The sequence below is a fragment of the Xenopus laevis genome, chromosome 1L, assembly GCF_017654675.1.
Source record: "Xenopus laevis strain J_2021 chromosome 1L, Xenopus_laevis_v10.1, whole genome shotgun sequence".
Lineage (NCBI taxonomy): Eukaryota > Metazoa > Chordata > Amphibia > Anura > Pipidae > Xenopus > Xenopus laevis.
In genome coordinates this window covers 7,085,988-7,229,061 of record NC_054371.1, presented here as the reverse complement: position 1 = coordinate 7,229,061, position 143,074 = coordinate 7,085,988, and the positions used below count along the sequence as shown (strand labels likewise).

Here is a 143,074-nt window from a genome sequence, read left to right as displayed (position 1 = left end):
ATCTACTTGATACTGCTCTGTATTGGAGGGACAGAAGTCTGCAGGGATTTGAGGGACATTTTAGGTTAGGTAGCTTTGCTGGCTAGTAATCTACCTTCTACTGCAGTGCTCTGTATGTAGCTGCCTGCTGTGGGCACTGATCTCTTCTGATCTCATCTGCTGACTGCTGTAATAACCCAATAGTCCTTGTAAGGACTGCTTTTATTTTCTTTTTTGTTTTTTTACTTTGCTAGTTGCTACTATAAGAGCCCAGTGCTATTAGTCTAGCAGTGTTGGGGAGTGGGACTGGTGTGCTACTGTGCTGCTCCTAGTAGTTCAGCAGCACCAACCCGAGAATTTTTTTTTTTTTTTTAATATACATATAATTTTTTTTTATTTTACTTATCTTACTGTTCTTTAACGTGTACAGTGCTGTTTGCTGTTCTTCATAGTAGTGCACCAATAGTAGAGCACTTGCAGGCATTATTTGCCCAGTGTGTTCTTCAAACAACTGCCATCTAGCTGTGTGAGCTTGTTCACATTCTGTCTAAATATCAATAATAATACCGTCTCCAGAACCACCACCTGAGTGACGTTTTTCAAGCAGCAATAATATATTCCGTATCCACTGCTGTAGTAGTGTATACGTTGACCTTGTAGGCATTGTTTGCCCAGTGTGTTCTTCATTTTCAAACAACGGCCATCTAGCTGTGTGAGCTTTTTCACATTCTGTCTAAATATCAATAATAATACCGTCTCCAGAACCACCACCTGAGTGACGTTTTTCAAGCAGCAATAATATATTCCGTATCCACTGCTGTAGTATTGTATACGTTGACCTTGCAGGCATTGTTTCAATTTGTTTGCCCAATGTGTTCTTCATTTTCAAACAACGGCCATCTAGCTGTGTGAGCTTTTTCACATTCTGTCTAAATATCAATAATAATACCGTCTCCAGAAACACCACCCGAGTGACGTTTTTCAAGCAGCAATAATATATTCCGTATCCACTGCTGTAGTAGTGTATACGTTGACCTTGTAGGCATTGTTTGCCCAGTGTGTTCTTCATTTTCAAACAACGGTCATCTAGCTGTGTGAGCTTTTTCACATTCTGTCTAAATATCAATAATAATACCGTCTCCAGAAACACCACCTGAGTGACGTTTTTCAAGCAGCAATAATATATTCCGTATCCACTGCTGTAGTAGTGTATACGTTGACCTTGCAGGCATTGTTTCAATTTGTTTGCCCAGTGTGTTCTTCATTTTCAAACAACGGCCATCTAGCTGTGTGAGCTTTTTCACATTCTGTCTAAATATCAATAATAATACCGTCTCCAGAAACACCACCTGAGTGACGTTTTTCAAGCAGCAATAATATATTCCGTATCCACTGCTGTAGTAGTGTATACGTTGACCTTGTAGGCATTGTTTGCCCAGTGTGTTCTTCATTTTCAAACAATGGCCATCTAGCTGTGTGAGCTTTTTCACATTCTGTCTAAATATCAATAATAATACCATCTCCAGAAACACCACCTGAGTGACGTTTTTCAAGCAGCAATAATATATTCCGTATCCACTGCTGTAGTAGTGTATACGTTGACCTTGCAGGCATTGTTTCAATTTGTTTGCCCAGTGTGTTCTTCATTTTCAAACAACGGCCATCTAGCTGTGTGAGCTTTTTCACATTCTGTCTAAATATCAATAATAATACCGTCTCCAGAAACACCACCCGAGTGACGTTTTTCAAGCAGCAATAATATATTCCGTATCCACTGCTGTAGTAGTGTATACGTTGACCTTGTAGGCATTGTTTGCCCAGTGTGTTCTTCATTTTCAAACAATGGCCATCTAGCTGTGTGAGCTTTTTCACATTCTGTCTAAATATCAATAATAATACCGTCTCCAGAAACACCACCTGAGTGACGTTTTTCAAGCAGCAATAATATATTCCGTATCCACTGCTGTAGTAGTGTATACGTTGACCTTGCAGGCATTGTTTCAATTTGTTTGCCCAGTGTGTTCTTCATTTTCAAACAACGGCCATCTAGCTGTGTGAGCTTTTTCACATTCTGTCTAAATATCAATAATAATACCGTCTCCAGAAACACCACCTGAGTGACGTTTTTCAAGCAGCAATAATATATTCCATATCCACTGCTGTAGTAGTGTATACGTTGACCTTGTAGGCATTGTTTGCACAGTGTGTTCTTCATTTTCAAACAACGGCCATCTAGCTGTGTGAGCTTTTTCACATTCTGTCTAAATATCAATAATAATACCGTCTCCAGAAACACCACCTGAGTGACGTTTTTCAAGCAGCAATAATATATTCCGTATCCACTGCTGTAGTAGTGTATACGTTGACCTTGCAGGCATTGTTTCAATTTGTTTGCCCAGTGTGTTCTTCATTTTCAAACAACGGCCATCTAGCTGTGTGAGCTTTTTCACATTCTGTCTAAATATCAATAATAATACCGTCTCCAGAAACACCACCTGAGTGACGTTTTTCAAGCAGCAATAATATATTCCGTATCCACTGCTGTAGTAGTGTATACGTTGACCTTGTAGGCATTGTTTGCCCAGTGTGTTCTTCATTTTCAAACAACGGCCATCTAGCTGTGTGAGCTTTTTCACATTCTGTCTAAATATCAAAAATAATACCATCTCCAGAAACACCACCTGAGTGACGTTTTTCAAGCAGCAATAATATATTCCGTATCCACTGCTGTAGTAGTGTATACGTTGACCTTGCAGGCATTGTTTCAATTTGTTTGCCCAGTGTGTTCTTCATTTTCAAACAACGGCCATCTAGCTGTGTGAGCTTTTTCACATTCTGTCTAAATATCAATAATAATACCGTCTCCAGAAACACCACCCAAGTGACGTTTTTCAAGCAGCAATAATATATTCCGTATCCACTGCTGTAGTAGTGTATACGTTGACCTTGTAGGCATTGTTTGCCCAGTGTGTTCTTCATTTTCAAACAACGGCCATCTAGCTGTGTGAGCTTTTTCACATTCTGTCTAAATATCAATAATAATACCGTCTCCAGAAACACCACCCGAGTGACGTTTTTCAAGCAGCAATAATATATTCCGTATCCACTGCTGTAGTAGTGTATACGTTGACCTTGTAGGCATTGTTTGCCCAGTGTGTTCTTCAAACAACTGCCATCTAGCTTTGTGAGCTTGTTCACATTCTGTCTAAATATCAATAATAATACCGTCTCCAGAACCACCACCCGAGTGATGTTTTTCAAGCAGCAATAATATATTCCGTATCCACTGCTGTAGTAGTGTATACGTTGACCTTGTAGGCATTGTTTGCCCAGTGTGTTCTTCATTTTCAAACAACTGCCACCTAGCTGTGTGAGCTTGTTCACATACTGTCTAAATATCAATACTAATACCGTCTCCAGAAACACCACCTGAGTTGTTGTTGTTGTTTTAAAAATAATGCCAGGCAAAGGCAGGTCGCCACGCAGAGGCACTAGGGGCCGTGCTGCTATGCTATCCTGTGGCCCTAGGAAATTGCCCAGTTTTAAAAAGGCAATGACCCTGAACTCCCAAAATGCTGAAGAGGTAGTTGACTGGCTTACACAGCACACCCCATCCTCGACCGTTTCTAACTTTACCACAACATCCTCATCCTCCACTGCTATGGCCACCCCACGTAACACTTCCTCCACCACCGGCGCCCCTTCTTCACTGGAGTCAGAGGAGTTATTTTCACATGAGTTTCTTGAACTGAGTGATGCGCAACCATTATTGGCAGAAGAAGATGAAGGAGATGAGGACGTTACACCAGATTTAATTCTGGCAGAGAACACAACAGAGATGGACATAATGAGTGATGAGGAGGTCCCCGCTGCTGCTTCCTTCTGTGAGCTGTCAGAAGAAATTGATGCATCTGAGGAGAATGATGATGAGGAGATTGATGTTTTGTGGGTGCCCAGTAGAAGAGAGCAAGAGGAGGATAGTTCAGATGGAGAGACAGAGAGTCAGAGAGGCAGGAGGAGAATAAGACTTAGAAGAAGCAGGGAGGACAGCTCGCAGGGAACAGTAGGGCAACAACATGTATCGCCAACTGTGGTCAGCCGGCCAACGCACCCGCCATTGCCGCCAACTTCTACTGTTACCGCCAGATTGCCAGCTTCAAATAGGTCAGCAGTGTGGGATTTTTTTAATGTGTGTGCCTCTGACAAAAGTGTTGTAATTTGCAATGAGTGCAGTCAGAAACTGAGTCTTGGGAAGCCCAACAGCCACATAGGTACAACTTCTATGCGAAGGCACATGAACGGCAAGCACAAAGCACTTTGGGAGCAACACCTCAAAGGCAACAGGCAAACTAAAAGCCACCCTCCTTCTGGTCCAGCATCTTACTGCTCTACCTCTGCTGTCCTTGACCCGTCTGAACCACCCTCCACTCCGCCTTCCACCTTGACCACCACCAGTTCCCATTCCCAGTCATCTGCCCCAGCCAAGTTTCTGTGAGGGCCATGTTTGAGCGTAAGAAGCCAATGTCTGCGAGTCACCCCCTTGCCCGGCGTCTGACAGCTGGCTTGTCTGCACTCTTAGCCCGCCAGCTTTTACCATACCAGCTGGTGGACTCTGAGGCCTTCCGCAAATTTGTAGCAATTGGGACACCGCAGTGGAAGGTACCCAGCCGCAATTTTTTTTCAAAAAAGGGAATACCACACCTGTACCACCATGTGCAGAGCCAAGTCACCGCATCTCTGTCACTTAGTGTTGGGCCAAAGGTCCATATGACTACTGACGCATGGTCCTCCAAGCATGGTCAGGGCAGGTATGTCACCTACACTGCCCACTGGGTGAACTTGGTAATGCCTGGGAAGCAGGGAATGTGTGGCTCAACAACGACAGTGGAGTTGGTGTCACCGCCACGGATTGCACGCGGTTCTGCCACCACCTCTACTCCTCCTTCGCTCTCTACCTCGTCTTCTTCCTCTTCTTCCTCCTCTGCTGCTGGGTCCTCCTCCTCCACACCTGTGCACCCCCAGCTCCCCCTAGGCTATTCGACGTGCCAGGTACGCCGTTGTCATGCTGTCTTGGGGATGACGTGCCTGGAAAGCAGAAACCATACCGGATCTGTACTCCTGTCATCTCTGCAGTCACAGGCCGATCGGTGGCTGACCCCACACCAACTGAAGATCGGAAAAGTGGTGTGTGACAATGGAAGCAATCTGTTGGCAGCACTGAGACTGGGCAATTTACCACATGTGCCCTGCATGGCACATGTTCTGAATTTAATAGTCCAACGTTTTGTCTCGAAGTACCCAGGATTCCAGGACGTTCTCAGGCAGTCCAGGAAGGTGTCGGCCCATTTCAGACGTTCCTACACAGCCATGGCACGCCTTGCTGACATTCAGCAGCGGTACAACATGCCAGTCAGGCGTTTGATTTGCGACAGCCAGACTCGCTGGAATTCAACGCTGCTCATGTTGGAACGTCTGCTGCAACAACAAAGAGCCGTCAACGAATACCTGTTTGAACTGGGTGGTAGGACTGGATTTGCAGAGCTGGGGATTTTTTTTCCCCGTTACTGGGTGCTTATGCGCGATGCCTGCAGGCTCATGCGCCCTTTTGAAGAGGTTACAAATATGGTCAGTCGCACCGAAGGCACCATCAGCGACCTAATACCCTTTGCTTTCTTCCTGGAGCGTGCCGTGCGACGAGTGACAGATGAGGCTGTAGACCAGCGTGACGAGGAGCAGGAAGCGCACGATTTCTGGTCGGAATCACCAGAACGAACCCAGGCACCTGCTGCAACGCAGGGAGAGGTGTCAGAAGTGGAGTCAGAGGAGGAAGGTGGCTTTGTGGAGGAGGAGGACCAACAGGAGCAGGCTTCCCAGGGGGCTGGTGGTGACCTTTTGGGGACCCCTGGTCTTGTACATGGCTGGGGGGAGGAGACCGTGGATGATGCAGTCCTTGATAACGAGGAAGCGGAGATGGATACCTCTGCATCCAACCTTGTGAGAATGGGGTCTTTCATGCTGTCATGCCTGTTGAAGGACCCCCGTATCAAGAGGCTTAAGGAGAAGGACCTGTACTGGGTCGCAACGCTACTAGACCCTCGGTACAAGCATAAAGTGGCAGAAATGTTACCAACGTACCACAAGTCCGAAAGGATGCTGCATTTACAAACCAGCTTGCAAAACATGTTGTACAATGCTTTTCAGGGTGATGTCACTTCAGGAACTCATCAACATTCCAGGGGCAGAGGTGCCAGTAATCCTGCCACGAGCGCACCTGCAAGGACAAAGCAATTTGGCCACTCTGTAACGTCAGACATGCAAATGTTTTTCAGTCCAAGGCAGCGGCAGAACCCTTCTGGATCCACCCTCAAAGAACGTCTCGACCGGCAGGTAGCGGACTACCTGGCATTAACTGCAGATATCGACACTCTGAGGAGCGATGAACCCCTGGACTACTGGGTGCGCAGGCTTGATCTGTGGCCAGAGCTGTCACAATTTGCCATGAACCTCTTGTCTTGCCCCGCCTCAAGTGTCCTCTCAGAAAGAACCTTCAGTGCAGCAGGAGGGATTGTAACTGAGAAGAGAACTCGCCTAGGTCACAAAAGTGTGGATTACCTGACCTTTATTAAAATGAACGAGGCGTGGATCTCGGAGGGTTACTGCACGCCGGAAGACTTGTTCTGACTCCCCATGCAGCTGTCCTTCTCTGCACGCCGCATGACTCCACACACAGCTGTCCTTTAGCATCCTCCTCCCTCCGCCACCGTTACAAACTAGGGTGCAAACCCTACTGGTTTCATTTGAATCCAGGTAAATCCTGAGTTTTTCTGGCCTCTGTGCTTCAGTGGCTGTGACAAAAAAAAAATTTATATTTTCAGCATTTATATGGCATATTTTTTCTGGCCTCTGTGCTGCAGTGGCTGCGACAAAAAAAAATGAACATTTTCAGCATTTAGATGGCATATTTTTTCTGGCCTCTGTGCTTCAGTGGCTGCGACAAAATTTCTTTATATTTTCAGCATTTATATGGCATATTTTTTCTGGCCTCTGTGCTGCAGTGGCTGCGACAAAAAAAAAAGAATATTTTCAGCATTTATATGGCATATTTTTTCTGGCCTCTGTGCTTCAGTGGCTGCGACAAAATTTCTTTATATTTTCAGCATTTATATGGCATATTTTTTCTGGCCTCTGTGCTTCAGTGGCTGCGACAAAAAAAATTATATTGTTAGCATTTATATGGCATATTTTTTCTGGCCTCTGTGCTTCAGTGGCTGCGACAAAAAAAATATATATTGTTAGCATTTATATGGCATATTTTTTCTGGCCTCTGTGCTTCAGTGGCTGCGACAAAAAAAACATAATTTTTCAGGAAAGTACACATGCCTAATTTTTCAGGGTTCTGCAACAGTGGCAAAATCGCATCTTTTATGGTCACTGCAGGTGATCAATAAAGTAGACCAAAACTGGGCCCACACTGCAGAATCAGTGTTTTTTGGTTCACTTCCCTGTACATTGAATTACCTCTGCCTGACCGTGCACATGCGCACAAGCACGGTGACTGCTAAACACACCACTACAGAAATATTGGCACCAACAGGACGAACATCCTGAAGGTGACAAGCAACTAGTAATTAACAACTATTATTTGCTCACTTGATTCATTAAAGCTCTTTGCGTTTTTTTGCGTTGCAGTAAGCGCCGCGTTTCGTCTTTGCGTGTGAACAGGCTGTAACCTTTACACGACTTGATTGGCATGTAGACGCCGGACATTTTAAAGCATTTTATTACACAGGTTTAGAAATGTAGTGTGATTTCTGCCCTTTACAGCACAAAACGCAGCGCTGTGTCAACAATGGATTTTTCAGATACATTTTTGCCCTTGATCCACCTCTGGCATGGCACTGTCCAGGTCGTTGCACCCTTTAAACAACTTTAAAATCATTTTTCTGGCCAGAAATGTCTTTTTTAGATTTTAAAATTCGCCTTCCCATTGAAGTCTATGGGGTTCGCGACGTTCGCGAACCGTTCGCATTTTTGACGCAAGTTCACGAATATGTTCGCGAACTTTTTTTCCGACGTTCGCTACATCCCTAATTGTGATTCGATGTCTGTAACTTTATTACCCTCAAGGGTTTAAATGCCGGGGAATTCCCTAACATTTCATTTAACTTAACAAAGCCACTTGAATGAGGGGTAAAATGTTTTCAAAGAAAAAAAACTCTAAATGTAAAGTTGCCTTTGACTTAATTCTATTAGACTCATTATTATTTGTTATTACCAGATCCAAAGAAGAGTCATTACAAGTAGGTTTTACATATTTACAAACCTGCTAGGTTTTTCTGACTTGGCAGCCCCAATACCCAGTCAATGTCTGAATAATTGAAGTCACCCATAGTAATAACTTGGTCTAGCTGTGAAGCTGCTTCTATTTGTAAGAGTAGCTGGGCTTCATGCTCGTCACTTATACAAGGTGGTTTATAACTTACACCAATGATCATTTTCTTTCTAACCTTTTGCCCAGTCAAGGTTAGTTAAATTCACAGTCCAGTCATGTTTCATCCCACCAGGTCTCAGTGATACCAATTATATCATACTATTTAGAACATGGAATTAATTTTTTTTTAATTTGACAGTAGGTCTTTACAGCTGACGTGAGGTCACCCATTCTGATTAGAAGAAAGGAGGTTCCGCCTAAATAGTCAGAAGGGGTTTTTTTTACAGTGAGAGCTTTGAAGATGTGGAATTCTCTCCCTGAATAAGTGGTATAGGCTGATACTTTAGATAGATAGATAGATAGATAGATAGATAGATAGATAGATAGATAGATAGATAGATAGATAAGAAGGGGTTGGATTACTTTATTGCAAGTGAGGGAATATAGGGTTATGGGAGATAGCTCACAGTACAAGTTGATCCAGGGACTAATCCAATTGGCATTTTGAAGTCAGGAAGGAAATGTTTCCTCTTTGAGGCAAATTGGAGAGGCTTCCTTGGATCAACTGGCAGTTAGATAGGTTTAAATAGAGTTACTAGGTTGAACTTGATAGATATGTGTCTTTTTTACCCTAACTTACTATGTAATACTATGTAATACTCCAGCTAACCCATTTTGCATTTACCTTTTACGGTGTTCATTTGCCAGCATACAGCGGAGATTACTATTTTTCCCTCTGATATTTACAATATTTAATGGAATAGTAGATCTAAAGTTACTATTCTCATATTCATTATCCAGTAAACGGTATAGTTACATAGTTACATAGTTAGATCATGTTGAAAAAAAGACCAAAGTCAATCCTTCAACCCCTCAAAATGAAACCCAACATCCATACCCCTTACTAATCCCACTGCCCATTCTACTCAAGTTTTCCATAATTATCAAGCTCACCTACCATACCTTGCATAGTTTAAACACTCCTCGAACCCCTTAGCCATTCTTTCCCCTGGCACAGATAAAAAAAACAGGAAAGAAAAAATTTGAATCATATATAAAAAACGTTTTACCTTGTTTGAACCGCCTTTTGTTTTAAACTCCTATAATTGTAAATTCACTTACAGCCACTTACACCACTACTACTCCCATGCATGGCATGTACTGCCTAAATAACTAATGTCCATCCAAGTGATGCTCACTACCTCACTAGGTGTGTTGTTGACAGTCCTTAGGCCAAACACTGACACCTGCTAGTTCAGGTCCTGGAAACCTGCTAGCCCTCTTCCATCTTGTTTGAATTACCCCCTACCCAGCATGTATCAACTTGGGTTTAGCCTCTGGAGACTATCTCCTCTTTTATAGCAGCCAGGGATTCCCTGCATTTACATCTCCCTCTGGGCTTCACTCAATTGCCTCTCTCAGGATGACACAGAACAATATACTATTGTAAACCTTGTATCTTAATAAAATAAAAACCTTTCAAGCACCATCCCTTTCCTCCACGCCATTTGCTTAGTTTGTAGGAGAGTCCTGGGGTGCCACCAGCTCAATGAGTTTAGAGTCAAGTTGGAACAACCAACAGATGAAGAAGCCAATAGAAGCATTTTATGTGTATATTTTTGTCTTGAGATTACATTCTGGCATGACTCTGCTCACCTATTTCCTCTCATTTATTTAAGTTTTTTTTCCTGACATGTGACTCTCACATGAAGCTGGGAGCACTATGACATTTATTTTAAATGGAATTCCAGCAGTGTTATATTGCAGTAGCATGTATAGGGCAGAGTGTAGATTTCTTCTATGAGACAAATAAACAGTGCAAAAATGAGAGGGATGTAGGGCAGGAGTTGGACACTGTTCATTTGTAATAAAAGGTGACATTACATGGGGAAATGCCAGCACATACTTTAGCTCAGTTCAGCTGGAAAAAGAATAGATCACTGTAAAAGGGAAAATTGTTTCATACTTACCGTGATTTTCCTTTCATGGACAACTCCATGTCATACTTACTGGGATAGCCCCAGCCCTAGTTCTCCCATCAGAAAACCCAACCCCATTTGGTGTCTTGTAAAAAGCTTCTAGAAACTACCAAAAAAAAGGGATGTGAACTATGACATGGAGTTGTCCATGAAAGGAAAATCAATGTAAGTTTGATACAATATTCTCTTTTCACTGGACAACTCCAGCAAGCTAATATTCCCAATGGGAGGGTCATTGTTCCACATAAAGAAACCTGACTGAGTTTAATCTATTCCAGATAAAACTCAAAAGAATGAAACCTCCACGGGTGAACAGGGAAATACCTTGTAGAAAACCTGTGAACTCTATTTCTTCAGAGGAAATGGACTGCCAGAGAAAGAAAAAGAAATAGGACTCTTTAGAGGCAGAAGCCACACCAAAGTAATGTGTGAAACCAGCATGACACTTCCACCTGAAAGGAGAGAACTTATTCCACTGAAAGAGAAGAGGGTAGTAAGCCAGAGTAACACTTCTCCAGAGTCTTTCTCCCACCACTTAACTTTTAATCACTTGAGAAAGGGCTTGCGGCCCGAAACGTAGTGGCCGCAAGCCACTAGTTTCGTGGTATATAGCATCAAATGCCCTTGTGGCTTATTGTATGTGGGACAAACCTCACGCCCCATTCGAGAGAGAATTAGGGAACACAAATCGGCAATTAGAACAAAAAAAAAATAACAAGCAGTGGCTGCCCATTTTTCAGAGGCTGGGCATGGGGTACACCAATTGAAATTTCAAATATTGGATCATATACCTACACCCAGACGGGGTGGGGATTAGGGATGTAGCGAACTGCCGTTTTGGTGTTCGCGAACGCCGGCAAAAAATGCGAACGGTTCTCGAACAGTTCGCGAACTTCGAACACCCGCTAAATCGTTCGATTCGAACGTTCGAAGGATTTTTCGTTCGATTCGAACGTTTGAAGGATTTTCATCGTTCGATCGAAGGATTTTCATTCGAATCGAACAGTCGAGGGATTTTAATCGTTCGAACGAATGGAAATCGGTCGAACGAATGGAAATCGTTCGATTTTAGCGGTCGAATGGTCGCGAACTCAAATTGCGAACGTTCCCAAACGTTCGCGAACATTAGGCGGACGCGAACGGTCGAAGTTCGCTACATCCCTAGTGGGGATCACATAAAATTTCTTTTGAGAAAAGAGGCACAATGGATTAGGAGACTTGGGACACTTTCCCCGCATGGACTGAACAAGGAATACGATCTACAAGCTATTTTTCGCTGAGATTGTTTTTATTCAGATTTTATTTGTTTTTTTAAAATATTTTGTTTTGCAGATAACATACATTAATGATTGATCTGTGACCTACAAAGAGTTAACCATGAAACTAATTGATTTGAACTGCTTAGTAAAAGTATGTATGCATGTAACAAGTAACAGTATGACTATAAAGATTTTCATTCATCCAGGTCATGGTATATCTAGTATAGGTCAATCTAAAAACAACTGGACTTGCTGAGTAATCAATGATCATTGATTAATCAGCAAGTCCAGTTGTTTTTAGATTGACCTATACTAGATAAGTAACAGTATGTATACTTGGTTTTTCAATGTGAAATGTGACCAGTAGATGGTGCTTAATAGCTAATTTTAGTTACATTTGTAACAATATGTATGTGACCTGTTGCTATTACTAATATGTAACCAGTAGGTGGCGAAAATTTCCCCTATATAAGGGGGTATTTCAAAATGGTGATTATAGAGCTTGATAAAAGGCGTAGACGGGCTGAAACGTCGCAGACCAGGTTGTTTGCCATGTGAATTTCCAATAAAGGGATTTTATATTACTGGTGCTGTACAAACAAACTTTTTTCTACCCATTCAGAGCAAACCGTTACACATTTTTAAAACTTAAACAGAGGATATGATGTGAGGACAAACCTCACTCAAGATAATTTTAACACTATGGGTGCTGATCAGCATATAAAATATATATCTATGTACAGTAACACATAAATTGGATTTACAAATTAACCATCAATATTGAATTATAAACGTAACTGTTGTTCAAACGAAAAATTATATCCAGAAAGAGGACTTGTGTATATATAGCTGCGAAAATCGATGCCATATGAAATTAAAAAATATTTATAAAAATATACAAATTCATAAACTGTCAGGTTTTTTTAACAAGCAACTAAATTATTGGATTTATATTCAGAACACTATACAAAAAATTTATCTAATTTGGAAATTGGCATAAAATTCATCAAACTTAAAAAGGACAATCAGCCCAAGCTTGTACTTAATTTAGTTACATTTAATTTATAATTAGATAATTAATGCAGGAGATATAGTGTGAGTTCCTTCTTTTTTTTGAAAAAAAAGCAACGAATTCATTAGCTACTGGTGTTATATCAAAATTTCATTTCAGTTTACTTTTTATCTAATCCCTTCATTGGGTTAAAGAATGCATAGATTGGTGTATATGTATACATTTGTAGGGGACTGGTAGATAAGTTCCCCCGTATTATTTAGCAGGCAGTACCCTAGTGATATGGACACCTAACTGGGTCCTAAAATACAATTAGGAGGGTAAACTTTTTCCTGTTCTTGCTTTAAGCGTTGCCCCTTGTTGTTTCTCACAGTGACCAGTAGATGGCACAGTGCTAAAGTATACAATCCTCTGAAGCCATGCTTTCAGGGTCCATTTTGTATTAGTCCTGGTCTGAGCAGGCAGACAAGACCCCTGTGGAACCTAAACCTGAATAGGGTTTAGTCAGTATATGTTATCTCCTTAATGGGTCACTCTAAGAGTGACAGATTGTTAGTTCATTTAGTTGAGCAGCTGAGGCTCCTCCGAGGATTGTTAGTGGGATTAAGATCCCAGGTACTAATTGCCCAGAGTAGGGACTAAGTGTACAGACCTAGGGTAGAGTTGCCTCTCAGGTTCCACTTAGGGGAAAGGCTGAAAGCTGGATGTACCTCCTCAAAGCTGCATACATATGTCTCCTATCTCTGAGGGGATTAGGAGCAGGACCTACTTATATGGACGGCTGTGTCGAAGTACAATTGCATATTCTGGGTGTCTTCCACCCAGAGGGAGAGAGACTACTCCGGTTATTGTGGGCTCTAACGTGAAAGCCATAGAGGAGGCCTTTCTGAAGTTTCTCTAAACCCATGTAGGAACTCTGCTCACTACATTGCCTGTAGCCCCACCACTGCAGAAAATCTGTCAGACTTTTGCTCCTGAGCTACCTGGGGGTTGTGTTGGAAAGCCTTGAGCTTCCACCAGGGGGAGTCCACAGTCTCTATATGTGGAGATAGTACCCGCTATCCATGGTAGTTTCTTCTTGCTGGAAACCAATCCTGATGAAGCAGCTCTCAATGGATGGTAAATAGTTCCTGAAAGAAAGGACTATCATTTTAAGTGTCCCTGAACTGATGTGGTAACTGTCAAGAATATTACTTCCCACCCAGTGGTGATACCCACCTGGCGTACGGTAGCTCATTGCTATCCGGTGGAGTGTATAGACTCTTGTTCTGTTGGTCTGGGATCCTCCGCAACTAAATTATCATCAAGAGTTGGGGAAGCATCTAGCTTTGTACAGTGATGTGTTCTCAGTGGACAATATGGATGTGGGTTGTGCTAGGCACACAGAACATCGAATAAGGTTGAGTGATGATACTCCATTTCGAGAAAGGTCTTGGTGAATACCCCCCAGGGATTTGGAGGATGTTCAAGATAAGCTGCAAGATCAAAAGATAATTGTGGAATCTCGTAGCCCTTATGCCTCACCTATTGTCATAGTGCGGAAGAAAAATGGTAGTGTCTGTCTGTGTGTGGACTATCGAACCCTTAAGCGACGGACCATCCCTGATCAGTATACACTGCCTCGTATTGATGAGGCGCTCAATGCTCTGCACAGTAGTGCTTGGTTCTCTGTGATGGATGGAATTCCTATGAATGCTGAGGATCAATAAAAGACAGCTTTTATTTGCCCCTTGGGGTTTTATCAATTCACCCGCATGCCTCAGGGCATAAGTGGGGCTCCTGCCATGTTTCAGCGCCTCATGGAGAAGGTACTGGGAGACCTGACCCCCAGACATTGCATAGTGTATTTAGATGACATCATAGTCTTCGGGTCTATGCTGGAGGAACATGATATCAGATTGTTTAATGTGCTGGAGTGCCTTCGACAGGAAGGTTTAAAACTCTCCCTTGATAAGTGTAAGTTCGCCCGGCAGTCTGTGCGCTTTGTAGGACACATTGTGTCCACGGATGGAATTGCCACTGAGAAAGTAGCAGCTGTGCTAAATTGGCCTCGACCCACCAATCTGATGGAACTGAGGTTGTTTCTAGGATTTTGTGGCTATTATCGGCGATTTGTGGAGGGGTACTCTAAAATTGCTTATCCTTTGGATGGGTTGTTACAAGGCAGTGATATCAAGGAATGGTCTCTTGCTCCAATTTTGTTCAAAGATAAGTGGTCTTCGGCTTGTGAGGAGGCTTTTCAGACTCTGAAAAAGAGACTTACAGAAGCTCCCGTACTTGCATATGCTGACCCCCAGAAGCCCTATGTCCTGCATGTAGATGCCATTTATGAGGGTCTAGGAGGTATTCTTCACCAGGAATATCTGGAGGGTTTGAAGCCAGTAGCATATGTCAGCCAGAGTATCAGCCCCGCTGAAAGGAATTACCCCATTCATAAATTGGAATTTTTGACTCTGAAGTGGGCTGTAACTGAGAAGTTGCATGATTATCTCTATGGAGCCATATTCGAGCTAAGAACTGATAACAATCCATTAACATACAATCTAAACACTGCAAAATTGGATGCTGTGGGGCATCGATGACTGGTGGCTCTGACCAATTATCAATTCTCATTAAAATACAAGTCAGGGCCTAAGAATGTGGGTGCAGATGCCCTTTCCCATCATCCTGGGCTACCCCTACAACCAGAAGAGGATGACTGGGAAAAAATCCCCAGTTTGGCCGTAGCCACTCACTGTGCCACAGCTCCTGTGCAGGGACAACACATAGCTTTCTCTCAGTTACGAGTGGTGGATTCTCTTGGAGGAGAAGAAGATTGTGTTCCTGCTATGTATACCTACCCTACTGCCTTAGGGGTGCATTATTCTCTTCGACTGGGGAGGAAAGATTTGATTCAGCTACAAAAGAGAGACCCTGTGATTCGGCATGTGAGAGAATCTGTCATTAGGAAAGACCCTGAGTATATGAGGAGAGAGATACCAAAACGAGAGTAGTTCCTTCCTGAGTGAATGGGATAAGCTGAGAGTTATTGATGGTCTCCTCTATAGTGTGCAGTTATATCATGATCACCCCAGTAGGAGACAACTGGTGCTTCCTCAAAGTTATAGAAGGATTGCATTGAGAAGTTTACATGATCAGCATGGGCACCTAGGCATTGCAAAAATGTATGGCTTAGTGCAAGACCGTTTTTTTTTTGGCCTAAAATGAGGGATGCTGTTACAGAGTATTGTCAGAGATGTGTTCCCTGTTTGCAGAGAAAAATGTTGCCTACTCGGGCTGCACCTATGGAGCATTTAAAGAGTACTGGTCCCTTGGATTTGGTCTGCATGGACTTTTTGTGTATCGATAATGATACCAGTGGGACAGGTAATGTACGCTTATCCTACCAAAGACCAAAAAGCTGTTTTGTGGGACTTTGTGGGAGAAATTCTTTATTCATTATGATCTGCCCAATCGGCTTCACTCTGACCAAGGGCGAGATTTTGAAATCTGGAGCTGTTGGGAATGTTGAGCATAGAGAAGAGTCGTACTACACCTTACCATCCTGAGGGAGATGCTTTACCTGAACGGTTCAATAGAACTTTGTTGGACATGTTGGGAACACTGCTTGCCACTGATAAATCCTCCTGGAGTTGTCATGTGAGTGCACTGGTTCACGCATATAATTGCACTCGGCATGAGTCTACGGGGTTTTCTCTTTATTTCTTAATGTTTGGAAGAGAAGCTCGACTTCCTATTGATGTGCAAGCAGGGATATCAACTGACGGAGTGGGATGCAAAGAGCATTTTCAATATGTGGCTCGTCTTCGAGCTAGCTTACAGGAGGCCTATTTTTTGGCTGAGGAAAGTGCTGCTAAAGTAAATGCTGAAAATAAAAGACCTTTTGATGTCAAGGTACGATACCGTGAATTGGTACTGGATGATAAAGTTCTGCTGCGGAATTTGGGGCCTAGTGCTAAACATAAATTGGCCAACAGAAGTAATTGTTTAAGGTGAAAAGCAAATTGCCAGGATTTCCTGTCTATTAAATTTGTGGCTCTGAGGGGAGGATTAAGATATGGCATCAAAATCATTTACTTCCAATACCACAGGTTTCCCCTGTGGGTGAAGAGATGGATCCTGTGTGTGACACCAATGATGTTCTCAATGGTAATGAATTGTAAGAGGGTGTGAACAATGACTGGTTTCTACCTTCCAATGATCCTGTGGTTCCTAGTGAGTCAGTTGAGGACAGTGTTGCTTTACCTCAAAGAGGTGGTTTCAATGCTCAGGCCCCCCCCCATTTTATTCAGGAGAGGATAATGGACATTCTCCTGACACTGGTTTATTGGTAAGTATGGGACCTGCACCTGCCATGATGGTTCCTGAGGAAGTAAGGAGAGGGGATCGAATTAGGAGGCCTCCCCCATATTTCACTTATAAAACTCTGGGGAGACCCTGTTATGCGGTGCCTTGTCACCCTGATCCACCCTTCCCTGTGATGAATCTAATTGGTGCTCATACTGGACTCGTTGATATGATGTCTGTGTATTATTGACCAAATTTGTCTAGTATGATGTGCTTTACCTGTTTTGCTTTGCAGGTTAAACATTGTTCCCTGGTAGGCCTATGAAGAGGCTACTGATTAGGATGTTAACCATACAGTAAATGCAATACCAGTGTTAATGTTGCAATGCATTTTTTTTGTGCTTGTTATTTGAATATATTCCTTGCCAGGATGTAATTATTTTACCAGGGATAGAATGTAGGGGACTGGTAGATTAGTTCCCCCATATTATTTAGCAGGCAGTCCCCTAGTGTTATGGAATAGGGGAACTATTCTACTACTCTTAAATTATGAGGGTAGACTGTCAAGGTTGGGGTTGTTTTCTCTGGAAAAAAGGCGCTTGCAAGGGGACATGATTACACTTTACAAGTACATTAGAGGACATTATAGACAAATGGCAGGGGACCTTTTTACCCATAAAGTGGATCACCGTACCAGAGGCCACCCCTTTAGACTAGAAGAAAAGAACTTTCATTTGAAGCAACGTAGAGGGTTCTTCACAGTCAGGACAGTGAGGTTGTGGAATGCACTGCCGGGTGATGTTGTGATGGCTGATTCAGTTAATTCCTTTAAGAATGGCTTCGATGATTTTTTGGACAGACATAATATCAAAGGCTATTGTGATACTAAACTCTATAGTTAGTATAGGTATGGGTATATAGAATTTTAATTAAAAGTAGGGAGGGGTGTGTGTATGGATGCTGGGTTTTCATTTGGAGGGGTTGAACTTGATGGACTTTGTCTTTTTTCAACCCAATTTAACTATATAACTATGTAACTATGTAACTGTTTCCTGTTCCTGCTTTAAGCTTTGCCCCTTGTTGGTTCACACAGTGATCAGTAGATGGCACAGTGCTAAAGTATAAAACCCTCTAAAGCCATTCTTTTAGGGTCCATTTTGTATTAGTCCTGGTCTGAGCAGGCAGACAGGACCCCTGTGGAAGCCAAACCTGGTCCCCTGTCATATCAGTAATCTATGCAGTTGCATGTATTTACAAAGACAGGGGTTTTTTAGTTACAAAATTATGATCATAAGATTAATAAGCCACCATACCACGTCAAGGTAAAACCCATATGGCGGTCCCTAACTATTTACCTTTGGTCATAACTTCAAATGCTAAAGCCTCCCGGCATAAGAGCATTACCTGAAATAAAAGGTCTCCTGACCTGGGAATTGGATTTCATCATAGGGCTTAGTCCTCCCCTGCCATTAGCATTCAAAGGGGAGAGATAACCTAGACCCCTAGACAGGATTTATCTCATGGAACCAATGTTGGAGTCTAGGTTATCTAGGTTTAGGTTTTGTCCTACCTGGTGTGTCACAGGACTGCATGCTCATTCAACATTTCCTTGCATCTCACCCCAAGATACGAGTTCGGGCACTGCACCTGGGCCACCTTTCTTCATTGGTGAGTGCAAACAACACTTATATTGCTTGTATTAATCTGCCAAAATGCTGAATCCTTAAGAGACGAACCTGGGGCCATGCACCCAGGTCAAGTTCAATGCCGGGTGAGCTTCGGTCTTTTATTAGAAATTTGGAGTATTTACCTTTTTTGGATAGAGCTTCATTTTTTCTTGTCTGCATAACACATTCACCCTATCAATGAAAGGTCCATAGAGTAACTCAAGGAGATGGACTGACATTACTGCAGGCATACCTTACCTGCCCTGTGAGGCACTAAAGAAATAACCATAGCTGGCACAGTTGAGGGTGTAAAATCACTCTGGGTAGAGATTTTGACTGGACAAAAGGTTACAAAGAAAATTATCATTGGTGTATGTTATAAACCCCCTCGTATACGTGACTAGTATGAAGCCCAGCTACTCTTAAAATAGAAGCTGCTTCATAACTAGGTCAAGTTATTACTATGGGTGACTTCAATTATCCAGACATTGACTGGGGTAATGGGGTTGCTAAGACAGAAAAAGCTAGTAGGTTTGTAAATATGCTGAATGACAACTTTTTATTCCAACTCGTTCAAGAACCTATTAGGAATAACTCTCTTTTGGACCTTGTAATAACTAATAATACTGAACTCATCTCTAACATTTGTGTGGGTGAGGGGCATTTAGGGAATAGTGATCATAACATGGTCTCCTTTGAGATTCTATTGCAGAAGCAATTCTATAAGGGAGTAACTAAATCACAACATTTCAGATGTGCAAACTTTAACAGTATAAGGGCATCTCTGCAACATATTAAGTGGGAAATGTGATGCAAAGCAAAACCTTTTTGGTTAAATAGAAGTGTTGGTGTTAAGGGGGGGTAAGAAAAGATGTTCAAGTTAGCTGGGACAGCCAGATCATTTATAAGGTGTAAGAAGGCCAATAAATCAGGCAAGCTAAAATCGATATTGGAAAGGATATTAAAGAAAGCAGTAAAAATAATCCAAAATTATTTCTATGAAGCAGGAAGGAGTGGGACCCTTAATATCAGAGTGGGGTCAGCTGGTTGATGAGAACAAAAAAAAGTGAGATTCTGAACTCATATTTTTCATCTGTCTACACAAATGAGGAACCAGTTAATTAAGGTTTACTTCTTAATAGTCCCAATTCTAGTAATACAACTAATGATGCATGGTTCATACATGAGGAAATTCAAAAGAGACTAGAACATGTTAAGATAAACAAAGGTCCAGGGCCAGATGGTATTCATCCCAGGGAATTTAGCGAGCTTAGCTCTGTGATTGCCAAACCTCTTTACTTAATTTTTCAGGTTTCATCGAGGTCTGGCATAGTGCCAAGAGCCTGGCGAATTGCTAATGTGGTGCCTCTATTCAAAAAAGGATCCCGTTCTCAGCCTCAAAACTATAGGCCAGTTAGTCTGACCAGTGGTAGGAAAGCTTTTTGAAGGGTTAATAAAGGATAGGATACTGGACTTCATAGCAAATAACAAAACTATGAGTTTGTGCCAGCATGGTTTTATGTGTAATAGATCTTGCCAGACTAACTTAATTTCTTTTTATGAGAAAGTGAGCAGGGACCTTGATTCTGGGATGGCAGTGAATGTAATTTACTTAGACTTTGCTAAAGCATTTGATACAGTGCCACACAGAAGGTTACTGGTTAAATTAAGGAATATTGGCCTGGAACATAATACTTGTACCTATTTTGTTGAGTAATGTGGCACGTCAAATTTTTTTCTTGTTGCACAGCAAATTTTTTTATCCATTGGAGTCTATGGGCTTCATTTTTGTGGCAAAACTTAGCAAAAATGTTGCTCATCACTAGGTAAGCACTGTCTTGGATGGCAGTGGATGTGATCTACTTGAACTTTGTTAAAAAATTTGATTCAGTGCCACACAGAAGGTTACTGGTTAAATTAAGGAATGTTGGCCTGGAACATAGTATTTGTACCTGGATAGAGAACTGGCTAAAAGATAGACTACAAAGAGTGGTGGTAAATGGAACATTTTCTAATTGGACCAGTGTTGTTAGTGGAGTACCGCAGGGCTCTGTACTAGGTCCTTCGCTTTTCAACTTGTTTATTAATGACCTGGAGGTGGCCATTGAAAGTACTGTTTCTATTTTTGCAGATGATACTAAATTGTGCAGAACTATAGGTTCCATGCCTGATGCTGACACTTTGCACAGTGATTTGTCTAAATTGGAAAACTGGGCAGCAAACTGGAAAATGAGGTTCAATGTTGATAAATGCAGGTTATGCACTTTGGCAAAAATAATATAAATGCAAGTTATACACTAAATGGCAGTGTGTAGGGAGTTTCCTTAAATGAGAAGGATCTAGGGGTCTTTGTAGATAACACGTTGTCTAATTCTGGGCAGTGTCCTTCTGTGACTACTAAAGTAAATAAAGTTCTGTCTTGTATAAAAAAGGGCATTAACTCAAGGGAAGAAACATAATTATGTCTCTTTATAGGTCCCTGGTGAGGCCTCATTTGGAGTATGGGGGCAGTTTTGGACTCCAGTCCTTAAGAGGGATATAAATGAGCTGGAGAGAGTGCAGAGACTAAGTGCAACTAAACTGGTTAGAGGGAGGGAAGAGTTAAATTATGAGGGGAGACTGACAAGGTTGGGGTTGTTTTCTCTGGAAAAAAGGCGCTTGCGAGGGGACATGATTAGACTTTACAAGTACATTAGAGGACATTATAGACAAATAACAGGAGACCCTTTTATACTGCAACAGAGCCCCCCCCTTCAGACTAGAGGAAAAAAACTTATAGTTAGTATAGTTATTTAGGTATAGGTATATATAATTTATGTGAAGGTATGGAGGGGATCCTGATAAATATCATACCAGTTATGTGAAAAGACCTTTGTTTATCATCAGAACATACAGAACCTTTACCGCAACCAAGGAGTAATGTTACCTCCTATCAGAGGCTCAGGCTGTGGCAATATTAGAATCCTTGCTGAATCCAATATATATATATATATATATATATATATATATATATATATATATATATATATATATATATATATATATATATATATATATATATATATATATATATATATATATATATATATATATATATATATATATATTCAGCCCCAGACCTACCCTATCGCAAAAGGCAGCATACAATATATAACTTATTTTCAAAATAAGCAGGTATAAAGTCCAGGCATAGAACCCTTATTCTAGTGACTTCCTGATGGCTGATTACTACCCCTCAACCAGCCTATAGTTATGAATGTAAGAAATATGGACCACTTGTACCCCAATGGTTAAGAGACTCCAGCATCAGGATGGCATTCCCAGCTAAGCCTAGTTCTTAACTGCCAGCAGATCAAAGGTCCAAGGGATTTTTTTTTGTAAATTATCTCAACCTTGGGAAAGACTTGTGAGGGAGGCAGCTGGCTCTGAAACCTAAATTCCTCCAGAAAAATAATACCCCAGTATAGGGGAAAAGGAGAAGGAGGCCATAAGGCTCAGTCAACTAACTAAACATTCTTCACCACAGATATCTGCTACCCCCACTCTGCCACCTCTCTCTCCCATCCATAAAAATCACAAGGGATGTAGGGGTCATACACCTCAATGCCACTGGACATGCCTAGGTAGGCACACAGCTGGGGGGACATAGCACTTGCCACTGGGCAGGTTATAATCAGGCCTGGAGGGTACATGGATCAAGGACAAACCAGTACCTACCTGATACAGATGATGAAACACTGTAGACTCCATGCATTATTATTGTTTCTTTACTTCATTATTTTATTTACTATGTTAATTATTTTCCTTTGGAATGTGTGCTATTGAGTATATATTTATAGATATCTGTTTGTATCTTTGGCATGTTATGCAGCATTTCTTTTGTTATCTTGACATACTCAAACTGCGTAATATATTCTATTGTGTTTATGGAAAACTCAATAAAATTATTGGAAAAAAAAAAAAGACTCCATACATGAGATAATGTGCTTGGGGGAAAAAGATCACAAGGACCAAAACCCCCAGTCCCTAGGACTCTTTCCAGCAAGTCCTAATGGTTCCCCAAGGCTAAAAAGAAAACTGCTTTTAACAGGAGCAAAAATAAACTGAAGCAGAAGGAAAAAAGACACCGGATTGGGGAGTGGGAATTGGGCTTTTAAAGCTTTGGGGAGGGTCCTTCTGATGGGAGCACTGGGGCAGGGCTATCCCAGTAAGTATGACATGTTGTTGTCAAGTGAAAATAAGTTGTAGACATTTTGAGCCATATTAAATTCAGTGAGAAAAAGTTACATCATGGTTCATCATATGAAAACTCATTGCGAGATTCAATTCAAGGAGAAAAAAAATTCTCCAAATTCAGTTCCAGATTTTTTTATTAGACCAGTAGAGTTTTTTCAGGATAAACAGTGAGTTGTTCTTCTGAGTTGATTTAAATCTCTCAAATTAAATCTCGTCCATGAGTTTTAAGAGGTGATAAACCTTTTTCTCACAGAAGACAACTTTGCCACTCTATTTAAACTATGGAAAGATTTTTTTTTTTTTTGAACGGAAGTTAATTTAGTTGGAAGAAATGGTTTGACTGTATATCCCATTTAATTCCACTTCCAGTATTCTGCTGTTTAATTGGAGCAGGTGTATCTCATAGACCTATTAATATTAATGGAACATGAAGTATCCAACGTATTTTGCTTCCATATAGAATGCAAAGAATTTCAGAATTTCTATGTACCTGCTGCAAAATGTTTCTCTGTAACACAATGAGGGAAATACAAGACTGTACCTGCTCTAGATAAAACCAATGTGACACTGTGTTTCTTTGTTATTTCTTCTTGTTTCATAAAGTTTGTATGAAATGACACTTACTTATTACACTTCACTACTGTTGGGTCAATATATTCACCTCTGACACCAACAGTCAACACTCCTCCAATCATGATGTCTCCTTCCTTTATATATTCATATTGCTCATCTGCTCTAATCATCATCTTCAGATGACAGGCCGGATTGTTGGGGTGATCCACAGATGTGCAAGATGCCATAGGAAGGACTATTAGATAGATCAGCACTTTCTGAAATTTAGATGCATCTCTGTCTCCCAACATTGCACCCACATACAGCAAATTATATCAAAGAGACAGAGGGTCAGAGCATTTCCCAGCAGCAGTCAGTATCACAGAGAGACACAGGGGATCCAGGATTGGGCTGCATGTGTAGAACAGAGTAAGGGGACTGGCTCATCCAACCCTCATTTTATAGAGAACAGAGAGAGAAGTTACACAGTATAATGAATATAGACACAGGCACCTGGGGGATCTTTGGTCAGTTCAGAAAAAGTTACAGTTATTTTCTCTGCTCTGGAGATACAGAACCATCAAAATAATTCAGTTCTCTGTACAATTCATGTCCCTCAGGCAACTCTATAACTCTTTGTGCATTTTATAACTTCATAAATTAAATCTAAATGTCAGTAAGTTTTTACCAATAAAACATTTTTTTAAATATATTAACCAGTGAGTACATGGATTATTAAAATATTCAGAATGGTTATGTGGAAACCTTGGCCTTTTGGCTGCATCACAACAAACAATGGAAACAAAAGCAATTGGTTTGCTGCACCCTTTTACAATGACACACTGATCTACACAACATTGCTCCCCTCTCCACACACACAGCCATGTTGTGCTAACAGGCAACCTAGGCACTAATCACACAAAGCAACTCCAAATGCAGAGCCCTGGAAAAAACAACTTGAAAACAAATGCTTCTACACACTAATATCCAGTCTCACAATCCCAAACAACTTTTCAACACTTTCAACTCTCTGTTACATCACTTGATGCCTCCTCTATAACTTCTGAGGACTTTGCTAGTCATTTCTTAGAATAAAAGTAAAAAAAATCTGCAAAGAAATGGAAATGAAGCTGAGCCAAGGGGCAGTACACCAGCATTAGTGCCAATCAAAATTTTTTGCCAGGTTTAGCCACAAAATAAAAGTCCATAGACTCCAAGTGAAAAAAAAATGTTGCACGTCAAAAAACATTTGTCGCCCATTGAAACGAGTCAAATTCGCCCATGTCTACTTACATCCTTTTCTCACTGACAGAGGAGACTTTCTCTCTACTCCTGTCTAAATCTCATCTCATTCCTTCTCATCTCATTTCTCCTCTTTTGCCTATATTCACTCCGATTCTCACTTCTCTCTTTATTCACTCTCTCTTTCTACTGGCACATTCATACACTCATTCAAACACAGATTCATTAAACCTCAAATTCATTAGTATTTATATGTGTTACTGGTATGTCACTGCACTCCAGCAGTTTGTACAGTAATTTATAATACAGCAATGATTGACTAATTAAGGTACATTGAATAAGCTTCTTTAAACAGGCGGGTCTTTAAGGAATGTTTGAAAGTTTGGAAAGAAGGAGAAAGTCTGACAGCTGGAGGCAGAGAGTTCCAGAGAAAAGCAGAAGGCGAGAGAAGTCTTGTAGACGAGAATGAGCTGAAGTGATGGGATGTGAGGCAAAGGTCAAAAGCAGACTGAAGGTTGCATGAAGGGTATTTGGAGATCAGACATGAAATATAGGGAGGGGATTCATTATTAAGGGTCTTGAATGTGAGTGTAAGTAATTTGAATTTGATTCTAGAAGAGATTGGGAGCCAGTGAAGGGACATACATATGGGAGCAGCTGATGTTGAGCGGTGAGATAGATGAATGAGTCTAGCGGCCGCATTTAGATCAGATTGGAGTTGTGAAAGGTGACTTGTTGGAATACCTGTGAGGAGTAGGTTGCAGTAGTCAAGACGGGAGATGATAAGAGACTGAATAAGTGTTTTGATTGAGTTGGAACTGAGATATGGTCATATTTGGGCAATGTTAAGCAAGTGACTACAACAAAAATTTTCAAGTGTTTGGATGTGTGGTGAAAAAGACAGATGCGAGTCTAGGATTACTCCTAGGCAGCCTGTGTGGTGAAATGAACAGTGGTGTTGGGGAAGATCTTGGAGGAAATATAATGACTTCTGCTTTTGAAAGGATGATTAATGGACTAATCCAACTGAGACATTGGACAAGCTGTAAATGATGTTACATACGGTGATAGACTAGATCTGGACTGCCCAATTAGAGGCCTGTGGCCTGGATGTGGCTTTATAAATTATTTTTATAGCCTCGAACCTGCACAAAGACTCCATGGACTTTACTGTATGATATCATTTTAATATACTCTAACCCTTAACATTCTAGGGCTTTATTACTTTCCCTGGGAATGCAAGTGCAGATTAAAAATCCAGCAATGGATAGCTACATTCCTCCCCCCTTAAAGGGGCGGTTCACCTTTAAGTTAACTTTTATTATGTTATAGAATGGCTAATTCTAAGCATCTTTTGAATTGGCCTCCATTTATTCTTTTTAATAGTTTTTGAATTATTTTCCTTCTTCTTCTGACCATTTCCAGCTTTGAAACGAGGGTCACTGACCCCATCTAAATACAAAATATTTGTAACGCTACAAATGTATTGCTATTGCTACTTTTTATTACTTATCTTTCCAATGTCGTCCTTTTCCTATTTGTATCCCAGTCTCTTATTCAAATCAATGCATGGTTGCTAGGGTAATTAGGACCCTAGCAACTACTTGGCTGACATTAAAAACTGGAGGGCTACTGAATAAACAGCTAAATAAATCAAATACCATAAATAATAAAAAATGAAAACCAACTGCAAATTGTCTCAGAAAATCCCTCTCTACATCCTACTTAAAGTTAACTCAAAAGGGCTCAAACAATCCCTTTAAGCCCTGTAATGCCTGATGCAAAGATGTGTCGATATTTGCACAGTACACCATGCATTATGTGAAGTGCAAAAAAAATGGCTATTTACAGATTTTTTGCACTTCACACACTTTTTGGTGCATTGTAAATGAGCCCTACTATGTGCAAAATAATCATCCCATGTAAAACGTTGTTCAGATAAAGGTACAATGAATATTGGAATTTACTCAAATAGCTTTTAAATGTCCATTACATGGGACAAGTCCAACTGGGGAATGCAGTAGATGCACTGTTCTGCATTCAAAGAGAACCACACAGAGGAACAGGCAATATTACCCACCTCAACCATAGTACTAGTTAAAAAGGCACCAGAGGATGAAGATGATATATGTGATTGTGCAAATCACAGCATTCTACAGTACACAGCTAAAAACACAGCAAGGGGAGGACATCTAAGACGGTGCCACATCTTCTTCATCCAGTGCCTCCTCTCCAGACTGAAATGATGATGAAGAACAAAGAAATTCAAGGACTTCTGGTTTGACTCCCAAAAGGATAGAGGTGCGGAGTTAGAGCACCTGCTGGAGCTTAAACCTACCTCGCTCTGGAGGTTAGTGGTGAGTCAGAGAAGATCCAGTGCAGGCTGTTGGGCAGATTCACAGATGCTATTTATCATCTGCTGTTTGCGGTGGTGGAGACCTGAGTGGCCTTTGAAGTGAAGCAGCGTCACTGATAGACCACATATTTCTGTTTGATAATCACTTGTTGACTGTAAAGTTCTTCTCGGTGATGATGCGGATTACACTTATTACTCTGTGTGTTCCTGACACATGAGGTGAGGTTTTGATGTGAGCAGGCATCACAAAATGGCAGATCCTAACAGAGCTTAGTGACAGGACTTTTCAGCAAGCAGTTATCTTTATATCACCAAATCTTTTTGCCTGATGTAATAATACTCTGGTCAGTGATGTTCACAGTGAGTCTCCTGTAATACAGCTTTACTTGGAATATTATTTGCTAGATCTCTTCTACTGTACCTTCTCACAGAAAAACAAATTATTTTCAAGTATACAATAAATTTAAATTATTAGATTTAGAAGGGCTGAAGATCCTCTTTTTCCAGGACTACTCATTAGTTCTTTCACAAAAACACAAGGAAGTTTCCAAACCTGTCAGGCTCTAGTTAACCTGCATATTAACTTATTTCTACTGTACAACTGCTAGACTCAAAATCTTCTTGCCTCTTCTGAAGCTGCTACAGAATACAAAGGCAATGTACAGTCTAAAGAACAAAGATTTCGAAAATACAAAAAGCCTCATCAATCCAAGATTTCTAAAGACTTAAAATCACCACAATCTCACATTAAGGGGTCATTTATGAAAGGTTGAGTTGTCTTTTACCCAAAAAGGTTTTTGAGGGTATTTTTCAGTTAAAATACAAATTTTTGGGTTAAAATTCTAATTTTCAGGTTCATGAAAACAGTCCCTTGAACCATTTGAATATTTTTTCAGCTTTCTTAATGTTTGAGTTTTTTCGGTGCGTTTCATTCAAAAACTTGATTAATTGAAGCAATTCCAGTTTTCAGGTTGTTCACCCCAAATTCCCTGATCTGATTTTGTTCCATTCAAGTATTTTCTTAAATTGGAAACATTTGAGTTGTGGGTTCATTCGAGGTATAAAAAAACCTCTAAAACTAGACCTTTAATAAATAACCCCCTAAGTCTAGATGAAAGTCTAGATCACCACACCCTCCATGGGTGATTAACCATCCACACTCCAGAGAGGATGATATGATACTGTAGTTGCAATTTAAACTGTCATTTTTATTTAAAAGACCCCCTTCCCTCTTCTATGCGGGTGTTGTGTACTCAGAATAAATTGTTTAGTTCAAAAATATGTTGTTTTCACAGTTTACTGTTTTATAACTTTTTTTTAATTATTATATTTTTATTACTTTTGCTTAATTAATTCTAACCCAGTGGGTGTTTTTCTTTTTATCATACCTTGTGAAAGTATGTCTCTGGTGACATCCCAATGTAGTACATGTCCATTAACATTGTTTCCTGGAATGTCAATAAATGAAATCATTACTTAAAAAAGCTTAAAATGTCATGGCAGACATCCTGAAAGGACTGTGCAGCTGCAAAAAAACACCACCTATGCCTTCTTACAGAGAAATGTTTTTGAAAAAAATGATTGATTGTTCTTATTATTCCCTTCTAAAATTATACCAACTAAAAATATGGCAAATGCCTCAAATGCAACCAAGAAGGATCAGATATGTTTCACACCCTCTGGAATTGCCCATTCATCAAGAAATTCTGGAGGGGGTAAGAGATTTTTTTAATGCAAACCTCCTAAATTATACTCCAATATCTCCAAAATGGGCCACTCTAGGTCTTACAATATGCCTCCCATCTTAATTAACTAAAGGTAGTTAAAGGCTTTTAACCATCATATCAGCGGTATAAAAAAAAATATCCTCCAGGACTGGATCAAAGCACAACTCCCATTTATTTCTCTCTTTCAGTCAAAACTAAGGGTTAAAAAACTCTTTGAAACATGGGAGAGCTACATAATCATGAAAACAACACGCATTGGTGAAGTGCTTCTAAGGAACTTCATGATATACGCAGAGAATAATTCTTCAGGATCCCCCAATAGTATTATAATAGTTCATACCAAGTATTGTTAGGGAAGGAGGGAGAAGGTTCTAGACATATATAAAGCATATTGTATGAAACAGAAACTGCTCCATAGTAGATATGTACTACCTCCTCCTTACTTGGGTTTGAAACTCTTGTAGTAATAAAAATGTACATGAATAATACATGTATGCAATTTTAAAACAGTATAGAGAGGTTAATCAAACTGAACTGTAAAAATACTGCACTTTTAACTTCATGCTTATGATTAAGGGCACTTCTGTCTGAAACGCGTCAAGCAGCGTGCACAACATGTCTTCATTTTAAAAATATGGATGAACACTACATGGTCCCCCTCGCCCTCTGACCAGAAGCAGCACTGCTGAAAATGATCCTCTACACAGGTCTGCATTTGTGGAGAGGCCACTAAGGCCTGGGCCTATGGAGGCAGGATTTTAGAGGGCAGCATTCTGCCCAACCACACCCACATTGGTTCAGAAACACTGGGGATTCGCAGAAGTTGAAACCATTTTTTAAATTTCCAGTGCTCCAATCCCCATTGCTCCAGTCGCGATGAAAATTTAGCGTGAATAAAAGGGAGGGGACAGGGGGTGACAAACATCAGCAGGCCTAGGGGTGCCTCCTGTGTAAATCTGGCCCTGCCTCTACAATCAGTTTGAAAAGTTATTTTCTGTGTCAACGAAACCAGAGGCACAAATGCAGCTCTTCGGTAATGCTTCACTGTCTGCAAACAGAGAAGTGTTGTGCACAGATATGATGTAACTAGAGGATGAGGAGCAATATGACTCAGGGAACATGGGTGGGCCTAAGCGAATGTTGCTGCATTAGAATGGACACTCAAAGGTCAAGATGAATTTTCGAATGAAAAAAAAATTCGAATTTCAAGCTATTTTTTTGTGTACTTTGACGAGGGAATAGTCCAAATTCAATTTGAATTTAATAAAAAATTTGAATATTGAAATTTATGTACTGTCTCTTTAAAAATTTGACTCTGACCATTTGCCATCTAAAACCTGCCAACCTGCCCCCTATGGGGGACCTCCTATAACCTATTTGAGGTCCTATTGGATTGAAAAAGGACCTATTCGACCAAACAAAAACCTTCGACTTAATTTCAATTGGTCTTTATGAATTCAAATTTCGAAGTTTTTTCAATTCGAAATTCGACCCTTGATAAATATGCCCCTAAGTGTGTTTATAACACAATTTTGATTCAGTTGGGTATAGATTTTATTGTACTAATTAATGTTATATAACTGTAACAAAAATGATATGGTTTATAGTTTATTACAGTTTTCCTTTAATGAGTCTGATAACATCTGGTTAAAAAAAGATTGGATTGGAGACATGTCTTTTTCTCCAGCCATAAATAAGAAATGTGGAGTAGCTGTTTTATTCAATAATAAACTAAATGTAGCAATACTTAATTATTTTAAAGATGAAGAGGACAGATATATTTACACTGAAGTACATATTATTATTGTTATTATTATTATTATATTACCTGTCATTTTTGTTTAGCGTATGCCCCAAATAATTCAAGAAATTACTATTTTACCGTTTTAAGCAACAGGTTTCTTTGCTTAACTTTATAAATGTAATACTTGCTGGTGACCTAAACAAATCTTACATCTGGTCCCTAAATAGATTAAACTGGAAACTGAATGATCACTTTAAGATCACAGGCCTTAATGATGTGTGGAGAATTTTCCATGTGGCTGAGAAATATTTTGACTTTTTCTCTTCTCCCAATAATAGAGGAACCCAAATTGACTATATTTTTAACTTTCAATAAACTTCTAAATAAAACAATTCATGCTCACATAGGTAATATTGATTTCATTTCAGACCATGCTCCAGTTTTTATCCACATTTCAAACTCAGCAGCTCCTAAACGTTTTGTTTCTTGGTCCTTTCCAAATTCTTTGACAGACAATCCTAAATTTGTCAAGTTGTTACATTATAGGTGGAACTTATTCTTAAATTAGAACAAAGTTCATAATAATAATCTATCTTTGACATGGGAAAATTGGAAGACAGTGGTAAGAGGAGAGAGCTGATGTCCATCAAGTGCAACCCCTCCAAATGAAACCCAGCATCTACACATACATACACTGACCCCTTCATACACTCACATAAACTATATATACTCATATACTAATTATAGATTTTAGTATCACAATAGCCTTGGATATTATGTTTGTCCAAGAAATCAATCAAGTTCTTTTAAAGGCATTAACAGAATCAGCCATAACAACATCATCCGGCAGTGCATTCCCCAACCTCACTGCCCTCACTTTGAAGAACCACCTACACTGCTTCGAATGAAATTTCTTTTCCTCTAGTCTGAAGGGGAGGCCTCTGGTGCGGTGATCCTTTTTTTGGGTAAAAAGGTCCCCTGCTATTTGTCTATAATGTCCTCTAATGTACTTGTAAAGTCTAATCATGTCCCCTCTCAAGCGCCTTTTTTCCAGAGAAAACATCCCTAACCTTTACAATCTGCCCTTATTATAAGTCTTCCATCCCTCTAACCAGTTTAGTTGCATGACTCTGCACTTGCTCCAGCTCATTTATATCCCTCTTAAGGACTAGAGTCCAAAACTGCATACTCCAGGTGAGGCCTTACCATTGACCCATAAAGGGGCAAAATTATATTTTTATCCCTTGAGTTTATGCCCTTTCTATAGTACAATACAGTACTTGCTTTAGTGGCTACAGAATGACAATGCCCAGAATTAGACAAATTGTTATCCACGAAAAACACTAGATTTTTCTCAGTTAAGGAAACTCCCAACAAACCACCATTTAGTATAATCATTTTAAATCCAATTTCTTTTGTAAGGTACATAGAGATTTTATTGACATAAACAAAAGACAAAGAAGTCTTTATCTTTGTTTTAAATTACAAAATACAAAAGGGTCACTGATGATTTCAAAGCTTGGAACACTATTAGAAAAAACACTCTTTCTTCTTATATGCATGCTAAATTTAGCAACCTTTACATCATCAAAGGTGTTTGATTATATTATTTGGGGACATGTCTTTACTTGTTTGGAAAAATTTGGTTTCAGTGGTCTGTTCTATCAATACATACAATATCTATACTCTAATCCCAAAATGTAAATTATTTTAGGGGGTCCTAATCTCTACCCATTGGTATTAAAGGTAAAGACAGGGATGACCCTTATCACCTCTTATATTAAATATTGCCCTAGAACCACTAATTCATGTTCTTGAATCTTTAACATTTTCCAGTGAGTTAAGATTAATAAGAAACAGTTACTAGTACTAGCATATGCTGATGATTTACTGATAATAATTAGAAATTCTGATTTTACACTTCAGGCTGTTTTTCCTCTTCCCAAAGATTTTTAGTCATTCTCTGGATATAAGGTTAATATGGCTTAAATCAAGATAATGAATGTATATTGATCTACTGTATATCCAACTCCATTTTGAAGAAATTACAATTTAATAATCCGAAGTCTCCCGAGGTGAAAGGCGGCTGTTAAAGGCAGAAGCAAGAGCCGAGAACAGGGATTGATTTGTCATCCTCTACTGCATATCACCCTCATCCAATGGTCAAACTGAAAGGGTTAATCAGTCCCCTGAACAATTCTTAAGGTGTTATGTGTCTGACAACCAATCCTCGTGGGCTGAACTATTACCCTGGGCAAAATTTGCTTACAATAATGCAACTCATGCTTCTACTGGTCAATCTCCATTTTTTATTGTTAACGGGTTAAATCCCAAAGCATTTTCTTTTTCTGGTTCATTATCCTCTGTCTGTTCCATCTGTTAATTCTTCAGTCAAACAATTTGCCAAGATCTGGTCTGGGGTACACAATTCCCTTTCTTTAGCTACGGCCGCTCAAAAAAGGGCAGCTGATAGGTCTCGTAGGGAAGCACCTAAATATCAGGTAGGAGACCCAGTATGGTTATCCACAAAAAACATCAAACTTAAGGTTCCTTCACTCAAGTTGGGACCCAGGTTTATTGGTCCATATCCCATTACTGAAATAATCAATCCTTCATCTGTTCATCTCAAATTGCCTGATAATTTTAAAATATCTAATTCTTTTCATGTGTCTCTTTTGAAACCAGTTTCACAGGTCCGGCCACAATCTTTTCCTCCCCCAGTGTTGGTAGAGGGCCAGGCCAAATTTGTAATCCAAGAACTCCTTGACTCTCGCCTTGTGCGGGGTAAATTATAGTATCTAGTGCAATGGAAGGGTTACGGCCCTGAGGAGAATTCTTGGGTTCCTGTTGTGATGTTAGGACTGATTGTCTCAGGAAACAATTCCACCTTAAATTTCATGAGAAACCTGGGGGTCCGGGGGATAATGTAACGACTTACCACCCTGGTGATCTAGCAGTGCGGCGGGGATGACCGCCGCGCCATCTGCGGGAATGCCCGCCACGCTGCTCCTCTTCTGTGCACTGGTAACTAGGGCCGTCATTGGCATCAATGGCGCAAAATTCAAATGTATTTAAAGGCACATTTGGTATTTTTTCACTGCCTGTTATAGGTTTCTTCCTTGTGAATTCTTGGTGCCTCTGTGCTGTTTAAGCTTCTGATATCTGATACCTGTTGTGAACCCTGCCTGTTTTGACCATTCTGATCTCTGAAATCCTGACCCTGCCAGGTAACCGACTCTTCTATATCCGTATCCCTCCTGATTGATCTCCTGGTTTGACCCTTGCCTGCCTCTACTCTGCTTGTATCTGCCTGCCCCGACCCGACCTGATTTGACTACGCTTTCTGTCTATGCCTTGTACTGTGACCTTCTGCCCAAAAGACTTTTGCTTTACCTTTGTGCCCCTTTTCTCGTTCAGAACCCTTCACTTGGCACCTCACTTAATAAGACCTGGTGGCATCCGATTAGCCGAGGGCTCCTCCCGAGGTGAAAGGCGGCTGTTAAAGGCAGAATCAAGAGCCGAAAACAGGGGGCTTAGCATTGGTTCTGGATTTAGGGTGCCGACCGTGACAGATGTGAAGTTTTTTAATTTCAAGATAAAAACAAGTGTCAGGCTATCTCCAAGTTTTTCTTTATTGCATATTAATAATGGTCATTATTTTCTAGCAAAAAACAAATGAACAAATTGTTGTTTTATTCATGACTGCCTCTAAAAAAGCTTTATTTTACAACTGGTTAAAAAAATTGTCCCTTGGTAACTGATATCATTTCATCCCTTAATTATTTGAACTGGCAGGAAGCTATTAAAGCAAAAACAAGCAAAACTGTTGTTTAAAAAGACAGTCACTTTATTTTGATTTTATTGACTCCACAAATAAAGATCAGGTTTTTAAAATGTTTTACATTTAAACAGATATGTTTGAATTTTTCTTATCTAATCGAACCAAGATAGTGTCATTCAGGAAGCAATAGTTCATTTTCTTTTCATCCACTTGTTTTAAATCTGTTTATTTGTTAATTTGAAAAACGTGTAACTTTGCATGTTTATTGTAAAACTTCAATAAAATGTTAGAAACAACAAAAAAATTCAGATAAATGTGTTGATTATCCTGCTATAAATTATGAACACAAATTAAAGCAGATGCTGGCACAGTTAAGGGCTAAACTACAATTAGGTTGCCACATGAATCATGAATCATCCTGCCAACCAGGTGTGACCCTCCATTGAAGCCTGGCTGCTGTGACTGGTTATCTTTGTGTAAGCTTTAAAGGGATCCTGTCATCGGATAATCAGTTAATAGTGCTACTCCAGCAGAATTCTGCACTGAAATCCATTTCTCAAAAGAGCAAACAGATTTTTTTTATATTCAATTTTGAAATCTGACATGGGGCTAGACATTTTGTCAATTTCCCAGCTGCCCCTGGTCATGTGACTTGTGCCTGCACTTTAGGAGAGAAATGCTTTCTGGCAGGCTGCTGTTTTCCCTTCTCAATGTAACTGAATGTGTCTCAGTGGGACATGGGTTTTTACTATTGAGTGTTGTTCTTAGATCTACCAGGCAGCTGTTATCTTGTGTTAGGGAGCTGTTATCTGGTTACCTTCCCATTGTTCTGTTGTTTGGCTGCTGGGGGGAAAGGGATGGATGATATCACTCCAACTTGCAGTACAGCAGTAAAGAGTGATTGAAGTTTATCAGAGCACAAGTCACATGGGAAATTTACAATATGTCTAGCCCCATGTCAGATTTCAAAATTGAATATAAAAAAATCTGTTTGTTTTTTTGAGAAATGGATTTCAGTGCAGAATTCTGCTGGAGCAGCACTATTAACTGATTCATTTTGGAAAAAAAATGTTTTTCCCATGACAGTATCCCTTTAAAATGTATCAGAGCTAACACTAACATTAACTGACCCCTGCATTGTTCACTCCTCAGATTGTGGCCCTACATTGTTCATATCTGTAGCAATTAGTCAAATCACCTAGACTTGCTGTATTTATTCTCTTGAAGACGTTTCGCTAGTCATCCAAAAAAGGAATTGTATGTGGCAGACAATAGATGTCACTCACTCACGCAACTTGGTTTATTCATTTATATATATATATATATATATATATATATATATATATATATATACTGTCTGTGATAAACGACCGCACTCTGAAGACCGGACTTAGTTCTCTCTTGGTGGGTGCAGGGTCCAAAAAAGGATTCATATAACGATTTGTAAGTGAGGATCCGCACACCATAGTTTTCATTTAACCAAAGTGTTTTATTTCGTACATAGCTCCGACGTTTCGGCCCACATTAGGGCCTTTCTCAAGGATCAGCATTTTCTTGCACAAAAACCAGGGGTTTACAAATGCAGTGGCTGTGTCATGTGTAGCAGTTTAATACTAGGAAGTGAATTTCATCATCCACAAACAGGCAAAAGATACACAATAAAACACAGGATGACATGCACCACCACTATGGTAATATACATCATTAAATGCCCCTGTGGGTTGGTATATTGTGGAAAGACTATTAGGCAACTTAAAGAGCGAATTGGGATGCATAGATCCAGTATTAGAGCGGCGCTAGATCCAAGTGCCAATGAGATAGGCAAAAAGGAAAGGAAACAGGACATATCCCAACAGCCAGTCGCAAAACATTGGGCAGAAGCTAGGCATAGCCCGTCTGCCTTTAGATGTATGCCAATAGACCACATACCCATGAGACCAAGGGGTGGTGATTACAACAAGGCCCTGCTGAAAAGGGAGGCCTCTTGGATATTCGAATTGGATTGTGTGGCTCCACGGGGGCTAAATGGACAATTGATGCTTAACTGTTTTCTATGATAACAACTTGCTTCAGTTTGAATGGACCATTGGACAAGATTTGATAAAAAACGACATGAGACAAGATGTAGTTTCAAGGCTGATTTATTGCAACATTGTTTTTTAAATAGAGCCACATTGTTCATTTTAAAATGTCGTTCAACAGATACTATGTATATAATTTCTATACACTTTTTGCAGATAACAGCACAGCCTGATACACTATGGAATAACTACACAGAGCACTGATTCCACCTAGTGGTGAAAAATTATACACATGGAACACAGAGACTTTGGGTGTTGAAAAAGTTTTTTTGGGGTTAATGACGTCATTTTGGGCGCCAAATTCAAATGGGGGAGTGGTATAAATTCACTATTTTGTTGTACATGCATTATCCTTGAGAAAGGCCCTAATGTTGGCCGAAACGTCGGAGCTATGTACGAAATAAAACACTTTGGTTAAATGAAAACTATGGTGTGCGGATCCTCACTTACAAATCATTATATATATATATATATATATATATATATATATATATCCACTCACAAATGCTGACGCACACCAGGATTTTTCTTCAAGTGGTTAATTTTATTTCATCGACGTTTCGATCCCCAGGGGGATCTTTATCAAGATAACAATACACACAAATGTGAGAGGTTATAAAGACTCACCATTAGTGACCCAACACCAAAGCACCACCCACACATTCAATTAAGCAGGTTAACCCTTCGTGTATCTTGTGAGGTAAACCCTTCATGGGCCTTATGAGGTGAATGGTCAGTTGTATAGAACAATCTGGAAAAGAAAGTGCATAGTGCCATAAATACATGTTATTTGATCCCTAAAACAGTATAAAAAGGTATATTAAAAAGTGTTACAAAAATCTATTTTTTAAGAAGAGACATAGTATCCAATCACCATTTAAAAACATAGTATCAAAACACCATTTAAAAACACTATATTGACAGAATTTCTGTTTGCAAATGATTGTCTTACAGTACTTTGTTTCAATTTTCAGATTCAAGTGACAATAAACCCATTTCAATCTATGTATAGAGAAAGCACATTATAGAAAAAGGTTATATGAACAATATTCGTTTAAACCGTTGGGAGCGACTGTATTTAGTGTCTTAATCCAATAAATCTCTCTCTGTGACAACAGGCGGTTCCAGTTACCTCCCCTATTGGGTTCAGGGACCATATCTATGCCCATGAATCTAAGTGTGGGTAATCTATGTCCCATTTTTATGTAATGTTGTGGTAAGGGTAAATCTGATTCGCCAGTCTCAAACGCCCGCTTTATTGAGGACCTATGGTTCCCCATACGTTCACGAAGCGTGTTCTGTGTTTTTCCCACATATGATAACCCACAGGGACATGTTATCATATAGATAACGTGTGTTGTGGTACACGAGATGCGGTGCTTAATCTGTATTTCTTTTCCCGTATGTGGATGCCTGAAGACCATACCTGTTGTCATGGATCTGCAGGTAGTACACCCTGCACATTTGTAGCAACCTTTTTTCAATTTGCTAATAGTATTGTCACCACTTGAATAGCATCTAATGGGGTCAGATTGCATCAAAAGGTCCCTTAAGTTTTTTCCCCTTTTGTAGCCCCATAGGGGTTTCTTTGTTACACTTTGGGCTAATTTTTTATCACTTTGTAAAATCGGCCAGCTATTTTCCACAATGGATCTAATGACATTAGAGCCCGAGGTGTAATTGCTAGTTATGATAAACCGATCTTGCCTCTTAGGTGCCTCATCTTGTTGTGGTGTCTGTTTTTGTGTTAGATGTTCACGAGCCTTATCGAGGGACACGGTTAGCATGTTCTGACTATATCCCCTCTGTTTAAAGCGATGGAAGGTGTCCAATACCTGTTCCTCCCCTATATTACAATCTGAATTGTTTCTCATAGTTCTTAAGAACTGTGAAAATGGAACCGCTTTTTTAGAACTAGGGGGATGGTAACTTGTTGCATATAACAGTGTATTTCGGTCGGTAGGCTTACGATATAGCTTGTATCCCAGGCCATTCTTATGCCTAAATAATTCGATATCCAAAAATTGGATACACTGTGTGTTGTATGTAACAGTAAATTTCACAGGTGTATTCAGTGCATTAACCGTCTCCACCATCTTAAGTAGTTCGCATTCCTGTCCTCGCCAGATTATGAGGATATCATCTATATAGCGTAAGTATATTAGTAGCGAGTCCCCAAATTTGGGTATGATGTTACGTTGTTCAAAGGCTGCCATATAGCAATTGGCATATGCAGGAGCCATTGCAGCACCCATCGACGTTCCCTCCTTCTGTAGATAATAGTTTTTTTCAAAAAATATATATATATATATATATATATATATACACACACACACATACATGTCTATATGTATTTTGCGGTCACAGCCTCATTGCACCCCCTGCCTAATGGTTTTAAAAATTAGTGGTGAGCACAACTTTCCCTTGTTTTATATATCTATATACTGTATATATATATATGGCTTCTTTGACCCCCTCTTTTGAACCAGTCCTCCTCCCTGTCCACAAATGTATGGCACAGCACAGAAGAGCCAGGTTCTCTATTCAGGAACGTCTAAAGAAAAAAGGACAGATGTTTGAAGACTGTCAAGTTCACATTATGTACAGGGTCCTTATTCCCATCACCCAATGTACTGTAGGTCTATTGTCAGACAGTTTCTGGGTGTGCTTATTGTCCGGTTATCCTGTTCTTGACTCATGCCTATCCCTGATCTTTGCTGATTCGCTGCCTGACCTGACATTGCCTATTTTCTGACTATTCCTCCAGATCCTGATTCTGTGCTGCGCTGATGGACAGGTTATTGACCCCAGCCTGTTTCTTCAACTATGCTTTGTTCTAACCCAATTCCTCCTGTCACATGTTACAATTCCCTTGCCTGCCCAGAACGTCCCTCTTGGTCCTCTAACTTTAAGACCTTACAACATGTGGATGGCTCCTCTAGAACCAAACAGTGGCTGCTATAGGTAGAAGTGTGAGCCTTGACCAGAACCTTGGTGCCTGTTCTGGGTTTTTATACATGACAATACATTGGGCCTACATGGACACAAAAGGATCAGCTGCTTCTCCTGCTACCACAAAAGCAATACTGGCAAGTCTCCTCCAGCATATTGGGGAACAAGAGGCTATGCAGTAGCAGCACAACTGATCTCTCATATTAACAGCAACAAATGTAGCAGTGGGAGCACTTACCGGAACACAGCCAGGCTTCTGAGTGCTGCACGTCAAACCGCTATCCCAAACGGTAATCCAAGATGAAGTTTGTGTAGAAAAACTGAGCACCGTAGAGCCAGGATATCAAGTTAAAATGTCATCCATTAAAAATCACAGCAGCATATCTCCCATAGGGGCTGCCCACTTAACGCATTTCGTAGCTCTCTGACAATATATAATTAGGATTTTTTAACTTGATATCCTGGCTCTACAGTGCTCTGTTTTTCTACACAAACTTTTTCTCTCATGTTAACAATCTTTCCTGTCCAAATATGGCAGATTCTCTCTATAACGATGCTCTCAGCCCCCTTGCTCTTGTACTACCTGTGACAGTTAGGTACGAGCAAAATTTTTTTGCCGAGTTTTGCTGCAGAAATTATGCCCATAGACTTCAATGGGAGAATGTGAGTCAAAAAAAAAATTAGCTGCACGTCAAAAAAAAAATTTTGCCATAGACTTTAATGTATTTCGGCTAATTTCCAACAATGGTGAATTTTTGGCAAAGTGAAAGGGTCAAATTTGCCCACCCTACTCACAGTGAACCAGTAGTGATGAGCGAATTTGTCGAAAAATTTGCGAAATGCATTGAAATCAACGGGCGTCAAAAAATTTTATGCGCAACAATTTTTCTTTCTCCAATTGCAGTTAATGAGAGTTTTTTCTTGTGCCAACTTTTTTTGTATGTGCATCTTTTTTTTGTCAGAATGCATTAATATAACCAATATATTTAAACTTCATGGGGCTCCATTAAACTTTGTCTCTAATAGGGGATTCAGTTTGTTTCACTTATGTTTCACAAAAATATACATTGACTGTCCCAAAACCATATTGTCATGTCTCCAGCATATGCCTGTACCTTGTTTTTGGATTTCCTTATTCCTTTGCTGTGGGCTCCCTCCTATGGACACTTTCTGTAAGTGCACAAGGTCACTTATTCTTCACCCATAGTGCTTTCGGTAGTATTCTGAACTAATTAGGCTACCGTACTGCCACCATGTGACCTAATGCAATGCCTTGTGGGAGCCAGGACTCCATTTTACACCATCCATGCTGCTGAAAAGACACAGTTCTGCATCTCCCTTATGATAGAATCGCTGGTAAGGAAATAGTTGCACCAAAACACCTCCACAACTGCCAGCACCCCCCAGAGACATTGCTACATAGACATTTCATGCCAGCTAGCATTTGATGTTGCATGTATATGCATATATGTTCGTTTGCATGTTCATTGCAAACTTACTTATGAGACTTTCTGTTATTGTATTACAGTTTCACCTATTATTCCACTTGCCTATCCAGTAAAATCTACAGACTCCAAGCTTAGTCTCTTCATTGGATTGTGGGAAGGTTTAGCTGCATGTCAAACTACACACTGCCCCAGGGTAATACGTAGTGAGGACAGAACACATATTTTTTGAAAGTATACATTAAGCCGAATCCAAAATGAGTAACCATGCCTTTCTACTCCAAGCTACTGAGTTGCAATGCTTTCCCAAAATTATTGGTTTTGATGAAATAGCTTCCAATTTCTAGCATCTTTTCTCCCATATAGCATTAGGTACTAAGAAAAAAACATCCTATATATGAATGTCAGGGGTCCAGTGAACATTTTGATGTCCGTTGTACATAGGATTACCAAAGTATCCGGTGTTTAGAGACCCCAAAATTAAGTTAGCTCATACAAATTGTCCTGAAGATCACTTGAAAAATCAGCAAATGTGCTGCATTTTTTGCAGGGTAAAAATAAAAAAGATACAATGACCCCCCCAAAACCAAATATTTTTTGAAAGTACAAATTTAGGCAAATCCAGAATGGTTAACCATGTCTTTCTACTCCAAACTACTAAGTTGCAATGCTTATCCAAAATTGTTGGTTATGATAAAATACCTGAAAATTGCCTCAAAGCTTTACATTTCTAGCATTTTATCTGCCACATAGCATCAGGTATATCCTAAACATAAATGCAAGAGGCCTACTGAACACTGTGATGCCTAATATACATATATTTGCCAAATTATGTGGTATAAAGAGACCCCCAAATGAAAATAGTGCATATGAATTTTCACATCGGACACTCTGGCTGCTGCGACATAAGCACCCGGTATCTGCTACAAGGCCACTTCACAGTATGGAGACTCTAGAAATAATACAATTTCTCCAAAAATCCAAAGCCCTCCTGCCTATACCAATCTCTCAGCCACATATTAATCTTCCTAAGCTCCCGCTGTCACCTTAACATTGTTTATGGCACAGGTAATATCTTGGAAGTCCTCAACTACACCGAGATTTTAAAAAATCATACTTGAGGACTTCCCCCTCTCCTCTAACTTTGTCGTTGGTACCTATGTAGGGATGGGCAATTTTGACCCGTTTTGTTTGACCAAAAATTCACAGCCGGCGAAATGACGCCAAAAAAAATGAATTTTTTTTTGATGCGCGTCTTTTTTTTGTCGCACAATGCCATACAAGTCTATGGGCATCAATTCCGCAGAGAAACAAGGCGAAAAAATTCGCCCATCCCTATACCTATGTATTTATTTTCATGCAGTCTTCTCTTTATGCTAAACTTGGATATGGATACTCTACCTCCTGAATAGGGTTACTCACTTGTTTGACTGTTGTGAAGGGGTTTCTCTTCACCATGGAAATGATTCTGTGATCATCCACCACTGTTGTCTTCTGTGGATGTCCAGGTATTTTTGCGTTGCTGAGTTCACCAATGTTTTCTTTCTTTCTCAGGATGTACCAAACTGTAGGTTTTCCCACTCCTAATATTGTAGCAATTTCTCAGATGTTTGTTTCTGTTTTTGCATCTTAAAGATGGCTTGTTTCACCTGCATGGAGAGCTCCTTTGTCCTCATGTTGTCTGTTCCACATACAAGCACCCCCCTCAAATCAACTCCAGGGCTTTTATCTGTTTCATTAATAATGACATAACGAAGGAAATGCCCACACCAGTAGGGATGCACCGAATCCAGGATTCGGTTTGGGATTCTGGCTTTTTCAGCAAGATTCAAATTCAGCCAAATCCTCCTGTCCGGCTGAAATTAATCTGAATCCTAATTTGAATATGTTAATTAGGGATGGGGAGGGAAATCACATGAATTTTTGTCACAAAACGAGGAAGTAAAAAATGTTTTCCCCTTACCACCCCTAATTTGCATATGCAGATTTGGATTTGGTTCGGTATTCGGCTGAATCCACAAAAGTGGATTAAGGGCATCCCTACTTTTGAGCCCTTGAAATAAAGTGATTGTGTTAAAAAAAGGCTTTAGTTCCTCACATTTTTATGTAATCTTTTTGATCAACCCACTTAATTAAAACTGATCAGTTCAACTGCATCTGAGTTGTTTTGAAATTCATTCATTGGTTTGAAAACATTTCACTCTGCTCCCTTGTTGAAGAAATTTGCAAGCTTTACATTTATGGCAGCAAAAGGTTACCCCAAATATTCACACTCGTCGCCCCTTCCTCTCCTTCCCTATCAATGGGTGCTAACCAATTCTTTTATGGCCTTGCCTGGGAGAAAACAATTTAAGGGAGAGAAGGGCATTCCTGAGCCAAAAAGCGGTCTGCTAAAAGGTTCCTTCAACACAGTTCTGATATCTGTCCAACAGATGTACTTGAGGCGCTTCAACGAGTAACAAGCGGTACCGGTCCACTGTCGACCCGTCTACTCTTATTGCTGGACGCTACTTCCAGCGGTCGGCTTGTGTTCTTGGCGTTCCTAACACAACTCATCATACCGCTGTATGATTGCTAATCAGGGAACGGGTTTTCTTCCGGACCTGCTGACACAACATCCAGCTAATTGAAAGGCTTTCTTGCCAAATTCTCCTGCATGGACCCGAGAGCCAGCAGAGTTACTGGTCCTAGCTGCGTCAAAGTCTCTTTCAAGAAAGTCACACCGCGAGCACCCCAGATGGGACTTGAACCCACAATCCCTGGCTTAGGAGGCCAGTGCCTTATCCATTAGGCCACTGGGGCACAGGATGGTCCGTTGGCAAAGTTTCTTTTAGTGCTGTTTGCATTCATAGCAAATCAGTTGCATGGGTTTTGGTGGGCAAAGTTGCACCCTCTTTATTTAACCGAATGCAGACTGGCAACCCTTGAAATGCACAGATATTATTATGGTTTTATAGCCAAAAAGTCATCATGCATTCATACATCCTACATGATGACCGATGAAGCCAAGGACATTTTTGCCCCGGCGTGGCTTTGTTTTCTTGCAAAGGCTTCACCAACGTAAACCTGCAAAAAAACAAAAAAGAAAAGAAGAGAAAGGCAAAAACCGATAGGCATGAGCGACGGGGACGTTTCTTGCATGCCGGCAGAAGGCAGCAGGACGCATCCATCAGTTTCACGTGGTGCTGGTGCACTGAAATTCGATGATCAATTATAAATGGAAATCAAATTTCAACGTCCCTTTTAAAGTCGATTGAAAATTAATTTAAAGGCATGTCGAGCCAGGCAGGAGTCGAACCTACAATCTTCTGATCCGTAGTCAGACGCGTTATCCATTGCGCCACTGGCCCCCCGTCAATCAGCAGCTGGAAAACAGATCTCTCGGAAGTTCCTGTGAATCCCAGAGACTCTGCGTACTGCCCGCCATATGGTAAGGAGAGAGACTTCATGTCCCCGAATTCATCCCTGGAACAAATGAAGGGAGGAGTTGCATTCTGCTCTCAACCTAAGGGATCTTGGGAAATAGCTTGTTGGACTCGTCCTGGGTTCCTTCGATTTGTACGGTGACGTGTTTTAAATGCCTTCCTAAGACTTGAAGGGCTTTTACAAGTCAGACATCCTTGTTTATAGCTCTGGACCGGTATTACACAGAGCATTAAAAACAATTTCAGAAAATAAACCCGATCGGCAACATCTGTGGAAAATGTTGCGCAAAAAGTACACAACGTCTTGCGTGCGGGGACAGCATGGGGGTTTCTGTAGTGTAGCGGTTATCACGTTCGCCTCACACGCGAAAGGTCCCCGGTTCGAAACCGGGCAGAAACAAAGCTCCGTTTATACCGCGAGCTGCTTGTTTATCATTCATCAACCCAAAGCGGAAATGGGAGAGACGCGGCACACTTTCCTTTAGAATTGACATTTTGTACGGATATTTGACTATGGAAAGCCCAATGTTTGGGAGTAAGTGCAAAACATTCACGCATCCCAAGAAAACGAATGGCATCCAGGCAAACAAAAAACATTAACCACGCCAAAAGTGGAGAAAGCTCGGCGAAGGCCTCAGCTGCCATATGCAAAAGGGGGCACGTGCACAACGGAGAAGAAGCGCTTTAGAAGAGGAGGGTTACAAAATAGTTACATAGTTAAATCGGGTTGAAAAGAGACAAAGTCAATCAATCAAGTTCGACCCGTCCAAATGAAAACCCCCGCATCCATCCATCCACACACACCCCTCCCTGCTCTCACATCAATTATATTTCCCCATATCTATACTAACTATAGAATTTAGTATCACAATAGCCTTTGATATGACGTCTAGAAAAGAAATGTCTTTGCGTCGTAAACAATTCTGCGTTGGAGTTGATTGCCGTCAGTTGCATCGAGGAAGCTCGCCGTCGGCCTCCCTGGTGGTCTAGTGGCTAGGATTCGGCGCTCTCACCGCCGCGGCCCGGGTTCGATTCCCGGTCAGGGAAAATGCACTTTTCTGACTGGTGGCTTTAACGCTGGGGCTTGAGAAGGTCTTTCCCAAACTACGGGTGGTGCAAGGTCTCAAGTGCTGTACGGAAGAAGGCGCTTGTATTCGTATGGTAAACGTGTCATGACTCGAGAGAAACTGAAGAAACTGTCTGATCTAAAGCCATGTCATGCCTTTAACCTTTCCAAGAACAATACAAGACTACCATTGTTCACATGGGATGCTGTGAGACAATTTTCTGTGTGAAATGGGATATACAGTATGATTCGAGTGAGTTCAGCTATTCTGTGTTAAAGGCACAAACCAAAGTGGCTTCATTTGTATATCTCGCCGCAAAGAAACCAAAATCAGCAAAGGAGCTTAGGTAACACCATTTAAATAGGACATTGCGCTGCAAAGCCCTTCCCTTTAGCTCAAAACCACTTGAGCGCTTAGCTGAAGCCAAAAACCACTTCTCGCTACTTACACTTCTAGACCTCTCAGCTCTTTTGACTCGGTGGACCAGCCTCTCCTCCTCCAGTCCCTCTGTTCTCTTGGCCTTTGTGACACCGCCCTTTCCTGCTTTTCCATGACCCTTTTCGGTGTCTCCTAGTGTTCATTAGTGCGGGCCGCTGCTTGGCGGCCTCAGAGCGGTCACCGGCCGGACGGCTTTCCCGGCGACTCAGATCGGAGGCCCCTAGACGAGCCCCGCAGGTGGTTTCTGTAGTGTAGTGGTTATCACGTTCGCCTAACACGCGAAAGGTCCCCGGTTCGAAACCGGGCAGAAACACTGGCCATTTGCCCCCTTTTTATTTCTTCGTTTCCCATAGTGCTCTCTCTCGCAGGAATGTATTTACAAATAAAAAGCATTCTAAGCCAGTTGAACGATTGGAAAAAAACAAAAACCCAGGCAAATGAAGTGAGTGTGTGGGTTATCATGAATTTTAACTGTGGATCGGGAGGTTTTAGGTTCGCCTCCTTACGATTAAACTGCATTTTGAAAAGAAGAAATTGTAAATGGGAAAGCCAAAGGCATTATGGGAGTCAGTGTTCTTTCTTTGCAAAGAAAGTCGGACAAGGGCCAAAGGTTTTTCAAGAGAGGCTTGCCGTGGGTCATCTGGAATGCTGAGTCGGTAAAATGGGTCGAAAGGGAAAATGAATGCCAACTACAATTGTGCTGAGGAAATCAACACAAGCAACGTGGACAGAGCAGCCGCCACTCCCAAAGCAGGCCAACGCAGTCCTGGCCCGCAGCATGCCGTGATCGTATAGTGGTTAGTACTCTGCGTTGTGGCCGCAGCAACCCCGGTTCGAATCCGGGTCACGGCAACTTTTTACCCTTGTTTAAACTTGACCCTTTTCTAGCACTCAAACGGAAATTTGAAAACGACTCTTCTTCCTCACTTTGAAATGGCGCGCCCTTGCAAAATGAATAGGTAGCCGTAGCTTCCTGTCGGCCATCTCCTCTTTAGCTGGCTTTACGCATTACACTTGAATTGTATGACACAAATTCATTTGGAATCTCCATCTGATCAAGGATTTTGGTATGAAAACCACATGGCTTTGAAAACATTTCACTCTGCTCCCTTGTTGAAGAAATTTGCAAGCTTTACATTTATGGCAGCAAAAGGTTACCCCAAATATTCACACTCGTCGCCCCTTCCTCTCCTTCCCTATCAATGGGTGCTAACCAATTCTTTTATGGCCTTGCCTGGGAGAAAACAATTTAAGGGAGAGAAGGGCATTCCTGAGCCAAAAAGCGGTCTGCTAAAAGGTTCCTCCAACGCAGTTCTGATATCTGTCCAACAGATGTACTTGAGGCGCTTCAACGAGTAACAAGCGGTACCGGTCCACTGTCATTGCTGGACGCTACTTCCAGCAGTCGGCTTGTGTTCTTGGCGTTCCTAACACAACTCATCGTACCGCTGTATGATTGCTAATCAGGGAACGGGTTTTCTTCCGGACCTGCTGACACAACATCCAGCTAATTGAAAGGCTTTCTTGCCAAATTCTCCTGCATGGACCCGAGAGCCAGCAGAGTTACTGGTCCTAGCTGCGTCAAAGTCTCTTTCAAGAAAGTCACACCGCGAGCACCCCAGATGGGACTTGAACCCACAATCCCTGGCTTAGGAGGCCAGTGCCTTATCCATTAGGCCACTGGGGCACAGGTTGAACCCTTGGCAAAGTTTCTTTTAGTGCTGTTTGCATTCATAGCAAATCAGTTGCATGGGTTTTGGTGGGCAAAGTTGCACCCTTTTTATTTAACCGAATGCAGACTGGCAACCCTTGAAACGCACAGATATTATTATGGTTTTATAGCCAAAAAGTCATCATGCATTCATACATCCTACATGATGACCGATGAAGCCAAGGACATTTTTGCCCCGGCGTGGCTTTGTTTTCTTGCAAAGGCTTCACCAACGTAAACCTGCAAAAAAACAAAAAAGAAAAGAAGAGAAAGGCAAAAACCGATAGGCATGAGCGACGGGGACGTTTCTTGCATGCCGGCAGAAGGCAGCAGGACGCATCCATCAGTTTCACGTGGTGCTGGTGCACTGAAATTCGATGATCAATTATAAATGGAAATCAAATTTCAACGTCCCTTTTAAAGTCGATTGAAAATTAATTTAAAGGCATGTCGAGCCAGGCAGGAGTCGAACCTACAATCTTCTGATCCGTAGTCAGACGCGTTATCCATTGCGCCACTGGCCCCCCGTCAATCAGCGGCTGGAAAACAGATCTCTCGGAAGTTCCTGTGAATCCCAGAGACTCTGCGTACCGCCCGCCAATATGGTAAGGAGAGAGACTTCACGTCCCCGAATTCATCCCTGGAACAAATGAAGGGAGGAGTTGCATTCTGCTCTCAACCTAAGGGATCTTGGGAAATAGCTTGTTGGACTCGTCCTGGGTTCCTTCGATTTGTACGGTGAGGTGTTTTAAATGCCTTCCTAAGACTTGAAGGGCTTTTACAAGTCAGACATCCTTGTTTATAGCTCTGGACCGGTATTACACAGAGCATTAAAAACAATTTCAGAAAATAAACCCGATCATAATCGGCAACATCTGTGGAAAATGTTGCGCAAAAAGTACACAACGTCTTGCGTGCGGGGACAGCATGGGGGTTTCTGTAGTGTAGCGGTTATCACGTTCGCCTCACACGCGAAAGGTCCCCGGTTCGAAACCGGGCAGAAACAAAGCTCCGTTTATACCGCGAGCTGCTTGTTTATCATTCATCAACCCAAAGCGGAAATGGGAGAGACGCGGCACACTTTCCTTTAGAATTGACATTTTGTACGGATATTTGACTATGGAAAGCCCAATGTTTGGGAGTAAGTGCAAAACATTCACGCATCCCAAGAAAACGAATGGCATCCAGGCAAACAAAAAACATTAACCACGCCAAAAGTGGAGAAAGCTCGGCGAAGGCCTCAGCTGCCATATGCAAAAGGGGGCACGTGCACAACGGAGAAGAAGCGCTTTAGAAGAGGAGGGTTACAAAATAGTTACATAGTTAAATCGGGTTGAAAAGAGACAAAGTCAATCAATCAAGTTCAACCCGTCCAAATGAAAACCCCCGCATCCATCCATCCACACACACCCCTCCCTGCTCTCACATCAATTATATTTCCCCATATCTATACTAACTATAGAATTTAGTATCACAATAGCCTTTGATATGACGTCTAGAAAAGAAATGTCTTTGCGTCGTCGTAAACAATTCTGCGTTGGAGTTGATTGCCGTCAGTTGCATCGAGGAAGCTCGCCGTCGGCCTCCCTGGTGGTCTAGTGGCTAGGATTCGGCGCTCTCACCGCCGCGGCCCGGGTTCGATTCCCGGTCAGGGAAAATGCACTTTTCTGACTGGTGGCTTTAACGCTGGGGCTTGAGAAGGTCTTTCCCAAACTACGGGTGGTGCAAGGTCTCAAGTGCTGTACGGAAGAAGGCGCTTGTATTCGTATGGTAAACGTGTCATGACTCGAGAGAAACTGAAGAAACTGTCTGATCTAAAGCCATGTCATGCCTTTAACCTTTCCAAGAACAATACAAGACTACCATTGTTCACATGGGATGCTGTGAGACAATTTTCTGTGTGAAATGGGATATACAGTATGATTCGAGTGAGTTCAGCTATTCTGTGTTAAAGGCACAAACCAAAGTGGCTTCATTTGTATATCTCGCCGCAAAGAAACCAAAATCAGCAAAGGAGCTTAGGTAACACCATTTAAATAGGACATTGCGCTGCAAAGCCCTTCCCTTTAGCTCAAAACCACTTGAGCGCTTAGCTGAAGCCAAAAACCACTTCTCGCTACTTACACTTCTAGACCTCTCAGCTCTTTTGACTCGGTGGACCAGCCTCTCCTCCTCCAGTCCCTCTGTTCTCTTGGCCTTTGTGACACCGCCCTTTCCTGCTTTTCCATGACCCTTTTCGGTGTCTCCTAGTGTTCATTAGTGCGGGCCGCTGCTTGGCGGCCTCAGAGCGGTCACCGGCCGGACGGCTTTCCCGGCGACTCAGATCGGAGGCCCCTAGACGAGCCCCGCAGGTGGTTTCTGTAGTGTAGTGGTTATCACGTTCGCCTAACACGCGAAAGGTCCCCGGTTCGAAACCGGGCAGAAACACTGGCCATTTGCCCCCTTTTTATTTCTTCGTTTCCCATAGTGCTCTCTCTCGCAGGAATGTATTTACAAATAAAAAGCATTCTAAGCCAGTTGAACGATTGGAAAAAAACAAAAACCCAGGCAAATGAAGTGAGTGTGTGGGTTATCATGAATTTTAACTGTGGATCGGGAGGTTTTAGGTTCGCCTCCTTACGATTAAACTGCATTTTGAAAAGAAGAAATTGTAAATGGGAAAGCCAAAGGCATTATGGGAGTCAGTGTTCTTTCTTTGCAAAGAAAGTCGGACAAGGGCCAAAGGTTTTTCAAGAGAGGCTTGCCGTGGGTCATCTGGAATGCTGAGTCGGTAAAATGGGTCGAAAGGGAAAATGAATGCCAACTACAATTGTGCTGAGGAAATCAACACAAGCAACGTGGACAGAGCAGCCGCCACTCCCAAAGCAGGCCAACGCAGTCCTGGCCCGCAGCATGCCGTGATCGTATAGTGGTTAGTACTCTGCGTTGTGGCCGCAGCAACCCCGGTTCGAATCCGGGTCACGGCAACTTTTTACCCTTGTTTAAACTTGACCCTTTTCTAGCACTCAAACGGAAATTTGAAAACGACTCTTCTTCCTCACTTTGAAATGGCGCGCCCTTGCAAAATGAATAGGTAGCCGTAGCTTCCTGTCGGCCATCTCCTCTTTAGCTGGCTTTACGCATTACACTTGAATTGTATGACACAAATTCATTTGGAATCTCCATCTGATCAAGGATTTTGGTATGAAAACCACATGGCTTTGAAAACATTTCACTCTGCTCCCTTGTTGAAGAAATTTGCAAGCTTTACATTTATGGCAGCAAAAGGTTACCCCAAATATTCACACTCGTCGCCCCTTCCTCTCCTTCCCTATCAATGGGTGCTAACCAATTCTTTTATGGCCTTGCCTGGGAGAAAACAATTTAAGGGAGAGAAGGGCATTCCTGAGCCAAAAAGCGGTCTGCTAAAAGGTTCCTCCAACGCAGTTCTGATATCTGTCCAACAGATGTACTTGAGGCGCTTCAACGAGTAACAAGCGGTACCAGTCCACTGTCATTGCTGGACGCTACTTCCAGCAGTCGGCTTGTGTTCTTGGCGTTCCTAACACAACTCATCGTACCGCTGTATGATTGCTAATCAGGGAACGGGTTTTCTTCCGGACCTGCTGACACAACATCCAGCTAATTGAAAGGCTTTCTTGCCAAATTCTCCTGCATGGACCCGAGAGCCAGCAGAGTTACTGGTCCTAGCTGCGTCAAAGTCTCTTTCAAGAAAGTCACACCGCGAGCACCCCAGATGGGACTTGAACCCACAATCCCTGGCTTAGGAGGCCAGTGCCTTATCCATTAGGCCACTGGGGCACAGGTTGAACCCTTGGCAAAGTTTCTTTTAGTGCTGTTTGCATTCATAGCAAATCAGTTGCATGGGTTTTGGTGGGCAAAGTTGCACCCTTTTTATTTAACCGAATGCAGACTGGCAACCCTTGAAACGCACAGATATTATTATGGTTTTATAGCCAAAAAGTCATCATGCATTCATACATCCTACATGATGACCGATGAAGCCAAGGACATTTTTGCCCCGGCGTGGCTTTGTTTTCTTGCAAAGGCTTCACCAACGTAAACCTGCAAAAAAACAAAAAAGAAAAGAAGAGAAAGGCAAAAACCGATAGGCATGAGCGACGGGGACGTTTCTTGCATGCCGGCAGAAGGCAGCAGGACGCATCCATCAGTTTCACGTGGTGCTGGTGCACTGAAATTCGATGATCAATTATAAATGGAAATCAAATTTCAACGTCCCTTTTAAAGTCGATTGAAAATTAATTTAAAGGCATGTCGAGCCAGGCAGGAGTCGAACCTACAATCTTCTGATCCGTAGTCAGACGCGTTATCCATTGCGCCACTGGCCCCCCGTCAATCAGCGGCTGGAAAACAGATCTCTCGGAAGTTCCTGTGAATCCCAGAGACTCTGCGTACCGCCCGCCAATATGGTAAGGAGAGAGACTTCACGTCCCCGAATTCATCCCTGGAACAAATGAAGGGAGGAGTTGCATTCTGCTCTCAACCTAAGGGATCTTGGGAAATAGCTTGTTGGACTCGTCCTGGGTTCCTTCGATTTGTACGGTGAGGTGTTTTAAATGCCTTCCTAAGACTTGAAGGGCTTTTACAAGTCAGACATCCTTGTTTATAGCTCTGGACCGGTATTACACAGAGCATTAAAAACAATTTCAGAAAATAAACCCGATCATAATCGGCAACATCTGTGGAAAATGTTGCGCAAAAAGTACACAACGTCTTGCGTGCGGGGACAGCATGGGGGTTTCTGTAGTGTAGCGGTTATCACGTTCGCCTCACACGCGAAAGGTCCCCGGTTCGAAACCGGGCAGAAACAAAGCTCCGTTTATACCGCGAGCTGCTTGTTTATCATTCATCAACCCAAAGCGGAAATGGGAGAGACGCGGCACACTTTCCTTTAGAATTGACATTTTGTACGGATATTTGACTATGGAAAGCCCAATGTTTGGGAGTAAGTGCAAAACATTCACGCATCCCAAGAAAACGAATGGCATCCAGGCAAACAAAAAACATTAACCACGCCAAAAGTGGAGAAAGCTCGGCGAAGGCCTCAGCTGCCATATGCAAAAGGGGGCACGTGCACAACGGAGAAGAAGCGCTTTAGAAGAGGAGGGTTACAAAATAGTTACATAGTTAAATCGGGTTGAAAAGAGACAAAGTCAATCAATCAAGTTCAACCCGTCCAAATGAAAACCCCCGCATCCATCCATCCACACACACCCCTCCCTGCTCTCACATCAATTATATTTCCCCATATCTATACTAACTATAGAATTTAGTATCACAATAGCCTTTGATATGACGTCTAGAAAAGAAATGTCTTTGCGTCGTCGTAAACAATTCTGCGTTGGAGTTGATTGCCGTCAGTTGCATCGAGGAAGCTCGCCGTCGGCCTCCCTGGTGGTCTAGTGGCTAGGATTCGGCGCTCTCACCGCCGCGGCCCGGGTTCGATTCCCGGTCAGGGAAAATGCACTTTTCTGACTGGTGGCTTTAACGCTGGGGCTTGAGAAGGTCTTTCCCAAACTACGGGTGGTGCAAGGTCTCAAGTGCTGTACGGAAGAAGGCGCTTGTATTCGTATGGTAAACGTGTCATGACTCGAGAGAAACTGAAGAAACTGTCTGATCTAAAGCCATGTCATGCCTTTAACCTTTCCAAGAACAATACAAGACTACCATTGTTCACATGGGATGCTGTGAGACAATTTTCTGTGTGAAATGGGATATACAGTATGATTCGAGTGAGTTCAGCTATTCTGTGTTAAAGGCACAAACCAAAGTGGCTTCATTTGTATATCTCGCCGCAAAGAAACCAAAATCAGCAAAGGAGCTTAGGTAACACCATTTAAATAGGACATTGCGCTGCAAAGCCCTTCCCTTTAGCTCAAAACCACTTGAGCGCTTAGCTGAAGCCAAAAACCACTTCTCGCTACTTACACTTCTAGACCTCTCAGCTCTTTTGACTCGGTGGACCAGCCTCTCCTCCTCCAGTCCCTCTGTTCTCTTGGCCTTTGTGACACCGCCCTTTCCTGCTTTTCCATGACCCTTTTCGGTGTCTCCTAGTGTTCATTAGTGCGGGCCGCTGCTTGGCGGCCTCAGAGCGGTCACCGGCCGGACGGCTTTCCCGGCGACTCAGATCGGAGGCCCCTAGACGAGCCCCGCAGGTGGTTTCTGTAGTGTAGTGGTTATCACGTTCGCCTAACACGCGAAAGGTCCCCGGTTCGAAACCGGGCAGAAACACTGGCCATTTGCCCCCTTTTTATTTCTTCGTTTCCCATAGTGCTCTCTCTCGCAGGAATGTATTTACAAATAAAAAGCATTCTAAGCCAGTTGAACGATTGGAAAAAAACAAAAACCCAGGCAAATGAAGTGAGTGTGTGGGTTATCATGAATTTTAACTGTGGATCGGGAGGTTTTAGGTTCGCCTCCTTACGATTAAACTGCATTTTGAAAAGAAGAAATTGTAAATGGGAAAGCCAAAGGCATTATGGGAGTCAGTGTTCTTTCTTTGCAAAGAAAGTCGGACAAGGGCCAAAGGTTTTTCAAGAGAGGCTTGCCGTGGGTCATCTGGAATGCTGAGTCGGTAAAATGGGTCGAAAGGGAAAATGAATGCCAACTACAATTGTGCTGAGGAAATCAACACAAGCAACGTGGACAGAGCAGCCGCCACTCCCAAAGCAGGCCAACGCAGTCCTGGCCCGCAGCATGCCGTGATCGTATAGTGGTTAGTACTCTGCGTTGTGGCCGCAGCAACCCCGGTTCGAATCCGGGTCACGGCAACTTTTTACCCTTGTTTAAACTTGACCCTTTTCTAGCACTCAAACGGAAATTTGAAAACGACTCTTCTTCCTCACTTTGAAATGGCGCGCCCTTGCAAAATGAATAGGTAGCCGTAGCTTCCTGTCGGCCATCTCCTCTTTAGCTGGCTTTACGCATTACACTTGAATTGTATGACACAAATTCATTTGGAATCTCCATCTGATCAAGGATTTTGGTATGAAAACCACATGGCTTTGAAAACATTTCACTCTGCTCCCTTGTTGAAGAAATTTGCAAGCTTTACATTTATGGCAGCAAAAGGTTACCCCAAATATTCACACTCGTCGCCCCTTCCTCTCCTTCCCTATCAATGGGTGCTAACCAATTCTTTTATGGCCTTGCCTGGGAGAAAACAATTTAAGGGAGAGAAGGGGCATTCCTGAGCCAAAAAGCGGTCTGCTAAAAGGTTCCTCCAACGCAGTTCTGATATCTGTCCAACAGATGTACTTGAGGCGCTTCAACGAGTAAACAAGCGGTACCAGTCCACTGTCATTGCTGGACGCTACTTCCAGCAGTCGGCTTGTGTTCTTGGCGTTCCTAACACAAACTCATCGTACCGCTGTATGATTGCTAATCAGGGAACGGGTTTTCTTCCGGACCTGCTGACACAACATCCAGCTAATTGAAAGGCTTTCTTGCCAAATTCTCCTGCATGGACCCGAGAGCCAGCAGAGTTACTGGTCCTAGCTGCGTCAAAGTCTCTTTCAAGAAAGTCACACCGCGAGCACCCCAGATGGGACTTGAACCCACAATCCCTGGCTTAGGAGCCAGTGCCTTATCCATTAGGCCACTGGGGCACAGGTTGAACCCTTGGCAAAGTTTCTTTTAGTGCTGTTTGCATTCATAGCAAATCAGTTTGCATGGGTTTTGCGTGGCAAAGTTGTCACCCCTATTTTAACCGAATGCAGGACTGGCAAAACCCTTAAAACGGCACAGATTATTATTATGGTTTTATAGCCAAAAAAAGTCATCATGCATTCATACATCCTTACATGATGACCGATGAAAGCCAGGACAATTTTTGCCCCGGCGTGGCTTTGTTTTCACTGCAAAGGCTTCACCAACGTAAACCTGCAAAAAAACAAAAAGCGAAAAAAAGAGAAAGGCCAAAAAACCGATAGGCATGAGCGACATCTGGGGACGGTTTCTTGGCATGCCGGCAGTAAGGCAAGCAGACGCATCCAATCAGTTCACGTTGGTTGCTTGTGCGCTGGAAATCCGATGATCAATTATAAATGAAATACAAATTTCAACGTCCCTTTTAACGAAGTCGCATTGAAAATTATTTAAAGGCATGTGAGCCAGGCAGGAGTCGAACCTACATCTTCTGATCCGTAGTCAGACGCGTTATCCATTGCGCCACTGGCCCCCCGTCAATCAAGCGGCTGGAAAACAGATCTCTCGGAAGTTCCTGTGAATCCCAGAGACTCTGCGTACCGCCCGCCAATATGGTAAGGAGAGAGACTTCACGTCCCCGAATTCATCCCTGGAACAAATGAAGGGAGGAGTTGCATTCTGCTCTCAACCTAAGGGATCTTGGGGAAATAGCTTGTTGGACTCGTCCTGGGTTCCTTCGATTTGTACGGTGAAGGTGTTTTAAATGCCTTCCTAAGACTTGAAGGGCTTTTACAAGTCAGACATCCTTGTTTATAGCTCTGGACCGGTATTACACAGAGCATTAAAAACAATTTCAGAAAATAAACCCGATCATAATCGGCAACATCTGTGGAAAATGTTGCGCAAAAGTACACAACGTCTTGCGTGCGGGGACAGCATGGGGGTTTCTGTAGTGTAGCGGTTATCACGTTCGCCTCACACGCGAAAGGTCCCCGGTTCGAAACCGGGCAGAAACAAAGCTCCGTTTATACCCGCGAGCTGCTTGTTTATCATTCATCAACCCAAAGCGGAAATGGGAGAGACGCGGCACACTTTCCTTTAGAATTGACATTTTGTACGGATATTTGACTATGGAAAGCCCAATGTTGGGAGTAAGTGCAAAACATTCACGCATCCCAAGAAAACGAATGGCATCCAGGCAAACAAAAAACATTAACCACGCCAAAAGTGGAGAAAGCTCGGCGAAGGCCTCAGCTGCCATATGCAAAAGGGGGGCACGTGCACAACGGAGAAGAAGCGCTTTAGAAGAGGAGGGTTACAAAATAGTTACATAGTTAAATCGGGTTGAAAAGAGACAAAGTCAATCAATCAAGTTCAACCCGTTCCAAATGAAAACCCCCGCATCCATCCATCCACACACACCCCTCCCTGCTCTCACATCAATTATATTTCCCCATATCTATACTAACTATAGAATTTAGTATCACAATAGCCTTTGATATGACGTCTAGAAAAGAAATGTCTTTGCGTCGTCGTAAACAATTCTGCGTTGGAGTTGATTGCCCGTCAGTTGCATCGAGGAAGCTCGGCCGTCGGCCTCCCTGGTGGTCTAGTGGCTAGGATTCGGCGCTCTCACCGCCGCGGCCCGGGTTCGATTCCCGGTCAGGGAAAATGCACTTTTCTGACTGGTGGCTTTAACGCTGGGGCTTGAGAAGGTCTTTCCCAAACTACGGGTGGTGCAAGGTCTCAAGTGCTGTACGGAAGAAGGCGCTTGTATTCGTATGGTAAACGTGTCATGACTCGAGAGAAACTGAAGAAACTGTCTGATCTAAAGCCATGTCATGCCTTTAACCTTTCCAAGAACAATACAAGACTACCATTGTTCACATGGGATGCTGTGAGACAATTTTCTGTGTGAAATGGGATATACAGTATGATTCGAGTGAGTTCAGCTATTCTGTGTTAAAGGCACAAACCAAAGTGGCTTCATTTGTATATCTCGCCGCAAAGAAACCAAAATCAGCAAAGGAGCTTAGGTAACACCATTTAAATAGGACATTGCGCTGCAAAGCCCTTCCCTTTAGCTCAAAACCACTTGAGCGCTTAGCTGAAGCCAAAAACCACTTCTCGCTACTTACACTTCTAGACCTCTCAGCTCTTTTGACTCGGTGGACCAGCCTCTCCTCCTCCAGTCCTCTGTTCTCTTGGCCTTTGTGACACCGCCCTTTCCTGCTTTCCATGACCCTTTTCGGTGTCTCCTAGTGTTCATTAGTGCGGGCCGCTGCTTGGCGGCCTCAGAGCGGTCACCGGCCGGACGGCTTTCCCGGCGACTCAGATCGGAGGCCCCTAGACGAGCCCCGCAGGTGGTTTCTGTAGTGTAGTGGTTATCACGTTCGCCTAACACGCGAAAGGTCCCCGGTTCGAAACCGGGCAGAAACACTGGCCATTTGCCCCCCTTTTATTTCTTCGTTTCCCATAGTGCTCTCTCTCGCAGGAATGTATTTACAAATAAAAAGCATTCTAAGCCAGTTGAACGATTGGAAAAAAACAAAAACCCAGGCAAATGAAGTGAGTGTGTGGGTTATCATGAATTTTAACTGTGGATCGGGAGGTTTAGGTTCGCCTCCTTACGATTAAACTGCATTTTGAAAAGAAGAAATTGTAAATGGGAAAGCCAAAGGCATTATGGGAGTCAGTGTTCTTTCTTTGCAAAGAAAGTCGGACAAGGGCCAAAGGTTTTTCAAGAGAGGCTTGCCGTGGGTCATCTGGAATGCTGAGTCGGTAAAATGGGTCGAAGGGAAAATGAATGCCAACTACAATTGTGCTGAGGAAATCAACACAAGGCAACGTGGACAGAGCAGCCGCCACTCCCAAAGCAGGCCAACGCAGTCCTGGCCCGCAGCATGCCGTGATCGTATAGTGGTTAGTACTCTGCGTTGTGGCCGCAGCAACCCCGGTTCGAATCCGGGTCACGGCAACTTTTTACCCTTGTTTAAACTTGACCCTTTTCTAGCACTCAAACGGAAATTTGAAACGACTCTTCTTCCTCACTTTGAAAATGGCGCGCCCTTGCAAAATGAATAGGTAGCCGTAGCTTCCTGTCGGGCCATCTCCTCTTTAGCTGGCTTTACGCATTACACTTGAATTGTATGACACAAATTCATTTGGAATCTCCATCTGATCAAGGATTTTGGTATGAAAACCACATGGCTTTGAAAACATTTCACTCTGCTCCCTTGTTGAAAGAAATTTGCAAGCTTTACATTTATGGCAGCAAAAGGTTACCCCAAATATTCACACTCGTCGCCCCTTCCTCTCCTTCCCTATCAATGGGTGCTAACCAATTCTTTATGGGCCTTGCCTGGGAGAAAACAATTTAAGGAGAGAAGGGCATTCCTGAGCCAAAAAGCGGTCTGCTAAAAGGTTCCTCCAACGCAGTTCTGATTATCTGTCCAACAGATTGTACTTGAGGCGCTTCAACGAAGTAACAAGCGTACCAGTCCACTGTCATTGCTGGACGCTACTTTCCAGGAGTAGGCTTGTGTTCTTGGGCGTTCCTAACACAACTCATCGTACCGCTGTATGATTGCTAATCAGGGAACGGGTTTTTCTTCGGACCTGCTGACACAACATCCAGTAATTGAAAGGCTTTCTGCCAAATTCTCCTGCATGGACCCGAGAGCCAGCAGAGTTACTGGTCCTAGCTGCGTCAAAGTCTCTTTCAAAAAGTCACACGCGAGCACCCCAGATGTGACGTGACCACCTCTCCTCCTCCAGTCTTGTTTCCTCCTTGTGACACCGCCCCTTTCCTGCTTCCATGACCCTTTCGTGTTTCCTATCATTAGGCGGCCCTGCTTGCCCTCAGAGCGTCACGGACCGGACGCTTTCCCTGCGACTCAGATCGAGAGCCCCTAGACGAGCCCCGCAGGCTGTTTCTGTAGTGTAGTGGTTATTCACGTTCGCCTAACACGCGAAAAGGTCCCCAGTTCGAAAACCGGCAAAACACTAGCATTCGCCCCTTTTTATTCTTCGTTCCATATGCTTTTCTCTGCAGAATTATTTACAAATAAAAAAGCATTCTAAGCCAGTTGAGCTATTGGAAAAAAACAAAACCCAGGCAAATTAAGTGAGTGTGGGTTATCATGAATAACTTGTGATCGGTGAGTTTTAGGTTCGCCTCCTACGATAAACTGCATTTGAAAAAGAAAGAAATTGTAAAGGCGAAAAGCCAAAGGCATTTTGATCAGTGTTCCTTCTTTGCAAAAGAAATGGACAAGGCCAAAGGTATTATTCAGAGGCTTGCCGTTGGGTCATCTGGAATCTAGTCTTTTAAATGGTCGAAAGGGAAAAATGAATGCCAATACAATTGGCTGAGGAAATCAAAACACAAGCCAACTGGGACAAGCAGCCGGCCACTCCCAAAGCCAGCCAACGCAGTCCTGGCCGCAGCATGCGTGATCGGTATATGGTTATACTCTGCTTGTGCCGCAGCAACCCCGGTCGAATCCGGAGGTCAACGGCAACTTTTTACCCTTGTTTAAAACTTACCCTTTTCTAGCACTCAAACGGAAATTTGAAAACACTCACTTCCTCACTTTGAAATGGGCGCGCCCCCTTGCAAAATGAATAGGTAGCTAGCTTCCTGACGGCATCTCCTTCTTTAGCTGGCTTTACGCATTACACTTGAATTGTATGACACAAATTCATTTGGAATCTCCATCTGATCAAGGATTTTGGTATGAAAACCAAATGGCTTTGAAAACATTTCACTCTGCTCCCTTGTTGAAGAAATTTGCAAGCTTTACATTTATGCAGCAAAAGGTTACCCCAAATATTCACACTCATCGCCCCTTCCTCTCCTTTCCATAAATGGGTGCTAACCAATTCTTTTATGGCTTGCCTGGGAGAAAACAATTTAAGGGAGAGAAGGGCATTCCTGAAGCCAAAAAGCGGGTCTGCCTAAAAGGTTCCTCCAACGCAGTTCTGATATCTGTCCAACAGATGTACTTGAGGCCTTCAACGATAACAAGCGGTACAGTCCACTGTCACCCGTCTACTCTTATTGCTGGACGCTACTTCCAGCGGTCGGCGGTGTTTTTGGCGTCCTAACACAACTCATCGTACGCTGCGGCTTTTGAAGAGGTCTTTCCCAAACTACGGTGGTGGCAAGGTCTCAAGTGCTGTACGGAAGAAGGCGCTTGTATTCGTATGGTAAACGTGTCATGACTCAGAGAGAAACTGTCTGATCTAAAGCCATGTCATGCCTTTAACCTTTCCAAGAACAATACAAGACTACCATTGTTCACATGGGATGCTGTGAGACAATTTTCTGTGTGAAATGGGATATACAGTATGATTCGAGTGAGTTCAGCTATTCTGTGTTAAAGGCACAAACCAAAGTGGCTTCATTTGTATATCTCGCCGCAAAGAAACCAAAATCAGCAAAGGGAAGCTTAGGTAACACCATTTAAATAGGACATTGCGCTGCAAAGCCCTTCCCTTTAGCTCAAAAACCACTTGAGCGCTTAGCTGAAGCCAAAACCACTTCTCGCTACTTACACTTCTAAAGACCTCTCAGCTCTTTTGACTCGGTGGACCAGCCTCTCCTCCTCCAGTCCCTCTGTTTCTCTGGCCTTTGTGACACCGCCCTTTCCTGCTTTTCCATGACCCTTTTCGGTGTCTCCTAGTGTTCATTAGTGCGGGCCGCTGCTTGGCGGCCTCAGAGCGGTCACCGGCCGGACGGCTTTCCCGGCGACTCAGATCGGAGGCCCCCTAGACGAGCCCCGCAGGTGGTTTCTGTAGTGTAGTGGTTATCACGTTCGCCCTAACACGCGAAAGGTCCCCGGTTCGAACCGGGCAGAAACACTGGCCATTTGCCCCCTTTTTATTTCTTCGTTTCCCATAGTGCTCTCTCTCGCAGGAATGTATTTACAAATAAAAAGCATTCTAAGCCAGTTGAACGATTGGAAAAAAACAAAAACCCAGGCAAATGAAGTGAGTGTGTGGGTTATTCATGAATTTTAACTGTGGATCGGGAGGTTTTAGGTTCGCCTCCTTACGATTAAACTGCATTTTGAAAAGAAGAAATTGTAAATGGGAAAGCCAAAGGCATTATGGGAGTCAGTGTTCTTTCTTTGCAAAGAAAGTCGGACAAGGGCCAAAGGTTTTTCAAGAGAGGCTTGCCGTGGGTCATCTGGGAATGCTGAGTCGGTAAAATGGGTCGAAAGGGAAAATGAATGCCAACTACAATTGTGCTGAGGAAATCAACACAAGCAACGTGGACAGAGCAGCCGCCACTCCCAAAGCAGGCCAACGCAGTCCTGGCCCGCAGCATGCCGTGATCGTATAGTGGTTAGTACTCTGCGTTGTGGCCGCAGCAACCCCGGTTCGAATCCGGGTCACGGCAACTTTTTACCCTTGTTTAAACTTGACCCTTTTCTAGCACTCAAACGGAAATTTGAAAACGACTCTTCTTCCTCACTTTGAAATGGCGCGCCCTTGCAAAATGAATAGGTAGCCGTAGCTTCCTGTCGGCCATCTCCTCTTTAGCTGGCTTACGCATTACACTTGAATTGTATGACACAAATTCATTTGGAATCTCCATCTGATCAAGGATTTTGGTATGAAAACCACATGGCTTTGAAAACATTTCACTCTGCTCCCTTGTTGAAGAAATTTGCAAGCTTTACATTTATGGCAGCAAAAGGTTACCCCAAATATTCACACTCGTCGCCCCTTCCTCTCCTTCCCTATCAATGGGTGCTAACCAATTCTTTTATGGCCTTGCCTGGGAGAAAACAATTTAAGGGAGAGAAGGGCATTCCTGAGCCAAAAAGCCGGTCTGCTAAAAGGTTCCTCCAACGCAGTTCTGATATCTGTCCAACAGATGTACTTGAGGCGCTTCAACGAGTAACAAGCGGTACCGGTCCACCCGTCTACTCTTATTGCTGGACGCTACTTCCAGCGGTCGGCTTGTGTTCTTGGCGTTCCTAACACAACTCATCGTACCGCTGTATGATTGCTAATCAGGGAACGGGTTTTCTTCCGGACCTGCTGACACAACATCCAGCTAATTGAAAGGCTTTCTTGCCAAATTCTCCTGCATGGACCCGAGAGCCAGCAGAGTTACTGGTCCTAGCTGTGTCAAAGTCTCTTTCAAGAAAGTCACACCGCGAGCACCCCAGATGGGACTTGGACCCCACAATCCCTGGCTTAGGAGGCCAGTGCCTTATCCATTAGGCCACTGGGGCACAGGTTGAACCCTTGGCAAAGTTTCTTTTAGTGCTGTTTGCATTCATAGCAAATCAGTTGCATGGGTTTTGGTGGGCAAAGTTGCACCCTCTTTATTTAACCGAATGCAGACTGGCAACCCTTGAAACGCACAGATATTATTATGGTTTTATAGCCAAAAAGTCATCATGCATTCATACATCCTACATGATGACCGATGAAGCCAAGGACATTTTTGCCCCGGCGTGGCTTTGTTTTCTTGCAAAGGCTTCACCAACGTAAACCTGCATGCCGGCAGAAGGCAGCAGGACGCATCCATCAGTTTCACGTGGTGCTGGTGCACTGAAATTCGATGATCAATTATAAATGGAAATCAAATTTCAACGTCCCTTTTAAAGTCGATTGAAAATTAATTTAAAGGCATGTCGAGCCAGGCAGGAGTCGAACCTACAATCTTCTGATTCGTAGTCAGACGCGTTTTCCATTGCGCCACTGGCCCCCCGTCAATAAGCGGCTGGAAAACAGATCTCTCGGAAGTTCCTGTGAATCCCAGAGACTCTGCGTACCGCCCGCCAATATGGTAAGGAGAGAGACTTCATGTCCCCGAATTCATCCCTGGAACAAATGAAGGGAGGAGTTGCATTCTGCTCTCAACCTAAGGGATCTTGGGAAATAGCTTGTTGGACTCGTCCTGGGTTCCTTCGATTTGTACGGTGAGGTGTTTTAAATGCCTTCCTAAGACTTTAAGGGCTTTTACAAGTCAGACATCCTTGTTTATAGCTCTGGACCGGTATTACACAGAGCATTAAAAACAATTTCAGAAAATAAACCCGATCATAATCGGCAACATCTGTGGAAAATGTTGCGCAAAAAGTACACAACGTCTTGCGTGCGGGGACAGCATGGGGGTTTCTGTAGTGTAGCGGTTATCACGTTCGCCTCACACGCGAAAGGTCCCCGGTTCGAAACCGGGCAGAAACAAAGCTCCGTTTATACCGCGAGCTGCTTGTTTATCATTCATCAACCCAAAGCGGAAATGGGAGAGACGCGGTACACTTTCCTTTAGAATTGACATTTTGTACGGATATTTGACTATGGAAAGCCCAATGTTTGGGAGTAAGTGCAAAACATTCACGCATCCCAAGAAAACGAATGGCATCCAGGCAAACAAAAAACATTAACCACGCCAAAAGTGGAGAAAGCTCGGCGAAGGCCTCAGCTGCCATATGCAAAAGGGGGCACGTGTACAACGGAGAAGAAGCGCTTTAGAAGAGGAGGGTTACAAAATAGTTACATAGTTAAATCGGGTTGAAAAGAGACAAAGTCAATCAATCAAGTTCAACCCGTCCAAATGAAAACCCCCGCATCCATCCACACACACCCCTCCCTGCTCTCACATCAATTATATTTCCCCATATCTATACTAACTATAGAATTTAGTATCACAATAGCCTTTGATATGACGTCTAGAAAAGAAATGTCTTTGCGTCGTCGTAAACAATTCTGCGTTGGAGTTGATTGCCGTCAGTTGCATCGAGGAAGCTCGCCGTCGGCCTCCCTGGTGGTCTAGTGGCTAGGATTCGGCGCTCTCACCGCCGCGGCCCGGGTTCGATTCCCGGTTAGGGAAAATGCACTTTTCTGACTGGTGGCTTTAACGCTGGGGCTTGAGAAGGTCTTTCCCAAACTACGGGTGGTGCAAGGTCTCAAGTGCTGTACGGAAGAAGGCGCTTGTATTCGTATGGTAAACGTGTCATGACTCGAGAGAAACTGAAGAAACTGTCTGATCTAAAGCCATGTCATGCCTTTAACCTTTCCAAGAACAATACAAGACTACCATTGTTCACATGGGATGCTGTGAGACAATTTTCTGTGTGAAATGGGATATACAGTATGATTCGAGTGAGTTCAGCTATTCTGTGTTAAAGGCACAAACCAAAGTGGCTTCATTTGTATATCTCGCCGCAAAGAAACCAAAATCAGCAAAGGAGCTTAGGTAACACCATTTAAATAGGACATTGCGCTGCAAAGCCCTTCCCTTTAGCTCAAAACCACTTGAGCGCTTAGCTGAAGCCAAAAACCACTTCTCGCTACTTACACTTCTAGACCTCTCAGCTCTTTTGACTCGGTGGACCAGCCTCTCCTCCTCCAGTCCCTCTGTTCTCTTGGCCTTTGTGACACCGCCCTTTCCTGCTTTTCCATGACCCTTTTCGGTGTCTCCTAGTGTTCATTAGTGCGGGCCGCTGCTTGGCGGCCTCAGAGCGGTCACCGGCCGGACGGCTTTCCCGGCGACTCAGATCGGAGGCCCCTAGACGAGCCCCGCAGGTGGTTTCTGTAGTGTAGTGGTTATCACGTTCGCCTAACACGCGAAAGGTCCCCGGTTCGAAACCGGGCAGAAACACTGGCCATTTGCCCCCTTTTTATTTCTTCGTTTCCCATAGTGCTCTCTCTCGCAGGAATGTATTTACAAATAAAAAGCATTCTAAGCCAGTTGAACGATTGGAAAAAAAACAAAAACCCAGGCAAATGAAGTGAGTGTGTGGGTTATCATGAATTTTAACTGTGGATCGGGAGGTTTTAGGTTCGCCTCCTTACGATTAAACTGCATTTTGAAAAGAAGAAATTGTAAATGGGAAAGCCAAAGGCATTATGGGAGTCAGTGTTCTTTCTTTGCAAAGAAAGTCGGACAAGGGCCAAAGGTTTTTCAAGAGAGGCTTGCCGTGGGTCATCTGGAATGCTGAGTCGGTAAAATGGGTCGAAAGGGAAAATGAATGCCAACTACAATTGTGCTGAGGAAATCAACACAAGCAACGTGGACAGAGCAGCCGCCACTCCCAAAGCAGGCCAACGCAGTCCTGGCCCGCAGCATGCCGTGATCGTATAGTGGTTAGTACTCTGCGTTGTGGCCGCAGCAACCCCGGTTCGAATCCGGGTCACGGCAACTTTTTACCCTTGTTTAAACTTGACCCTTTTCTAGCACTCAAACGGAAATTTGAAAACGACTCTTCTTCCTCACTTTGAAATGGCGCGCCCTTGCAAAATGAATAGGTAGCCGTAGCTTCCTGTCGGCCATCTCCTCTTTAGCTGGCTTTACGCATTACACTTGAATTGTATGACACAAATTCATTTGGAATCTCCATCTGATCAAGGATTTTGGTATGAAAACCACATGGCTTTGAAAACATTTCACTCTGCTCCCTTGTTGAAGAAATTTGCAAGCTTTACATTTATGGCAGCAAAAGGTTACCCCAAATATTCACACTCGTCGCCCCTTCCTCTCCTTCCCTATCAATGGGTGCTAACCAATTCTTTTATGGCCTTGCCTGGGAGAAAACAATTTAAGGGAGAGAAGGGCATTCCTGAGCCAAAAAGCGGTCTGCTAAAAGGTTCCTCCAACGCAGTTCTGATATCTGTCCAACAGATGTACTTGAGGCGCTTCAACGAGTAACAAGCGGTACCGGTCCACCCGTCTACTCTTATTGCTGGACGCTACTTCCAGCGGTCGGCTTGTGTTCTTGGCGTTCCTAACACAACTCATCGTACCGCTGTATGATTGCTAATCAGGGAACGGGTTTTCTTCCGGACCTGCTGACACAACATCCAGCTAATTGAAAGGCTTTCTTGCCAAATTCTCCTGCATGGACCCGAGAGCCAGCAGAGTTACTGGTCCTAGCTGTGTCAAAGTCTCTTTCAAGAAAGTCACACCGCGAGCACCCCAGATGGGACTTGGACCCACAATCCCTGGCTTAGGAGGCCAGTGCCTTATCCATTAGGCCACTGGGGCACAGGTTGAACCCTTGGCAAAGTTTCTTTTAGTGCTGTTTGCATTCATAGCAAATCAGTTGCATGGGTTTTGGTGGGCAAAGTTGCACCCTCTTTATTTAACCGAATGCAGACTGGCAACCCTTGAAACGCACAGATATTATTATGGTTTTATAGCCAAAAAGTCATCATGCATTCATACATCCTACATGATGACCGATGAAGCCAAGGACATTTTTGCCCCGGCGTGGCTTTGTTTTCTTGCAAAGGCTTCACCAACGTAAACCTGCATGCCGGCAGAAGGCAGCAGGACGCATCCATCAGTTTCACGTGGTGCTGGTGCACTGAAATTCGATGATCAATTATAAATGGAAATCAAATTTCAACGTCCCTTTTAAAGTCGATTGAAAATTAATTTAAAGGCATGTCGAGCCAGGCAGGAGTCGAACCTACAATCTTCTGATTCGTAGTCAGACGCGTTTTCCATTGCGCCACTGGCCCCCCGTCAATAAGCGGCTGGAAAACAGATCTCTCGGAAGTTCCTGTGAATCCCAGAGACTCTGCGTACCGCCCGCCAATATGGTAAGGAGAGAGACTTCATGTCCCCGAATTCATCCCTGGAACAAATGAAGGGAGGAGTTGCATTCTGCTCTCAACCTAAGGGATCTTGGGAAATAGCTTGTTGGACTCGTCCTGGGTTCCTTCGATTTGTACGGTGAGGTGTTTTAAATGCCTTCCTAAGACTTTAAGGGCTTTTACAAGTCAGACATCCTTGTTTATAGCTCTGGACCGGTATTACACAGAGCATTAAAAACAATTTCAGAAAATAAACCCGATCATAATCGGCAACATCTGTGGAAAATGTTGCGCAAAAAGTACACAACGTCTTGCGTGCGGGGACAGCATGGGGGTTTCTGTAGTGTAGCGGTTATCACGTTCGCCTCACACGCGAAAGGTCCCCGGTTCGAAACCGGGCAGAAACAAAGCTCCGTTTATACCGCGAGCTGCTTGTTTATCATTCATCAACCCAAAGCGGAAATGGGAGAGACGCGGTACACTTTCCTTTAGAATTGACATTTTGTACGGATATTTGACTATGGAAAGCCCAATGTTTGGGAGTAAGTGCAAAACATTCACGCATCCCAAGAAAACGAATGGCATCCAGGCAAACAAAAAACATTAACCACGCCAAAAGTGGAGAAAGCTCGGCGAAGGCCTCAGCTGCCATATGCAAAAGGGGGCACGTGTACAACGGAGAAGAAGCGCTTTAGAAGAGGAGGGTTACAAAATAGTTACATAGTTAAATCGGGTTGAAAAGAGACAAAGTCAATCAATCAAGTTCAACCCGTCCAAATGAAAACCCCCGCATCCATCCACACACACCCCTCCCTGCTCTCACATCAATTATATTTCCCCATATCTATACTAACTATAGAATTTAGTATCACAATAGCCTTTGATATGACGTCTAGAAAAGAAATGTCTTTGCGTCGTCGTAAACAATTCTGCGTTGGAGTTGATTGCCGTCAGTTGCATCGAGGAAGCTCGCCGTCGGCCTCCCTGGTGGTCTAGTGGCTAGGATTCGGCGCTCTCACCGCCCGCGGCCCGGGTTCGATTCCCGGTCAGGGAAAATGCACTTTTCTGACTGGTGGCTTTAACGCTGGGGCTTGAGAAGGTCTTTCCCAAACTACGGGTGGTGCAAGGTCTCAAGTGCTGTACGGAAGAAGGCGCTTGTATTCGTATGGTAAACGTGTCATGACTCGAGAGAAACTGAAGAACTGTCTGATCTAAAGCCATGTCATGCCTTTAACCTTTCCAAGAACAATACAAGACTACCATTGTTCACATGGGATGCTGTGAGACAATTTTCTGTGTGAAATGGGATATACAGTATGATTCGAGTGAGTTCAGCTATTCTGTGTTAAAGGCACAAACCAAAGTGGCTTCATTTGTATATCTCGCCGCAAAGAAACCAAAATCAGCAAAGGAGCTTAGGTAACACCATTTAAATAGGACATTGCGCTGCAAAGCCCTTCCCTTTAGCTCAAAACCACTTGAGCGCTGTAGCTGAAGCCAAAAACCACTTCTCGCTACTTACACTTCTAGGACCTCTCAGCTCTTTTGACTCGGTGGGACCAGCCTCTCCTCCTCCAGTCCCCTCTGCTTCTCTTGGCCTTTGTGACACCGCCCTTTCCTCTTTTCCATGACCCTTTTCGGTGTCTCCTAGTGTTCATTAGTGCGGGGCCGCTGCTTGGCGGCCTCAGAGCGGTCACCGCCGGACGGCTTTCCCGGCGACTCAGATCGGAGGCCCCTAGACGAGCCCCGCAGGTGGTTTCTGTAGTGTAGTGGTTATCACGTTCGCCTAACACGCGAAAGGTCCCCGGTTCGAAACCGGGCAGAAACACTGGCCATTTGCCCCCTTTTTATTTCTTCGTTTCCCATAGTGCTCTCTCTCGCAGGAATGTATTTACAAATAAAAAGCATTCTAAGCCAGTTGAACGATTGGAAAAAAACAAAAACCCAGGCAAATGAAGTGAGTGTGTGGGTTATCATGAATTTTAACTGTGGATCGGGAGGTTTTAGGTTCGCCTCCTTACGATTAAACTGCATTTTGAAAAGAAGAAATTGTAAATGGGAAAGCCACTGTCAACTGATGTATCTTGAAGGCGCTTCAACGAGTTAAGCAAGCGGTATCGGTTCCACTGTGCATTGCTGGACGCTATTCGCAGCAGTTCGGCTTGTGTTCTTTTGGCGTTCCTAACCAACTCACGTACCGCTGTAATGATTGCTAATCAGGGAACGGGTTTTCTCCGGACCTGCGACACAACATCCAGCAATTGAAAGGCTTTCTTGCCAAGATTCTCCTGCATGGACCCTTAAGAGCCAGCAGAGTTACTGGTCCTAGTGCGTCAAGTCTCCTTTCCAAGAAGTCACAGCCGCGAGCACCCAGATGGGACTTGAAGCGCCACCACAATCCCTGGGCTTAGGAGGCCAGTGCTTATCCATTAGGTCCACTGGGGCACAGGTTGAACCCTTGGCAAAGTTTCTTTTAGTGCTGTTTGGCATTCATAGCAAATCAGTTGCATGGGTTTTGGTGGGCAAAGTTGCAACCTTTTAATTTAACCGAATGCAGACTGGCAAACCCTTGAAAGCGCACAGATATATTATGGTTTTATAAGCGCTAAAAAGTCATCATGGGCATTCATACATCCTAATGATGACCGATGAAGCCAAGGAACATTTTTTGCCCGGCGTGGCTTTGTTTTTCCTTGGCAAAGGCTTCACCAAACGTAAACCTGCAAAAAAACAAAGAAGAAAAAGAAGAGAAGGCAAAAACGCGATAGGCATGAGCGACGGGGACGTTTCTTGCATGCCGGCAGAAAGGCAGCAGGATGCATCCATCAGTTTCACGTGGTGCTGGTTGCACTGAAAATTCGATGATAATTATAACATGGAAATCAAATTCAACGTCCCTTTTAAAGTACGATTGAAAATTAATTAAAGGCATGTCGAGCCAAGGCAGGAGCCGAAACGCTCAATCTTCTGATCCGTAGTCAGACGCGTTATCCTTGCGCCACTGGCCCCCCGCAATCAGCGGCATGGAAAACAGATCTCTGAAGTTCCTGTGAATTCCAGAGACTGCTGCGTTACGCCGGGCCATATGGTAAGGAGAGAGACTTCCCGTCCCGCGATTCATGCCCTGGAAAAATGAAGGGAGGAGTTGCATTCTGCTCTTCAACCTAAGGGATCTTGGGAAATAGCTTGTTGGAGCTCGTCCTGGGTTCCTTCGATTTGTACGGTGAGGTGTTTTTTAAAATGCCTTCCTAAGACTTGGAAGGGCTTTTACAAGTCAGACATCTTGTTTTAGCTCTGGACCGGTATTACACAGAGCATTAAAAACAATTTCAGAAAATAACACCGATCAATTAATCGGCAACATCTGTGAAACAAATGTTGCGCAAAAAGTACAGCAACGTCTTGCGTGCTGGATAGCATGGGGTTCTGTAGTGTAGCGGTTATACGTTCGCCTCCCACGCGAAAGGTCCCCGGTTCGAACCGGGCAGAAACAAAGTCCGTTTAATTAAACCTGTGAGCTGCTTGTTTTATCATTCATCACCCAAAGCGGAAATGGGAGAGACGCGGCACCACCTTTCCTTTAGAATTGACATTTCGTACGCGGGGGGGGGGGATTTTGATTATGGAAAGCGCAATGTTTGGGGAGTAAGTGCAAAACATTCACAGCATTACCAAGAAAACGAATGGATCCAGGCAAACAATAAAACATTAACGCACGCCAAAAGTGGAGAAAGCTCGGCGAAGGCCTCAGCTGCCAAATATGCAAAAGGGGGCTACGTGCACAACGGAGAAGAAAGCGCTTTAGAAGAGGAAGGTTACAAAATAGTTACATAGTTAAATCGGTTTGAAAAGAGCAAAGTCAATCAATCAAGTTTCAACCCCGTCAAATGAACCCGCATCATCGCATCCACACAGCACGCCTCCCTGCTCTCACATCAATTTATATTCCCCATATCTTACTAAGCTATAGAATTTAGTATCACATAGCGCTTTGATATGACGTCTAGAACGAAATGTCCTTTGCGTCGTCGTAAACTAATTTCTGCGTTGGAGTTGATTGCCGTCAGTTGCATAATCGAGGAAGCTCGCGCGTCGGCCTCCCTGGTGGTCTAGTGGCTAGGGATTTCGGCGCTCTCACCGCGCGGCCGGGTTCGATTCCGGTCAGGGAAAATGCACTTTTGCTGGTGGCTTTAGACGCTGGGGCTTGAGAAGGTCTTTCCCAAACTACGGGTGGTGCAGAGGTCTCAAGTGCTGTAACGGAAGAAGGCGCTTGTATTCGTATGGTTAAACCGTGTTTCTGACTCGAGAGAAACCTGAAGAAACTGTCTGATCTAAAGCCATGTCATGGCCTTTTAACCTTTCCAGAACAGATGACAAGACTACCATTGTTCACATGGGATGCTGTGACAGACCAATTTTTCTGTTGTGAAATGGGATATACAGTATGATTCGAGTGAGTTCAGCTATTCTGTGTTAAAGGCACAAGGGCATTCCTGGAAGCGCAAAAAAAGCGGGTTCCCTTGGCTTTAAAAAGGTTCCTGCAGCAGTTTTTCTGATATCTGTCCACAGATGTACTTGAGGCGCTTCAACTGAGTAACAAGGCGGTACCGGTCCCACTGTCCACCCGTCTACTCTTATTGCTGGTACGCTACTTCCAGCGGTCGGCTTGTGTTACATTGGCGTTCCTAACACAAGCTCATCGTACGCTGTATGATTTGTAATGGAGGGACGGGTTTTTCTTCCCGGACTCTGACACAACATCCAGCTAATTGAAAGGCTTTCTTGCAATTCTCCTGCATGGACGCCAAGAGCACAGAGTTACTGGTCCTAGCTGGCGTCAAAGTCTGCTTTCCAAGAAAGTCACATCCGCCAAGCACCACCGATGGGACTTGAACCGCACAATCCTGGCTTAGGAGGCCGTGCCTTATCATTAGGCCACTGGGGCACCGTATTGAACCCTTGGCAAGTTCTTTTAGTGCTGTTTGCATTCATAGCAAATAGTTGCATGGGTTTTTGGTGGGGCAGACGTTTGCACCCTTTTTATTTAACTCGAATGCAGAAACTGGAACCCTTGAAACGCACAGATATTGATTATGGTTTTATAGCGCAAACGTATCATGCATTCATACATCCCTACAATGAATGACGAATGAAGCCATAGGACATTTTTGGCCGCGGCGTGGCTTTGTTTTCTTGGCAAAGGCTTTCACCAACGTAAAGCCTGCAAAAAACAAAACAAGAAAAGAAGAGAAAGGCAAAACCGATAGGCATGTAGCGACGGGGGAACGTTTTTTTGCATGCCGGAAGAAGGCAGCAGGACGCCATCATCAGTTTCCAGCGTGGTGCTGGTGCACTGAAATTCGATGATCCAATTATAAATGGAATCAAATTTCAACGTCCGGCTTTTAAAGTCGATTGAAAATTAATTTAAAGGCTAATGTCGAGCCAGGCCAGGAGTCCGAACCTACATCTTGCTGATCCGTAGTCAGACGCGTTATCCATTGCGCACTGCCCCACCGTCATCAGCGGCTGGAAACAGATCTCTGCGGAAGTTCTGTGAATGCCAGAGCTCTGCGTAACCGGCCGCGCCAATATGGTATAGGAGAAGAGCACTTCACGTCCCGCGAATTCAATGCCCTGGAACAAATGAAGGGAGGAGTTTGCATTCTGCCTCTCAACCTAAGGGATCTTGGGAAAATAGCTTGTTGGAACTCGTCTCTGGTTCAGCTTCGATCTGTAGGTGAGGTGTTTTAAATGCCTTCGCTAAGACTTGAAGGGCTTTTAACAAGTCAGACATCCTTGTTTAGCTCTGTGACCGGTATTACACAGAGCATTAAAAACAATTTCAGAAATAAACCCGATCTAATCGGCAACAATCTGTGGAAAATGTTGCGCAACAAAGTACACAACGTCTTGCGGGCGGGGGACAGCTATGGGGGTTTCTGTAGTGTAGCGGTTTATCCACGTTCGCCTGCACTACGCGAAGGTCCCACGGTTCGAAACCGGGTCTAGAAACAAAGCTCCGTTTATACCGCGGAGCTTGCTTGTTTATCAATTCATCAACCCAAACGGAAATGGGAGAGAAGCGGCACACTTTCCTTTAGAATTGACATTTTTACGGAATCATTTGACTATGGAAAGCCCAATGTTTGGGAGTAAGTGCAAAACATTCACGCATCCCAGAAAACGAATGGCAATCCCAGGAAACAAAAAACATTAACCAACGCATATGTGGGAGACAAAGCTCGGCGAAGGCCTCAGCTGTTCCATAATGCAAAAGGGGCACGTGCACAACGGAGAAGAAGCGCTTTAGAAGAGGAGGGTTACTAAATAGTTACATAGTTAAAAATCGGGTGAAAGAAGACAGAAGTCAATCAATCAGTTCAACCCGTCACCCATGAAACCCCCGCATCCATCCATCCCCACAGTAACACCCGCTCCCTGCTCTCACATCAAATTATAATTTCCCCATATCTATACTAACTATAGAATTTAGTATCCAGCAATAGCCTTTGAATATGACGTCTAGAAGAAGAAATGTCTTTGGCGTCGTCGTAAATTTTTATTCTGCGTTGGGAGTTGAATTGCCGTCAGTTGCATCGAGGAAGCTCGCCGTCGGGCCTCACTGTGTGGTCTAGTGGCTAGATTCGGCGCTCTCACCCCCGCGGCCCGGGTTCGATTCGCGGTTGCAGGGAAAATGCACTTTTTCTGACTGGTGGCTTTAACGCTGGGGCTTGAGAAGGTCTTTCCCAAACTACGGGTGGTGCAAGGTCTCAAGTGCTCGTATCGGAAGAAGGCGGCTTGTATTCCTAGGTAAAACGTGTCATGAACTTTGAGAGAAACTGAAGAACTGTCCTGATCTAACAGCCATGTCTGCCTTTACAAGCTTTCCAAGAACAATACAGAGCTACCCATTGTTCACATGGGATTGCCTGTGAGACAATTTTTTCTTGTGTGAAATGGGATATACAGTATGATTCGAGTGAGTTCCGCTAATTCTGTGTTAAAGGCAGCAAACCAGTGGCTTCATTTGTATATGCTCGCCGCAGAAGAACCAAAATCAGCAAAGGAGCTTAGGTAACAGCCATTTAATAGGACAATTGCGCTGCAAAGGCCCTTCCCTTAGCTCAAAACACTTGAGCGTTAGCTGAAGCTCAAAACCACTTCCTTGCTATTACACTTCTAGACCTCTCAGGTCTTTTTACTCGGTGGACCAGCTCTCCTCCTCCGAGTCCCCTCTGTTCTGCTTGGCCTTTTGTGACACCGCCCTTTCCTGCTTTTCCATGACCCTTTTGCGGGTGTCTCCTAGTGTTTTGCATTAGTGCGGGCCGCTGCTTGGGCGGCGCTCAGAGCGGTAGCCGGCCGGACGGCTTTTCCCGGGCGACTCAGATCGGAGGGCCCCTGACGAGCCCCCGCAAGTGGTTTCTGTAGTGGTAGTTGGTTATCAGTTCGCCTAACACCGTATGCATAGTTGGGTTTGCGAAAGTCCCCGTTCGGAAACGCGGGCAGAAACACTGGCGCATTTGCGCCCCTTTTTATCTTCTTCGGTTTCCCATTGCTCTCTTCTCGCAGGAATGAATTTACAAATAAAAAGCACTTCTAAGCAGTTGAAAACGATTGGAAAAAAACACAAACCAGGCAAATGAATGTGAGTGTGTGGGTTTCATGAATTTTAACTGGTGGATCGGGAGGTTTTAGGTTTTCGCCTCCTTACGATTAAACTGCATTTGTGAAAAGGAAGAAATTGGTAAATGGGAAAGCCAATCTGTCCAACAGATTTACTTGAGGCGCTTCAACGGTAACAAGCTGGTACCAGTCCAACTGTCATTGCTGGACGCTACTTCCAGCAGTCGGCTTGTGTTCTTGGCGTTCCTAACACAACTCATCGTACCGCTGTATGATTGCTAATCAGGGAACGGGTTTTCTTCCGGACCTGCTGACACAACATCCAGCTAATTGAAAGGCTTTCTTGCCAAATTCTCCTGCATGGACCCGAGAGCCAGCAGAGTTACTGGTCCTAGCTGCGTCAAAGTCTCTTTCAAGAAAATCACACCGCGAGCGCCCCAGATGGGACTTGAACCCACAATCCCTGGCTTAGGAGGCCAGTGCCTTATCCTTTAGGCCACTGGGGCACAGGTTGAACCCTTGGCAAAGTTTCTTTTAGTGCTGTTTGCATTCATAGCAAATCAGTTGCATGGGTTTTGGTGGGCAAAGTTGCACCCTCTTTATTTAACCGAATGCAGACTGGCAACCCTTGAAACGCACAGATATTATTATGGTTTTATAGCCAAAAAGTCATCATGCATTCATACATCCTACATGATGACCGATGAAGCCAAGGACATTTTTGCCCCGGCGTGGCTTTGTTTTCTTGCAAAGGCTTCACCAACGTAAACCTGCAAAAAAACAAAAAAGAAAAGAAGAGAAAGGCAAAAACCGATAGGCATGAGCGACGGGGACGTTTCTTGCATGCCGGCAGAAGGCAGCAGGACGCATCCATCAGTTTCACGTGGTGCTGGTGCACTGAAATTCGATGATCAATTATAAATGGAAATCAAATTTCAACGTCCCTTTTAAAGTCGATTGAAAATTAATTTAAAGGCATGTCGAGCCAGGCAGGAGTTGAACCTACAATCTTCTGATCCGTAGTCAGACGCGTTATCCATTGCGCCACTGGCCCCCCGTCAATCAGCTGCTGGAAAACAGATCTCTCGGAAGTTCCTGTGAATCCCAGAGACTCTGCGTACCGCCTGTCAATATGGTAAGGAGAGAGACTTCATGTCCCCGAATTCATCCCTGGAACAAATGAAGGGAGGAGTTGCATTCTGCTCTCAACCTAAGGGTTCTTGGGAAATAGCTTGTTGGACTCGTCCTGGGTTCCTTCGATTTGTACGGTGAGGTGTTTTAAATGCCTTCCTAAGACTTGAAGGGCTTTTACAAGTCAGACATCCTTGTTTATAGCTCTGGACCGGTATTACACAGAGCATTAAAAACAATTTCAGAAAATAAACCCGATCATAATCGGCAACATCTGTGGAAAATGTTGCGCAAAAAGTACACAACATCTTGCGTGCGGGGACAGCATGGGGGTTTCTGTAGTGTAGCGGTTATCACGTTCGCCTCACACGCGAAAGGTCCCCGGTTCGAAACCGGGCAGAAACAAAGCTCCGTTTATACCGCGAGCTGCTTGTTTATCATTCATCAACCCAAAGCGGAAATGGGAGAGACGCGGCACACTTTCCTTTAGAATTGACATTTTGTACGGATATTTGACTATGGAAAGCCCAATGTTTGGGAGTAAGTGCAAAACATTCACGCATCCCAAGAAAACGAATGGCATCCAGGCAAACAAAAAACATTAACCACGCCAAAAGTGGAGAAAGCTCGGCGAAGGCCTCAGCTGCCATATGCAAAAGGGGGCACGTGCACAACGGAGAAGAAGCGCTTTAGAAGAGGAGGGTTACAAATAGTTACATAGTTAAATCGGGTTGAAAAGAGACAAAGTCAATCAATCAAGTTCAACCCGTCCAAATGAAAACCCCCGCATCCATCCATCCACACACACCCCTCCCTGCTCTCACATCAATTATATTTCCCCATATCTATACTAACTATAGAATTTAGTATCACAATAGCCTTTGATATGACGTCTAGAAAAGAAATGTCTTTGCGTCGTCGTAAACAATTCTGCGTTGGAGTTGATTGCCGTCAGTTGCATCGAGGAAGCTCGCCGTCGGCCTCCCTGGTGGTCTAGTGGCTAGGATTCGGCGCTCTCACCGCCGCGGCCCGGGTTCGATTCCCGGTCAGGGAAAATGCACTTTTCTGACTGGTGGCTTTAACACTGGGGCTTGAGAAGGTCTTTCCCAAACTACGGGTGGTGCAAGGTCTCAAGTGCTGTACGGAAGAAGGCGCTTGTATTCGCATGGTAAACGTGTCATGACTCGAGAGAAACTGAAGAAACTGTCTGATCTAAAGCCATGTCATGCCTTTAACCTTTCCAAGAACAATACAAGACTACCATTGTTCACATGGGATGCTGTGAGACAATTTTCTGTGTGAAATGGGATATACAGTATGATTCGAGTGAGTTCAGCTATTCTGTGTTAAAGGCACAAACCAAAGTGGCTTCATTTGTATATCTCGCCGCAAAGAAACCAAAATCAGCAAAGGAGCTTAGGTAACACCATTTAAATAGGACATTGCGCTGCAAAGCCCTTCCCTTTAGCTCAAAACCACTTGAGCGCTTAGCTGAAGCCAAAAACCACTTCTCGCTACTTACACTTCTAGACCTCTCAGCTCTTTTGACTCGGTGGACCAGCCTCTCCTCCTCCAGTCCCTCTGTTCTCTTGGCCTTTGTGACACCGCCCTTTCCTGCTTTTCCATGACCCTTTTCGGTGTCTCCTAGTGTTCATTAGTGCGGGCCGCTGCTTGGCGGCCTCAGAGCGGTCACCGGCCGGACGGCTTTCCCGGCGACTCAGATCGGAGGCCCCTAAACGAGCCCCGCAGGTGGTTTCTGTAGTGTAGTGGTTATCACGTTCGCCTAACACGCGAAAGGTCCCCGGTTCGAAACCGGGCAGAAACACTGGCCATTTGCCCCCTTTTTATTTCTTCGTTTCCCATAGTGCTCTCTCTCGCAGGAATGTATTTACAAATAAAAAGCATTCTAAGCCAGTTGAACGATTGGAAAAAAACAAAAACCCAGGCAAATGAAGTGAGTGTGTGGGTTATCATGAATTTTAACTGTGGATCGGGAGGTTTTAGGTTCGCCTCCTTACGATTAAACTGCATTTTGAAAAGAAGAAATTGTAAATGGGAAAGCCAAAGGCATTATGGGAGTCAGTGTTCTTTCTTTGCAAAGAAAGTCGGACAAGGGCCAAAGGTTTTTCAAGAGAGGCTTGCCGTGGGTCATCTGGAATGCTGAGTCGGTAAAATGGGTCGAAAGGGAAAATGAATGCCAACTACAATTGTGCTGAGGAAATCAACACAAGCAACGTGGACAGAGCAGCCGCCACTCCCAAAGCAGGCCAACGCAGTCCTGGCCCGCAGCATGCCGTGATCGTATAGTGGTTAGTACTCTGCGTTGTGGCCGCAGCAACCCCGGTTCGAATCCGGGTCACGGCAACTTTTTACCCTTGTTTAAACTTGACCCTTTTCTAGCACTCAAACGGAAATTTGAAAACGACTCTTCTTCCTCACTTTGAAATGGCGCGCCCTTGCAAAATGAATAGGTAGCCGTAGCTTCCTGTCGGCCATCTCCTCTTTAGCTGGCTTTACGCATTACACTTGAATTGTATGACACAAATTCATTTGGAATCTCCATCTGATCAAGGATTTTGGTATGAAAACCACATGGCTTTGAAAACATTTCACTCTGCTCCCTTGTTGAAGAAATTTGCAAGCTTTACATTTATGGCAGCAAAAGGTTACCCCAAATATTCACACTCGTCGCCCCTTCCTCTCCTTCCCTATCAATGGGTGCTAACCAATTCTTTTATGGCCTTGCCTGGGAGAAAACAATTTAAGGGAGAGAAGGGCATTCCTGAGCCAAAAAGCGGTCTGCTAAAAGGTTCCTCCAACGCAGTTCTGATATCTGTCCAACAGATGTACTTGAGGCGCTTCAACGAGTAACAAGCGGTACCGGTCCACTGTCCACTCTTATTGCTGGACGCTACTTCCAGCGGTCGGCTTGTGTTCTTGGCGTTCCTAACACAACTCATCGTACCGCTGTATGATTGCTAATCAGGGAACGGGTTTTCTTCCGGACCTGCTGACACAACATCCAGCTAATTGAAAGGCTTTCTTGCCAAATTCTCCTGCATGGACCCGAGAGCCAGCAGAGTTACTGGTCCTAGCTGCGTCAAAGTCTCTTTCAAGAAAGTCACACCGCAAGCACCCCAGATGGGACTTGAACCCACAATCCCCGGCTTAGAGGCCAGTGCCTTATCCATTAGGCCACTTGGGCACAGGTTGAACCCTTGGCAAAGTTTCTTTTAGTGCTGTTTGCATTCATAGCAAATCAGTTGCATGGGTTTTGGTGGGCAAAGTTGCACCCTTTTTATTTAACCGAATGCAGACTGGCAACCCTTGAAACGCACAGATATTATTATGGTTTATAGCCAAAAAGTCATCATGCATTCATACATCCTACATGATGACCGATGAAGCCAAGGACATTTTTGCCCCAGCGTGGCTTTGTTTTCTTGCAAAGGCTTCACCAACGTAAACCTGCAAAAAAACAAAAAAGAAAAGAAGAGAAAGGCAAAAACCGATAGGCATGAGCGACGGGGACGTTTCTTGCATGCCGGCAGAAGGCAGCAGGACGCATCCATCAGTTTCACGTGGTGCTGGTGCACTGAAATTCGATGATCAATTATAAATGGAAATCAAATTTCAACGTCCCTTTTAAAGTCGATTGAAAATTAATTTAAAGGCATGTCGAGCCAGGCAGGAGTCGAACCTACACTCTTCTGATCCGTAGTCAGACGTGTTATCCATTGCGCCACTGGCCCCCCGTCAATCAGCGGCTGGAAAACAGATCTCTCAGAAGTTCCTGTGAATCCCAGAGACTCTGCGTACCGCCCGCCAATATGGTAAGGAGAGAGACTTCACGTCCCCGAATTCATCCCTGGAACAAATGAAGGGAGGAGTTGCATTCTGCTCTCAACCTAAGGGATCTTGGGAAATAGCTTGTTGGACTCGTCCTGGGTTCCTTCGATTTGTACGGTGAGGTGTTTTAAATGCCTTCCTAAGACTTGAAGGGCTTTTACAAGTCAGACATCCTTGTTTATAGCTCTGGACCGGTATTACACAGAGCATTAAAAACAATTTCAGAAAATAAACCCGATCATAATCGGCAACATCTGTGGAAAATGTTGCGCAAAAAGTACACAACATCTTGCGTGCGGGGACAGCATGGGGGTTTCTGTAGTGTAGCGGTTATCACGTTCGCCTCACACGCGAAAGGTCCCCGGTTCGAAACCGGGCAGAAACAAAGCTCCGTTTATACCGCGAGCTGCTTGTTTATCATTCATCAACCCAAAGCGGAAATGGGAGAGACGCGGCACACTTTCCTTTAGAATTGACATTTTGTACGGATATTTGACTATGGAAAGCCCAATGTTTGGGAGTAAGTGCAAAACATTCACGCATCCCAAGAAAACGAATGGCATCCAGGCAAACAAAAAACATTAACCACGCCAAAAGTGGAGAAAGCTCGGCGAAGGCCTCAGCTGCCATATGCAAAAGGGGGCACGTGCACAACGGAGAAGAAGCGCTTTAGAAGAGGAGGGTTACAAAATAGTTACATAGTTAAATCGGGTTGAAAAGAGACAAAGTCAATCAATCAAGTTCAACCCGTCCAAATGAAAACCCCCGCATCCATCCATCCACACACACCCCTCCCTGCTCTCACATCAATTATATTTCCCCATATCTATACTAACTATAGAATTTAGTATCACAATAGCCTTTGATATGACGTCTAGAAAAGAAATGTCTTTGCGTCGTCGTAAACAATTCTGCGTTGGAGTTGATTGCCGTCAGTTGCATCGAGGAAGCTCGCCGTCGGCCTCCCTGGTGGTCTAGTGGCTAGGATTCGGCGCTCTCACCGCCGCGGCCCGGGTTCGATTCCTGGTCAGGGAAAATGCACTTTTCTGACTGGTGGCTTTAACGCTGGGGCTTGAGAAGGTCTTTCCCAAACTACGGGTGGTGCAAGGTCTCAAGTGCTGTACGGAAGAAGGCGCTTGTATTCGTATGGTAAACGTGTCATGACTCGAGAGAAACTGAAGAAACTGTCTGATCTAAAGCCATGTCATGCCTTTAACCTTTCCAAGAACAATACAAGACTACCATTGTTCACATGGGATGCTGTGAGACAATTTTCTGTGTGAAATGGGATATACAGTATGATTCGAGTGAGTTCAGCTATTCTGTGTTAAAGGCACAAACCAAAGTGGCTTCATTTGTATATCTCGCCGCAAAGAAACCAAAATCAGCAAAGGAGCTTAGGTAACACCATTTAAATAGGACATTGCGCTGCAAAGCCCTTCCCTTTAGCTCAAAACCACTTGAGCGCTTAGCTGAAGCCAAAAACCACTTCTCGCTACTTACACTTCTAGACCTCTCAGCTCTTTTGACTCGGTGGACCAGCCTCCAGTCCCTCTGTTCTCTTGGCCTTTGTGACACCGCCCTTTCCTGTCCTTTGCATGGCAGTGGGCCAATAAGGGGTTAATCCCCCGCCGGAAGGCGGCACAGGAAGTACAATAAAAGTCCATCCGGGTCCCCCCGCGCCCATCTCAATTTTCCTGTCGAAGATACCCCCCATACCAGAGGTGCTACTCTCTCCCTCTGACGTGCCTGGGACCGAGGTTCTTACCTTGTGTGTGTTCCAGGGGAAGCCGGCGGGCTTCTGGCCTTTGTTGCCGATGGCGCAATCAGCCGCAATGCTGCCTTAACGGAGGTAGCGCATGCGCGATAAGACGCCAGCGCCCATCTCTCTAATGGCGCCTACGTTTTCACGCTGCGAATTTACGCACGCGCCTTTTCGCGCCGGTTTAAAAGGACGAGCGCATCACAGGTCAGTTCCTCTTATGATTTCAAACGAACTGGCTGGTGTTCATTTCTGGCAAGACAAGACTGAGGAATCTGTGTGCACCTGTATTCTCGATTGATCCCAGGTGTAAGTTACATGGAGGTTTTAAACGCTGGAGCCTTATTCTTTGGAATATCTTTTTAATTACTTGACAATGTTATTAATTTCCTCCAGACTGTCAATTATGAGCTGCAGACGCTCAGGCTCCAGGGGGTAAGGCACTAAGAGAGTTTTTTTCCATCGTGATTGATGCAAACTACAAGCAGCTGTGAGTAATTATAATACCTTATTTTTCAGGAGTCCCCCATTAAGAGAGGAATCTCAAAGAAGGAAGACTCCCAGAACTGATTGTATTGCATGCGGAGAAGCAGCAATTCTAGGCAAAAGGCTCTGTGAGAAGTGTCTGCAGGAAGTGGCTGGGCCCTCCTCTGATCAACTGCACTCTATTAAAGACTGGATGCAGACTACCATAAAAAAATCTATGAGTGATATGGTCAATGTAGTTACTGAGAAAGTACTACACAATCTAGATGAAAGACACAAAGCGCCCTCCTCTATGACTGAGGTCAGTGGCAGACCTCACAGGAACACGCACTACTCCAGTGTTTCTGAAGGGGAGCTATCTTTAACCGATCAAGAAGAAGAAGAGCAGTCTGAAGATACCTGTTCTTTAAACCTTGAATACCTAGAGCCACTCATCAAAGCAATGAGATTTTCTCTGGAACTTGACAATACTGAGGATACTCCTAAACATGACACAATGTTCAGATCAGCGGTCAAAAAAGGAGAAAAATTCCCGGTAAAAGTCATTAAAGAAACCATTTTAGAGGAATGGAAGACGCCAGATAAAAAACTTAATTTCTCCAGAAGACTTAAAAAGATGTATCCATTCGAAGAAGAGGACTCAAAACTCTGGCAAGCCTCCCCTAAGGTGGATGCGGCCATCACTAGAGTGGCTCGACGTACTACCTTGCCTGTGGACGAAGGAGTCTCGCTAAAAGATGCGATGGAAAGAAGACAAGACATGACACTCAAAAAATCGTATCTAACATGTGGAATGTCCAACCAAGCCTCCATAGCCATTACCACTCTGGCCAGAGCCAACCACATTTGGATAGAAGAACTGGAACAAGCTGTCAAAGCGGGAACAGACAGAAAAAAGCTTATTGAAATGATCCAAGATGTCAAAACCGCAAACGAATTCACTACGGAAGCATCCATGGATCTTGTCAGACTCTCGGCCAAAGCTATGGGCCTTAGTGTGGCGGCCCGTAGAGCTCTCTGGCTGCGCCACTGGCATGCTGACCCGCAAAGTAAACATAACCTTTGCTCCCTCCCATTTGAAGGGTCACTTCTGTTTGGTGAAAGACTCGACAAAATCATATCCAAAGCCTCTGCAGGAAAATCGGCTTTTCTTCCTCAGGACAAAAGAGACAAGAGGCCCTTTAGAAAAAATCCCCTGCAGGAGGCCAAACAGTATAGACCGGGAAAGCCCTTTACTAGGCAACCCTGGAGAAGAACCCAGGGACAAGGGGCACCTGGAAGAAGGGACTTCAAACAGGACAAAAAATCGGCATGAGGGTGCGCGAGCCCCTCTGTCTTGCCTTGGAGGAAGACTTCAGAATTTCAGGACAGTGTGGGCTCAACACGTATCAGATCAATGGGTTGTAAAAACCCTAAGCAATGGTTATGCCCTGGATCTTCAAAAACTTCCGACGTTTCACTTTGTGTCTTCAGAAAAGCCTCGATCCCCACTAGCTGTTTCTACCCTAAAGATGATCCTTGGGGACCTACTAGACAGAAAGATCATCACAGAAGTCCCCAAAAGAGAACATTACAGAAGTATATATTCTCACCTATTCTTAAGAAGAAAAAATAATGGGGATTTCAGAGTAATTCTGAACTTAGGCCATCTGAACAAATTCCTCAGAACAAAAAAATTCAAAATGGAGACACTGAGGTCTATATGCCAGTTCATAAACCATGGAGACTGGATGCTCAAGATAGATATACAAGATGCCTATCTGCATGTTCCAGTGTGGGAACCACACAAACAATTCCTATGGTTCCTGATCCTGGGAAAGCACTTTCAATACCAAGCGCTCCCATTCGGACTAGCTTCAGCCCCAAGAGTTTTCACCAAGGTGCTTGCTCCCATGATGGCTTTCTTAAGGCTAAAGGGGATCCAGATTTTCGCATATCTAGACGATATATTGGTGAAAGCTCCTTCCAAAAAACTCCTCCTACAACACCTGAGTATAGTTCTAGATACTCTGAAAAAATGGGGGTGGCTCGTCAACTGGGAAAAGTCCATGTTGGAGCCAACACAACAGATTCAATTTCTGGGAGTTATCATAGACTCCAAAAAACTTCAAGTAAGTCTAACAGAGGAAAGGATTTCAGACATTCAACACCAAGCAGATTATCTGTCTCGTCATCCATCTTTGACTGCCAAGAGATGTCAACAAATTCTGGGGAAACTTATGTCCACCATAGAGGCGGTGAAATGGGCACGAATTCAAGCAAGACCTCTCCAGATAGAATTCTTGAACCAATGGAACAGGAATCACCTGGAAAACTCCCAGTTGATTCACCTATCACAGACGACGATCTCTCATCTCTCATGGTGGCTCAGGAGAGAGAACTTGCAAGTTCCTGTATCTATCACCTCCCCTACTTGGGAAACACTGACCACGGATGCAAGCAGAGCGGGGTGGGGAGCACACTTCAAACACTTCCAAATTCAAGGGAAGTGGACACCCATAGAAAGCAAAAAATCCTCCAATTGGAGGGAACTGAAGGCGGTGCTACTAGCGATCCTACACTTCCAAAAACACCTCAGAAAAAAATCTATACTGATCAAATCAGACAACCTATCCACAGTGAGTTATATAAACAACCAGGGAGGAACCAGATCCAAACAACTGTTGTGCTTGACCACAACTATTTTCGAATGGGCTCAAAACAATGCGAACCACCTCAAAGCCTCCTACATACCAGGGACATCGAACACCTTAGCGGATCTCCTCAACAGGAAATTTCCGGCTATCGGGGAGTGGGAGTTGAACCAGCAGATTTACGACCTAATATGCCGAAAGTGGGGTCACACATCCATAGACCTGATGGCTACCTTTCAGAACAAGAAGAATCTAGTGTTCTGTTCGTGGGACAAGGACCCCAGAGCGACCTTTTGGGATGCTTTCTCATTCCAATGGAACTTTCAACTGGCTTACATCTTCCCTCCAATCTCGATGTTAGCAAAAACCATCAAAAAAATTCAGGAGGACAAAGCTCAAGTCATCCTCATAGCTCCCTGGTGGCCGAGAAGACTCTGGTTCCCCCTCTTACTTCAGATGTCTCAGGAGGAGCCCTTCAGACTCCCTGTAACTCCGAACCTTTTACACCAGGGATCCCTACTACACCCAGACCCAGGGTACTGGGCCCTGACTGCTTGGAGATTGAAAGGATAAAACTCAGAAAGGAAGGACTCTCAGAGGGAGCAATCAACACTCTTATTTCTTCTAGAAAGATGTCTACCTCTTCCAAATATAACAAAATCTGGGAGAAATTTTCCAGCTGGGGGTTAGAGAAATTTGGATCGTCTTTCCTCATCTCAGAGTTCACCATCATCGAATTCCTGCAGTCAGGTTTAGAGGCCAGTCTCAGCGCTTCTACCTTGAAAGGTCAGATTTCTGCCATATCTGCTTATACGGACATACAATGGTCCTCATATCCTCTGATCAAAAAGTTTTTCAAGGGCCTCATCAGAATCCATCCTCCAGTTAAAGACACAGTCCCTCCCTGGGACCTCTCCCTAGTACTGGATGCACTAACCAAAGCACCCTTTGAACCTTTAGATGATTTACCATTAAAAATCCTGACGTTGAAGACGGTCTTCCTACTTGCCATTTCCTCAGCAAAAAGAGTGGGAGAACTACACGCTCTCTCATCTGATGCAACTAAGATCCAGTTCCTTCATGATAAAGTTACTCTAAGAACTCGAGAAAACTTCATTCCCAAGGTTGCCACAAAATTCCACATGTCCCAAGACATAGTGCTTCCTACTTTTTTTGAGAATCCCAAGAACGAAGAAGAGAATAGACTCCACAATCTCGATGTGGTGAGATGCCTAAAGCGCTATATACACTAGGTGTCAAGTTTCAGGAAATCTGAAAATCTTCTTCTTCTCTTCGGAGGTCCTAGACAAGGCATGGGAGCTTCCAAAAAAGTAATCTCAGCATGGATTAAAGAATGCATTCTCATGGCCTATTCCTCTCAAACAGTACCTGGGCCATCATCAGCCAAAGCACACTCCACCAGAGGTATAGCGGCGTCTTGGGCCTTCCATGCCCAAGTTCCAGCTGACGAGATCTGCAAAGCTGCTACCTGGAAAAATTTACATACTTTCTCAAAACACTACTGTTTCGATGTTTATTCAAAAAACCTAGCTGGGTTTGGGCTAAGTGTCCTCTCAGCTGCTGCAATAAAAGTTCCTGAATAATCCCTCCCTATGTGTTCTGCTTTTTACATCCCCTTATTGGCCCACTGCCATGCAAAGGACAGGAAAACAGAAAATCTTAACATACTTACCGTGATTTTCATTTCCTGGACTGTAGCATGGCAGTGGGCAGGGGTTTCCCTCCCTATTAGGGGGTATTGTCTCCAGTCGTTGAGATGGGCGCGGGGGGACCCGGATGGACTTTTATTGTACTTCCTGTGCAGCCTTCCGGCGGGGGAATAACCCCTTATTGGCCCACTGCCATGCTACAGTCCAGGAAATGAAAATCACGGTAAGTATGTTAAGATATTCTGTTTTCCTGCTTTTCCATGACCCTTTTCGGTGTCTCCTAGTGTTCATTAGTGCGGGCCGCTGCTTGGCGGCCTCAGAGCGGTCACCGGCCGGACGGCTTTCCCGGCGACTCAGATCGGAGGCCCCTAGCCGAGCCCTGCAGGTGCTTTCTGTAGTGTAGTGGTTATCACGTTCGCCTAACACGCGAAAGGTCCCCGGTTCGAAACCGGGCAGAAACACTGGCCATTTGCCCCCTTTTTATTTCTTCGTTTCCCATAGTGCTCTCTCTCGCAGGAATGTATTTACAAATAAAAAGCATTCTAAGCCAGTTGAACGATTGGAAAAAAACAAAAACCCAGGCAAATGAAGTGAGTGTGTGGGTTATCATGAATTTTAACTGTGGATCGGGAGGTTTTAGGTTCGCCTCCTTACGATTAAACTGCATTTGAAAAGAAGAAATTGTAAATGGGAAAGCCAAAGGCATTATGGGAGTCAGTGTTCCTTCTTTGCAAAGAAAGTCGGACAAGGGCCAAAGGTTTTTCAAGAGAGGCTTGCCGTGGGTCATCTGGAATGCTGAGTCGGTTAAAATGGGTCGAAAGGGAAAATGAATGCCAACTACAATTGTGCTGAGGAAATCAACACAAGCAACGTGGACAGAGCAGCCGCCACTCCCAAAGCAGGCCAACGCAGTCCTGGCCCGCAGCATGCCGTGATCGTATAGTGGTTAGTACTCTGCGTTGTGGCTGCAGCAACCCCGGTTCGAATCCGGGTCACGGCAACTTTTTACCCTTGTTTAAACTTGACCCTTTTCTAGCACTCAAACGGAAATTTAAAAACGACTCTTCTTCCTCACTTTGAAATGGCGCGCCCTTGCAAAATGAATAGGTAGCCGTAGCTTCCTGTCGGCCATCTCCTCTTTAGCTGGCTTTACGCATTACACTTGAATTGTATGACACAAATTCATTTGGAATCTCCATCTGATCAAGGATTTTGGTATGAAAACCACATGGCTTTGAAAACATTTCACTCTGCTCCCTTGTTGAAGAAATTTGCAAGCTTTACATTTATGGCAGCAAAAGGTTACCCCAAATATTCACAATCGTCGCCCCTTCCTCTCCTTCCCTATCAATGGGTGCTAACCAATTCTTTTATGGCCTTGCCTGGGAGAAAACAATTTAAGGGAGAGAAGGGCATTCCTGAGCCAAAAAGTGGTCTGCTAAAAGGTTCCTCCAACGCAGTTCTGATATCTGTCCAACAGATGTACTTGAGGCGCTTCAACGAGTAACAAGCGGTACCGGTCCACTGTCGACCCATCTACTCTTATTGCTGGACGCTACTTCCAGCGGTCGACTTGTGTTCTTGGCGTTCCTAACACAACTCATCGTACCACTGTATGATTGCTAATCAGGGAACGGGTTTTCTTCCAGACCTGCTGACACAACATCCAGCTAATTGAAAGGCTTTCTTGCCAAATTCTCCTGCATGGACCCAAGAGCCAGCAGAGTTACTGGTCCTAGCTGCGTCAAAGTCTCTTTCAAGAAAGTCACACTGCGAGCACCCCAGATGGGACTTGAACCCACAATCCCTGGCTTAGGAGGCCAGTGCCTTATCCATTAGGCCACTGGATGGTCCCTTGGCAAAGTTTCTTTTAGTGCTGTTTGCATTCATAGCAAATCAGTTGCATGGGTTTTGGTGGGCAAAGTTGCACCCTCTTTATTTAACCGAATGCAGACTAGCAACCCTTGAAACGCACAGATATTATTATGGTTTTATAGCCAAAAACAAAGTCTTTTGCCGCACACCACTTACTTTCTTGCTGGGTGCATCCGTATCCCTGGCCGCCTCCACGCCAAATATTACAACGAATGTACAAGGTGGGAAAGAGCACACCAGAATATGCAGGCAATGCCTTAGTTCATTTGCAGATTTATTGAGTGCACAAGCTTTCGGGGTCACAGCCCCTTCCTCAGGTGCAATATTGCACCTGAGGAAGGGGCTGTGACCCCGAAAGCTTGTGCACTCAATAAATCTGCAAATGAACTAAGGCATTGCCTGCATATTCTGGTGTGCTCTTTCCCACCTTGTACATTCGTTTATAGCCAAAAAGTCATCATGCATTCATACATCCTACATGATGACCGATGAAGCCAAGGACATTTTTGCCCCGGCGTGGCTTTGTTTTCTTGCAAAGGCTTCACCAACGTAAACCTGCAAAAAACCAAAAAAGAAAAGAAGAGAAAGGCAAAAACCGATAGGCATGAGCGACGGGGACGTTTCTTGCATGCCGGCAGAAGGCAGCAGGACGCATCCATCAGTTTCACATGGTGCTGGTGCACTGAAATTCGATGATCAATTATAAATGGAAATCAAATTTCAACGTCCCTTTTAAAGTCGATTGAAAATTAATTTAAAGGCATGTCGAGCCAGGCAGGAGTCAAACCTACAATCTTCTGATCCGTAGCCAGATGCGTTATCCATTGCGCCACTGGCCCCCCCGTCAATCTGCGGCTGGAAAACAGATCTCTCGGAAGTTCCTGTGAATCCCAGAGACTCTGCGTACCGCCCGCCAATATGGTAAGGAGAGAGACTTCACGTCCCCGAATTCATCCCTGGAACAAATGAAGGGAGGAGTTGCATTCTGCTCTCAACCTAAGGGATCTTGGGAAATAGCTTGTTGGACTCATCCTGGGTTCCTTCGATTTGTACGGTGAGGTGTTTTAAATGCCTTCCTAAGACTTGAAGGGCTTTTACCCAAATCAACTCATTACCCTTATCAACCCTAATCAATTAATATGTTAATTACGTCGTTATGAATTTATATGTTATATTGTTTATTAGTGTTCATTTGTTTAACAGCCTGGGTCTGCCAAATACATCCATCAGTGATTTCATTCTCTACTCTGGGTGGGGGAATAAATAGTAGGACATAGTTGTCTTGGTGCCACCCAATTAGTTGATAGAATGTTCCAGAGGCACAAAGTGTGACTAGTGATATCATCTGATGGATTCTTTTATCAGATAATTGAATTGTCTTGATTTGATCCAAAAAAATATACCAGTTGAAAATATAATAAAACATAACATAGAAGTAATTGGGTGTAGTTATGTAATTTTATCCAAGGAAAGAATAAAAGGACATAAGGAAATATTAATCATTTTGTTTTAAAACGTGTGCGTATAACATAATATTTGAGATGGTAGTACTTATTGACTGAACAGAAACAAAGAGTTAAGATTCTCAGTTTCACCAGCTGATCCATCTGTGCCGGGAGTCCTGGGAGTCGTCACTGATCTCTTTAAATAGAAGGGAAAAAAATGAATTATACGTGTGTAACTCATGCACCTATTAAAAAGAAAAAAGTACCCCGTAGGTAACAACCTAATCAGTATCCAGCATACATTAAATCTCTTAGGATTTAAATAAATTAATTAAATAAATAAGTTAAGGTGAGAAAAGTGCCCAATCAATTAATGAATTAATTGATCAACTACTTGATTTTGAAATAATTCATAAATACTATAAAGTGCCAATTAGTGCATAATACCCATTAAGTAGTTTAATTAATTATCATTCTCAAAATAAATAACAATTCATGGTTGAAATCAACCAAAAAAAGCTACAAGGATAAAAATGACAAAGTTCATCAAAAGAGTGCAATTGACTGGGAAAGATGCTTAAATTAAGTGAGGATTATTAAAAACACAGGAAGGTATATTAAATTAATCAAGTGCTAGTATTAATATAAAGAGTCCTGGAAATTAAATTAATTGAAAGGATCCCATTAGATTAAAAAATGACCAAAATCGGGTAGAAATAATACCAATGCTACGGTCAGCAGAAAAGAAAGAGGATATAATGAAATATAAGAAGGTGGAGTTGTCCCAAAAACTAACTGCCTGTTGTTTTCTAAGTCTGGGACACCACAAAGAGGAAGGCAGGACAGGGTAACCGAGACTGTGGCCTTGGTAAATTAACTTGCCCTGATCTTAAGGAGACTAAGTTAACCCTAATAAGCCACAAATCACCGGCCCCTTAGAATGGAAGGAAGATTGTTTAAGATGAAAGAAAGAACCGTAGCAATAAGGATTAGATCCAACCCCAGTAAAAGCACCAAGATTCAATAATTAAAATACAGGATTTGAGCAACTCGCCAACGCGTTTCGCTTAATAGCTTTCTCAAGGCGAAATAATTGATCCGTTTGGAGACGCTGTAGAAATAGGTTCCGGGTTCGTTGTCAGAATGCGTCATTACGTTGTTATCACGTGATCTTTTCTTCTGATTCGTAGTTGCAGCTAAAACGTCCTGCGTATCATCAGAACGCTTGACGTCGGGAGGTGCAGACCCATGCGCAAGACGCACACCCCCCGGCAAACCCATCTCATTTGCCAGCACAATCATGACACTAAACGCATCATTAGGATTTCATGACACTAAATGCATCAAGCGTAAAGCGTTCTGATGATACGCAGGACGTTTTAGCTGCAACTACGAATCAGAAGAATCCTAAGATCACGTGATAACAACGTAATGACGCATTCTGACAACGAACCCGGAACCTATTTCTACAGCGTCTCCAAACGGATCAATTATTTCGCCTTGAGAAAGCTATTAAGCGAAACGCGTTGGCGAGTTCTCTTCTATTAGACCAGGTCTGATTAAGAGACATAATCCTCTATGGGCAAGAGAAAGCTCTAGAAACAGAATCCCACTATGTCTTTGTACCTCCCCAATGGGCCACCGGATCAACAGACGTCAACTCAAGATGGCACAAAACAGTTTAGATCACATCTAGATCAGACCTCATCAAGTGCATCTCCTTCATCCTTAGAGGTTTGACTGTTTCCCAGGCTGTTACAGCTGGCATTAAAGATTTACAAAGGGATTTTACAGACCTGGGCCTAGACTGTTGCATCCTGCTCATTGAGGCAAATTGCTTTCCACACTTTATTCAACTAAATACCAAGTCACCTTCTAAATCACCCAATCACCTCTGAGCCTTTAATGGAATACAGTTCCCACATCACCATGGGCTGCTCAGCTCACATTGAGCTTTTTTCTCATCTGAGAGAAAGTCAGTTCCACAATGTGAGTGGTTCCAAAAAAACATTCTAAATCTTGGTCTTGAAAGTCAACTAGCTACTGTATTCTTAGCCATATTTCCCAGAAAATCATTAATCTCCACAGACAGATTTGTTTCAATCTTACTGCTGGGCATTATTTTCTACACTTCTTCTGCTTCTTCCGCCCCCATATTCTATACGCTTCTCCTACTACAGTTTTAGGGGTATATCTCCCAAATTCGTCACATTTCTTCATTCTATTTTGGAACAGGTTGCTTGTGTTTTTGTAAGTGATCCCACCCTCCGTCTTTTTAGGGCAGCACTCAAAACACCCCAATTTTTCCTTTGACTTTGACAGGGAAGATTTTCAAACTGCTGCCACTTTTACAGTTTTGAAGCCACACTCACCAGAGTCATGGGGTCCCCCCGAATGAAAAAAACAAAAAAAAATGTATTCCCTAAAGTGGGAGGAGCCAACAACAATCACATTTCACCCATTGACTTTCAATGGGGAAATTTAAACTGCTGCCAATGTTAGAGCATTGAGGCCACACTCAACAAACTTGAATCACATAGTTACGGGGTCAACCTGAATGAAAAGGTGATATAGGTTTAATACCCAGAAGTGGGAGGGGCCAACAGCATTGACTTTTAATCTGGAAATTAAAATTGTTGCCACTCTTACATCATACATGAAGCCACACTCATACTATTTGCAAAAAACTGATATATTAACTGAATCAGAATCCTAATTTACATATGCAAATTAGGGGCAGAGAGGGAAATCGCGTGACTTTTTGCCACAAAACAAGTAAGTAAAAAATGTTTTTCCTTCCTTGCATATGCAAATTAGGATTCAGATTCGGTATTCGGCCGAATGCTTTGTGAAGGATTCGGGGGTTCGGCCGAATCCAAAATAGTGGATTTGGTGCATTCCTAATCATGTACAACATTTCTACCTACTAAAAGATTTACTTCTCCTTTAAACTTTACCCCTTAAAATGTATAAATATTCTTAAGTGTGGAATCAGATTTATGGAAAAGATAACATTTCCTAGATACTGAGTTAAAAGTAACTGACAATAAAATGCATACACCAATTTATTGCAAATGGCATAGTGGAAAATGTTTGGATTTGTGGCAAACCACTGAATGGTTTCTCCAATTGTGGAGAAAGAAATTGTTGCTTACATGGCTGAAACTATGGGTACACAGAAGAGGCACATGTCTAGGGTGCAACCCTCACCTACATTATTAGCCCATGTTTAGTTTCCTATAATTTCAGCTCCCAGACCAGCTGATGAGTCCCACATGTCACCTTGGTTTAAATTAAATTCAGATGATGAGATTTTTAGCACATGGATTTATAAGGTTCTTGGATCCTGGAATTCTATGCAGTTATATCTCTGGCAGCCAGAAATGTATTATCCGCCAACATAATAAAGTTTCTAAAGAAGAATCAGATTAAAGGATATATTAACTGCAATTCTATGTCAGTAATTTATCTGTTGACTTGCCAGAACCGACAGACCTTCCTAACTGACAGACGTCAGTCAGGATTGGAAACATCATCTCCAGAACACCACATTGATCACCGGAGCCCCTCAAGGCTGTGTGCTTAGTCCTCTACTGTTCACTCATCTGACGCATGACTGTGCAGCCACGCACCACACAATCACATCATAAAGTTCGCTGATGACACGACCGTGGTGGGTCTCATCAGCAATAATGACAAGTCACCATACAGAGAGGAGGTGCAGCGGTTAACAGACTGGTGCAGAGCCAACAACCTGTCTCTCCATGTAGACAAAACAATGGAGATGGTTGTTGACTTTAGGAAGACTAGGAGTGACCACCTGCCACTGTACATCGACGGCTCTAATTTGGAGATCGTCAAAAGCACCAAATTCCTTGGTGTCCACCTGGCGGAGAACCTCACCTGGTCCCACAACACCAGTTACTTAGCCAAGAAAGCCCAACAGTGCCTCTACTTCCTGCGCAAATCCCATCTCCCACCATCCATACTCACAACCTTCTACAGAGGGACTATCGAGAGCATCCTGAGCTGTATCACTGTCTGGGCTGAGAACTGCACTGTCATGGAGCCCAAGACCCTACAGAGGATAGTGAAGACAACAGAGAAGATCATAGGTGTTTCTCTTCCTTCCATCACGGACATTTACACCACTCACTGCATCCGTAAAGCCACCAGCATTGTGTCTGATCCAACACACCCCTCACACTCACTGTTCACACTCCTGCCATCTGGAAAAAGGTACCGAAGCATTAGGGCCCTCACTACCAGACTGTGTTACAGTATCTTCCCCCAAGCCATAAGGCTCCTGAATACTCAGGGACCGGACAGATCTCTCTCACACTCACACTCCATCTGACCTTACTATATACCACAACGTTACACAGCCACTGTACGCCATTGTATAAATAAATAGCCATGGGATACAAATGTTCTCTATGAGCACATCTGCACTTTATCATGTTATTTATCATGTTCTTGCTACTGTCATATCCCAATGATACACCATCATGTCTGACGTTGAGCATTATTTACTTAACATATTACATCTGCTGAGTGTGTCTTGTCCTGTCCCTGCACTGTGCTGTCCTGTCTTGCAGGAGCTGCATATTTTTGCACTTGCACTTTTTGTCTGTTGTCCAGTACATCTATGTTGTGTTTAGCACCACGTTGTTTAGTTTCACTGTGTATTGTACAAACGTATATGGATGAAATGACAATAAACTCACTCTTGACTCTCTTGAAATATGGTAAACTAAAGGTATGGTGTACCACACAATGCACAAATATATAAATATATATAATACATAAATATGTACGGTATGCAATGTTATATTTTTTATATTGTTTGTAGCTTGTGTCAGTAAAGTTGTTGCGCGGCAGTAATTAAATTTTGGGAGGAATTACCAAATCAACCCCTTTAGGGTACACACCATTGTACACACAGCAGTGGGGACTTGTAGTTGTAAACTGAGAGGAGAATAAACTGAAGGTTCACACAATTTTGCCGATGAACACAGTAACAGTTCATTTATAGTAAGTAGCACGGTTTCTCCAATAATAATTGTTATACAAATCCCAATGTTGTTATCAATAAAACAGAATTACGAGCCAGTGCCCGCCCCCTTCTCTTGCCTACCTATCTGCCTCTTTTCTTCAGTTCAGGGGCTCTGTATTTCACAGACAACTGGCACAAGAGATAAAAGTGCCCTCTACAAGGTAACAAGAGCTATGTGGTCCTAGTGTCTACTGGGTCCCTATTTGGTGAGGTACCACCTGTGCACTGGCCCCTAAGTCTTGGATGAGTTTGGTACCTCACTAGCATCACTCACTCTTTTCTTCTTACAGCAACCAAAGAAGAAGCCCTCCACTGTTTTTCCCATTGTTTCTTTAGGTAAAATGCAAAAGAACCTGCTTGAGAACCTCCTCAAAGGAATCCAATACCTATCAGTGCCATCCAATCATTGAATCAGAATGAACATAATTTTACACAATTATATCATATCTTCGCCATACATGCCTATTTATTTAAGTGATGTCTTATACTTGCATGTATCACTTTCTATTATCTTTTAGCACTAACATTGAAACTGATGCACAGGAAGAATATATTTTTCTAGACTTATAAAGTGTTAATATAATATATATAATATATAATATAATATAAGCTATTGGATGAAATGCTGATGTAATGCATTCTGACTGATTGTAATTCATTGAGGGGAGGTTCTGTTCATTTCTAACAACTAAGGTGGGGATCTTTACTGCCTATGAATAAGAACCATACTGAACGAATAAATACAATACTGAATACCTCCATTGCATATAAGGCCATAAACTAAACCAAATTCAAACTTTAGTTTGCATATTCAAATCTGAAAAGATCTGTGAATAAAATCTGTCCTATTCATTTGTCCATAGCAGCTAAACCATTTCTTTAAACATAAGATAATCTGATGCCAATCTTTAATGCTATCATTGGCTCACTGGGGGGCACGTTTAATTAGCTTGAGTGAAAGATTAGAATAAAAAATACTTTGAATTTCGAAGGTTTTTTTTGGCTACTTCGACCATCGAATTGGCTACTTCTTCCTTCGACTATGACTTCGACTTCGAACTTGAACGATTCAAACTAAAAATCGTTTGACTATTCTCCAGATAAATGATGTGTTCATCCACATTCCTTATTATACTAGATGAATGGAAAATTTACAGTGTCTCTTGTAAGGGCAAGTTAGTTTTTCTCTTTTGTTTGCTTACAGGATATACAGTATCAAGTAATATACAGTATTCATGTTAGTAATGTTTTCTTCCAATAAAAAAACTGTCTGGCTCATTTCTTAATGTATCAGAACAAGCACTAAATGTATTTATTGGGACAAAACCGCACTTGCACCTGCCCACTCATCACAAGAATAACATGTTTATAACTCCTGCCTTGTGCAGATGCAAAGTACAGGGTCTGTGGGTACAAGGGTCAATGAGAACTTTATTTAGGCTCTAAAAATAGATAAATACAAAGCCTTTTGTGTCTTGTGGCAGTGGGCACTTAATCATAGGCCAATGGGCACTTAAGTCATAGCACGAAACACTTAAGGATATGTATTTATCTATTTTTGTGGCCTAAATAAAGTTCTCATTTCTTTTACAAGCCTGTTTTATGGGATCTGGGAGTGCCTGATGTTTTTCTACTTTGGTTGGAAACCTCCAGCTCGAGCTGTAGCTATGGGGCATGAGCATCTTTACTGGTGAGATAATACATTTTTTTGGGTCATTACATTGGGGCTTTCTTTCTAAGTATAAGGCATTCTTCTTGATGGGATAGGGTGGAGGTTCTTTATCATGGAGGTGGGGCAGCAGTGTGTAGTAGTTACACCACTGAAAAGCAAGTGTTTCATTGGCTGGCATGTGTTATTGCACAATACTACTACTACTACTACTACTACTACTACTACTACTACTACTACTACTACTACTACTACTACTATTACTACTACTACTACTAATAATAATAATAATAATGCAGTAATAATCCAAACTTAATTTAATGTTTGACTAAGCCACCTCCAAATTTACCAAATGTTTTATTCTTTTTTTTGTTTCTTTGTTTCAGTATAATTGTATGGGGCAGGCAATAAAAAGTCGTGACACTGATATAATCTCCCAACATTCAAATTCATGGGCATAGATTTAATTCCTGAACCCACTAGGGGAGGTGATTGGGATCGCATGTTATTGCAAAAGGAGGTATATTGGATCAAAATGCTAAACACCATTGCCCCCAGAGGACTTAATGAATATTGCTCGTTTACTTGCTTTTTATGAGTAATTATAAAGCTTATACCATTCTATGTATTGTCATTGACAGTTAGTAATGTATTTACATGCAAACAGCTTATGTCCTATGGATTTATGATATTGTTTTTAAAGTATTTTATAACACTGTTAACACTTTATTTATTACATTGTCACTTTAAAAGAAAAATATTTTCACTAATTTTATTACAGTTTTTTAAAAGTATTTATAATATGTGATTATGTAGTTTTATATACTAAATTATATGGTTCTATGCACTTTGTTTTTCAGACCAAGTTAATACTATCCATGTTCGCTGGACTTTTGGGTCTTCTAGGGTTAAAATATTTACTTGACATATGGGCGTGTTCTGGTGAAGGTTCACTGGTGGGTGAGGCTATAAAATTGCCTACACTTGCACTTTGTATTTATCTTGATAAAGGCCAATGTGTGGACCGAAACGTCGATCCAATAAAATAAGTTTTATTTTGATAAATCCCAGTGTGCGTCAGCTTTCTACATGTATATATATATATATATATATATATATATATATATATATATATATATATATATATATATATATATATATATATATATATATATATATATATATACAACTAGATATAGATGGTATATATGTATCTTTTAGCCGGTTCTTGATCCAGGTACAAATACTATGTTCCAGGCCAACATTCAACATTCCAAACACTTTCAACATTCCAAACACTTTTAAGTCAATGGGTATTTTTCAAACAACATAATTCAGTTTTTGATAATAATTAAAAATTTTTAATATCCACATTAAAACCATTTGAACTGTACATAATAGAAAGACAAAAAAAACACTAAAAATAATTTGAGGAAAACAAATATAAAGCAATTCTTCCTAATGGATGGCAAAAATCATTCACAAAAGACTAAAAAAATCAGAAATTTGTCTACTTAGATGTCATAAATTGTAGATAACCTTCTGCTCCGGGCATAACCGTACATAAGAAAAACATTCTTAATGTATGTATATTCAAGTTTTTTTAGTCAAGTTTTATTATTTGGATTTTGTTTTAATTAATAAGCATTCAAATTTTGTTAATTGTAAGTTTATTTGAAGTAGAAAAAAAGCACAAACTTTAAGAAATACGGCCGTAAGTAAAATAAAAATGTATAAGCAAGATTAAAAATTCATCATTATCTGCATATTAAATTAGATTGAATAAAGATGTAATCACATCAGGATAAACCATTCCAAACCATGTAAAAGATGAATCAGATTTAAAAAAAAGCCCAAAGTTTGATACCCATAATCTAATTAAACTCCTTCTGCCCACAAAGAGCAATTTGACGGGTAAATCCGGAATACAATATATTTTATTTTTTGAATAAATGTTGAACCTCATGTTGAGTCACTCATTCACTCCTTCTGTAACTTATTATTTGCCGTAACTCTTCAAAAAGTTTCATATAATGAAGGTGAAAACACATTTATGTGTAACCCCATCTTGGCCACCACCCCTGTGCCAAAAAATATCCACCAAGGGAGATGTCTTTAGAGCGTGTAGTTTACAGGTGTTCCTTCCCCACGAACTCTCTCAATCTTGCTCTGTTTCCTGCAATAGAAGTCGCATATTGTGAACTACCGTCAGGCTCTTGTTAAAAGAGCCCTGAAGTCGTCCATACCTACCGAAAAACCTGTAAACTACACGACCTAAAGACATCTCCCTTGTGAGTAGTTCCAAACCTGTATATAATTGCATTTAAAGAAGGTATGACACTATAGAGCACTTTTTCTTCTTAGGAACAGACGAATACGGCTTTTCTTAACCACTCCATTGCAGTTAAACAAATAGAACAGTATATAAGAAGAAAAAAAGGCAATATGCAATTATACAATGTAATATAGATCCTGCCCTTGAGTACTCATGTGGTCCTCTAACTTCTGGCATAGTCTCTACCCAGGACACAGTCCAACACTCCACTCATGGTGGACACACAGTCACAATCCCAAGAGCTCTTTACCCCAGGTAGGGCTACATGCCCCTATACCTATCCTTTGGATAGTGGCAGTAGCTCCCATGTTACAGGCTATTGAGCACAACCTGTCCTCACACAGGGGACACATGCTGGGATCCTTTCAATACTTTTACCTCAGGCGGATCACTCACAGAGGGCTCACGCAGAACTGGTACTGGCCTTTTCTCAGGCCAAAACTCACTGAGGGCGCACATATAACTGGTACAGGCATCCACAGTGCTCACAGGAATCTTCAGGCCAACTCCAACACCTCTACTGAGTCTGAGTACTCCCAAGCCTCTTTCCTTGGAATCCATTTCCAGTAATCTCTCTCACTATGAGGGTCCCATTATCCCTGAGCCCACCAAGGGCATCACAACCCATGGGGTTTCTCTCCATAGCCTGGGGTCTGGTGCTGCCAGCACCCCAGCAGTCAATTCTCCATTCTCTGTGAAAGTGAAAATATACTGAACACTGAGCACATGGCTCTAAGCCATTGATCCCCAACCAGTAGCTCGCAAGCAACATGTTGCTCCCTCAGGGAGCAACCCCTTGGATGTTGCTCCCTGTGGCCTCAAAGCAGGTGCTTATTTTTTAATTTCTGGTTTGACTGAAAGCTTTAGTTGCATAAAAAGCATTTGTACTACCAAACATAGTCCCTTGTAGGCTGCCAGTCCACATATGGGCTACCAATAGCCAATTACAGCCCATATTCTTGCACCCTGGGACCTTTTTGCATGGTTATCTTGCTCTCCAACTTTTTTTTTACATTTGAATGTGGCTTGTGTAGTGCTGCTACGTGTACTTTCACTGTAAATTCAATTTGGCGCCATATGCAAATTAAGCATCACTAGCGTAAACTTCGCTTTGCCTGGCAAATTAACGCTAGTGCAACTTCGCAACCTTTCATTTCCCCTAAGCACAACTTCGGATTTTAGTGAATTTGCGTAGCGCTGGCAAAAATTCGCCTGGCGAAGTACGGCGAAGCGGATGCTGGCGCAACTATGAATCTTAGTGAATTTGCCCCAGAGTGAGATAAAAATGTGCTTATGAAAATATAAAATCTATCTACATCAAGGAGCTTATATTACAATTTGATTTTAATATTCACAACAAGGATCTTATATTACAATTTGATTTTAATATTCATAAGTTCAAGTAACTCCCAAATGGTCAACATAGAAAAAAGAAATTATCCAAGAGTAATAAATATGCAAAAGAGGATATTTTCAAATAAGTTTTTTTTATTAGAATGAATTTGGCACCTGGCTGATAAGAATTCCAAGTGGTACCCCAAATATAACACCTACATTTATTATTTCCCTTTTATTACAGATGCTCAAAATTGTATGAAATGCTCTAAATACGAAAAGTCAAATTCTGGAAGAAATGGCTGCATCCTCAGAAATATAAATTACCTTTCCTATGAAGACCAACTGGGTGCTACTTTAGCCGCCATCTCGGTAATATTATCCATCACTTGTGCTGTAATCCTGGGAATACTTAGAAAGTATCGCGAGACTCCTATAGTGAAAGCCAATAACCAATATCTCAGCTGCATCCTCCTTATTTCTCTCATGTTGTGTTTCCTTTCCTCTTTATTATTTATTGGGCGCCCAACACAGATACGCTGTCTCCTCCAACAAGTAAACTTTGGGATTGTATTTACTGTTTGTATTTCATCTTTGTTGGCTAAAACTCTCATAGTTATAACTGCCTTTAATGCCACAAAGCCTGGGAGTAAGCTGAAGTATGTAGGAATCCAACTGTCTATCAAACTAGTCATTGTATGTTTTTCAGTTGAAATTGTTATCTCTGCTGTGCGGATGGCCTCCAACCCCCCATTTGCTGAGGCTGATACTCTTTCTGATCCAGACAATATTTTTCTGGTCTGTAATGAAGGGTCTGACTTTTTTTTCTTCTGTATGATTGGTTACATGGGAACCTTGGCCCTAATAAATTTCATTGCTGCATTTCTAGCCAAAGATTTTCCTGACGATTTAAAATATCACTTTCAGTATGTTGGTGTTCTGTAGCGTGTGGGTGGCATTTGTCCCTGAATACCTGAGCAGTAAGGGGAGTAGAATGGTGGCTGTTGAGATATCTGCCATCTTATGCTCTAGTGCTGGCTTATTAGGTTGTATATTTATTCCCAAAATGCTATATCATTTTTCAAAGGCCTGAACTAAACACAAAAGACCCCATTGTTAGAAAATGATAGAATAATTCATGGAATTATTCCTTTACTTTCTAGGAATCCTTGAGGGGGAATAAGGAAGGCAAATGTCTCTATAAAATGGAGTGTCATTTTCAATGTTTGTTTTTAAACAGATTACTTGAACTCTGTACTTGCCTTCAGAAGGTTAAAGGGCCAAGGAGATTTATTAGTGACTTTTACCCTGGGCCACCCATTCAACATTTAACCTATACCTTTATACATGTAGAGCAGGAGTGCCCATTCTTTACTAATGTGAGGTCTACTTTTAGTGATGTTGTCCTATTATGATCTACCTCCATAATAGCATTGTTAGCATTCTGTTACATGGCAAATATTACTTAAATATTGATTTATAAGAAAGTGTATATTGCTATATTCACAAAACAACTATTTCTTCTGTAACGATAACATAATAAATATCTGAATGAAAAACATGAAACAGGAAGGTGATTTAGACAATTCATTTGTGGACAGTGTCTTGAGATCTACTGATCACCAGCTAAAGGTCTACTGGTAGGGCATCCCTGCTGTAGAGGCAACTTACAAACTGATATATGACACCGATACATTAATATGATGAACATATTTGTGATTCGTGCTGCACATGGTGATCATTAGCCCTGTAGCAAAGTCTTCAGAGTAGCGCAGTTGTTGCCATTCTGCTTAAGAGATGGGATAACCGGTACCTCAATCTCACATGAGCCTGCAGCGTTCTTTTAGACTGAGGAGAAACTGCACACAGACACCATGCTTCTCTTGCTTCAAGAAGGCAAAACTTGATTAACACTTCTGCATTAGCAGACAAAGATTGTATTAAATGACACTGTGTCTGTATCAGATTAGAATGCAACACCCATTAATGCATATCTTAACATATATTAAACACCACCACTCTATTAAGGACTTAAAACCCAGATACTTAACCAAAATTCTACATTTTATCAAATTTTTTCATCAATTATTACTTTTGACCAGCATCATTAAAAATACCCTAACCCATTAACCAAATAAAACCAATGCAATGTAGTACGTTCAGCACTTCTTGAATATTTTACGATGTTAGAACTATTTAGTAGTTCTAACATCGTAAAATATTCAAGAAGTGCTGAACGTACTACTCTATATACAGTTCTTTCTTTTTAGGTGTTTGTGCATATATTGAAAAAGGAATATCAGCGCACCTCTCTGCTTAATGCAGATGAACTTAGTCCATTAAATTGAATGATGAATGTGCATATTCTAGGATCTCCGCTTGTTGGTGGCGGTGAGTGGTGCCAGAAGAACCTGAGGTAGAGGTTGGTTCTGTAGGTGAAGATACTGTTACTGTTGTTTATGTAATAGGACCCTGCTGGGGCTTTGATACCACCAATCATTTAGGCCTATAAGTAAGTGCCCCAACAGGCACAAAATACGTTAAGTTGCTGTTCACCATGTCTTAATAAATATTTTGTACTTTTTTACTACCTTGACTGATTTTTGGAGGGACTAACAATTGTCATATTTTTTTCTCATGGGAATCATAGGGACAGCATTACTGAAGGCTAGACCTGGCTATGGGGTTTCAATGATTAAGTAACCAGGAGTTGTTTGTAATAGGCTTAGAAAGTCCCTTAAATGATAAATTTAATTGAAGATAAAATTACATCATGTCAGTTACACTATAATTTATCACTAAAGCCAGGCAAGATGGTTGGCAGTTATGTCTGATTCTGTCTCTGTACATACTGAGTTATTTAGACCCAGATGGTACCTACATTAACATATTTATATAAATTGTATATATGTAAATTATTGACTATTGTACTAAACTTAGTAAATTTACTTCCCTTGTTCTTTGATCATTTACCTGTATGCTGACGTACTCCAATGTTTTATTGTTTCTCCTTACTCCCATTGTCCCCCTTCCCTGTTTCCCCTATGAAGTTAAATAAATATGTTAATTAATTTATATGTTATATTGTTTATTAGTGTTCATTTGTTTAACAGCCTGGGTCTGCCAAATAAATCTATCAGTGATTCCGTTCTCTACTCTGGGTGGGGGAATAAATAGTAGGACATGGTTGTCTTGGTGCCACCCAATTAGTTGATAGAATGTTCCAGAGGCACAAAGTGTGACTAGTGATATCATCTGATGGATTCTTTTATCAGATAATTTAATTGTCTTGATCTGATCCAAAAAAATATACCAGTTGAAAATATAATAAAACATAACATAGAAGTAATTGGGTGTAGTTATGTAATTTTATCCAAGGAAAGAATAAAAGGACATAAGGAAATATTAATCATTTTGTGTTAAAACGTGTGCGTATAACATAATATTTGGGATTGTTGTTAATTCACTGAACAGAAACAAAGAGTTAAGATTCTCAGTTCCAGCAGCTGATCCATCTGTGCCGGGAGTCCCGGGAGTCGTCACTGATCTCTTTAAATAGAAGAAAAAAAATGAATTATACGTGTGTAACTCATGCACCTGCCACCCCCAGGCACAGAACTAAAGCTGCACGTCAGTATGTCGCTATTCGCTCCTCCTGGGAACATAATTACCGGTTTAACTTTCATAACTGATTCTGAAACTTTTGTTTAGAAAATAACAGTCTGGCAGCTCCCGCGGGACCCTCTCACCTAAGTGATTCCAGCAGCTGTGAGTTATGTGAGCTCAGTATATCTGATCAATCCTACGGGGACCGCCTGTAACATTGTCTTATTCTGAGTTTCTTATTCAGCCGCAAAGAACTATTGTATCAGTATCAATTGTGTGTATCCAACTGTCACATCATCCCTGAACTAAAATATATTGGACAATGTTGGGCAACTGCCCAGTGAAAAATGTGTTTGTTACTCCAGCCCTGCTCAATGTATTTTGTGAGAATTACCCCCACCCTGCCCAATAAATATTGTGAGCATTACTCTAGCACTACCCAAAAAATAATAAGAAAATTACCCCATCCCTGCCAAATAAACAATATTTCCACAGCCCTGCCCAATAAATAATATGAATATTACTCCAGCACTGCCCAATACACAATGTGAATATTACTTCAGCACTGCCCAATAAATATTGTGAGAATTATGCCAGCCCTGCCAAATAAATAATATTAATATTACTCCAGCTCTGCCCAGTAATATGAGTATTATCCCAGCCCTGTCCAATAAATAATATTAATATTACCCTATTCCTGCCAAACAAATAATGTGAGAATTACACCAGCAGTTCCCCCCCAGCTTTGCCCGATATATAAAATTAGTAGTGATGGGTAGGGATGTAGCGAACGTCGGAAAAAAAGTTCGCGAACATATTCGCGAACTTGCGCAAAAACGCGAGCGGTTCGCGAACGGTTCGCGAACCCCATAGACTTCAATGGGAAGGCGAACTTTAACATCTAGAAAAGACATTTCTGGCCAGAAAAATGATTTTAAAGTTGTTTAAAGGGTGCAACGACCTGGACAGTGGCATGCCAGAGGGGGATCAAGGGCAAAAATGTATCTGAAAAATCTGCCTGTTATTGCAGCAGTCAGCAGATGAGATCAGAAGCAGGACAGCTGCCCACTGCAGCTACATACAGAGCACTGCAGTAGAAGGTAGATTACTAGCCAGCAAAGCTACCTAAGCTTAAATGTCCCTCAAACCCCTGCAGACTTCTGTCCCTCCAATAACAGAGCAGTATCAAAACGATTACTAGCCAGCAAACTTTCAACTGTCCCTGAAATCACTAACAGGCAGCAGCTCTCTCCCTACGCTATCTCTTCAGCACACACAGGCAGAGTGAAAAAACGCTGCAGGGCTTCGGTTTTTATAGGGAAGGGGAGTGGTCCAGGGGAGAGCTTCCTGATTGGCTGCCATGTACCTGCTGGTCTGGGGTGAGAGGGCAAAAAAAAGCGCCAACAATGGCGAACCCAAAATGGCGAACGTCGCGCGACGTTCGCGAACTTCCGGCGAGCGCGAACACCCGATGTTCGCGCGAACAAGTTCGCCGGCGAACAGTTCGCGACATCTCTAGTGATGGGCAAATTTGCGCCGTTTTGCTTCGGCGAAAAATTACCGAATTTCACGCGAAATTCGCGAAACGGCGAAAAATTCGCGAAACGGCGCCCGTTTTTTTTACACCGGCGCCCGTTTTTGACGCCGGCGCCCGTTTTTGACATCCGCTTTTCGGAAAAAACATTTTTTTGACGCCGGCGAATTTTTTCCGCAAATTTTCGCGGGCGTTTCGCGAATTTATTCGCCTGCCGTGAATCGTGCAAATTCGCCGCGAATTCGCGCCTGCCGAATAAATTCGCCCATCACTTAAAATTAGTATTACCCCAGCCCTGCCTAACAAAGAGAGAATTCCCCAAGTGTGGACCAATAAATAATATGAATATTACACCAGAGTATTACCCAAGCACTGTCCAAAATAATATTAATAAGTAATATTAATGTTACCCCAGCCCTGGCCAATAAATATTGTGAGTAGTATTCCAGTGCTGCCCATTAAATAACGTGATTGAATAATAACTCATATGACTCTTCTTATTTAGGCATGTATCAATTATTCAATTGAAACATATTTACTGATTATATCAGTTTTGTTATTGAAATGATATGAAAAAGATTAGTAAACAATTATGGGATTGGCTGTTGGGACATGTGACTTCCAACTACTGCCCAGTAAAGATAGAGAGTGAGGCAAAAGGGACATGTAAGATTAAAGTCTAAGTTTTATATACTCAATTTGATTTTAACATCCATGAAAAAAGTATCACCCACATGAATGTCATAAGAAAAAGTAATTTTTCAAGAGTAAATATTCAGAACCTAAAATTTTAAAATCTGGGGGTCATGGCTGACCATGATGGAGAGTGTACCCATTGTGTAAGAGCTGTGTATCGTAAGAGAACTTACCACACAAATATATGCAAACGACTCTTCTCTTCTATTAAACCAGGTCTGATTAAGAAAGAGATAATCCTGTTTGGGCAAGAGAAAGCTTCAGATACCTCTGGAACTGGCACCGCAACATGATCAACAGACCTCAACCCAAGATGGAACAAAACAGTTCAGATCACATCTAGATCAGACCTCATCGAGTGCATCTCCTTCATTCCTAGCAGCTAAACTGATTCACAGGTTGTTACAGTTGTCATATAAGATTTACAAAGGGACTTCACAGACTTGGACCACCAGACTGACAAGCGTGAGATTTATACTGATGATATGGCTCAACAAATTGCCTTGAACTGAAGAATTGAATCTAGAAGAGAAAAATGCCACATTGAGGGGTGAAATGGCTAAACATAGAGGTGCATGTGAAAACCTAGACAATAGATCTAGGGACTTTCTACTTGTTGTAGACCAAGTTACTTGCCATTCTGAAGGTCGTTATATTCTGATGTTAACAACCTACACTGGGATTCCTTTAAGCTTGCTTAACAAATACTCCCATAACAGACACCAAGTAGCATTTTTACATAAGATTTTGGGTACAGTATTAGATATTATTCTTCCTTAATTATACACATATAGATCATTATTTAATCACACTCCCATGTCTAAAACTGGGCATACATTGCATTGCATGGTCAGATCATTCGCTCATTGCACTGCACTTAAACTTACTTTAGCTCCTTGAAGAGAGCTTCACTGGCCATTAACTGAAACCCTCCTCCATGACCCAGAGGCGGTCAAACATATAGAATCAGTGCTAACAGAATACTTTGAATTGAATGAAGGCTTAGTGCAGTCCTTACCTATTCTGTGTAAATCTATTATTTTCAACAAGACAAACAGCTCACACTATTATATCTAGTAATTGTAAGTGCTGCGCTCAGTCCAAGTCACATACAGGTTCTTGCTTTCTGCACCAAAGGATTTATGCGGGTCCACCTGGTCCACAAATTTGTACTAAATAAATATGTAAAAGGGTTTGGTGCGCTAAGTCGATACTCTGTCCCCAATATCTAAATAGGAAAAAAAGGGTATATAGTGTAATACAGCCAATGTATCCTTGATAAAAATGCTGCTTGGAGCTACTCACAATTTTGAATAGATTAACGGGCTTCAAATTGGCTCATTTGCGCTGGGATCAATCTTTAGCGTAAGATTATAAATACCTAAAAGGGGATCCACATTTTTCTTTGCTCTGTTTTTTCTAGAAATCTTTGTATTTCTTCCTCCTCTTCTACCTCTTGTTCTTCTTCTAAGGTTCTTCTTTTTTTGTATGGTGTTCCTATTCTCGTGTCATCATAATTCTGACCCTTCGTTACTAAAATTCATCGGAATCGCCTTGAAAAAAACACATTGGCATGGAGGCGATATTGTTAATGCAATTTCGAGAGAAGAGACACAGTGGATACACAGATTAAAAACATTGACACCACAAGGTCTAAATATAGATATCGATTTGAAATGTTTTTTAAATGATTGATTTATTATCTGAAGTTTATAACATTTTTATTATTTTAATAATGTATAAATCGAATCTAATTTCATATGTAATTTGGTAATACAATTACAGCTGTATTGAATCAATCATGTAATTAGGCAAATGAGCGATCATGGAAGCTATTTAAATACCAAGAAAAAAACATGGCGTCTACCCCTGATGAAGTATTTGAAATACGAAACGCGTTGGGCTTTTATTGTGGAAATAAATAAATAATTTTATCATATCTGCTAGCTAAGTCGATTTCTATCTCCTCAAAGTTTGTAAAACCTTTTGAATATCTTATTGGAATCGTTGTAATACACCGCTGGTAAACCTGCACCAGTATGCTGGAAGACTCCCTGCTGTTAACGTACACGTGAGCGATACCCAGGAACGCACAATCATCGTGCCGACAGCCACCGTGTAAAGCTTTAATTTGGAGCCATTGGTTTGTACTCTTCGCCTACATCAAAGTGTTGTAACATACAGAGCTTCGTTATGCCAAGGAACATCTCTGTATTTGGAGACTTCAACACCGCACGCCAGATACCCATTGTGAGACGGCATTCTGCGCTGCAAGCATACACCTTTGAACGCCTATACCTATCCGACACTCGGTGAGTACAACCAACTTCTAAAAAACTTTCGCAAAACTCTGATAATATTACACCATTACAGCTGTCTATCGCAGGTGTACGCTAAAGATTGATCCCAGCGCGAATGAGCCAATTTGAAGCCCGTTAACCTATTCAAAATTGTGAGTAGCTCCGAGCAGCATTTTTATCAAGGATACATTGGCTGTATTACACTATATACCCTTTTTTGCTATTTAGATATTGGGGACAGAGTATCGACTTAGCGCACCAAACCCTTTTACATATTTATTTAGCTCACACTATTAGCCAACAAACCTGAGGAACCAAGAAACTTCCACTAGAATTATTTTGTTTAAGACTCCAACAGGCCGACTAACTTAAAATCCTAAACAATCATGAACAGTTTTTAATATTTTAATTAATGGCTTAAGCTTTACAGATTAAATGTACAAATACCATTGAGTAAGGGGGAATCAGATTTATGGAAAAATAATAGAAAATGTGGAATTTCCAAGGTATTGAATGAAAAGTGTAAAGGAAACCGTAACTCACCATGCTTCGCTCCAAGATGGCATCCAAGATGGCAGTGCCCTGCTCCTCCATGTGGATTCTACTGGTTGCATCGCTGTGATGCCAGTGTCTTCTCGCCCGCCGATTGGTCGCCAGGCGTCAGAACGGGCGCCGGCGTTGGAACACCAGCGTCAGCATCATGACGTCATCATGTCCAGCTTTTGGCGCCAAAACAGGCCTATTTAAATGAGCTTGAACACTGCAACATTGCCCAAGTATAGGTTTCACTTTGTGCATTCCTGGGTGTGACTCTAGTATTGTTATATTGATTCCTGGGTACTGACCTTTGCCTGAATTACTGTTTTGACCCTATTCTGCCTGGATTGACCCCTTGCCTGAAGTTTGACCATTCTATTGCCAAACCCTCTTGTACCTCAAACTTTGTATGTTTGAAACGGCTTCCCCCTTGGTCCACACTCCAACTGTGCCTATACTAAGCAATATTTATGCAATGTAGTAAGTTTTATATTGTTTTTAGCTTGTGCCAGTAGCGTTGTTGTGCGGCAGTACTTAAATGTTGGAATGATTGGCCAAATCAATCCCTTTAGGGTACACACCACACTTGTAGTTAGACACTTAGAGGAGAATAAACTGAAGGTTCCCAATAATAGTTGCTATATAAACCCTGCTGTTGTTATTAGTGATGGGCGAATTTGCGCGTTTCGCTTCGCCGAAAAATTCACAATTTTTTTTTTACTAGAAAAAATTGCGAAACGTTGCCGGAGTCTTGTTTTTGATGCCGGCGTCCATTTTTTGACGCGACCGTTTTGCAAATTTATTCGCCAGCGGTGAATCGTGCAAATTCGACGCAAATTCGCGCCTGCCAAATAAATTCGCCCATCACTAGTTTTTATCAATAAAACAGAATTACTAAGCCAGGCCCAACTTCTCAGAGGTAACACCACAGATAACATGTGTTTCCTTTCAGTTTTACGTATGGGAAAGCCTAGATGGGAGTTGTATGGAAACCTATGAGTCAAAAACCCAAAATCCTCACATTATGTGTGAGTGGTGTGGAGTGAAAAATCTCTTTATTCCTATTCAGGTTTCCTTTACTCCTCATTACTCCTGCGTAGCAAGTTGCAATTTGTTTATTTTTCTTTTCCCTTTTTTTAAGCTCTATAGGGGGAATGTAATAAAAACTTGCAAGCGTTATTTGAAATGGCGTTGTTGCAAATATTTAGAGCTGCTCAAAACTTAAAATCATCTGCTGCAAATATTACAGTGAGCAATATCGCTAAGCAAAGGTTTAACGTTCGCAAAAGTCATTTGGTCTCAAATTTTGCAATGAAGTCGTTGAGGTGTTTGATCAGTGAAAAAAGAACACAAACATGGTCGATAAAATGATAAAATTCACAATCATGTTTGCACAGGCTTTTTGAGCTAAGTAAACATATTACATTCTCCTCTTTTTTCCCCCAATATTTGTGACTACTTTAGCTAGAACTACAGTAGCTTTCTGTAATGTAGCATGTAGTCTTCATGGTGGATATTGAAGTTTCAGTAACATCAAAAAAATGTTAACAATAATTTGTTAGTATACTACGAAGAAAACCCACCAACACATATTAAACTTTAAAATTGCGAAGTTAGAAATATCTTACCAAAACTCTGCTTGTGCTTCTCTTCAGAAAAGGCGATTGGGTGATCCATCGTGTAGAGCTTGATTTCTCTTCCCTGTCTTCTTTATAGAATATAGCCAGGGAGGAGAACTGAGCGCCACGTGATGGATCGTTGCCCTGTTGCCTTTTCTGAAAAGGGGCACAGGCGGAGTTTGGGTAAGTTATTCTAAATCAAGACTTTGCGATTTTTAAAGTTTAATAAGTGTTTGTGGTTTTTTTTCGTATTATACTTACATTTTTTTTTTTTTAAATTAAATTTCACGTTACTGGTCCTTTAAGTTTCCATCTTGATTTTCAGGCCACTCCCCATAAAGGCCTTGTCAAGCAGAGAATCCCTGTAGTTGTTCTCAGAACTGTTCACTCTGCATGGATGTCCTTCTCTAGTATACTTCTGAGAAACCTAAGGCTCCAAAATTAGTGCAAGTAGGGTTGCATTAGGTTTGCAAAAGGTAAGCACTTGTCCATGTAGAGAAACCAAATTTAGTGACCTCAGTTTGCTGCAGTGCTATTCAACTTCATATCTGAATCCAGCCAGTAAGAAAACCCCAATGATTATGTCACAGCTAACCTATACTGCTGACTCCAAACACAAAACTTACTTAGACTAACGAACACTAAGGATGGTCCCTTTTTGTCATGGAAATAATGTATTTATTAGAGCAACTGCCTAATGTTTTTCCCCGTGTTTATTATTATAGATTAAATGCATGTCTCTATACTACCCCACAGATTGTCCATTCCCTGTAAGCCTGGATTCAAGAAAGCTAAAATAGAAGGGCAACCAATTTGCTGTTATACATGTGTATAATGTGCCAATGGGGAAACATAACAGGTACATCTGATCTCAAATACAATGTCTCTTAAGTAAGTCTAGAAGAAGCCAGGATGATAATAACTGAAAAAAAATCAAAACAGACAGGTAAACTAAAAAGTTTTTGTAGCACTACTTCTGTAATCTAATCTAAAGATCTGGAAATGTATGCCAAATTCTCACAGAGCAGAGTATCTTTACACTTGTTGACTGTCATGAGCGTCCGTTGGGGCTCCGATCTCCGGTGGAATCAAATCCAAGATGGCTGCGCCCATGACCCACGTGGTCTTGATGCCGGCACAATGAAGTCACATGCCCGGCGCGAAATTTGAAAGTAAAACGACTTCCAGGTCATGGGTTCAATGCCTGATTATAGGAATTGCTACCTTGGTTCCTGTGTGTTTCTAAATTGTTCCTGATTTTATTCCTGGACTTTGACTCTTACCTGATCCTGATGCCAATTGAACTACTGCCTGGAATTGACTACAGTTACTCTTGAACCCTTTTTGATTACCGCAATCTTGAGCTTTGTCCTGAAGCTTCCTCCTTGCTCCGGACTTCTCCACAAGTCAGTCATTAGACTGATGATAGTGATTAGAATGAGTTGACAGCCTTAAAGGGGCAGCAGAATACTGCAATGAAAGAACAGCTTCAGTTTTACACTTTTCCTTCATCCTTGGTTCTGTGGGGTAGTTCATCTTCATGAATTCCACTTTAAAGAGAATATCACTGAGAAGTAGGGAGGATCTAATTATACTCTGCTCATTGTCTTCCATTAAAATAACAGTGGCAGGCATACTGTAGATACTGGTAATTACTACATATCACTGGTCGGACACAAGTAAATTACCGGCAGGTCAAATAAAATGAAAAATAGTCCAACAACTTAGATTTCTCCACAATTCTAGTACGCATGTGTTCTTCTGTCAAAAATGCTGAATTAATATGAAAATACATGGAACATTAATATAAAGTGAATACAAGTTGCTCCAATACGGGTTTAAATCTGATGCTTCCCTTTGTCCACCAACCAAGCCAAAACCTCACTACACCCCTGAATTCCCCTTTACTGAGCTAGTCCCTGACTAAATGGCTCCTGCCTCCACAGTAATGCAAATTAAACCAGGTTTCCAGTCTCCAAGGTCTTAATGATGTACAGATGAAGCTGTAACGTTAGATAATTACCAGCAAGTGCGATATCTTAAATTGTCCCGTCGCATTTATCTCAGTTACCTGCATGCAGTTCCAGCATATGGGTGCAAGGTATTTCTTTAGCTCCCGACCGGCTTTAGTGAGTCACAGTGCAGAACGATCGTGGCATGCTCTCAATGTAAGCTACAGAAAGGGGGCTCTTCAGGTGCTCACAAACAGAATAAAAATAATTTGAATAGAAGTATGATTATGTGCACATTACTAGGAAAGAAGATCTGCAGAGTATAAGTGCTGAGGAAGTAAAAAAAAATTGTAATCAATTAAAAAATAATTAAAAAATATATAAATAAATAATCAAAAGTAAGTTCCAATGCCTCTTCCATCCATCCCTGAGCTTAATTTTTTTCCCATTACTATGCCCTGATTATTTTTTTTATTTATTTTTTTTAATGTGTGAATTACATCACAGATAAAGTAAAGTCCTGAACAGGCACTAATCAGTAATATTGTGGTGGTGTATTTGGTTAGGTGTTTGCTTTTGCTGCCAAAGGTACTGGGTTCAATAACCATCTATACCCGAAGTCCAACAATTTTCTGTAATTGATATTTAAAATTATACTGTACATTTTACAACATATTAAGCTCAATCATGTATATTCAAGAAAATAAGGAATGAAAAGACACAGTGCCACCATCAATTTGGTTCAAGCTATTTCATGACATTTAGCCCCACCAAAAAAAGTCAATTCCTGGATAATCAATAATTTAATGCTTAATGTGTCAAAAAATTAAAATTTTACATGTCAAAACTAATTAGAGAAATGAATAAAATTAAATGCAGAAAAGGGAATTGAACTCATGACCTCTTACTTTAAAACCAAACACCTAAACCATTTGGCCACCAATAATTTAGCTGATTCTAAGCAGTCAAAACTATCCCTTATCTGTGATATACTGAAAAGCAGAAGCTGCAGCATCAACTAAATATCAATATACATATGAAGGGCAAAATTGCCACAATACCTGGAAAAACTTAATCCACACGTGAATGAAGAGAAGCTTAATGTGCTGCTAATACCTGGCCAACTACAGTGTGTATGTGGAAATGCTGCTGCTGACATTTTAAAAATTACTGCTGCCACTGTTGGTGTTTTATTCCTCAATAGGGACAGGTGACTCTGCCTTTTTTTACCGAAAATTCGCAAAACAGTGGGTAAAGCATTGCATTCTTGCAAGTGACGTTTTCCAAACTGCATGACTTTATTTACTGTATATTACAGTTTATGAACATTTTTTCATGGCAAAATATTTCACCCATGGTTTTTTCTTAACTACTGTTTCATAAAATGTTTAATACACTCCACTGCATCTGTCAGTAAACAGCGGAGCGTAGGTAGACCAAGTAACAAAACTAGAGGGGGTGAGTCCTAGTGCAGCCGGGCCGGGGTTGCCACCTGGCCAGTATTTTACAGGCCTGGCCAGTAAAAATGATGGTTGATCCCAATGGTATTAATAGGGAAAAAAGATAAATATATAGGAAGGCCGGTATTTTTTTCTCGAAAAGATGGCAACCCTATCCCCACCCCCCCTCCGTACGATATTTTCTGCCCGGAAATCAGCGGTGCACGAGCCGCCGGGGGGACCCTGAGGGGGTGATGGCCCTGTCCAGGCCCGGACTGGCAAACTGTGGGTTCTGGCAAATGCCAGAGGGGCTGCTATAAGATCCCATAGAAAGTCAGTATTTAGTGGGCTGGTGGGGGCTGTTTGGGCCTCTATGTGGGCTGATTGGGCCTCTGTGTACCTGAAATGCCAAGGCCTATTTTAATTCTCAGTCCGCACCTGGCCCTGGCCCAATTGCACCCCCTGCTCCCCCGGTAGTTGCCCCACTAGGTTGACCCAATAACATGAAAGCAGTTATTTTCAGGCTGACGTCCACTCTGCTGTATGTTTCTCTACACAAGCACAAGCTGTGCAGATGAAAAGAGCTGGGGCAGGGAGCTCCATTGCTTCTCTTGGCTTGCAAACTGCAAAAAATATGCAGCCAGGAAGCAGCAGAGCTAACGCTCCATGTGCGATCCATAACTGATGAGTGCCCTAGAGGACCACACTGAGAGATAAGTGACAGCCGTGCATACTGATCATGAAACCCTTAAATATTTTATGTCTTTTCAAAGACTTATAAAATAGGTCCAGAAGAGTCAAAATTCACCTCCAAGGAGTCCCGGAGACTAAGACAGACTTAGAACAAATTTTCACTCAATCTTTACGAAACTCGCAAAAGTACCACTGGAACCTTCCATCTTACCTGTAAACATATTATTCCCCTATCAGCTGACATATTTGCCCCCGCTACACTGAAAAAAGTAGTAGGCTAATGACAGATGTCACCCAGCGGCCTCGAATGGCAATCTATGAGTTCTGCCAAATGCCAGAGGGGCTGCTGTAATTCCCCATAGACAGTTATTATTTAGTGGGCTGCTTGGGCCTCTGTGTACTTTAAATGACAGGAACTCCATTGCTGAGACTCCTCACATACTTGTCTGAAACTGTAATGAGATCACTTAGCTCTAAACCATCCCCCACTCCTCTCACAGGTAATCCCAACAATCAGAAAGCCAACAGCTACTATATGTTTCCCCCTTAACAAATGTTAATTACACTTTACACTTCCTAGCAGGACACTGAGACACAGTGGAGAGGGGGTTGGGCAGGTAGTATCAACAGCCCCATTCCTGCTGCTCTGCTTTGTGCCAATGGGAACACACTAAGAGCAAGGGAACACAGACCCCTGATTTGTGGAGAGGCCTTCTAGATTTTCATTTGAATGGTCTCACACTTTCATTACCTGCCACTAAGTTTAGCACATTTTAACTCATTTTCTGCTAAATTCCTTAACATAAATTCCTTAATTATCTGTATTAATTACTAATCAGCCTTCAGCTGGCCATACACTAAAACATCGCCAAATGAGTGGATCTTTCCCTGATATGCCACTAACAGCACGGCTATATCGGGGTTATACGGCCGAATGATCGGATTATAACCAGGAAGAATGGGCTCCGACAGGTCAGCCGGGAGAAAATTAAACCTTCCCGATCGATATCGTGGCCAGATAGCGATCGGGAAGACCCGTCAGAAGCCTCCATACACGGCAGATAAGCTGTCAAATTGGTTTAAATGACCAATATGGGCAGCTTTATCTACCCGTGTATGGCCACCTTCATTCTGTGACATTAGTATTTTCCTGTACTTCACATGGCAGTGGGTACTAATGGGTTAATCCCTGGTCACGTGATACGCAGGAAATAGAATAAATTTGAATCCCAGCCCCCACCACTCTATCCTTATTTTCCTGCGCGTGAGCTCATCCCAATACCAGCAGGGTCTCTGGCCTCTGGCCTCTGACCTCTGACTGCTGAAGCTCCAGGGTTTAATAAATATATCCTGCGAGGGTCCTATCCTGACCATGGCCTTCCGTTGCTGGTACCTCGCAGTAAGCCGCATGGTGGTTCAACTCGCGCAGTAAGTCGATGGTTGTATTCCAAATGATTTGAGAATGCAAACGAGGACAAGTGCTCTCCTCAGGTACGCTCTGTTTAATAACTTGAAGCAGGCTATGTAATACAATGTGTTTTTAAAATCCATAGGCAAATTTCTATGCCTCAGAGTGTTTTAAATAGTGATCTTCCTTTCCCCCAGTTATGGGAAGTTATAGTTAAGTGGATGAGCTGCAGGAGAATATCAGAGTGCCTTTGATATATCTGGAGAAATTCAGCTTCTTGGGAGGAACCTGCATTATGTGAATCTCGAAAAAAGAACACCTAAATGAAGATAGAACTGTATTGTTCCAGCTTTTTCATCTTATTGGACTTACTTGCAGTCTGCAGGGTAATTTGCATATTGGATCTGCCTGCAGTATGAAAGACGAGTTAGAAAACAAAAGTTACGTCTATTCCTGATTCCCTTCAGTTTATTGGATTTACCTGCACGGTGCAGGTTAATCTACATCTTGTTAGAAAAACACCTAACTAAAGAGTAGGTCTCTATTGCTTCAAATTTTGGAGTGTGCAAGATAACTTGCATCAAGTTCAGAAAACACCTAACTGAGGAATAGTTCTACATTACCTGATTACTTTCCTTCTTATTGGATTTACCTGAAGTGTGAAAGGTAATTTGCATCAATTTAAGAAAACACCTAACTGAGGAATATGTCTATATTACCTGATTACCTTCCAGTATTTTGGATTTGCCTGCAGTGTGTAAGGTAATTTGCATCTTGTTACAAGAGCACCTAACTGATGATTAGGTCCATACAGCCTGATTACCTTCCAGCTCATGCAGCTTAATAGATTTGCCTACATTATGCAAGATCATTCACATCTCATTAACAGAGGAGACCTTAACTGAAGCACAGGTCTATATTGCCGTATCCTCTTCCAGTTGGATTTGCCTGCAGTTTGCAAGGTGTGTATAACCATAACATATGTTGTATGCAGAATATGGGTATGAATCCCGTTCTAGCTATGCCATTATCCATTCTGATATGATCACCTTTGTCTTTGGTGGACTAACACTTGCAGGTTGTATTCCTGCAGTATACCAAGGCTAAGCACCTGTGCTAAGGCAAAGGGTGGTGAGTTGGAGGCTTGTTTGCATCTCCATATTTATATTCTGTAATATGTAAATTTCATGCTAATATTGTTTATATCAACAGTTAATCTGTATGGACACAGTAACACCTCTTGCTTATGGTCACTGTTGCAATCAGTGTCTTATATATTGCCTCTCTGAAGTTATCATGCTACCCGGTTGTCACCAGTAGTTTAAACTGTATACATGTGATGACTGTTCATTTGAAGAAGATGAGATGCCAGGCTCATTTATCTAAATCGAGCTGTTTAAGTAGACAAGAGTGCCTACTATGGCAACATGTAGCAACTATAGTTATACTGGACATTTAGGTTCACTTCTTCCATGTTCCAATCCTCAATATTTAATGCTGCACATTTGTAGTCATCATATTAGTGTTGCAACCTACTCAGCATATTTATACAGTGTATGCTGTAGTTTATTATACTTAATGGATGCAAGCAACTATTATAGCTTCTCAGCAAGTTTATACTATGCAATTTGTAGTCTGTAATGACTCCATATATTATCTATGCAGCTACTTGATATATTATGCATCCAGTTATCATTATTTGATTCACCATTGCTACCAGATTGAGATACTCAGTGTACTAATGTACTTAAGCATGCCATGTTGACTTCCCCATTAATTATGGTGTTCTGTATTTCTTCATTAAGAACTCTGTGTGTACAGATATTTATATACATACGCACTCTACTTATGCAGTCATCATTTTACATAATGGTAAATGTACTGCATGAGGCAAATCATGAATTATAAATTATGCATATGCAGTTCTACAACATTTGTAAGGTTGATAATGAGTGCAAACTCTATATACATACATAGGTGCGGATTCACCAGCTAAATTTACTGCAACTTCTCAACGTAAATAATATGCATTAGACAGTCCATCATTTTTCTGGATGCCACTATTAATGATAAAGGTGTACATGAAGTCATATTTATAACTAGATTGCAACTACTTAGTGCAACATATGCTCTGCAGTTAACGGGTCAATTCATGACAATTCTCAGCATGTACTGCGTATTCTATAATCTAGAATAATATTATGTCAACTACACAGTATATTAAACCTGTACTTTGCAATTCTTCCTTTATCATGATGCAATATATAAAAAAGTATATATATAATGTACAATCTATAAGCATGTTACTGGACATTCTACAGTTATCATGGCAGATGTAACTATTTAAGTCATGCACTTACTAGTCATATTTACTATAGTTACTATATGTTACTATTAAACGCCTAATACTATTGCAAATCGTGGCATATTAATTCCATTCATTCATAGTTCTTGTACCATCTGATTGTAATCAGGATTTATTTCCCAACTATCGTCCTTATTACACTAGTTCATTATTTATGGTTTCTTGAGTTCTTAAATGCATTTTCTTTGTATTAGTACTGCATACTTCTTGCAGTCCAGCATTATCATAGGTAACTAACCTAACAGAATTATTCATGTTGCTCCTTGGTTCAGAATTCTCTGCAAAGCTTCCAACGTGGTGCAGGTAACTTTTGTGCAGAACAACGCTAATTATGAGTTATTGTCCTGTAAGTAACCATGCAAGGTGTTAATACTTTGGTATCTGCAATTAATTATTGTTGCTACAGGTTGTATATTGCTTTTCGATGGTAAATCTATCAATTAAGATTCAATGTATATGCTACAACTGAGTAAACCAAGACATGGTAAATTCAGCATATTATTATGCCTTCTATATCTGCAAGTAATCTCTTTCATACAGATTGTTATACCATGTAAGAGTTCATCATAGATTCTGCTTGTAAGTTTAGCAGCTCATTTCAGTAGCATGTTTCAGCTGTTAAGTGTATCTATCTTGTAGTAAGAATGTACAGAAGTTGTTATATACAAGTTTATTGTCATACAGTGTTCCCTACATGGATTAATGCTGCAGGTTACTACATTACTAAGGGTTATCGTAAAACTCTGATAAAATAGCTCAGATATGCTTAGGCATTGTGACAGTAAATTTACACTAACAAAGAATCAATATTGTGTATTGCTCTTCTACATTTGTGTTAGATCTGTTTTTTCCTTTTACAGTACCCTACTAATATAGGGGGTTGACATTACCTTACTGTTTCTACACATGTAAGCTACAGCTAATCCTCTAAACCATTTTCTTTTCTTTTACAGTAGGTACCTCTGTAAGTTCATTCAAATTGGTGCTGTAGAATAGTAATGAGAAAAAAAAAAAAAAAAAACTTCAATACCTGTAGTATGTATATACTATCGATAGTAAAAGAAGACTCGATGGCGGAGCTCTCCCCACTCCTTCCTCTCTCCCTCGTCCACCGCAGCTATCGCGGGACCTCGGCAACTCTCAACCGAGTACTCCAATACTTCCAAACAATTATCCGCTGGCAGCGCTGGTAGACATATCCACGGGAGGCGGTAAGGATAATATCAATATTCGGCTTTATTTAAACATACATTGTGATATAGCAGCAGTGGGAGTGCGGAAAACTAACGCGTTTCGTGCCCCAAACACTGGGCACTTCCTCAGAGTTCAAAAAAAGTGACGTAAAAATTCATATAAATAGCTGTGGTCACACGTGTTGCATATTAATCAATTAATTGTTGTATATAGTGCTTGTGCAAATCAATTTATCTTTAAAATATGTGAAATAGAAATATTATATAGTATACAATCACACTATATATATAATTCATAAGTGTTTAAAGGAATAAGAGTAAAACGTTATAGCTCATAATTATTATGTGTAAAATATCAGAAAATATATCATTAAAAAGTGACATCCGATTATTTAAAATTACATTAATTACATATAAGTGGTTATATAAATAGTGATAATATCATCATCATAATATTATTAAAAGAACTATGCATATTACTCTGTATACATTATCTACATATTGTCTCATTATCCCAAATAGGTATGTACTTTTTTTCTTTTTTTCTCAACACGTAAATATAAAACTTCTACTACGATGTAACTTGGATCGGGTAGTATATTGATTAACCAATTAGTTATTTAAACCAATCAGTAAAAACAATATTAATTATTTTTGTATAATATCATATACTTATTATAAATTTATTCACAAGCCCATGTATATGTCTCTCTCCAGACTATATAATTAGTTTATTATTTCTTTATATTTTCATTATTATTGTTATTATTTATTGTGGTAATAAGACAGAAAAAGCTAGTAGGTTTGTAAATATGCTGAATGACAACTTTTTATTATCCAGCTCGTTCAAGAACCTACTAGGAATAACTCTCTTTTGGACCTTGTAATAACTAACAATACTGAACTCATCTCTAACATTTGTGTGGGTGAGCATTTAGGGAATAGTGATCATAACATGGTCTCCTTTGAGATTCTGTTGCAGAAGCAATTCTATAAGGGAGTAACTAAAACACTAAATTTCAGACGTGCAAACTTTGACAGTATAAGGGCATCTCTGCAACATATTAAGTGGGAAATGCTTTTCACAGGGTTAAACACAGAACAAAAATGGGAAGTCTTTAAAATGCTGCTTAATAAATCTACTTGTCAGTATATTCCACTTGTAAGCAAGGAACGTCGTTGCAAAGCAAAACCTTTTTGGTTCAATAGAAGCGTTGGTGTTGAGGTGGGTAAGAAAAGACGTGCTTTTAAGGCTTTTAAGTTAGCTGGTACAGCCGAAACATTTATAAGGTACAAGGAGGCCAATAAATCATGCAAAGAAGCTATAAGGCAAGCTAAAATTGCTATAGAAAAGGATATTGCAGCAAGCAGTAAAAAAAATCCAAAATTATTTTTTAAATATGTCAATAGTAAAAAAATGAAGCAGGAAGGGGTGGGACCCTTACTATCAGAGGGGGGTCAGCTGGTTGATGAAAACAAAATAAAAGCGCAGATTCTGAACTCGTATTTTTCATCTGTCACAAATGAAGAACCGGTAAGTGAAGGTTTCCTTCTTAACACTCCCAATTCTAGTAATACAACTAATGATGCATGGTTCATACATGAAGAAATTCAAAAGAGACTTGAACATGTTAAGATTAACAAAGGTCCAGGGCCAGATGGTATTCATCCCAGGGTAATTAGCGAGCTTAGCTCTGTGATTGCCAAACCTCTTTACTTAATTTTTCAGGATTCATTGAGATCTGGCATTGTGCCGAGAGACTGGCGAATTGTTAATGTGGTGCCTCTATTCAAAAAAGGATCCCGTTCTCAGCCTCAAAACTATAGGCCAGTTAGTCTGACGTCAGTATTAGGAAAGCTTTTCGAAGGGTTAATAAAGGATAGGATACTGGACTTCATAGCAAATCATAATACTATGAGTTTGTGCCAGCATGGTTTTATGCGTAATAGATCTTGCCAGACTAACTTAATTTCTTTTTACGAGAATGTAAGTAGAGACCTCGATACTGGGATGGCAGTGGATGTGATTTACTTAGACTTTGCTAAAGCATTTGATACAGTGCCACACAAAAGGTTACTGGTTAAATTAAGGAATGTTGGCCTGGAACATAGTATTTGTACCTGGATAGAGAACTGGCTAAAAGATAGACTACAAAGAGTGGTGGTAAATGGAACATTTTCTAATTGGACCAGTGTTGTTAGTGGAGTACCGCAGGGCTCTGTACTAGGTCCCTTGCTTTTCAACTTGTTTATTAATGACCTGGAGGTGGGCATTGAAAGTACTGTTTCTATTTTTGCAGATGATACTAAATTGTGCAGAACTATAGGTTCCATGCAGGATGCTGCCACTTTGCAAAGTGATCTGTCTAAACTGGAAAACTGGGCAGCAAACTGGAAAATGAGGTTCAATGTTGATAAATGCAAGGTTATGCACTTTGGCAAAAATAATATAAATGCAAGTTATACACTAAATGGCAGTGTTTTGGGAGTTTCCTTAAAGGAAAAGGATCTAGGGGTCTTTGTAGATAACACGTTGTCTAATTCTGGGCAGTGTCATTCTGTGGCTACTAAAGCAAATAAAGTTCTGTCTTGCATAAAAAAGGGCATTAACTCAAGGGATGAAAACACAATTATGCCTCTTTATAGGTCACTGGTGAGGCCTCATCTGGAGTATGCAGTTCAGTTTTGGACTCCAGTCCTTAAGAGGGATATAAATGAGCTGGAGAGAGTGCAGAGACGTGCAACTAAATTGGTTAGAGGGACGGAAGACTTAAATTATGAGGGGAGACTGTCAAGGTTGGGGTTGTTTTCTCTGGAAAAAAGGCGCTTGCGAGGGGACATGATTACACTTTACAAGTACATTAGAGGACATTATAGACAAATGGCAGGGGACCTTTTTACCCATAAAGTGGTTCACCGTACCAGAGGCCACCTATTTAGACTAGAAGAAAAGAACTTTCATTTGAAGCAACGTAGAGGGTTCTTCACAGTCAGGACAGTGAGGTTGTGGAATGCACTGCCGGGTGATGTTGTGATGGCTGATTCAGTTAATGCCTTTAAGAATGGCTTGGATGATTTTTTGGACAGACATAATATTAAAGGCTATTGTGATACTAAACTCTATAGTTAATATAGGTATGGGTATATAAAATTTTAATTAAAAGTAGGGAGGGGTGTGTGTATGGATGCTGGGTTTTCATTTGGAGGGGTTGAACTCGATGGACTTTGTCTTTTTTCAACCCAATTTAACTATGTAATATGCAACACGTGTGACCACAGCTATTTATATGATTTTTTACGTCACTTTTTTTGAACTCTGAGGAAGTGCCCAGTGTTTGGGGCACGAAACGCGTTAGTTTTCCGCACTCCCACTGCTGCTATATCACAATGTATGTTTAAATAAAGCCGAATATTGATATTATCCTTACCGCCTCCCGTGGATATGTCTACCAGCGCTGCCAGCGGATAATTGTTTGGAAGTATGTATATACTATCTTTTGTTTTACCTTTCAGCAGATTGATACTTAAGTATCCATGCAACATGTCTTACTCTAGGCTACTGGCCTACCCTTTTTAATTTTATACTGTGCATTTTCTTTTCAGCTCATTATTACAATGACGCTGCTTGACGCTGCAGCACGTAAATATGATGTGCATTAAAACAATGCATCACCTTGTAATGTGGTTTTGATATCTTAAATCTTCTGTAGTTCATCTTTAGCACTATTTGTTATAGTGCAGCCAATTCAACACAATATGTTGTATATAGTTTCATCATTTTATGCTATCATGTTAGCTCAGTTGGTCTTCTATAGGCATTTTTACACAATGCTATCTTGTCTACTACTTTACACTGCATAATCTTACCAAGATGTTATTCAGTATGATAATTAACATTATTTATCTGAAGGGTTTAAAAAAAATTATCTATCTTTCAACAGGTTAAAGTCCCTTTAACTAGCTCAGTATTTTGGTTACAGAGTGGTGAGTATGAATTCAACCACAAAAATTTTTGGACTGGTTGTTCTCAGTAAGCAATGATGTTGCTATGTACCTTAAGTTCTAGTGTCCTTTTTCTACAGTAAAAGAGGCCCAAAGATTACTGCAAGTACTATCTGGTCTTAATCTAGAACTATGCTATTGATATTATGGTACAGTATAATTACTGTGGTGTTCTAACCATGGTAGTATCTCAGCGATTGTATAATTTAACTACTATAGATATGGTGTTGCAGGTATTTCCCTCCCTAATATGTATAATGCTTTGGTATGTCCCATTAGTACCCACTGCCATGTGAAGTACAGGAAAAGGGAAAATCAAATCATACTTACCGAGATTTTCATTTCCTGTACTGAAGCATGGCAGTGGGAATAAGTTTCCCGGCCCTAGTGGGGACAGCTCTCTAGTTACAGCAAAATAAGGATAGAGTGGTGGGGGCTGGGATTCAAATTTATTCTATTTCCTGCGTATCCGGGACTCCTTGGAGGTGAATTTTGACTCTTCTGGACCTATTTTATAAGTCTTTGAAAAGGCATAAAAGATTTAAGGGTTTCATGATCAGTATGCACGGCTGTCACTAATCTCTCAGTGTGGTCCTCTAGGGCACTCATCAGTTATGGATCGCACATGGAGCGTTAGCTCTGCTGCTTCCTGGCTGCATATTTTTTGCAGTTTGCAGACTAAGAGAAGCAATGGAGCTCCATGCCCCAGCTCTTTTCATCTGCACAGCTTGTGCTTGTGTTTTGCCAGGCCTGGACAGGGCCATCACCCCCTCAGGGTCCCCCCGGCGGCTCGTGCGCCGCTGATTTCCGGGCAGAAAATTTCGTACGGAGGGGGGGGTGGGGATAGGGTTGCCATCTTTTCGAGAAAAAAATACCAGCCTTCCTATATATTTATCTTTTTTCCCTATTAATACCATTGGGATCAACCATAATTTTTACTGGCCAGGCCTGTAAAATACTGGCCAGGTGGCAACCCCGGCCCGGCTGCACTAGGACTCACCCCCCTCTAGTTTTGTTACTTGGTCTACCTACGCTCCGCTGTTTACTGACAGACGCAGTGGAGTGTATTAAACATTTTATGATACAGTAGTTGAGAAAAACGATGGGTGAAATATTTTGCCATGAAAAAATGTTCATAAACTGTAATATACAGTAAATAAAGTCATGCAGTTTGGAAAACGTCACTTGCAAGAATGCAATGCTTTACCCACTGTTTTGCGAATTTTCGGTAAAAAAAGGCAGAGTCACCTGTCCCTATTGAGGAATAAAACACCAACAGTGGCAGCAGTAATTTTTAAAATGTCAGCAGCAGCATTTCCACATACACACTGTAGTTGGCCAGGTATTAGCAGCACATTAAGCTTCTCTTCATTCACGTGTGGATTAAGTTTTTCCAGGTATTGTGGCAATTTTGCCCTTCATATGTATATTGATGTTTAGTTGATGCTGCAGCTTTTGCTTTTCAGTACATCACAGATAAGGGATAGTTTTGACAGCTTAGAATCAGCTAAATTATTGGTGGCCAAATGGTTTAGGTGTTTGCTTTTAAAGTAAGAGGTCATGAGTTCAATTCCCTTTTCTGCATTTAATTTTATTCATTTCTCTAATTAGTTTTGACATGTAAAATTTTAATTTTTTGACACATTAAGCATTAAATTATTGATTATCCAGGAATTGACTTTTTTTGGTGGGGCTAAATGTCATGAAATAGCTTGAACCAAATTGATGGTGGCACTGTGTCTTTTCATTCCTTATTTTCTTTAATATACATGATTGAGCTTAATATGTTGTAAAATGTACAGTATAATTTTAAATATCAATTACAGAAAATTGTTGGACTTCGGGTATAGATGGTTATTGAACCCAGTACCTTTGGCAGCAAAAGTAAACACCTAACCAAACACGCCACCACAATGTTACTGATAAGTGCCTGTTCAGGACTTTACTTTATCTGTGATGTAATTCACACATTAAAAAAAATAATCAGGGCATAGTAATGGGGAAAATTAAGCTCAGGGATGGATGGAAAAGGCATTGGGACTTACTTTTGATTATTTATTTATATGTTTTTTAATTATTTTTTAATTGATAACAAATTTTTTTTACTTCCTCAGCACTTATACTCTGCAGATCTTCTTTCCTAGTAATGTGCACATAATCACACTTCTATTCAAATTATTTTTATTCTGTTTGTGAGCACCTGAAGAGCCCCCTTTCTGTATCTCACATTGAGAGCATGCCACGATCGTTCTGCACTGGGACTCACTGAAGCCGGTCGGTAGCTAAAGAAATACCTTGCGCTTGGCCATAGCTGGAACTGCATGCAGGTAACTGCGATAAATGTGACGGGACAATTTAAGATATCGCACTTGCTGGCAATTATCTAACGTTACAGCGCGCCAGATGTACAATCCGTTCTGGCTTCATCTGTACCAATATTTGGGGTGTACCACCCAAAGAAACCAGGACAGATTAGAGTGGTCTTTGATTCCAGTGCCAAATTCAAAGGTGTTTCCCTAAATGATGTTCTCCTCACAGGCCCTGACCTCAATAATAAACTTTTGGGAGTTCTCCTTTGTTTCCGCAAAGACCTCAATAATAAAATTTTGGGAGTTCTCCTTCGTTTCCGCAAAGACTCTTTTGCCTTTATTGCTGACATTCAACAAATGTTTCATTGTTTTCTTGTCAGAGAGAAAGACAGAAATTTCCTGAGATTCCTTTGGTTCAGAGATAACGATCCTTCTAAATACATCACAGAATACCGCATGAGGGTGCACATCTTCGGCAACAGTTCTTCACCCGCAGTCGCAATCTATGGGCTCAGGCGCTCTGCTCAGGAATGTGAGGCAACGTACGGGTCAGATGTTGCACAATTGGTAGAAAGAGACTTCTACGTGGATGACTGCTTAAAGTCCTCACCCTCAAGTGAAGCCGCAGTTAACCTTTTCAAAAGAGCACAGGAAGCACTTGCCTGCTCCAACCTCAGGCTCCACAAAATAGCTTTCAATAGCAAAGCAGTGATGGAATCCTTCCCTTCCCAAGACCATTCAAATGATCTAAGAGACTTAGACTTGGGAGCTGATTCCTTATCTGTGCAATGGAGCCTTGGGCTTCTGTGGGACTTAAAGTCTGATACCTTTGCCTTCCAAGTAAACAGAGAAGAAAAACCCTTCACTCGCAGAGGCGTTCTGTCCACAATAAATAGCCTGTATGATCCCCCTAGGATTTGCTGCTCCTGTCACATTACAAGGTAAAGCACTTTTAAGAGACTTAACCCTGGAAACATCTGATTGGGACACCCCACTAGATTCTGACAAAGGTAATTTGTGGGGAGAATTGAGAAGTTCCCTAAAGGCTCTCAACAACCGTCCATATGCCCCGGTACCTTCTACAGAGGTACAAAGCCAAAGACTTTGTGTGTTCTCTGATGCTTCGGTTAAGGCCATAGCTGCTGTAGCATACCTTAAAACTGTGGATATCTATGGACAATGTCACATTGGGTTTGTTATGGGCAAGGCAAAACTGGTGCCAATCCCAGAACACACTATACCCAGACTAGAACTCTGTGCTGCAGTCTTAGCCGTAGAGCTAGCAAGGCTCATCACAACCGAGACATAGAACTCAAAGAGACTGTATTCTACACAGACAGCAAGGTAGTACTAGGCTACATCTATAACAAAACCAGAAGGTTTTATGTTTTTGTCAGCAATAGTGATGGGCGAATTTGCCGGAAAATTCACAAAACGGCGCCGTCTCGTTTTTGACGCCCGTTTTTTGGCGATTTTTTTCCGGGCAAATTTTCGCAGGTGTTTCGCAAATTTATTCGCTGGTGGCGAATAGCGCAAATTCGCCGCGAATTTGCACCTGGCGAATAAAGTCACCCATCACTATTCAGCAACAGGGTGCTCAGAATCAGACGATCCACTCATCCAGGACAGTGGAACTATGTACCCACGGACTGCAACCCTACAGATCATGCAACTAGAGCTGTTACCGCAAGTCAGGTTAAAGACATGTCTTGGCTCACAGGACCAACATTCTTGTACAACACAGAGCAAACTAATCCTGAAACCGAGACATTTGATCTAGTAGATGCCAACTCAGATGGTGAAATTTGTCCACAAGTGTCTACATGTCATACAACGACCACTGACAACCAACTTAAGTCCAGCAGATTTAACAGATTCTCAACTTGGAAATCACTCATCCGAGCTGTCACTTGCTTAACCCACATAGCTCACTCCTTCAAACATACTTCATCTACAAATGTTAGTACCTGCAAAGGATGGCATTACTGCCAGAAAGTCTACACAATAGCAGAACTTCAGAAAGCAAAATATGTCATCATCAGCACTGTACAACAAGAGACCTATTCCAAAGAGATTGACTGTATCAGAGGAAACAACCCTGTTCCCAAAGATAGAACTTTAAGGAAACTTCACTCATTCCTTGACCAAACTGACCTATTGAGAGTAGGAGGCCATCTTGCAAATACCTTCTGGGACAGATGGAGAAAGCAATACATCTCTACTTTGCAACCACTTTGCAAATGGCAAACTACCAAGCCCAACCTAAAACCTAGTAATGTTGTTCTGTTGAAAGACTGTCAATCGCAGAGAAACGAATGGCCCTTAGGTCTGGTCACCAAAATATTTCTAAGTGACAATGGAAGAAAGGTTGAGGTCAAAACCTCCAAACAAGGAGAAAAAAAAAATGTTCTTCAGACCAGTGATAGTGATGGGTGAATTTGCGCCGTTTCGCTTCGCCGAAAAATTCGCGAAATTTGCGAAACGGCGAAAAATTAGTGCATGTATATGCATATATGTTCATTTGCATGTTTTTATAGTTCATTGCAAAGCTTACTCATTATATTTTCTGTTATTGTATTACAGTTTCACCTCTTATCCCACTTGCCCATCCAGTAAAATCTACAGACTCCAAGCTTAGTCTCTTTATTGGATTGTGGGAATGTTTAGCTGCATGTCAAACTACACACTGCCCCAGGGTAATACGTAGCGAGGACCGAACAGTCTCCTTTGAGATTCTGTTGCAGAAGCAATTCTATAAGGGAGTAACTAAAACACTGAATTTCAGATGTGCAAACTTTGACAGTATAAGGGCATCTCTGCAACATATTAAGTGGGAAATGCTTTTCACTGGGTTAAACACAGAACAAAAATGAAGTCTTTAAAATTCTGCTTAATAAATATACATGTCAGTATATCCCCCTTGTAAGCAAGGAACGTTTTATTTTTAGTTCAATAGAAGCGTTGGTGTTGAGGTGGGAAAGAAAAGAAGTGCTTTTAAGGCTTTCAAGTTATCTGGAATAGCCGAATCATTTATAAGGTACAAGGAGGCCAATAAATCATGCAAAAAACTATAAGGCAAGCTAAAATTGATATAGAAAAGGATATTGCAGCAAGCAGTAAAAAAAATCCAAAATTATTTTTTAAATATGTTAATAGTAAAAAAATAAAGCAGGAAGGGGTGGGACCCTTACTATCAGAGGGGGGTCAGCTGGTTGATGAAAACAAAATAAAAGCGCAGATTCTGAACTAATTCTGAACTAATATTTCATCTGTCTACCCAAATGAGGAACCAGTAAGGGAAGGTTTCCTTCTTAATAGTCCCAATTCTGGTAATACAACTAATGATGCATGGTTCACACATGAGGAAATTCAAAAGCGACTAGAACATGTTAAGATTAACAAAGGTCCACGGCCAGATGGTATTCATCCCAGGGTACTTAGCGAGCTTAGCTCTGTGATTGCCAAACCTCTTTACTTAATTTTTCAGGATTCATTGAGATCTGGCATAGTGCAGAGAGACTGGCAAATTGCTAATGTGGTGCCTCTATTCAAACAAAGATCCCGTTCTCAGCCTCAAAACTATAGGCCAGTTAGTCTGACGTCAGTGGTAGGAAAGCTTTTTGAAGGGTTAATAAAGGATAAGATACTGGACTTCATAGCAAATCATAATACTATGCCAGCATGGTTTTATGCGTAATAGATCTTGCCAGACTAACTTAATTTATTTTTATGAGAAGGTAAGTAGAGACCTCGATTCTGGGATGGCAGTGGATGTGATTTACTTAGACTTTGCTAAACCATTTGATACAGTGCCACACAGACGGTTACTGGTTAAATGAATGAATGTTGGCCTGGAACATAGAATTTGTACCTGGATGGAGAACTGGCTAAAAGATAGACTACAAAGAGTGGTGGTAAATGGAACATTTTCTAGTTTGGCCAGTGTTGTTAGTGGAGTACCGCAGGGCTCTGTACTAGGTCCCTTGCTTTTAAACTTGTTTATTAATGACCTGGAGGTGGCCATTGAAAGTACTGTTTCTTTTTTTGCAGATGATACTAAATTGTGCAGAACTATAGGTTCCATGCAGGATGCTGCCACTTTGCACAGTGATTTGTCTAAGTTGGAAAACTGGGCAGCAAACTGGAAAATGAGGTTCAATGTTGATAAATGCAAGAATAATATAAATGCAAGTTATACACTAAATGGCAGTGTATTGGGAGTTTCCTTAAATGAGATGGATCTAGGGGTCTTTGTAGATAACAAGTTGTCTAATTCTGGGCAGTGTCATTCTGTGGCTACTAAAGCAAATAAAGTTCTGTCTTGCATAAAAAAGGATATTAACTCAAGGGATGAAAACATAATTATGCCTCTTTATAGGTCCCTGGTGAGGCCTCATCTGGAGTATGGGGGCAGTTTTGGACTCCAGTCCTTAAGAGGGATATAAATGAGCTGGAGAGAGTGCAGAGACTAAGTGCAACTAAACTGGTTAGAGGGAGGGAAGAGGTAAATTATGAGGGGAGACTGTCAAGGTTTGGGTTCTTTTCTCTGGAAAAAAGGCGCTTGCGAGGGGACATGATTACACTTTACAAGTACATTAGAGGACATTATAGACAAATAGCAGGGGACCTTTTTACCCATAAAGAGAATCACGTACCAGAGGCCTCCCGTTCAGACTAGAGGAAAAGAAGTTTCATTTAAAGGAACAGAGTCGGGGGTTCATCACAGTGAGGACAGTGAGGTTGGGGAATGCACTGCCGTTGTGATGCTGATTCAGTTAATGACTATAAGAGGGACTTGGATGATTTCTTGGACAGACATAATACAAAGGCTATTGTGATACTAAAGTCTATAGTTAGTATAGGTATGGGTATATATCATTTATGTGACAGTAGGGAGGGGTGTGTGTATGGATGCTGGTTTTTCATTTGGAGGGGTTGAACTTGATGGACTTTGTCTTTTTTCAACCCAATTTAACTATGTAACTATGTAACAGTTCATTTAAATGTTAACCTTATTATTAAAGAACTTGAATCAAGAACTATTTAGAAACATAATTAAAAACTATCTGGTTTTGATTCCAAATATATGGAATTTTACACTGATTTCTAGTCTACACTAAATGATATAAAATTTGGCAGAAATATACAGCCTATAAGACTGACTTGATGTCAGAACAGCAAATATCTCCACTCACTCCGGTTTTTGCCTTTGATCTTTATGTTTTTCCCTCTTCTACTTTACTGGACTTTGTCTCATTTGGTGATTTTTTTCCTATAGAGCAGTGCTTTTTTACAGAATTCCAGTATCAGTGCAATTGATGTCTATTTTTGTATCTTTTTTTATCAGAGGCAGCTGGGTGGGCATATTGGTGCTCCCCAAAACTACTACAAGTGCAAACAGAGTGCATGGGTTTAATAAATGTTTATGAATAGCTGCTATATCTGCTCATTATTATGTTCCTCCACTAATATTTCTGTGCTTTATTGGTCAATAGAAACTCTTTCCACTCTCTGATAATTCCCCCAAAGACAGACCTATTTCTATTTAGATTACTTGGAGCAGGAACTTTAATTGTGTCATTTATTATGTAGGTTGTAAGGTTTTCTTTCCAAGTAAATGGGATTTTGTGTTCATCTCAGGTCTCAATAAAATTAAATAACACTTTGGCAGAAATATACAGAATAAAAGTCCAGCACTTGAGGTGAGTATGGCAAATATCTCCACACACACAGTGTTTTTGCCTTTGGTGCTCAGATAGGCCGGGATCATTGTGATCCAAACACTGCAGAAGAGCAACATGCTGAAAGTGATGTACTTGGCCTCATTAAAACTGTCCGGTAATGTCCGAGCTAAAAATGCTAAAACAAAACTAACAGCTGCCAGAAGCCCCATATACCCAATAACTGAGTAAAAGCCAATAGCTGAGCCCTCATTGCACTGAATGATGATGGTTCCAGGGTAAGTGTGAAGGTCCAGTTCCTGAAAGGGAGGAGAAATGGCCAACCAAGTCATGCAGATTATTATTTGAATGGATAAGCAGAAGAAGACTACAGAATTGGACAGTTTGACTCCCACCCATTTTCTCCATGAGCTCCCTGGCTTGGTGGCTTTGAAAGCAATGTAAACCATGATAGTCTTGGCCAGGACAGAAGAGACAGCTATGGAGAAGGTGATTCCAAAAGTGATGTTACGCAGCATGCAGGTTATATCCACAGGGCGACCGAGGAACAGAAACACACTGAGGAAGCTCAGCTTGATGGAGACAAGGAGGAGGAAGCTGAGGCTTCTGTTGTTGGCTCTCACAATGGGGGTGTCCCAGTATGAAATGAAAACTCTTAATATTAGTAGATTTATAATGAAAAGAAGAATAGAACTAGATGATATAAACACAGAAATGTGATCATTTGTGTATGAAAGAAAATCTTCCTTGCGTGCAATACAATGATTCTTCCCCTCATTGGGCCACTCCATGTCTGGGCATTTGAAGCAGCTTGTGCTATCTGTAATGATGGAAGATACACAAATTAAGAACAAATTATATTGCTAAAAATATTCTGTAAATATATTATGAATATGAACAAGCTGTAAATGCTGAACTAATAAATAATAATAATAAAAAAGATATGGCTGGACTGGTCAGTAATGTAACTAGGGATGAACAATTTTTTTCTCCGTGTTTCGCTGTGGAAATCACACCCATAGACTTAAATTGCATTGCATATAGAACTCAATAGGATATGTATATGTATAGAACTAACAGGAAGTGACATCAGAGTGAGATACCATAAGTGACTACAGCAGTAAAGTACATAAAAGATGCAGTAAAGTTATTCACATTCAAGGTAATGTTTCATTATTACAAAATTAAAGGAACTCATTTGTTAAACTTAGAATTATTTGCTTTTATTGGAAGATGGCTTTCCCTTAATTCTGAACTTTCTGTATAAAATATGAAGTAGAAAAAAAATATTATTTGCTTTTTTTTAACTGATCCTGGTACTGCTTGATGAGTGCTATAAAAAAAACATTTCCCCTGTATTGCTTTAAGTGTATGACGAAATAAATAATGCTGATGCAATAGGAAAATGTTTTCTGTAGAGCCCCTCTTACTATATTTTCAGTCTAAATTGTGATGTATATTTACTGTATATACCGGTTATATTGGAGATCTCTCCCTCAGAACACAAGACACAGTCATAACAGCAGGATTGGGCTCTGGAACTTGGTGCCTTCCTGAAGCCGGGGAGACAACTGTCTGAACATTGAGCTCTTGGGATCTGGAAGGATTAGAATCAAAATGAAGACAGCATTACAGCACTAGTTATGTTGTCATGGTGCTTAGCAAGACAATGAAAAAATATTTTATAAGTGTAGGGAACCCGTAAATTAGTCTCCCAGTATTATTTGGCAGGCAGTTCCCTAATGTTATAGACTCCTAAACTGGGTCCTAAAATACTGTTAAATACAGGAGGGGGACATGTTTACTGATCCTGCCTTTAGTTATGACCCTGTAGTTCAACCAGTATCCAGTAGATGGCACTGTGCTAAAATATATGGTCCTGAGCAGCCATGGGCTCAGGGCCATTTTGTTAAGCCCTTGTCTGAGAAGGCAGGAAGGGTAAAGTGGAACCTATGTCTAGTAAGGATAGGCTACTCACCTTAAAAGGTCACTCTAGGAGAGACAGAAAGTCAGACTATTTAGCAACCTGAGGCTCATACGAGGAGTGTGATATTGAGTACCCGGATACTAATTGCCCAGAGTAGGGACTAAGGGGTATATTTATTTAGATACACCCAACATTCAGCCTTTTTCTTAAGGAGAATTACGACATCCCTAAGTCTATACACTTAGGGGTAAATTTATCAAAGTGTGTAGTTGGAGATTGCCACAGTCCTCTAGAGTGAAATTCCGCCACTCTCCATTCATTTCTATGGGATTTTGAAAGGTGTATTTATCAAAGGATGAACATTCACTTACGCTCAATGATAAATACTCTTTTAAAAATCCCATAGAAATAAATGGAGGGATGTAGTAATTCCCCTAAGGAAAAGGCTGAATGCTGGGTGTATCTTCATTGCTGCTGTTTATGTTCTGTTCCCTGTTTGGACTAATACTGATGACTGGTACTTGTGATTGTGAGTATATGCCTATTCATTGTTGCTGTATGTTCCTGCTTGATCTTTATGTACATTCCTTTGTCAATTATTCTGTTCAATAAACATATTTTCTGGTTAAGTTGTAAGAACCACTGGAGCCCAATTATTGTGCACTATTGTACTATACCCTGTCTCTACACCATTGTGAGGACTTACCCCCTGAGAATTAAAGTCTCATCCAGAGCAAAGTATTAAGGTAACGCTCATAGTTAGAGAACAGTGCCACTCAATTTACTATAGCGTTACATAAGAATAAAATTATTTTGCAGTGTCCTCTATAATGGTACAAAACATTAATGGATTAGTTAAAAATATGTCTTTGTGTGGAACTGCAAGCAAAGAATATGAACTGTACTATAATATAATCTTTGGGTGCCATGGGGTTGCTGGGAAACTTGAGTTGAAAAGGCAAAGCAGTACCTGTTCAAGAAAAATGTGAGGTGGATGCTTAAGTACATAAAGATGGCACTAGGGTACGGCACTTAAAAATATGGGTTATCTCTGGGTCCCCCTTGTCTTCTGACTCCCTGGAGTACTAGAAATGACAAATTCTTTTGGTAGATGGGAGTCAGAGCTAAAAAAGCTCAGGGAGACAAGTATTTAGCAAAAGATAATATAGTGTAGTATACTGTATATTTATAGGGCCCAAACTGACCCAACTGTATATAACCACTAGGTGCTGTATTCTCAGTAAAATCAAGCTGTATAGTTTATATTAAAACACCACGTGCATTTTATCTCTGGTGGGTACTTACAAATGTTTAGTATTATTAAGCACACCTCAATTAACTCAATTTGGTATCCAGCAAACTAACTTGGGTTAAATGATGTGCGCTGAATAATACTAGACATTTTTAAGTACCCACCAGAGAAAAAATTTCACGTGGTGTTTTCAGTCGGTGTGGCTATGAACTATACAGCTTGATTTTACTGAGAAAACAGATTTAGATATGCCAGTACTAATGCCATCAACCATATATGGAATAAAATAATGAATTCTTACAGTATTGCTCTTCCATGTAGGTGAGGACTCCCCAATGAGGTTCTTAATCACCAATCCATTAGCAATTATGTAGTTATATATCAAGTGTCTAGTGATATATTCCCCATTTTCATTGAAATAGAAAGTCGGACCATCAGAGGAGTTATACGTAAGTGTTTTTAAGTATTGGTGTAACTGTAATGATAAAAAATAGAATTTATTAGAATAAAAATTTGCTTAAAAGTACTGAAGTGTTTAATTTTCTCAAGTACAAACCACTCACTGCATATGTATGGCTGTAAAATCTGTGGGGTAAATGTAAGGACATAATTCTCAGACAGTCACTTGACTCTCCTGGGTAATGCACACACTGGAGTTAGGAGAGTGCCCAGTTGTAGTTAAAGGACCAGTAACATAAAACATTTTTTTTTAAAAAAATTCGTTAGTATAGGTCGGGCTTGGTCAGCTCCATCTCTACTGAAATCTGGGAAACCTGTAACATGGACATGAGTGTGATGAATGGTACAAATCCAAATTTGCCAACCCCTGCAGCTGCTCCTTCTCGTTGGTGCGAATGATCTTGTACTCGTTATTCACCGCTAAAGTTTGAGACAGATCGACTGCTTCTGTGGCCAGGTATCCAGCCCCCCTGGAAGCCCTCCTGTAGGAAGAAGAAGGGACATTGCTGCGGGACTGGGAGTGGGACCTATAGCTGATGGTAGTTCTGGAGGAGCTGGTGAGTCTCAGGCGAGCAGTCACAGATACGGCCGCTGCTGTTGGCTGGAGCTGTAGCCCAGAACCCCATTGCTGGAGGGAGATGCGCTCATATAGGTCTGGGCTCTGGGCAGCGGGCTGTACTGCAGGGTGCTCATGTCATAACGGTGCATGTGCACTGGGTGCTAGTTACTGGGGCAGGAGCAGTGAGGAGTCTGGTGGGAGCAGCATGTAGGGAACGTTTCTTGATTTCTGTGGCCGCCTTCTGTGGAAGCTGTCAGTAGAATATGGGAGGAGAAATCAAGCACCACACAATGGATCATCGTCGTCACCCTTTTGCCTTTTCTGAAGAGGAAAGCGGAGTTTCTGTAAGTTATTTCTTAATAAAGGCTTCACTATTTTAATTTGACAGCAGAGAAAATTCAAATGCACTCATTTTATTTGGGGTCCGCACATGACAGTTGCTTTGATATATCTATGCATATTGGGCATCAAACTGTTCAGTAGACCCTTGGTGTCAATATTTAGGGTGTTTTACAATTGTATGTATGAAATTAGGTAAGATAAATGCGGCCAATTGCAAAAATGTTTGACTATTTTCAGAAATTCAAAAACCGCTGACTTCAGTGTAGCTTTGCAGTATGGTAGTTTGTAGTAGAAAGACATTATTAGCAATTTTAGATTCATCAGAATGTGTACTTTCCAAAAATATATGGTTTTCTGGGGTGAACATATATTTTTGTACTTTTGCCCCTTGATAAAATGCTGTAAATGTGCTGATTTTGCAGTATCTGTAATTACAGAACTGATAACTCGTGTGTCTTCGTTCTGGGGCCCCTATACTCCACCTACTTAGCCATACCTGTGCATACTGGGCATTAAACTGTTCAGTGGACCCCGGGCTTTCAGATTTAGGGTGTTTTATCTTGGTATGTAATGTGGGAGATACAATGTTTCAGAGTTGGAGTAATAAGGAGATTTTGCGGCTTGGTGCTTTGAAGTAGAAAGACATGCATACCCGTTTTAGATTTGTCAGAATGTGTACTTTCTAAAAATAGGGATGGGCAAATTTTTTCGCCTTGTTTCGCCACAAAAATGACGCCCATAGGCTTGTATGGCATTGTGCATCAAAAAAAATAAAATAAAAAATAAAAAGTTTTTTTTGTCGCCCATAGAATTCAATGGGCGTCAACATCATTTCGCCGGTGGCAAATTTTTGGCAAAACAAAACAGGTCAAATTCGTCCACCATTCCGATCCCTATTGAGTAAGGCTTTTCACAGGGTTAAACAAAGAATTAAGAAGGAAAGTCTTTAAGCTGTTGCTTGATAAAAATACATTCCACTTTGTAATCAAGGAAAACATACCAAAGCAAAACCTTTATGGTTTGATAAAAGTGTTAGTGTCAAGGTTAGTAAGAAAAAACATGTAAAGATAAATAAAGGTCCATGGTCAGATGGAATTCATTACAGGGTACTAAACAAGCTTAGCTCTATAATTGCCAAACCTTTTAATTGTTTATGTATTCTTTGAGGTCTGACATGGTGCAGAGAGACTTGCCAATTACTAATGTGGTGAGGATATTCAAAAAGGGATCAAGTTCTCAAAACCACAAAACTATAGGAAACTGGTATTTAGGGATCAGATACTTGACTACATTGATCATCAAAATATGATTGATGATATATGAGTTTGTTTTTGTATAGAGTAATTGCATTTTATGAGGAGATTGAATTGAATCTCGATTCTGGGATGGCAGTGGATGTGATTTACTTCGACTTTGCTAAAGCATTTGATACAGTGCCACACAAAAGGTTACTGGTTAAATGAAGGAATGTTGGCCTAGAACATAGTATTTGTACCAGGATAGAGAACTGGCTAAAAGATAGACTACAAAGAGTGGTGGTAAATGGAACATTTTCAATTGGACCAGTGTTGTTAGTGGAGTACTGCAGGGCTCTGTACTAGGTCCCTTGCTTTTCAACTTGTTTATTAATGACCTGGAGGTGGCCATTGAAAGTACTGTTTCTATTTTTGCAGATGATACTAAATTGTGCAGAACTATAGGTTCCATGCAGGATGCTGCCACTTTGCACAGTGATTTGTCTAAGTTGGGAAACTGGGCAGCAAACTGGAAAATGAGGTTCAATGTTGATAAGTGCACTTTGGTAGAAATAATATTTATCCGATTTATAAACTTAGATTTACTCTCCAGCGCCCGCGTCAATTTTGATACCAGTGTTAAAGTCAATGGGCACAAATTTTTTTGGATTCCAGAACGTGGAAATTCACTGCAAATTCACACCAGGCGAATTTATTTGCTCATCACTAGTAGGTGGATATTCATAGTGAGGACAGTGAGGTTGGGGAATGCACTGCTGGGGGATGATGTAATGCTGATGCCTTTAAGAGGGACTTGGATACTTTCTTGGACAGACATCATATCAAAGTCTATTGCTATATTTTAACCTACCACAAATAGATTAATAATATAGTTGTTGGTATAAATATATATATTTTATATTAAAATCTGTAGATATGTCAGTATATGCACTGAGGTTTATTTGGAGGGGTTGAACTTGAGGGCCTTATGTCTTTTTTCAGCAAAACCTAACCATATACATGTACAGGTATGGGACCTGTTATCCAAAATGCTTGGGACCTGTGTTTTTTCCAGATAATGGATCTTTCTGTAATTTGGATCTTCATACTGATAATATATTTTTTATATGACCACATTTATATGAGCACAGCCTATTCCAATGAGGGACAAATGGTTATGTGTCAGAGTGTAAGAATAATAAAGTCTAATAACAAATGCCCCTATCATTCTGACTCAGCAATAACCACATGCCCAAGGCAGGAAAGGTGAAGGGAGGGGTGATGTTCCTCATTTATTATTTCTCTTATTAATGACACCCAGTGATGAGAGTCCACTTTGTAAGTTACTGACAGAATTCAGAGTGTCAGCAGATACGAGATGAGGCCCCTTTGTACAGAAGTGTTTTCTTCATTTACTGATTCCTCCCTGTGTCTGCTTTTATCAGATAAAGAACTGCAAGTCTGAGGGACAGTTGTAAGCGGGAAACTATTTTCAGTTGAAATATCTGTAGTTAAGAACATTCAGTCCTCTTCCAACATTTTGGGAGGGTTCAAGCTATATAACGTATGTATGTGTACTTCCATTTCAATCTATAAAAGCTTGTGAAAAGGGAAGTGTCTTTGGCAAAATGATCGTGGGACATTTTGGTGTAACACGATCATTTTCCCAAAGCAAAACCATTATATGTTCTTTGATAAACTCAATAAACCTCATTCCATTTGAAATAGCCTTATCTCTGAGTTTTGCTTTCCATATAACGAGGTCATAGCAATAAAATTATCAACAATACCTACTAGAAAATCATGTAAACATTAAATAAACCCATTAGGCTTGTTTTTCTTCCAATAGGTATTTGTCAGGAACAGCCAGGAATTGAAACCTGGCCCCTGTTGTTGGGAGGTTCTGCATTACCAGGGTGAGCCACTGGAGGATCTCTGTCCTCATGTTAGACACTGCTCTGGACAGACTTGAAATATATTCTTTCTCCCCTGCCTCATTATCCACATGTGTCTTCCATTCCCAATTAATGACCCTTTATAAGCCTGTCCCTGCCCTAAGATCCTGGCTTGATTATCTGAGCTCCTGAGCATGATCCAGCCCCTTACTTGCGACTCCTGATTTCTGATTCCTGACTCCTGTGTCCCCTGCCTGGTTCCTGTGTTCCCTGCCTCGACTCCTGATACCTGGTTCCTAATTCCTTTCTCAGTGGATTCCCTGGTTTGACCTTCGGCCTGTTATCTCGACCCTGCTTGAACGCTGCCTGCCTTTGACCTTGCCTTCTCTTTGGACCTTGCTTGCCTGCCGCCTGCCCAGACCTTCTCCGCCTGTTTATTGAACTTTGCTTTGCCTTTACCCAGGTTGTATCTTTCAGTTTATACTGTTATTGATATTTCATTCATCTCCATTAAAAACTCCTTTATCATAGCATGGCTTTTGCTGTTAAACCTGCAGTAAATGTGTATCACCTGGGTTATTCAGCATATAGGCTCCATTCATCAGCACCCAAACCTGACAGGTATTCATGATATCTTAGTTGGGATCAAGTAAAAGCTACTGTTTTATTATTGCACAGAAAAAGAAATTTTTTAAAAAAATGTGTATTATTTAAATAAAATGGAGTCTATGGGGCAAATTCACTAAGATGCGAAGTTGCGCCAGGCGCAACTTCGCCACACTTCGCCAGGCGTAGTTTCGCCAGCGCTCCGCAAATTCACTAAAATCCAAAGTTGCGCTCAGGGGTAGCGTAAGGTTGCGAAGTTGCGCTAGCGTTGATTCGCTATGTAAAGCGAAGTTACGCTAGCGAAGGCTAATTTGCATACGGCGCCAAATTCAAATTTCAATGGAGGAATACGTATCAGCACTACAAATGCCAAGAAAACCTTCAAATCATCAAATAATTTTTTTTTTTTGCCCTACACATGTGCCCACTGTCTAGGTAAGTTGCCATGAGTCAGGAAATGTAGGGGGGAAGGAGGGGAGCCCCAAAAAAAATTTCGATCTTTTTCAACCTATCACCTATAATGTAGAAAACACGCCAGCGTTTTTTGGGACTTAAAATTTTTTTTGACTTTTTTTAAACAATCCGTATCTACTCTATTGCGCTTCGCCAGGTCGGAGGTGGCGAAGGAAGTCTAGCGTAAAAGGTAGCGTTCAGTACACTGCGCAAGTTAATGAATTTGTGTAGTTACGTCGCTAGCGAAAATTCGCCTGGCGTAAGGGTGCGAAGTAACACTAGCGAAACTATGCTAGCGTTCGTTAGTCAATTTGCGCAGTAACGAAAATGCCAAACGCTAGCGAATTAATGCTAGCGTTTGGCGCTTCGGCACTTAGTGAATTTGCCCCTATGGGAGAAGGGCATTCTGTAATGCAGACCTTTCTGGATAATGGCTTTTTGGATAACAGATCTCATATATATATATATATATATATATATATATTGTAGCAAATCATAGATGGAAAGTATATCCCTCCCAGAATCCTCTAGGAGGCTCTGAGCAGCAGTGAGGGATGATTAGCCTCACCTGGAGTAAAAAGGTGAGGACTCATTAAGGCTGCTCTCTGCCCTGTTCTGTGAGTGAGAGAGAAAGGAGAGCTACTAATGCTGTATGGGGAAAGATTTTTCAGTTGACTGCATGCCCCTGTGTTATTTGGCATGAGGAGTTTATTGCTGGACACTTAAGGTTTTCCCACAAGGAGGAAAGTTCCCTGGTAGCAAGGACTGGCTACAAGCTACGGCCCTAAAGTGAGCTGCACCTGCTTCAAAGAGAAAGCACCAGAAAATCTGGAACTATTTTCTTTATTGCCTCCTCAAAGAACTTTTATGTTTGTTTATAAGCTGCTGTGTAGAATAAACTCACAGGCAAAGTTTATCTGGAAACCCGTTGTACTGTCTCTTATCTGTGAGAAAAGGAGCTGCTGCTACTACCTAAAGAGTGATTCCCCCACAAATGGTGCTCGGATGTGGGCAGCTCCTTAAAGGGATACTGTCGTGGAAAAAACATTTTTTTTACAAAATGTATCAGTTAATAGTGCTACTACAGCAGAATCCTGCATTGAAATCTGTTTTTCAAAACAAGAAATGGATTTTTTTATATCTAATTTTAAAATTTGCTATGGGGCTAGACATTTTGACATTTCCCAGCTGCCCTCAGGTCATGTGACTTGTGCTCTGATAAACTTCAGTCACACTTTACTGCTGCACTGCAAGTTGGAGTGATGTCATTACCCCTCCCTCCTACAAGTTGCTGTAATGTAAATACAGCCTTGTCTGCTGAGCCTGTCAATTGAACAATAGGCAGGAATCAAGATAAGCTCCCACTGACACCACTTCAGAAGGACTGAAATAACATAGTCCTGTGATCACTGCCCCCACTTTCGTTTCAAAAATAAATATATATATATATATATATATATATATATATATATATATATATATATATATATATATATATATATATATATACACACACACACACAATTCATTTTGGGCACTGGAAAAAATATTTTATATAAATAGTTTATTATATTTGTTTACACAAACATGAATGGCAGAAACACAGGAGTCCACTCCCAGGACTGATGACAGGGAATAGAAAAAAAAAACGGATAAAATAAGGAGGACATACTTGAAAACCAGGAAAACTTAGGAGGAAGTCTAGGAAGGGTTAAAATAGCTCAGGAGAAAGGAGGCAGTAAGTAGTTAATGTAAAAAGAAGTATTGCAGGCAGGAGAGGAGCGCAGTGTGTGTGAGGTGGATATTAGCACAGGGAACTCACAGCTCCTTTAGCTCATCTAGTGACCAGTACAACTAACTAGGAAGGCAGCAAGGAGAGAAAGTTCCCCCCTCCAAAGGAAAGCAGAGATCAAACTTACAGAAGGGGAGGAGCTTTGATAGTGTCTGTGGGAGGAGGGGCTTCTAGTGCAGCTGTAGAGCAGGACATAGGAAAGTAAAAGTAATTGCTTCCCTGCAAACCATGTGACCTCTCTCCTCCAAACATCACACGCATGGGCAGAGAGGGGAGGGGGAGTGTACAGCTAGATTCTCATGTCGTAGTGCAGGGACCTGGCTTTTCATTAAAGACTGGCTGCCTCCAAGCACACAGGTAATGCTGTGCCTGCTGTTAGAGCAGCACAGGATGAATGTGTAATGAGCACAAATGGAAGCCCCCATGACAAAATACAAACTAAAATAACTTATGCATGGATTTGTGGATTAACATTTTATTTGCCAGACAGTTTTTATGGATGTGTGTTTTTTATAAAAGTGCAAATAAAAAAAAAAGTTTAAAATGACGACAGATTCCCTTTAAAGAGACAGTAATCTTAAAGGGATATTAAGGAATCGTGGGCTACTACAGGAGATTTATGCCCAATTTTGCCACTATCGCAGCCCCACTCACAGAGTTAACTAGAGGGAAAAAGTCTACCATGGTTAGATGGAGCCCAGAAGCAGAGACAGCATTGCATACTCTAAAAGCTGTTCTGTGTAAATGCCTAGTTTTGATCACCCCTGTTTTTAACTGTGAATTCATAGTTCAAACAGATGTCTCAGAGGTGGGTCTAGGCACCAAAACAAACAACAGGCAGACCCTTATCCATGATCTTTTTAATACAAGATTTACATGTCTGGAAGTAATAGATCATAGAAGTAGCATTTAGGGCTCATGATAACCAGGTAAATTGATGAATGAAGTTTGGAGTGGAGGAACAGCAAGTTATATTATGTGAAACTCAAGAACCTGCAATAACATGAATTTCCTAATTCTACCAGTAGAATAATGGCAGGCTAGAGGTTTAAGAAACCCAACAGTAAGGCAGCTGAGTTAGAAGCTGGTGAGAGCAGAAGTGTAGAATTTAAGAATTTTTGGCAACGAAGACATAACGCACCAACATGGATATTAGTTTTCCTTGTAATATGAGAATGCTCTTTTTGATGACTCTAGGGCTCCTTTACAAATACAAGAAGAAAGTGATAAAACTCCCTCTAAATTTTGCATGCTAAAATTCTATTTATAAAAGCACTTGATTTTGATTGGAGCCTTTACATTTGCAATGGTAAGTCATATGCAAGTTTCAGTGTGCAACTCATTAAGTAGGGATACGGCTTCCTACAATATATGTTACTGTTCTGAAAGCAACAGATACTGAAACTGGCCCAACAAATGTTGTCACCCTACTTCAGCACTAACCATTTCACTACAATCTCAGAAATCATAATTATGGCATTCTACTAGGATAGGTGAATGGGCTAAATTTTCCCATCCCTTCATTATGCTCCTCCCATTTGAGATTCAAGCCTAAAGTATGCATAATTTGACCAGAGGCTTGCTTGTTTCCAGGATTTTGGCAGTTCAAGGGAACTTATTTTTCAATTTATTTAGAAATATTACAACAATAGTAGGTAGTATGGGTCTTCCAACACCTGATGTAGTTCTTCATTTTATAAAACTGTGCACAGAGAAAGAATTGGGTTTCTAGGGTACACTTTTG

The 143,074-nt window shown here is 41.7% G+C and overlaps 1 protein-coding gene, 1 long non-coding RNA gene and 47 other non-coding genes across 49 annotated transcripts in view; 34 read left to right on the top strand and 15 right to left on the bottom strand.

Moving 5' to 3' along the window:
- Positions 1-43,459: 43,459 nt before the first annotated feature.
- On the bottom strand, positions 43,460-43,532 carry trnar-ccu. Its single transcript has one exon. It is a non-coding gene; the product is annotated as a tRNA-Arg (tRNA).
- A 475-nt stretch (positions 43,533-44,007) lies between these two features.
- Positions 44,008-44,080, bottom strand: trnar-acg. Its single transcript has one exon. It is a non-coding gene; the product is annotated as a tRNA-Arg (tRNA).
- A 402-nt stretch (positions 44,081-44,482) lies between these two features.
- Positions 44,483-44,555, top strand: trnav-cac. Its single transcript has one exon. It is a non-coding gene; the product is annotated as a tRNA-Val (tRNA).
- A 575-nt stretch (positions 44,556-45,130) lies between these two features.
- On the top strand, positions 45,131-45,202 carry trnae-cuc. The gene has a single exon. It is a non-coding gene; the product is annotated as a tRNA-Glu (tRNA).
- A 698-nt stretch (positions 45,203-45,900) lies between these two features.
- Positions 45,901-45,973, top strand: trnav-aac. Its single transcript has one exon. It is a non-coding gene; the product is annotated as a tRNA-Val (tRNA).
- Positions 45,974-46,440: 467 nt separating this feature from the next.
- Positions 46,441-46,512, top strand: trnah-gug. The gene has a single exon. It is a non-coding gene; the product is annotated as a tRNA-His (tRNA).
- A 762-nt stretch (positions 46,513-47,274) lies between these two features.
- On the bottom strand, positions 47,275-47,347 carry trnar-ccu. The gene has a single exon. It is a non-coding gene; the product is annotated as a tRNA-Arg (tRNA).
- A 475-nt stretch (positions 47,348-47,822) lies between these two features.
- On the bottom strand, positions 47,823-47,895 carry trnar-acg. The gene has a single exon. It is a non-coding gene; the product is annotated as a tRNA-Arg (tRNA).
- Positions 47,896-48,304: 409 nt separating this feature from the next.
- trnav-cac lies at positions 48,305-48,377 on the top strand. Its single transcript has one exon. It is a non-coding gene; the product is annotated as a tRNA-Val (tRNA).
- A 578-nt stretch (positions 48,378-48,955) lies between these two features.
- Positions 48,956-49,027, top strand: trnae-cuc. The gene has a single exon. It is a non-coding gene; the product is annotated as a tRNA-Glu (tRNA).
- Positions 49,028-49,725: 698 nt separating this feature from the next.
- Positions 49,726-49,798, top strand: trnav-aac. The gene has a single exon. It is a non-coding gene; the product is annotated as a tRNA-Val (tRNA).
- Positions 49,799-50,265: 467 nt separating this feature from the next.
- On the top strand, positions 50,266-50,337 carry trnah-gug. The gene has a single exon. It is a non-coding gene; the product is annotated as a tRNA-His (tRNA).
- Positions 50,338-51,099: 762 nt separating this feature from the next.
- trnar-ccu lies at positions 51,100-51,172 on the bottom strand. The gene has a single exon. It is a non-coding gene; the product is annotated as a tRNA-Arg (tRNA).
- Positions 51,173-51,647: 475 nt separating this feature from the next.
- On the bottom strand, positions 51,648-51,720 carry trnar-acg. Its single transcript has one exon. It is a non-coding gene; the product is annotated as a tRNA-Arg (tRNA).
- Positions 51,721-52,129: 409 nt separating this feature from the next.
- Positions 52,130-52,202, top strand: trnav-cac. The gene has a single exon. It is a non-coding gene; the product is annotated as a tRNA-Val (tRNA).
- A 578-nt stretch (positions 52,203-52,780) lies between these two features.
- On the top strand, positions 52,781-52,852 carry trnae-cuc. The gene has a single exon. It is a non-coding gene; the product is annotated as a tRNA-Glu (tRNA).
- A 698-nt stretch (positions 52,853-53,550) lies between these two features.
- trnav-aac lies at positions 53,551-53,623 on the top strand. The gene has a single exon. It is a non-coding gene; the product is annotated as a tRNA-Val (tRNA).
- A 467-nt stretch (positions 53,624-54,090) lies between these two features.
- On the top strand, positions 54,091-54,162 carry trnah-gug. Its single transcript has one exon. It is a non-coding gene; the product is annotated as a tRNA-His (tRNA).
- Positions 54,163-55,499: 1,337 nt separating this feature from the next.
- On the bottom strand, positions 55,500-55,571 carry trnar-acg. Its single transcript has one exon. It is a non-coding gene; the product is annotated as a tRNA-Arg (tRNA).
- A 411-nt stretch (positions 55,572-55,982) lies between these two features.
- Positions 55,983-56,055, top strand: trnav-cac. Its single transcript has one exon. It is a non-coding gene; the product is annotated as a tRNA-Val (tRNA).
- A 582-nt stretch (positions 56,056-56,637) lies between these two features.
- On the top strand, positions 56,638-56,709 carry trnae-cuc. The gene has a single exon. It is a non-coding gene; the product is annotated as a tRNA-Glu (tRNA).
- Positions 56,710-57,405: 696 nt separating this feature from the next.
- Positions 57,406-57,478, top strand: trnav-aac. Its single transcript has one exon. It is a non-coding gene; the product is annotated as a tRNA-Val (tRNA).
- A 466-nt stretch (positions 57,479-57,944) lies between these two features.
- trnah-gug lies at positions 57,945-58,016 on the top strand. Its single transcript has one exon. It is a non-coding gene; the product is annotated as a tRNA-His (tRNA).
- Positions 58,017-60,831: 2,815 nt separating this feature from the next.
- Positions 60,832-60,904, top strand: trnav-aac. The gene has a single exon. It is a non-coding gene; the product is annotated as a tRNA-Val (tRNA).
- Positions 60,905-61,373: 469 nt separating this feature from the next.
- trnah-gug lies at positions 61,374-61,445 on the top strand. Its single transcript has one exon. It is a non-coding gene; the product is annotated as a tRNA-His (tRNA).
- Positions 61,446-62,695: 1,250 nt separating this feature from the next.
- trnar-acg lies at positions 62,696-62,768 on the bottom strand. The gene has a single exon. It is a non-coding gene; the product is annotated as a tRNA-Arg (tRNA).
- Positions 62,769-63,177: 409 nt separating this feature from the next.
- On the top strand, positions 63,178-63,250 carry trnav-cac. The gene has a single exon. It is a non-coding gene; the product is annotated as a tRNA-Val (tRNA).
- A 574-nt stretch (positions 63,251-63,824) lies between these two features.
- Positions 63,825-63,896, top strand: trnae-cuc. The gene has a single exon. It is a non-coding gene; the product is annotated as a tRNA-Glu (tRNA).
- Positions 63,897-64,594: 698 nt separating this feature from the next.
- On the top strand, positions 64,595-64,667 carry trnav-aac. The gene has a single exon. It is a non-coding gene; the product is annotated as a tRNA-Val (tRNA).
- Positions 64,668-65,135: 468 nt separating this feature from the next.
- Positions 65,136-65,207, top strand: trnah-gug. Its single transcript has one exon. It is a non-coding gene; the product is annotated as a tRNA-His (tRNA).
- Positions 65,208-65,977: 770 nt separating this feature from the next.
- trnar-ccu lies at positions 65,978-66,050 on the bottom strand. Its single transcript has one exon. It is a non-coding gene; the product is annotated as a tRNA-Arg (tRNA).
- Positions 66,051-66,456: 406 nt separating this feature from the next.
- On the bottom strand, positions 66,457-66,529 carry trnar-acg. Its single transcript has one exon. It is a non-coding gene; the product is annotated as a tRNA-Arg (tRNA).
- Positions 66,530-66,938: 409 nt separating this feature from the next.
- trnav-cac lies at positions 66,939-67,011 on the top strand. The gene has a single exon. It is a non-coding gene; the product is annotated as a tRNA-Val (tRNA).
- Positions 67,012-67,585: 574 nt separating this feature from the next.
- trnae-cuc lies at positions 67,586-67,658 on the top strand. The gene has a single exon. It is a non-coding gene; the product is annotated as a tRNA-Glu (tRNA).
- A 701-nt stretch (positions 67,659-68,359) lies between these two features.
- On the top strand, positions 68,360-68,432 carry trnav-aac. Its single transcript has one exon. It is a non-coding gene; the product is annotated as a tRNA-Val (tRNA).
- A 6,231-nt stretch (positions 68,433-74,663) lies between these two features.
- trnar-ccu lies at positions 74,664-74,736 on the bottom strand. The gene has a single exon. It is a non-coding gene; the product is annotated as a tRNA-Arg (tRNA).
- A 475-nt stretch (positions 74,737-75,211) lies between these two features.
- trnar-acg lies at positions 75,212-75,284 on the bottom strand. Its single transcript has one exon. It is a non-coding gene; the product is annotated as a tRNA-Arg (tRNA).
- Positions 75,285-75,693: 409 nt separating this feature from the next.
- trnav-cac lies at positions 75,694-75,766 on the top strand. Its single transcript has one exon. It is a non-coding gene; the product is annotated as a tRNA-Val (tRNA).
- A 577-nt stretch (positions 75,767-76,343) lies between these two features.
- trnae-cuc lies at positions 76,344-76,415 on the top strand. Its single transcript has one exon. It is a non-coding gene; the product is annotated as a tRNA-Glu (tRNA).
- A 698-nt stretch (positions 76,416-77,113) lies between these two features.
- On the top strand, positions 77,114-77,186 carry trnav-aac. Its single transcript has one exon. It is a non-coding gene; the product is annotated as a tRNA-Val (tRNA).
- Positions 77,187-77,653: 467 nt separating this feature from the next.
- Positions 77,654-77,725, top strand: trnah-gug. Its single transcript has one exon. It is a non-coding gene; the product is annotated as a tRNA-His (tRNA).
- Positions 77,726-79,040: 1,315 nt separating this feature from the next.
- Positions 79,041-79,113, bottom strand: trnar-acg. Its single transcript has one exon. It is a non-coding gene; the product is annotated as a tRNA-Arg (tRNA).
- A 391-nt stretch (positions 79,114-79,504) lies between these two features.
- On the top strand, positions 79,505-81,731 carry LOC121401536. Its single transcript, XR_005966328.1, has 3 exons — positions 79,505-81,281; positions 81,369-81,407; positions 81,492-81,731. It is a non-coding gene; the product is annotated as an uncharacterized LOC121401536 (long non-coding RNA).
- Positions 79,523-79,595, top strand: trnav-cac. The gene has a single exon. It is a non-coding gene; the product is annotated as a tRNA-Val (tRNA).
- Positions 80,174-80,245, top strand: trnae-cuc. The gene has a single exon. It is a non-coding gene; the product is annotated as a tRNA-Glu (tRNA).
- Positions 81,732-86,148: 4,417 nt separating the features above from the next.
- On the top strand, positions 86,149-86,222 carry trnav-aac. The gene has a single exon. It is a non-coding gene; the product is annotated as a tRNA-Val (tRNA).
- Positions 86,223-86,689: 467 nt separating this feature from the next.
- trnah-gug lies at positions 86,690-86,761 on the top strand. Its single transcript has one exon. It is a non-coding gene; the product is annotated as a tRNA-His (tRNA).
- A 777-nt stretch (positions 86,762-87,538) lies between these two features.
- On the bottom strand, positions 87,539-87,613 carry trnar-ccu. Its single transcript has one exon. It is a non-coding gene; the product is annotated as a tRNA-Arg (tRNA).
- Positions 87,614-130,713: 43,100 nt separating this feature from the next.
- Positions 130,714-143,074, bottom strand: part of LOC121400414 (vomeronasal type-2 receptor 1-like) — an 18,592-nt gene continuing 6,231 nt past the window's right edge. The window contains exons 4-7 of the mRNA XM_041583453.1: positions 134,810-135,076; positions 134,291-134,464; positions 132,284-132,407; positions 130,714-131,630 (exon numbers count right to left, since the gene is read on the bottom strand). Of these exons, the coding sequence (XP_041439387.1) occupies positions 130,714-131,630; positions 132,284-132,407; positions 134,291-134,464; positions 134,810-135,076 (1,482 nt within the window). The remainder of the gene's footprint in view (positions 131,631-132,283; positions 132,408-134,290; positions 134,465-134,809; positions 135,077-143,074) is intronic.